This window comes from Amphiura filiformis, chromosome 12 (assembly GCF_039555335.1).
Source record: "Amphiura filiformis chromosome 12, Afil_fr2py, whole genome shotgun sequence".
In the NCBI taxonomy this organism is placed as follows: Eukaryota; Metazoa; Echinodermata; class Ophiuroidea; order Amphilepidida; family Amphiuridae; genus Amphiura; species Amphiura filiformis.
In genome coordinates this window covers 8,196,326-8,340,504 of record NC_092639.1, presented here as the reverse complement: position 1 = coordinate 8,340,504, position 144,179 = coordinate 8,196,326, and the positions used below count along the sequence as shown (strand labels likewise).

The 144,179-nt window shown below is 38.1% G+C and overlaps 2 protein-coding genes and 1 non-coding gene across 5 annotated transcripts; 2 read left to right on the top strand and 1 right to left on the bottom strand.

Moving 5' to 3' along the window:
* Nucleotides 1-16,994: 16,994 nt before the first annotated feature.
* Trnam-cau (transfer RNA methionine (anticodon CAU)) lies at nt 16,995-17,068 on the top strand. The gene has a single exon. It is a non-coding gene; the product is annotated as a tRNA-Met (tRNA).
* Nucleotides 17,069-55,660: 38,592 nt separating this feature from the next.
* On the bottom strand, nt 55,661-120,064 carry LOC140165739 (beta-parvin-like). Of its 3 annotated transcripts, none has more exons than XM_072189055.1 (14): nt 119,870-120,064; nt 110,317-110,400; nt 107,020-107,090; nt 102,793-102,895; nt 97,691-97,834; nt 96,622-96,737; nt 95,737-95,795; nt 93,597-93,616; nt 78,379-78,440; nt 73,356-73,424; nt 68,027-68,128; nt 66,415-66,487; nt 61,917-62,017; nt 55,661-57,524 (listed from the first exon to the last, which is right to left on the bottom strand). In XM_072189055.1, coding segments are annotated over exons 1-13 (999 nt in total). In that variant the 5' UTR covers nt 119,871-120,064; the 3' UTR covers nt 55,661-57,524; nt 61,917-61,922. The 3 variants fall into 3 exon arrangements, with proteins under 3 accessions (XP_072045156.1, XP_072045158.1, XP_072045157.1); XM_072189057.1 differs by lacking the exon at nt 119,870-120,064 and adding an exon at nt 112,115-112,161; XM_072189056.1 differs by lacking the exon at nt 61,917-62,017 and having other exon boundaries at nt 119,870-120,062.
* An 841-nt stretch (nt 120,065-120,905) lies between these two features.
* LOC140165595 (uncharacterized) lies at nt 120,906-121,571 on the top strand. The gene has a single exon (XM_072188878.1). It carries the CDS (start codon nt 120,906-120,908, stop codon nt 121,569-121,571), a length of 666 nt encoding a protein of 221 aa, XP_072044979.1.
* Nucleotides 121,572-144,179: the final 22,608 nt, after the last annotated feature.

The window sequence follows — 144,179 nt, the reverse complement described above, 5'->3', positions numbered from 1 at the left end:
TTCAAATGCATATGAATTTCAAACACAGGTGGGGCATCAGAAAATTCAGGAACATCAATTTTACTTGAAAAAAAGAAACCTCACTCAATCACCAATTTATGAAAATCCTCTAGATGGGAACCAAAATAATTATTTTATGTGGCCTAAAGGTTGCAAATTATGTATTGCGATAAAACAATTCTGTAACATTTTACCTACACATCTGATTTGAAGTGGTTCATCCTCCTGAGCATTTTTAACACCTTTTTTTTTTAATGGAAATCAGTTTAAAAATGAGAGAGTGCGGGCAAAAACAATCACAAAGTAGGGAGGATGTAACCCCACCTCTTTTTTCCACATTTACAATCATTCTGAGCAAGTATTGGTCTTTTAAATGAACTTCTGTATTTATTTACTTGGTTTAGATGTCTGGGAGTCCATTTAGACATTTTTTACTAGATTCAAATTTTAATGGGGGTTTTAAATCAAATTTACGATATGAATCCCTCCCCCTAATCCTCCTCCCCCTAATCCTCAGGCACCCTTGGCACATTTCATGCCAAACGTCATAAGAAAATAATTTAAAAATATTTTAAAACAAGATAAAAACATGAGTAATCTAGAATAAATAATTTAAGCCTCAATTTAAGACCTAATTGAATCTTCTAAGTGAAGAAATACTCAAGAGACAGTGTTTTGAAATCCAAACTGCACATCAAAATGTAACAAAACCACCTTTTTGAGTACCCCAGTATATGACACAGGATCATACACTTTTTACCTGTGGTTCTTGAGTTATGTTGTAAAGAGGGCTGAAACACTTCTGTAAAATGTACATAACTCATTAACAACAATAAGTCGAGCAAGTTTTCACAGTATATGATTTGTAGAATTAACTTTTGCAAAACATCAAAGTGTTATTTTTCAATAATGTATTGATTTAGATAATGAAAATTGATTTTTTTTTGTTGCTTCGACCAACTATACCTAGTCTACCTTTAACATCTCCATTTTAGTAACACACTATTGATTTGTTTAAATGTGAATTCCTATGACACTTACATAACCAGGGATCTTCCCTGCAATATAACATACTAAATACATGTAAATTACACTATAAATTACACTACATTTCATCATCTGCCCTTTTCTTTTTTCCATCTATAAATCTGTGGACTTGTGTTGACAAAACATATATCACTGAAATCATTTTTGCCCTGTACATTTCACCAGGTGATTTTGTATCTGTTTTCCAATTCCTAAATTACAATAATCTTAAATTCTTCTATCATCAGTTAGAAAATGCTTGCATGCAAGCTTGCTTTAGTACGTAAGGGTAACTCATCCCCAGCTACTCCGCTTGTTTGTCATACAGTATATTATGAACTTGAACCCACGGCGTACTTTGAAACACATGATTACCAAAATTAAATGCACGCGCTATTATCAATTTGAGGATTTCATCATATCCATACACATGATGCCAACATAGTCTGATCATAAGACTGGCATGAATCGGCAGGCAGGTGAATATTAATGCAATGTTCAGTAAGTTAAAGCTGCCTTCTGTTTTTCAGTATTTTCAGAAAAGCAATCACTATAGACCCATTCCATGTTAACTCCAGGGATGTGCACCGCAGCACCTCTTCAATTTTTTTTTTCTTTTTCTGTGTGGTGGTAGATATTGATGAGAAAGTAAAAGCCCAAAAATTTGAGCTTCATACTCCATTAAGTTTTCCCGTGGCATCAATTTGAAATTTAGGGGGGTCAGCGTAAAATATGTGTCGCAACGTGAAAGACGACGTTTGGAGGTCCATAAATGTATAAAGGGAACCCATTACAACTTTGAAAAGTATGTATCCTGGGGTACTTTTTCGTGTAGAATTCAAATCTGGCATCAGAAAACTTGTAACTCCTTTACATTTTGACCCACCATCAACTTCAGGTATGTTGAAAATATGTCCTTGGACAACATTTCTGAGAGATATTGACTTGGGGTCTTGATGGCTTCAACACATCAGTTAGGTTTGCCTTCTCCATAGAGTTGTACGTTAAGTCATTATATATACATGCGAAATCAAAAATGTGTACAACTCTATGGAGTAGGCAAACCTAACTGATGTGTTGAAGCCATCAAGACCCCAAGCCAATTTCTCTCAGAAATGTTGTCCAAGAACATATCTTCAACATACCTGAAGTTAATGGTGGGGCAAAATGTCTGACATTGGTTTTCTGGGGGTCAAAATGTACAAAAAATGTACATTTGGGGTTTTGCATGGGTAATATCTCAGCTAAAAGTATTCTAATAGGCTCAATATTGGATAAGAGTAATGTCCTACCAAAGGGCTCTGACTGGCAAAAAAATGGACAGTAAAATTATTTTTACTTTTGGAGTTCTGACCCCCCGAATGGACGAAGTTGCATTTTGAGGGCCCTATATCTTTTTAAGTAAAGGAGTGACAAGTTTTCTGATGCCAGATTTGAATTCTACACAAAAAAGTACCCCAGGATACATATTTTCCAAATTTGTAGGGGGTTCCCTTTATACATTTATGGACCTCCAAACGTTGTCTTTCGCGTTGCGACACATTTTCAAATTGATGCCACAGGAAAACGAAATGGAGTATGAAGCTAAAATTTTCAGGATTTTACTTTCTTATCAATATCTACCACCACACAGAAAAAGAAAAAAATTGAAGAGGTGCTGCGGTGCACATCCCTGGAGTTGACATGGAATGGCTCTATATTTTTATATTTTTCGTGTAATGTCCTACATGTAGAGGAGCTCAATATAATTATTTTGCAAGAAAGCTTGACAACTGACCCCAGTACAAAGAACCAATGTGATTGAGCTACTGGTCACTGCTATGTTGAAGCTTTTGACCGTTGACCCTGACCAGTGGCGTGTCCAGTGGGGGCTTTGGGTGCTGAAGCTCCCCCCCCCCCCACCGCACTTTGTTAAAAATCATGTAAAATCAGCAGTTTTTAGGCAATTTTAGCCAATTAGCCCTCAGCATAATTCTGAAAGCCCCTCTGAGCCCTCCGCAGGAAAAGATCCTGGACATGTTGGAGCTGATGTCAGTGTGCTGGTGATTGGGCAGCAGTAATGTTTCCATAAATAAAACAAGTAGGGCATTAATTTTCTAAGCATTTTGTGTTGGTGATAATTTACACATGATATGTGGTGCGTTATTACTAACAAAAATATCTACAAATTGACCAATATGACCATAATAATGATAAAAGATTGTTTGCTTTCTTCCGCCCCGGTGACACTATTCTGTGCGTTTTCTAAGAAATAAACACAGGTGGGATCATTTCCAATAGTTATTGGACCCAAAACTCTCACTGTTGCCCAATCTAATCAATTTGCGCCCTCTGTTGGTTGATGAATTTTGTTGGTTTTTATGTCCCAAATTTTGTGCGCAGTAATAGCAATTACTGAGAACCAACATGGCAGCGTCTGTGAATGATTGAGACACTACACCACATTTCGCCATAATTCATTCTAGAAACGCTTGCTGTTAGAATAAGAAAAATTTTAATGCTAAATTATTGCACATTCTAGGGAAGCGTGGTTACTGTTTTGAAATAACCGAGTGAGAGAGGGTTTTCAAGAAAATATTTTTCCTGTCAAAACTGAAGCATCCTCTGTATAAAAGAAAATATGAATATTAACTGCACATCATATATAACTATTCGTGATACCCAATTGTGGCATATTTGAGGTCGTTTATGAAGCAGAGAATTTTATTTAAATTTTATATACGCCAAAATATTTTTTTAATTGAGCAAGAATAAGGATAGAAAAAACGTTAAAAAACCTATGTATAAATAACATTAGACCCGCAAAAGATTACTGTTTCGCTTTTTAAGGTATTCTAATCTTTTATTTCCCGAAGAAACATTTGGGGTCTAAAATGGATTTTTTATGTAATTGATAAAAACATCGAACGTGTATACAAGAAAATGGTAGGTTTTTCTCTATAGTATTTTACTGACCATGGAAATGTACTGAGACACAAGCACGTGTCAAAATCGATATAATGTATTGTCCATATAGACGCCCAGTTATCATGCTTATCGTTGATTTTTTTTGTATAAAACACCGTTAAACACGCAGTTAACAACAATTGAGCGCTAATAATACACATAAATGTTTTTATTTGAAATATAATTCCAAAATATGGTACGTTTTCTGCCTTTGCTTGTCACGTGGTAGGCCTATGTTGAAGTTGCGATTATATTTTCGAATAAGTTCCAAATGAATCCTAACAAGACAAGTAGCCGAGTGGTCTAAGGCGCTGATGGGTTTATAGTGTGTCCAAAGCAGTCCGCCGCCGTGAGTTCGAACCCCGCCTCCGCCAAACTTTAATGAAGTAAAATTAAAATTGAAATTTTACTTTTAAAAAATTTCATATTGGGGAAATGTGACCTGCAGAATTTATGTATGGCGTGGAGTGGTGTGTTGAGACACTGTGAGGAAGGTAGGAAAAAAAACCCTTTTAAAGGGTTAAGCAGCGCCAAGGATTTATCATTTAAATATTTGTGCAATGCACTTAAAACCCACCCATAATCATATACCAAAATCGCTGAAAGGTACGGTACCCTAACACCGTGGCACATCCCCGTATACCTCCAACCAGGGAGACCCCCCACGTGTATTTTGTATCGTGTATGATCATGAGAACCCGCATGAGAATTAAATATTTCGGATAACCTTGCTTTTCCTTGTGTTTATAACACTTTTTAATCAAAGTTTTTACTCCCATCCTGTATCAAAGTATAATCATGACATGACATGAACTTGCGGCACGATAAAATAACATTTTCAACCTAGTTTTTGACCCCATCGTCTCCATCAAACTACAATCATGAGCCCCGCATCGTCATGAATAATTTGTTGCTCCTACCCCCCCTACCCCGCTTTTGACATTCTCGAGCGCCGTGGCTCAAATAATCATGGTACAAAATAAACATTGGAGTCGGCAAATCCCGGTACGCCTCTGTCTCATGCCAAGCAATTCCAAAAAGTTGACAGCCCTGTTGTTGACTCCGTGAATTCGTGTATTCCACTGAATACTGTGTGAACTACATCTAGGCCTATACTCACACGCAAAAATACGGGAGTTGTGAAAGATAAGACTAATTACATCAACTGACCATGCTGATCGAGTGACGACCAACATCAAAATGATGACGTAACAGCTGTTGATCAGTCGCTTGTATCCTTGACTCGCAATGCATTATGGGGGTTTCACTCTCATGTAATCTCTTTCTCAGTCAGTTACTGACATATGTAAAACAAACCCATGACAAATGACTGTTAAAAAGACCAATAATGTTTAATCTCTTTCTCAGTCATGTACTGCCATACAAAACAAACTCGTTGTAGCAAATACAGAATGTGCATGCGCTTAACCTACATTTTTGATCTTATTTGAGCTCGATTATCGTATGTATTTTGAATGGTGTATCAACAAAAGTTGAGGCATATCACCTATCGTATGCAAGCCATTTCGGTGAAATTAAATAGGGAAGCATCGCCTGCGGGCGCTGCTTCAAAAACAATGAAAATTTCAAATATGTTCTTTATTATGAATCTGGGGAAACTCAAACTTCAGGATATATACATTACAGTGTATGTTACGTAAATATTAAAACATTGTTTTTTTATCATTGGTTTCCTTTTAGGGGTACTACACCCCTCGATAATTTTTTGTCTATTTTTGCATTTTTCTCAAAAACTAATAACACAGTGGTAACAAAAGTTACGTATATTATAGGGGCAAGGAATCCAGTTACTACATTGGAATTTCAGTGACCCAAGACAAGTGGTTTGTTATTTATGATAAGAAAAGAGGTACCGCGAGAATGTACCTCATTTTCTATCATATAAACTGAACCGCTTGTCTTTAGTCACTGAAATTTCAGTGTAGTAATCGGATTCCTTGCCCCAATCATATACATAACTTTTGTTATCAGTGTGTTATTATTTTTTGAGAATAATGCAAAAATAGTCACGAATTTACCACAGGGGTGTAGTACCCCCTTAAACACACCCTGAACCTCACAAAACAGCAAACCCATGCAGGATAGTTTGCATACATTTCAATGTTTTTATTTGAAGACTTTTTATTTTGGGGTCCCAAAAATTTGGCATTTTGCAAGGAGGGGGCAAAGATTTGGCAGGATAAGAGGAGGCAGGCAGGCCCCCAGTTTAAACAATTGTACACCGGGGGCTCATAATTATTGCACAGCCCCTTCTAATAGTATACTTGAGTGACAGAGACTGATAGTGCTAGGTTTGAAGTTTTGACACTACAAATCAAGGTACACCAAAAGTGGGATGGGGCAGACTGAGTCTTTGGGCTAGAAAGAGCAAAGACTAATGCATCCCTATACCCTCCAAGCAGGATGAATTTCTCAAAGGCCAGGCTTTTATTGCCCCACACAACAACAAAGTTGGTTACATAACTCACTTCAAACAACCATATATGTTTTTAGTGCTTTACATTCCTCAAGTATGAATTGATATTTGAATGTCTACAAAATCATCTATCCAGTCATTCATAAATACCATTAAAATCTTAATTTGCCTTTTAAAAATTACAATCCCAATGCCGAAACAAATACATCATTTTATAGTGGTTAAAAAAACTTCACCTGCAATTAACATAACCTAGCTATTATTGTGTAGGTACACAGAAAGTAGCATGCGCAAAAGGGGTGCCAGGGGTCACGGCCATAGACATATCACCTAGACCTATGACTGCCCATCCCTGACCGTGGCAGTAGGTGAAGCCACGTATCCAAGGTGATTTTGGTCGGGTGGTCGGACGCGGAGAAATAAGCGTTCATGTCTGGAGAGAAAGACGTGCTCATTTGCGTGATTGTTACGCCATTATCGCTCGCGTCAAATGCAACATGTTCTGTAGACGCGAACATGTCTGCTTGTTTGCGTTCGGGTTGCGTCCTTGTCAAAAAACGTTGCTAAGCAGTGTCGGCTTCACTACGCGAACCAAAGTCATAGGTCTAGGTACTTGTTTGTCTGGGGTCACGGCCCCCTACTTTTGTCAGTCAGTCTGAGAAAATGCATCCAATCTGGGCAAAATGTAGTCAGGAGCAGGTGGCGGTGGAAGCGATATCGCCATTTTTGACGTCGCAATTGGATTAACACATAATCATGAAATCTTCACAAACAATTCTAAATTTGTTATGTGGTGTCAAAGCAAAATTATCTTACTCTAAAACCGTTGGGGTACGACAATGTACCACACTGTAAGTACATGTATGTTGTTTTTCAATTTATAACTGCTAACCGTATAATTTGAATGGGGCTGTCAGCCTTGTATTTTCGCCAGCCTCGAACGTCACGTGTTGCGTGTCCTATGCCGCCTGGTCAGGAGCAAAATTTACATGACCCCCTCACTGTCAGTCAGTCAGCCAGAATACACCCAGTCTTGGGAAATGCACCTACATAACACACGGTTGTTTGATGTATTTATCCTAAATCATATTTCAGGCGGTGATGGAAGCGATATCGCCAATTTTGAGGTCGCCATTGGATTAACACATAATCATGAAATCTTCACAAACAATTCTAAATTTATTATGTGGTGTCAAAGCAAAATTATCTTACTCTAAAACCGTCGGGGTTCGACAAAGTACCCCACTGCAAGTATGTTAATTTTCCATTTGTAATTGCTAACCATGTATTTTGAATGGGGCTGTCAGCCCTGTATCTTCGCCAGGCTCGTACGTCACGTGTTGCGCTTCCTATGCCGCCTGCATATTTCTTTATTTGCAAGGGGTAGCCTACCTCCGTCAGGCCCTATCGCGGCGGCGTCCTACTTTACCCACAATCCTGTTCGTTTTTACCCATAATCCTGTTCGGCACAGAGAAGCGGCCGTGCGTATAGGTTAGGAGACTGACGGATTTAGTCTATGCAAGGGGTAGGTGATTAACACTGCCATTGAAACAGCTGGAATATGTGAAACAAGCAACAAGGAAATTTTATAAACATATTTTATCAAACAATAAAAGGAGTTGTTTGTATTAAAACATTGAAAGAGTAATTTCCAGTAACTAAATAGTGCCACCAATTTTGTCATTAATAGATACATTTTATATCCGAAAAAACTATAAAAATGCTATAAAAGTGAATAATTTTGTAAAAGAGGGAAAATTAAAGTTGAGAATGACTCAAAAGCATCTGTATGCATTAGCATGGTGTCACATTTGGCTGTTCAGACTTAAAATTTGGTTGTAAAAACTAATAAATGATCCCATCAAACAACAGTGAACATAGGCCCTGATCCCACAAATTCCAACAGCACAAAGCATGTGATACGATGATCATGCAATCACCGTAAGTCATATACAAGGGGGTATCAAGCAGGGGTCTGGGGGTTCAAACCCTGTTGAATTGATTCATTTGTATCAAACATCTTTGTTCATCTTCTTTCTTTATTCCTTCTATCCTTCCTTTCCCTTAGCCACAAAGCACAGGGAATTTAGGAGGAATGACTTTATGAATGGGAATCAACATTGAAATAAAGTACCAGATTGTTGCAATGGTGTTATTTGTCAATTCCTAGGTGCTAGCAGATGTGGTCATCCACGTGGCAGCTATGTATTCTTAATCAACATTGAATGCACACATTGCAATATGAAAGCTACATTGGCCTCCGGTTACATTATGTATTGTATAGACCTTCACTATGGTATTTTTAACCAATATCTTTGATGATGACAACAATGATGATGAAGGCACTTCAATTGCACACTGTTGAAAAAAATGCTAAGATGAAGATCTCCATTCAGTGCTTTAAATTCATTGTGTGTGTGCTTTACGCAAGTGACATTATACTGTTTACTAAAATGTAAAGCTATATGCAATGATGAAATAGTCTGCAGCTTTGCCAGTTCATTTGTACGGTGATATTTACTAGGGCTGTGAGTTGTGAGCAGGACTATTAGCGGAAGGCTTCAGCACTTTCCACTATAACCTGGAGATAATCGACTTTGACTAAATCATGTCCTAAAAACAAAGGAAATATTTACCTTGCACATGCTCTATATTAAATTTGGTCTATATTATGTAATTTGTGTGCATAATTAGCAGTGTGTTGTTGAGGGCATTAGTACATTGCTTGATGAACCATCCATTCTTTGACCATTCCTTGATCAGTTTATTTGCACCTTGTGGACACTAAAAAGTTCACAGTGAACTTTTATTCAGATTGGCCTTCCAAAAAGTCTTCATGGGCATTATAGTTGCAACTACCAGTCAACTATATTACCGGTAGTACTAAAAAGCATTTCAGTGAAAAGCCTCAAAACTAATAGCAAACAACCAAAAACAATTAATAACAATTAATTAAATTGTTTATTTAACATAGGCCTACTTGTTTGTGATATTTTAAGCGTTTTAAAATTTCAAAATAATCCCATTCAATTACACGGTTGACAACGGAAATGCACTGAATTTAGAGAATTTGTGGTGGTCACCACCTGACAATTTTATGCCCCATGCACATAGCACATACTACTTTAAGGGTCCACTATTTGATTTCTAGGAGCATGGGAGTTTTTTTGAAGAAAAAATATCCCCCTACCCAACTCTGTATTTAGGTATACACCAATCCGACTTCGCCATTACTGCGGTGTCCCCGATGTAAAACTGCGGTGTCCCGAGGTCGGGGGTTCCACCTTCCACCCATTATTTATTGCGTGCTACACAGAATTGTATCCGGGAATTGTACACAACAGTGATATTCAATACACGATCATAAGTATTGAATTACGAATTAAATCTCCCGCTCTGGTACATCTGTGTTACCGTCAATAGAGGGCCAAATACAGTAAACGCTTCTCGGATTGGTGTATACCGTACATTAAAATTGAAATTAAACAAATTCTCCATCTTTGGTGTCGAAAAATAAAAATAAAAATGCCTTATTTGGTTTAAATAGTGATTTTTAAATCAAGTTTTGAAAATTAAATTTTGGGAGAATTGCAGTGGGTTTGAACCATGCAAAGCAATATGTGACGCCATCAAGCAAAATGAATCAGAACTCGGAAATATTGATTTTGAGATATAGCCAAACAAAGGAAATATTTCCTTTTGTTTCCTTGTTTTGGAAACTCTTTAATTGCTCATATCTTTGGGACTGGTTGTTCAATTCCAATGGGGTTGTCTGCAAAATGCAGCTTTGTAAATGCTTTTTACTATCCTATAAGAAATTGAAAATTTAGAATTTCCGAGTTCCGGCGGATAATGCTTGATCACATCACATATTGTGTCTAGTGGATAGGGCAAAGCACTTTTTTAAATGCCTTTGGTGATAATTGGTACCAAAAGTACATGGCTTTAATTATCATCTGTCTTTTACTAGCCAGGCAAAGCATGTTGTGTTGTAGTTATTAATAGCTGGAGAATTTAATTTTTGTTAGATTAATAATAACAAGAACTGTCTTTAAAAAAAAGAGAATGTAGTTAATTATTCGGAGGGTGGAAGCCATAAGGCCTATAGTAAGAGATAAAGATGACAGACTTATAAATGTACTCCTCATTGCAACATTATTACCACTGATGATATATATGAACCTGAGACAAGAATACTTGGTTTTCTTGTCTCAGATATGAACAACAGTGCCGCCGACAAGGGGGGGATAAGGGGGAGCGTTACCCCCGGGCCGGGGGGTCTAGGGGCCTGTAAAAAGTAAAGAAAACATACTTTACTATTGGCTCGTAATGGCAAAGAATACCTCAGGCAGCACGTATAAAAGTAGAGAAAAGATACCTTGTAATTAAGGCTGGATTATGTTGATTTCAGGCTTCACATCGTTCAGTTTTCAAGTCATGTACAAGTTGCTCCAATGAGTTCTATGAATAATAGCTAATAAAAAAAAAAGAAAAAGTGCAGTGATTTATAGTGCGCTACGACAGGCACAACGCCTAGACGTTGATCCACAAGCCTGAGCACACTTTACAGGTTGTCGCTGACCACTACGGCCCCACATCATTCCACAAACCATTAAACAACAAATCAGGGACTTTGCTGCTTCAAGAGCGCACACCCTAGACATTCCACAAATAACCATCGCAACCAGGATCAGCTCCCCGAGTTTCGTACAGGTTACAACAAGACAAATTAGCAGTGAGTTCCTTGTCCAGGGGAATTTCAAGCTAACTCAATTTTTCCGTGTGAGCGTACTAGGCACCGCCAGGGTTCGAACCCGCAACCTCTCGCACCACAGTCGAATGCCTTATCGATTGAGCTAACTTGACTGCGATAATAATGCTCTCCAGTTTTTGGGATAACTTCTCACATAAATTTTCTCATCCATGCACACTGCTTAGTGCTCAATCAGATGTGTTAAATGCTAACAATTTATGTACAAATGGTATGTTCATCTTTATAGTGTGCTGTTCAATTTTCTGATGCCCAAGAGTTCCATGTTGTGTTAGCCAAACAAGCACTTCTTGTATTTACAGGCACACAAGTTGTGTTTTTCATCGCCTAATGGTGGGGTTTTTAATCAGTACATTTTGAAATAAAAATCCTACTTTAAAATCAAACTTGAGGCCTAGAAACAAGAGTCCTAGCAAATCTGAAAACATCAGCTGAGAGTTGAAGTGACAGTGTGAAGGAAAGCTCTGGAAATAATATAAATTGACAGAAATAGATCTAAATGACAAAATTTAGCATCCTTTATACCCAATATGAAGCAACAAAACTGTGATAAAACCCAGTAGCTGTTATAGTGTGTGTTGCAATACTGACTGATATCACATGCTACCTGTTGTATGCACCTGCTTACTTAGTCACACTAAAGTGAAGTCATTGCTGTATTTTTGGGGGATCATTTAAAACACTACCAACAACATCATATTACTGACACACCTCAAGGGGGAGGCTTCGAAGTTTTTGAAAAAAAAAACCCCTAATTTTGTCTCAACTTCTAAGTTATAGTTTTATGAATGTTCGAAAGCGGTGCAATATGCAGTTGGCAATCAAAAATTCATAACCTCCTGATATAAATAGACACTATGTGTTTACTCCAATCACAGATAATAACTTTAAAATACATGGACGCAATTGCAGGTTATTGTAAAAGTACGACAGTCTCATGACGTAGATAAAAGTACGCTTTACAATTAACGCAGGTGCTGTCCACCGTATTTGGACATCGCATGATATAGTGTGGTGGGTTAAATTGGTCGCTAGTGGTATTTTCTTAATTGGCTTATTCGATCTTTTTACAGGAAAAACAAAAGATACAGTTTACACTTTAGGTAAAGAAGAAAATGTGACATCAATGGAATTTAAAAAGTGAAAATTGACAGTTACGAATGAGGTTAAATGACTTTGCATTAGTTATTTTTCAGGTATTGTGAAATATCTAAACATTACCCTTAAAACAACTGAAGTGCAGTCATTTCATGTCGCAGAAACACTGGCTCTCTCCAAAATATTAAACTTTAATGCCGCGAAAATGTCATGCGTTATAATCCTTTTGGAATTAAAATTCATTTTGATATTTCAAGTTTTTAATTTGTGAGATTGCAGCATCCAGTGTCATAGCGTGTCATCCTAGGGGGGCACTGACCATGATGGGGGGCACCGGGCCTGATTGAGGGAGCACAAGCGATTATATGCGATTGTCTAAATTTTCTAATCAATTAGGGGGCACATACCCCATGCCCCTATGATGCTATGCCACTAGCAGCATCTATTTCATTTTTTTGTACCTACATCTGGATGCTAAAAGAAATTTAGATATGTCAAACGTAAATGCTACAAAAAAAACCCATCAGTCTCTCCAACCATGGAAATAGATCTACTATTTCCATGCTCCAACAAAAGTTCTCATGAAAATACAAATAATGCCTCAGAGCAATTAAAATGAACCTAGTCTTGCAATACTATAGAGCTACATGTATTCATCTCATTACATTTAGAAATCCTTTCAACATACACATAAATGTTGATGTTACCCCTCAACAAAATCTCCCTCTCATGATTAATCATCACAAAAACACATGGTGTGTGCTGTTTGCTGCCCTCTGTTGACAAAATACATTTACACGGTGCAGATTTGGACTAGAAACGCTGCAAAATTTTCTCGGATAACTGAGTTTATACTATGGAGCAGAGTGCATCACATATAAGAAACACTTTGACCAAGTTTCAAGACAAAATTCTGCAAATTAAAAGTACCCTGAACATTAGCAAAATATAAGCACAAATAATTCATTAACTTTTTCCATCCCTTTAATTTTAGCTCATTAACTACATTGATTAATATTGATTAAAACAATCTATAACATCTTGAAATATTATGAAAACCGTATGTCTGATTTGCATTGATCATTTTCTAGTTTCCAGAAAAATTATGCCTTAAATTTTTTCATCTATGTATTAAGCTGTACATTTTGACAAACATTCAAAACACACATGTCATTAATTAATTAGACTAGCGGTCACCCGTCTTTCGCGGTTCGTAAATAAATGCAATTTTACAAATGCATCACCACCCTCCGAGTGTTTATTGCGAATAATTTTACCAATTCCCTAATTTATTACCGATTGATCAGTCGTTACATTTAATTTATTTTTTAATCAACTTCTTCTTTGTTGCCCCCCTCGTGTTGTCCTCTATCCTCCCGCGGCTCTTTCCACCATTCACCTTTAGCTCACATCCCTCTTATCCGCTCTGCCTCTTATGTCCCTAGTATCATGGTTTTAGTACTTCTTCCTAGATACATGTACCTGCTAAAAAATTGTGAATGCATCGAGGATTGTTAAATAATCTCCTGATTTTCCCGTGATTATTATTCCTACTTGCTGTAGAGGCAGTGTGTTGATTCGCAAAGACGCAAGATTTTGTTTGTTTGACGCGATGTAGTTGTTAGGCAGAAACTGATGCTCACTATTTTGAGGTCCCTGGATATTTTGAAAGGTATTTTTGCTCATTTTTAGACTTTAATCACCAAGATTGAAAAAAATGAGGTGAATATGCAGCGTAACTCGGTGAATGATTAGGTTTGCAAAAGTGAAATTTGCAGTTGCATCACCGCCGTTCGAGTTTTTATCACGAAAAGTTTTGCAACTCGGTAATTTATTATAGAAATTATCACAAAGTAGGTTTGGAATATGTTACTACTAAAATGGGGAAATTGTGTACAACATTCCCCATGTTTAGGACGACATAAATGTCGTAAATATGTATATCGCGGCTGTGTGGCTATTGCGAATATGAATTCAACCACATGATTCGCATACTGACATATTATGTGTCGTATGTCAATATTGAATGGAGAACCATTTTTCAAACAATTTGACATACTGACGTATAAGTTTGATGACTAATTACAATTAATTGGTGAATGACAACAATTTTTATACATTTTTATACCACTGGAAACCTCTGGCTACATAATGCTTAGATGTAAAAAAAAATTGCAAATACTCCTTTAACTGTAACTTAAATATATCTATTTTTTCATATCCATTCAAGAAAAGGGGACATTTTAATCAAGGTAATGTATGACAAACAGGTAAAAGTTGCAAAAACTTCAAATGCGATTATCTCAAAATGGCCATTTTCGTGATAAGCCACTATGTCATCCGAGCGACGATATTACACAGGGTAACGCATTCGGAATGAATGGCCTCCATTCTGAATGCCCTGCCTCCAAGGAATCCTTTCAACAATGAACATTGTGTCATATTATAACATTTACTTATGACATTGACTATGTTTCCCCCAGCCCCTACACAAAAGCTATTTATAACCTCACAAAACCAGTACCCAAGGGGTGGAACACCACCAAAGGTGCATTTAATATCATGTATCGAAATCGAGGTCTCATACTAGATTTGCTTTCTTTTCAATATCTTTTTATGTAAAGAAATGTTCCTAACATATGCCACTTGTGCAAATTCAAGTTTTTAAAGTCTTTTTTTTTACAACATAACTTCAATTTTTGTGGATCCCACCCACCAAGTTTGAGCCTGATCGGACAAAGTTTGAAATTTGACCCCTCCGTAATGACCTTTGACCTCGGCTGACCTGGATTTTATTTCGGGCATATATTTCCCTCGTATCTAGGATCCCACCCACCAAGTTTGAGCCTGATCAGATAAAGTTTGAAATTTGAACCCTCCGTGATGACCTTTGACCAGAATCTGTACATCTGTACGTCTGTTTGTCTGTCCGCCTCTTTTCTCGGAGACCGTGGGTCGCGCGTTCCTCAAACTTGGTGGGTGGGTGCAGTTTAGTATGAGGAAGAACGAGTTTATATTGGTTAGTGGGTCAAGGTCACCCAAGGTCACCCAAGGTCATCCAGGGGTCAAATTAGTAAAAACTGTTTTTCTCGGAGACTGGGGGTCGCACGTTCCTCAAACTTGACGGGTGGGTGCGTCTTGACCGGGACAGAACAAGTTTGAATTGGTTAGTGGGTCAAGGTCACCAGAGGTAGGGGTCAAATTAGTAAAAACTGTCATATGGGCATGAAACTTGGTGGGTAGGTACATCTTGACCTAGAACAGAACAAGTTTGTATTGATTAGTGGGTCAAGGTCATCCAGGGGTCATCTGAGGTCAAATTAGTAAAAACTATCGTATGGGCATGAAACTTGGTGGGTCCAGTCAACTTTTATAATTATAGTCAAATTTTTGGAAGGTCATTTTGGGGTCATCCAGGGGTCATCTGAGGTCAAATTAGTAAAAAATGTTGTTTGCGCATGAAACTTGGTGGGTACAGTCACCTTTTAGAGTCAAATTTTTGGGAGGTCATTTTGGGGTCATCCAAGGTCAAATTAGTAAAAACTGTCCTATGGGCATAAAACTTGGTGAGTACAGTCACCATCAGCCAGGTAATCGCGACAGCCGAGAACCGCCAAATACGGGTAACCGCCTAGTCTCTTACTATAATTCACCGGATCTCTGTCTGTCTGTCTGTCCGCATCTTTTCTCGGAGACTGGGGGTCGCACGTTCCTCAAACTTGGTGGGTGGGTGCAGATTGGTATGAGGAAGAACCAGTTTATATTTTTTAAGGTCAAAGGTCAAGTCCAATTGAAGTCTTATTTCAAATCTCTCCTATGGAGCTCAAACTTGGTGGGTGTGTTAGCCTTGGACTAACAAATAAAAGTTTCCACAATGACCTTTTCGTCAGACCTACGGTTAAGAGGTCATAGGTCAAAAAAGGTAGAAATTTCAAATTGCCCCTATGGAGCTCAAACTTGGTGGATGTGTGGATCTTGGACTAACAAATAACAATTTCCACGGTGACCTTTTTGTCAGACCTACGGTTAAGAGGTCATAGGTCAAAAAGGGTAGACATTTTAAATTGCCCCTATGGAGCTCAAACTTGGTGGGTGGGTGGACCTTGAACTAACAAACAAAAGTTTCCACAGTGACCTTTTTGTCAGACCTACGGTTAAGAGGTCATAGGTCAAAAAAGGTAGACATTTTAAATTGCCCCTATGGAGCTCAAACTTGGTGGGTGGGTGGACCTTGAACTAACAAACAAAAGTTTCCACGGTGACCTTTTTGTCAGACCTATTAAGAGGTCATAGCTCAAACTTTGTGGGTGGGTGTAACTTTGGCCAAGAAAGCTCAGATTTGCGTTTGTTAGGTCATCCGTGGTCAAAGGTCAGGTCAAATTTCAAATTGAGGGCGAAAGTCAGGTCAAATTGCAAAAGGCTACAATTGAGCTCAGCTGTGAGGAAAGTGATCCCAGCCAAAGGACACACCCTGATTTTGAGATCTGCAAAAGCCAATAACCATGATAGCCGAAAACTGCGAAATACGGGTAACCGCCTAGTTTATATAATTCCCGTCGATCATGCCACTGTTTTTCCATGTAATATTTCCTCACAGGGAGGATGGTAATTTATTTCTCGCATTTACGGCCCTAGCTACTATGGGCTATTTGCGGGGAGGAGATAAGTTTAAGTGACCGCTTATGGGTTCGAATTTCAACCAGCCTAATCATGAAGCTCCCGTGGCCCAGTGGTTAAGGTGCAGGTCTCATAAACCTGAGGTCCTGGGTTCGATTCCCAGGCGGGATCACTTTTTCTACTTGTCTCCTTTATTATTTGCGACGGCGAACCTGGTGAAAAATTATGTTTATTTATATAATTCCCGTCGATCATGCCACTGTTTTTCCATGTAATATATTCCCTCCTATCAAGGATTCCACCCACCAAGTTTGAGCCCGATCGGACAAAGTTTGAAATTTTGACCTTTGACCTTGACCTCCGATGACCTCAAAAACCACACGGTCAACATGCTTTTCCCGAAACCTATCAATATCCGAAATATCGGATCGATGCGTCGCAGCGCAGCTAAACGCATAGCCGGACAGACAGACAGACACACTTCGCTGGTTATTTTCCCGGTGGGTTCAGTTTGTATTTAAAGGTAGGACGTATGACTGTTCCAGGATTTGAAAATGACCCCTATTTCACGGGGAATCGAGGACATTTGCATCAATTTTACACCCTATTTTGCGCGAAATCAAGGAAAATTTGCCCACCAGGGTCTTAGCTAGGATTTGATAAGTGCCCATCATTTTCACCAAAATCGTCTGTCCAAAATTTGACCCTGAAAACAAAAACCAGACCTTGTCCCGCCCCTTCTGGGGGTTCAGTCAGTTCAAATAGCCATTGCTATTGTCTTTTGGTTCACAGAACTTATTCCAAGTATTATTTTTAGAATTTAACTCATGTCACAGGCATTAATGTTGCCTGTCCCAGGCGCAAACTGCCTGTCCAAAATGATGGGTAGCTAGCTAACACCTTGCCCAACACCAGGCAGATAACTTAATTTACCCCATGCCCCATATACCTATACCATGGATGAAGAATAGAGCACGAAGTGCGATGGACTTGCAACTCCGTTCGTCGATGTGAGGTCAGCGACGTCAACACTTGGAACATGTGGACGTAGGTGGCAGCAGCATTTTTTTGTAATTAGCATATTCGTGACGTCATGTTAACGTAAGTCTCCACAGCACTACGCATATTTTTTTAGTTAGCTTTTAGTACTGGTGGCAGCAGCATTTTTCTTCACTTTTCTAAAATGGCGACGCCCAGGGTTTAATTACAAATTCTTCAATTTATCAATATTTCATGAAAATTTACCAAACAAACGGATACAGTCATGACAGTTAATATTTTAAGTACATGTATAAATGGTCATAGTTATAAAAGAAAGAATATACGAAACATAAACAAATGAATTGTAGCAATATTCAATATTAATGGCAGCGGCCGTGACTTATCAATGGCGCTGGCGGGTAATACACGGGGGAAGCCGACGGTGTCGCCACCTTTTTGCATTGCGCTGGTATGAGTTGCAACGGCCTGCCTATACCTCGAGTTCTGTAGGGACATTAAAATGCATCTCTGTATGTATTGTGCCACCTACCACCTTACACTCAGAACGCTAGAGCAGTGCCTTTGTTATGATCATGCATTTAAATGAGGCTCATGAATAAGTAAGTAGCTGTTATGCAATGCTCGTGCGTTTTATATGCATAATTTGGCTATGGATAATACATCATAAATCATAAAATATTTTTAAATATTCATTGATGATCATTATTGTATGACAATAAATGAGCGACAAATAAAACAAGGCGGTTCTCGAACCACGAGTCTCGCCTGCTTTCGCGACTGCCTGCTTTCGTGATTAATTTTGGTAGATGTAGGGCCTAAAGGAACCTGCAACAACCCACGGTGACCCCGAAATGACCTACCAAAAATTTGGCTCTAAATGTTGACTGTACCTACAAACTTTCATGCCCATATGATAGCTTTTAGTAGTTTGACCTCATCTGACCCCTGGATGACCTCGGATGACCACAAAATGACATTCCAAACATTTGGCTCTAAATATTAACTGTACCCACCAAGTTTCATGCCCATACAACAGTTTTAGTAATTTGACCTCAGATGACCCCCTGTGACCATAGATGATTTGATGCCCCCCCATCCCCCCACCGAATCAGCCCCTGATCATGTTCATGTAGTCATTTGTCAACAATGACTACTACATTGTATGGCACTACAATGTAGGTAGAGTAAATTAACATTTAAGTATCAAGTTCATGTGCCCTTGCTGACAGACAAATCTAGACTGGCATGACCTTCATTCCCTCCAGCTATCAACAACCACACAATAATAACATGTACATGTACAACCCTTTCCTGACCTCACCATAATGTACTATTATTTATAACACCTTTTGTGTATTTGTGTAATACTGGACATAAATACTCCACATGGGGGCGCATGCATACTTTATCCTCAATAGCTGTGTTCAGACATAGGGTATTTAACTCGAGTAAAGGGGTATTTACCTCGAGTAAAGTGCCCAGTCGGGGTAAGCTCATGATAAAGGTCGAGTTTATGCCCGTCTGGACAGGAGTCGGGGCAGCTTATCACGACCTTAACCCAACTGATTTATCTCTGAAAAAAGTCAGAGGTAAATCCTTAACCCGACCGGTGCTGTCGAGGTAGATGCCCGTGTGGATCACACTAGAGGTAACAGTCGAGGTAAACATGACCTTTTTGCCAGATTTGACCTCACTACACTGTAAATCCCTAGCTGTAACACTTTTCCCACGTTAGGCGTTTAGCCAAATTGTTATTATTATCTACATGTACCTTTTCAAAAAAAGGTTTCATATGTTGAAACCTAGTATCCTACACATCACAAATCCAAAACAATATCAACACCCTCCCTTTGGTTTACAAGTTATTACACTTCTAATTTGTGTCCAAACGCATCCTAAACACTTAAACGCAATCCTAAACACCATGTTAGCTTGTGTTTATATATATGTATCAAACATCAACCTGTATATAATCTAAATAGCATGTGGTGTATTTAGGATGGATATAAGTGTTTAGGATGTGTTTAGATACAAATTCAAATTGTGATAATTTGTAAACCAAAGGGACGCTGTTGATTTTATTTTGGATTTGTGATGTATAAGAGAATAGGTTTTAAAATATGATTTTTTTTTCTGAAAAGGTACTGTACAATAATAACAATTTGGCTAAACACCTAACATGTTTAAAAAGTGTTGCAGCTTAAGGGATTTACAGTGTACAAATTAACCAGCGTTCAATCAGTTCTTCCTCAAAAACAACTAGATGAAGCTAGGCATAAAATGGTTTTTTTTCTTCGCTGATATGAGTGTAGGCTGTAGGCAAACACAAAAATATTCTTAAAACGTTTATACAAAACTTTTTAATAGCATTTAAATGTCGGGTTATATAAAGATCATGAATACGTTTTAAAAACGTTATATTTGGGCAAACATTTTGGCAAAATATTTTGTCAACTGTTAGATAAATATCTTTTAGAATGGTTTGCATCACGTTTTCAAAAGCGCTTCAATTTCACATCAATTTTCCGTTGCGAATTTTAATCGAATGAAATTGGTTTACAATCGGACTGCATTTTAAAACATTTTGAACCTGCGCGCAACTTCCGGAAATTATCCCTGGGTACAATATGGTCGTGGTAAATTCACATCAGCTGGTTGTGTTAAAAGGTCGGGGTAAGCTATGTATGGACAATCAGTCGAGTTAGCGAAAATATTTGTGGTATTTTATCACGGGTTGTAAAAAATTTAACTTGAGTAATAATTCAGGTCTGAACGTGCCTAATGAACGATATCACTCAGTCATCTACACCTTGGATTCAGGTGATGAATCTGGTACATGACAAATTTCTATCATGGTGGTGTGCAGTGTCCGAAATAAGGAAAATATGGAGGTTATCCCGAGGATAACTAAAGTATAAATTCTGCTTGTCCTCACTACATTTTGGTTGTCCCCAAAATGTGTAATACTTTTGGAGGAAAAATATAGTGGTTGTCCAGGGGATAAGTACATAGCTCAGTATGGTTGTCCCCAGTGATTTTTGGACAAGAGGACAAGAGGATAAGTGCTTATTTCGAACACTGGTGGTGTGTCTTGAGCTCGCCACCAAAAAAAGGTGGCGGCGCGGCGTTACATCTTGCCAAAGTCGACTCAAAACAAATGATGATATCTCTGTCAAGCAAGAAGTTATTGTCATGCCTGTGGTCTCATTTTATTGCTAAATAAAATGCACTTTCAACCCTGTAAAAAGAAATACTTGAACTGTTTTTAATACTGACACTGTGCTTCATAGAATTCAGAATGGGCAGGGTGGCGGTGGTGGGGGATGTGGTGGTGGGGGATGTGGTACACACAAACTCTATGGGATTTGTATTTTTAGTGCGTAATCTGCTTCTGTAAAGGCTGTAAATTGGATTTGGACTCTATTTAGCATCTAAACGACTCACAGCCTTACACCTAAACAATTGGACTAATTGTTTTTAATCATTTATGATTGGTTTAGTGTAGAAAATACAAATTTTTCCATACAAATCTACCCGTTGTCATATTAAACACTGTAGTAAGTAATGCAGATGTCTTCAAAATCTGAAAGTTACTGTAAAATTTTAATTACTTATCCTATCATAGTCAAAGTATAGATTTTCTGAAGGGAAATTTGACAAGGAATCTAAATATGGACATATTTTTTCTGTATGGGTTTATAGGGGGAAAATGTTTAGGTTCAAAATATGTTGAGTTGTAAAAAAAATCTAACATACTTTGGGACACCCTATATTCCGAGATTACCAAACAGCTGTGATTTGGGTTTCTTCCGAAGTCAGTTGGCTCTCCATTTCCTCTAACCAAATGAATGTTGTTTACTTCCAGTTTATTACTGTAAGTTGGTAATAAGCAATGCATTGAGTGACCCATTTTTTATCAAAATCTTTTTTATTCCACCCTGTATAACTTGCAGGTCACCCTGTATAATGAGTTGAAATGTATATATTGGAATTGCTGATGCCTAAAGAAAAAAAAAAATGTATACTTTTGCTAGTTTAGGGTTGATGATTGTCGAGATAATCTAATTAGAAACCCGGTTGGTGTAAAAATTCATAATATTTGTCATGTAACGCTAAGGGTGGCGAGTTCAGGACACACGGCCATATGTCAGGGGCATAGTCATGGGGCTGGCTCCCCCCCAAAAAAAAATAACCAAAGGCCAAAAAGGTCCACTTTAAATGCTTTTTTTCACAAAATTTAGTGAGCGTAGCAAGCGAGAAAATTAAATTTTTATGCTTCCTTGGTCAAAAATGTCCGATAATTTTGGAAAAAGGTTCATTTTTGGAAAAAAAAAGTCCACTTTTTCAAAATCAGCCCCTCCCCAATAAATCCTGGCTATGCCCCTGGGTCATGTCATCCATTTCTCTATCAATTTGACCTTCAGACCCCAAGGCAAAAGATGCATGATGCATGGTTAGCAGGATGGTTGTACCAAAATAGCCGTGTTCAGACGTAGGGTAGTTAACTCGAGAAAAGGGGTATTTACCTCGAGTAAAGTGCACAGTCGGGGCAAGCTCGTGATAAAGGTCGAGTTTGTGCACGTCTGAACAGGTGATTTACCTCAGTCAGAGGTAAATCCTTAACCTGACCTGAGCAGTCGAGGTAGATGCACGTGTGGATCGCACCAGAGGTAACAGTCGAGGTAAACAATGACCTTTTCGCCAGATTTGACCTCCCTTCTTGCTCCCGTCGCTTAAGCATCATGATTATTGCGATAAGCTTTTGCTGTGTATCATTTGCAACACCAATTTGCCAATGAAGCAACAGGAAAAACAATAGCAATTTTACATCCATTTTAATACTCGCACGACATTTGTTTACAATCGGATTCAGATTTATTTTTAGAATCCGCGCGAATTAGCCCAGCGGGTCAACATAAGTGGCAGTACAACCAGGGGCGTAACCAGACCTGACCTTCCGGGGGGGCAAGATTGTAAAATGTCCCAATTTCTGAAAAAAATCGTAGTATTTATGTGCGAGCGGCTTGTCGCAAGCATTAAACTGGTGGGGTCCAGGGGCCCGCCCTAGGGCCGCTGGTAGGGTATCCTGGTTTTGGCATATTAGAAGCTAAAAAATCAGTGTTTCAGAGAACAAATTTCACAATGAAAGTAGTAGGACCCTATAGATCTTCTTCCCTCTTTCTTTCCCTTTTCTCTTCCCCTTCCCCTTTTCTCTTCTCCCTTCCTTTTTTCTTCCCTCTTTTTCTTTCGTCTTTTTTTTCCCTCTTTTTTCTTTTTTTCCCTTTCTCTTCCCTCTTTTTATCTCCTTCTACCTTTTTCCTCTTTCCCAGTTTTTTGCTCTTCTTCCCAGTTTTTTGTGCCTGGGGGCAGCTTGCTCCGCCAGCCCCCACTGGTTACGCCACTGAGTACAACTTCCGGAAATTATGCCCATGGTCGGGGTAAATTTACGTCGCCGGGTCGAGCTAAAAGGTCGGGGTAAAGTAAGTGTGGACAATCAGTCGAGTTAACGAAAATATTTGTGGTATTTTATCACGGGTTGTAAAAGATTTAACTCGAGTAATTATTCAGGTCTGAACGTGCCTAATGATTGGTACCCATGGTGTTAGCTAGTTGCCTGTCCACCCATCATTTTGAACGGGCAGTTCACTCCTGGGACATGCAAGTGTGATTATGGACAAGATTACCACAAAAATGAAACAAGCTACCTTATTTATAGATGATGATATACATTCTTAAACACTTGAGAATGTTCTTGCAATCATATTGGTTCTTACCCATGTGATATGACACGATATCACACACCTTAGCGTGTGCGTGTCGACGCGATACTCGTACACGCTATTTGAACCAATCGGATTGTGCATAGCAACAACAGGACTGATCGATTCTGAGCCCTAGGTAATTCCTTGTAAAATGTAGGTTTTGATTTGATTAAAATTTGGTTATTCCTTCATGTAATTTTACACGAAATTAGGGTTAGGGTTAGGGTTAGTTTAGGGTTAGGATTAGGGTTAGGATTAGGGTTAGGGTTAGGATTAGGGTTAGGATTAGGATTAGGCTTAGGGTTAGTGTTAGGATTAGGGTTAGAGTTAGGATTAGATTACACGAAATAATTACATGAAGGATCGACCTAAAATTTGGTATACTTAATGACTAATTTTCATTGAAATGTTTAAGAATGAGAATAAAGATATTGTTTTTAGCCGCTGTCGTGCATCTATCGTCTCATATAACACGGGCGACATCATTATTTTAGGCGTAAAACAACTTGGCTTCGCCTCGTTGTTTTACTTAAAATAATGATGTCGCCCGTGTTATATGAGACGACAGATGCACTCCAGTGGCTAAAACCAATACCTTTATTCTCTAATTGTACATTCATAAAAGTGCCTGCCATTTTCCCAAAAACTGCCTGTCCAAAATTTGGCCCTGAAAATATACACCAGACCTCTGCCCGGGGGTTCCATGGTATAGCCTTGATTTATATCAACAGCATGGACCATGTTTTTTGCTATCAGAAGGCAGAGAAGGAACAAAAAAGGAGAGAAGATATTCACAAATATTTCACTAGGTACCCCCGGGAATTAACCCTGGGACCCCTCCGGTGCCACACACACAATCGCTGACCTCATGCCACGGGGGTTTCGCTGGCTGGCCAACGATTCCGTGGGTATACAACATGACTTTAGGGTGATTGAGTCAGGGTATCACCTGGAATGCATGAAACTTGGAGGTGGAATCCTTGATGCGAGGGGAATATATTGTGCGAAATGAAATTGAGGTCAACTGAGGTCAAAGGTCATTACGGAGGGGGTCAAATTTCAAACTTTGCTAATGGGGCTCAAACTTGGTGGGTGGAATCCTTGATACGAGGGGAATATATGCGCGAAACAAATTTGAGGTCAACGGAGATCAAAGGTCATTACGTAGGGGTCAAATTTCAAACTTTGCCCGAACAGGCTTAAACTTGGTGGGTGGAGTCCTTGATACGAGGGGAATATATGCGCGAAACGAAATTGAGGTCAACCGAGGTCAAAGGTTATCACGGAGGGTTCAAATTTCAAACTTTGTCCGATCGATCGGGCTCAAACTTGGTGTGTGGAATCCTTGACACAAGGGGAATATATGTGCCAAATGATCCTCAATATGACAGGAACATGTCAAAAAGTCAAAAGGGTTATCAGGGGTCAAACAGCATTGCTATCTGTTAAGGTCCGTTCATACTACCACCGCATTTGCGATGCGTTGCTTTTGCGATGCCGATATATCGATTACTTTTGCCGCAACTCAACGCAACTCGTCGCATTTCCAAGTTAAAATGTATTTAACTTCATTGCGATATCGCAATGCAGTAGTTTGTAGTACGATGCAGTGCGGCAACGCACCGCATCGCAAATGCGGTGGTAGTATGAACGGACCTTTACTCTCACACCCAAGCTCTCACAGCTACGGGTGAACTAGTATATCTCAAATTGTTCCTCTCATTACTACATGTAGGAATAAAAAAGTCAATTGTCATATTGTACTAGGATGCTAAGTTCAGGAGTTATAGAGTAAATAAGGTCAAATGTCAAATATCTCATGTACAGAAGCCAAATTTTCAAAATGCACCGATTATATCGAAACTTTTGTCTTAAATTACTCTCGGCAAACCAAATAGGAAAACAATTTATTTGAGAAATATATAACCTCAGAATCAAATGAAATCATGGGTCAAATTAAATGTTAATTGTTATGTTGGACTTTGGCTGCATGAACTCTAAAGGGGGACATGACAAACATGCACTTATATTGTGAATTAAGTATATGTTTGAGATTTCTAATGTTAGGGGAGTAATTTGAAACCAGTTTTGTTAAAATCGGACTATTTTGTAATTTTGACCGAGCTGCGTATGACATTTTTGACATTTGACCTATTCGACCTTATAACTCCTGAACTAAGCACTGTAGAAAAATATGACAATTGGCTTTTTTATTCTATGTGATTAGAAGAACAATTTCTGGTACATTACAACATGGTGGGGCTATTTTAAAATTTTTCCCCTAGTGACCTTCGACCCCTCGTGGGAACCACAGGGGGCATAGAAAAAATGGAACCAATCAAATTGTTATCTTTTCAGAAACTATTTATGGCTTGAAAAAGTGGGGAAGTTGGGAAGCTCCTTCCCAGGAAATGTTTGAAAGGAAATTCTGGGATTTATAGGGAAATTGTGTCTTTTTTGTATAAAAACGTGCTATATGTGGGATATTTAGCTTGCTTCCTGGGAAATTAACATTTTTACAAGCCCTGCCAAAAACATTGGTTCCACTAAGTCATAGGAATATAAAATCCCAAATCCCACCCCTGTACTATATCTGAGAAAATACTGAATAAACAAAATGACAATAAGCTCAAATTTTGCAAACTGAAAACCTTTCTGCACTTGTCAGTGCATCTCAAATTCATCTGGTCGGGTATCATCTTTCCTTCTCTGACTATTCACATTAAATGCCAGCCCTTTGTTGGTCTCTATCTCCTATCCCAAACACACACAATCCATGCCTTGAGCACAAAGTACGGCCACTTTACCTACAACAAGGAACAATTACAGATTCCTGGCATATACTCTATGTATAACAAAGGCCAATGTGGGCTGACGACAAACTCTGCCGACTCTTGAATATATTTAAACACAGCCACCCTTTTTTTTTTCATTCTTCTTCCACTTTTTGAGGTCAATTAGTGCTGAATGAGTGTCCGAAATATGACAGTGGATAGAGACATTTCAGCTGCTTGTGGTCAAGCTCTTTTGTGTTGATGGTGACGTACACGTAGTATGAAACCGGTCAAGTTGTGTTCAGACCGTCATAGAATTGAATCATATTTTATAAATTAAACCAAGGTCATAGGTTAACCTCAGCACTCAAGAATCACAAAATGTATTATTCACATGACAGTAGCACTCGAGCATCTCTTTTTTTAAACTTTTTTTCTTTTTTTATAGATTTTGCGTTTTTGGCGGAAAATTGCATATTTTTGTGGGTTTTTTTTAAATCAAGGTGCATTTTTTGGACTCCAAAATTGCGTATTGCTTGCTTTGTCAAATTGTAGATTAGACTGTACTGAGAGATTCATTCTTGGATGACACTAAATAGCCTCAAACTGAACAATTCAAAAACAGCACCACCGCATTTATAACCTAACATGTCTGTCAAGTACTACTTTGTGCATTGGAGCCACTGAAATTGTTCCATCTTCATCCACCAGAAACCTGGGCATATCCTTTGACACTTCATTGACCATGTCATCTCATAACTGCTCTTTGCAAGTCTCTGAATTTTGTTTTGTGGAAGATAAAGATTCGATACCTGCAGCAGTGCAATGAGCACCCTTATTTTGTCCAAATTGGACTACGCCAATCCACTGCTCACTGGATGCAAGGCTGGTGACATTTCACACCTTCAACATTTGCAAAGCAGCTCGCATAATTCTTAACAGCTCCCCTGGAATAATTGAGGAGAGCAATTTATGACCAATGTGAGAATGTCACATGTGATGTAGATTTTACATTCAGGGCAATGGCAGGAAAGCAAGAGTTTGTTTCATCATGTGACGTATCATCACGTAAATATGGCGGACTACTCAAATGCATTCAACAAAAGCATGATTGCAATCTACCGTGACAGTTCGTCTCACACACATAACCCTGCACTACGATCAAATAGGTTGATGACAACATTTGATTGAATGGACTGCACTCCGCCATAACTACGGTGAAGGACACCGGCTCAAATCCTTTGTTTGGAGCCAATCGATAATTTCATGCAGGGCCTCTATTGACCGACACATCTCCTGTACTGGCGATCTGATTGGATGGTAATGACACACCGCAAACTTGTCTACAGGAACTCGATTGAACCTCATTGGAAAACATAAAAGCTAGCTACGATCTGCTGATGATAACAAGACAACTTTTCCCTGTGTTCATTATATTTAAAATAATTTGATAAAGCTTACACATCCCCCAAAATGTCGAGAACTATTGTGCTTCATGACAAAATTGGTCCCTTCACATACACTTCAGCTGCATTTGCAGCCGCCTCACGTAGTCTCGGGACGCTCTTCAGTTTTTGCTCCTGTCTCTGGCATGCTTTGAAGCTTTGCACCAAACAGAATCAGCATACGTAGTTCCATCTTCTTCCAATGTTTCATATCCGAGATCCGAGAAACCCCACTTCAATAATGTGGACAACTTGACTGGCTTTGCTTGCATTTTAGCTTCCATGATCATTTCGGGGGGATATTTATAATCCCACTGCATCAAGGTCAACTTGCAACTTGTCTCGATCTCCATAAGCTAATATTTCATTCATTAATCGACTGGCACGAGATATTAGTGTTTACTTCTGGATCGACCATGGGGAACTGAAGAAAAGCCTGAATAAAGTACATTATATTTACCTTACATTAAATATTTATGATACTTTCATCAAAACAAATAGTCAAGTGATGATAGTGTGTACTGTGTAATATAACAAAATATAAAATTAATTTTTATTTTATTTATAACATTCGGCCAAAGCCAGGCTAAACCCAATAGTGCTCAGAGGCAACTAAATTCAAGGGATGCCATCCGGATATGACGGGACAGGGATATGGGAAGAGGTCTGATTTTAGATGCAGGAGGAAAACCGGAGCACCCGGAGAAAAACCTGCGAGGACGAGCATGGATCGGCAACCAAATTCACATGTGGCACCGCGGGGGATTGAACCCTGGCCACAGTGGTGAGAAGCGAGTGAAAAGACCATTACACTAACCCGCCCTCCCCAAATGTCACTATTTTCAGAGAAAATGGTGTTTATTACAAAATGATAGTTTCTTTGCTGGATAGCGGTTGATTTGTCTTGGTCCCAGCCGGTTTGTGTTCCTCCGTCACTAAAATGGGTTGTTTAGTGACAAAGGGGCACAAATCAGCTAGGACCAAGACTAGAGGTTGATTTACTAATTGTATTAAGCATGCTTGGTGATAAATTGACAAGAAATTCTTTCGTTTGGGGCATGCGATAAAATTCCTTTTAAAAGGAAAGCGCGGAGGGAAAGCTTTAAAAGCAATAATAATATACGTAACTTACATGTCAATTTGAAAATATCAGTTATTGATCAAATTCCTTTATAAAGGACCATGTTTGTCAATTTTATTTTGGATCCTTGGAGTTAAGTGCCACGATAAGGGGCTCAGAAGGTGAAGGGGTGTCGGGGTAGGTCATGGGGTGTCATGCAGGGTTCGATTTACTTTGAAAAATGTGCGTAGCAATTTTTTAGCGAAAACCTTATTTAGGTGATGTTCTTATAATATGCTTGTATGTTTACATTGTAAAAAATTGCTATACAAGCTGAAATTTGTGTAGCAGGTTGTCCAAAATGTTAAGGGGGTACTACACCCCTGGTTAATTTTGTGCCTACTTTTGCATTTTTTCTCACAAATTATAGCACATTGGTGACAAGTAAGATATGTGTATTATAGGGCAAGGACTACGATACAACTACTATATACTGAAAATTCAGCAACTCAAAGCAAGTAGTTATTGATTTATTGATCAAATATTGGTTTTCCCTCATTTTTGACTACAACTCCACAACTGTTGTCTGTGCTGAATAAAATTTCCAGTGCAGCAGTTGTAGTCCTTACCCCTATAATATTATATCTTACTTGTCCCCAAAGCACTATAATTTTTGAGAAAAATGCAAAAATAGGCACAAAATTGGGCAGGGGTGTAGTACCCCCTTAAATAGAACCCTGGTGTCATGGTTGGTCAAGAGGTGTCATTGAAAGTAAGTGGGTGTCATGGTGGGTCAAGAGGGTCATGGTGGGTCAAGGGGTGTCATGGTTGATTAGGGGTGTTATAGTGGGTCAATCTATACTTCTTTTTTACTTCCGTGGTAAAAGCCTAATATGGTTGGTCAAGGGTGACATGATAGGTCAGAGGGTTTTATCAATGTGTCTGGTATGACCACAGAATTCTAATATACACAAGAACCGGTTATCCCTATACCGATGCATGGCCGCAAACGTAATCAGAACAGTATTTTTCGCATCACGTACGTCAAGTTCACTTTTCAATGTGCAAACTGAAACTGTAGTTAGGATAATGAAAACGACTGGTAAGCAAGTCTACTAAATGACCTCAAAATCTGAAGATTTTTTCAAAAATGTCAAAAAACGCAATTGGAGCCAAAATACGCAAATTGCGGCACAAATAACGCAATTGCGTATTCTTAGCAGCCCTAGGTTAGGGTTAGGGTTTAGGGTTTAGGGTTAGGGTTAGGGTTAGGGTTAGGGATTAGGGTTAGGGTTAGGATTATATTCGTATTTATCAGTACCGTACTAATATACCAGTATCATAAACAAACACCTTTCTGGCACAACGAATCATAGCACAGTCGTGTAGGCATTAGACTATGGATACATAGATTGTGGGTTCGAACCCCAGGTAAACCGTTGTAGAATTTTAATTCTATCGATTTCTTTTTATTTTATTAAGTAAGAGGAAATAATAATGGTAATAAACTCGTGTTATAATATCTAGCTTCATAGGCCTACATTGTATAATTACATATGTACTATGTGTTATCGCATTGCGGCCCATTATGGTTGCAGAAAGAAATAACGCATCCTGGACACGCAGGGGGTGTCTGAAGGGGGATGTGCCCCCCTCAGAAGTGAGAAACTTGGGCAAAATGAAGACCCAATTGAAACCATTTGATGGACTATTTTGGTACTATTATTGTGTACAATTTTAGTTTGAAAATCTGAAAATGGGTTAAGGGGGTACTACACCCTTGTCCAATTTTGTGCCTATTTTTGCATTTTTCTCAAAAATTATAGCGCATTGGTGTCAAGTAAGATATGTATATTATAGGGGCAAGGATTACAACTACTGCACTGGAAATTCAGCAACTCAGGGCAAGTAGTTATTGATTTATTGATCAAATATTGGTTTTCCCTCATTTTTGACTGTAACTCCACAACTGTTGTCTATGCTGAAATAAAATTTCCAGTGCAGTAGTTGTAGTCCTTGCCCCTATAATATACATATCTTACTTGTCACCAATGGTCTATAATTTTGAGAAAATGCAAAATGGGCACAAAATTGAACAGGGTGTAGTACCCCTTAAATGAAGGCCCAAATTATTGAAGCCATTCGTGGGTAAGTTTTCACTATTAGGCCTATTGTATAAATTATTGCTTTTAGTGTTGGGTGTCCAAAGCAGAAGCGAAAAGGGGAATTTGTTTATCCATATGCCTACACACTGTGTATTAACACAGGGAGTTGGAAAATTTTGCAAAATGAAGGACCAATTGATGCCATTTCGTGCATCATTTTTGCACTTTAAGCATGTTAAGGGTCTAGAATAGAGATTTGATTACCGGTACTAATGTTCACCCAGACATGTTACACACAGGGGGGGCAAGCTCCCCGTCAAAAAGTGGAGGGTCCGGTAGTGCGCGCTAGTGAATTGCGATCGGCAGAGAAGTGACAAGGTCGCTTACTACGGTTACGCGTCGCGCCCGACGACCAATGGGTCAACCGGCTTGTTGCCAATCAGCGTGATTGTGTAAATTTCTTCTGTGTGTACGCTCATCTACGCTTGGCGCACAGCTCGGACCACGGAAGTAGAATTAACTTTATCATGAATCGAATCCATGGGCATGATGGGTTCCCTAGCTATAGAGTGTATGCAATAAACCAACCGGAACGATATAACAATTGAGATGGCAGCCATGTTGGGGACAGTTCTAAAATAGCTTAAGATGACAGAGGGACAGGTCTCTAGAGCGATTCCACATCCATTCATACCTATCACCTGTTTTAATGTATTATCATGCAATTTGCCCCGTGGCACCTTATGGAGGACAGAATTTTATTTAAATGAGGATGACTCTGTCATGAGTGACGTCGTATTGCATACCCTCTATAGGCTATGACACACATTCGATACATGGATCGAATCCATGGGTCTGAGGGCCGATCCGAGGGCTGATGACACACATTCGATGGGTCTAATCAGGCGACCCTTCACGAATATTATCAATATAGCAATATTATTAGTTCGCAAGGCAAACTTAAAAAAACCAGGCAAAACAGTTGTGTCATTTAATAAGCCCAATCGCCATTGTGACTTCCGGTTTTTGATAGCACTTTTAGGACACTTTGACCTCTGACATTTCGGAAACATTACTCTAATTATTATTTATTTTTTTATTATTCTAATAATGTTACAATTAAAAATATTTAGATAATTGATTTATATAATAAATATATTTTTTGGATTTGTTTTTATTCAAGTAAAACTTTTTTGATTATATTTTGTATGCACAAAAAACAATTTTCGTGAAAGGTCAAAGGACAAAGTGTCCTAAAAATGCAAAACTGTCCCACAATGCATTGCAAACTTCTAATGCCGATTTGGCTTATTTATCGGTATGAGATTTTCGTTATTGATGCTGCCCTATTTTAAGAGCCAAGTACGGTATGGGTTCCTCGTACTAGCAATATTATACATTAGGTAACCTAGGCAAACCTTAGTTAACACATTTACTAGTCAGCGAATTCTGGGCCGAGACCGGGCCTTAACACAATGCATATTTACATAGAAATTTGAATTTTTTCGAGAATAGGTGGGTGAAGGAAACCTACATAAATATGTTTTCTATACTTCACTTGACCCAAATATATGATTTTTATGGTGATAATCAAGTCGCACATGGAATTTTAGAGGATTTTGATAGCAGTTCCATTAAAAAAGCTGCCATCGCCATGAGACTAAGATCTAGAAACACCCCCGAAATGCCGTTTTGGGGAATTTTGCTAGCTGAATCTTTTTGATGAAAGTCAATCTTTGACAAGATGTAACTTTGCTACGGAAAGTGCTATGAAAAAAAGGTTTTCAGTTTTGGCTTAGTTTACTCAAGGGCTTTAATTTGATATATAAAACGATGCAATTTGATGGCAAATTTGAATTCACCTAGGATACCTATATACATGTTATAAACAACACAATATTATGAATATATAATTACATCACATTATTGCCATGACCATGACCCGGGACCATGATGATAGCTTGTTTCATAAAACAATGAATTCAGTGATAATCCCCAGTCTGTAAAACGGTACCCGGACACATTTGACATGATTTGATCAACAACCAACGCATACATTCATGCATTTAAATAGCACAATTTCTGCTTACCCCTGGCCCTGATTCTGTCGGCTCACTCGGCTAGCAGTCTAAGAATAGGAAGTCAAAACCCTTGTGTTCACTCACCAGCTCACTCAGTTGATTTTTACGCTGATGAACTTCAGTGTTGTGTCATTGTGGTATTATGATAATGGCACTACCGTACGGTCATGAACACGATCGCCATCACTGTTGACATTTTGCATGCAGGGATTCGCATGCAGAATTTGGACTCGCAACAAATCGCACAAAACTCCCTTAAAAGGGAGGACCGCGTATCAAAGAGGACACACAATCAAAGGCTGACGTCACACAGAGGACAGAGCTCCCCTCATAAAAGGGAGGACCGCGTATCAAAGAGGACACTCACCACGTCCACAACAGTAAATTAATATAATTAACATTTAGCAATCCAGGGGTCAAGCAAAAGCAATGACCCAGCTCCGCATAAGGAGCAAACCAAACACACACACACACTCAAAGAGGACACACAATCAAAGAGTTCGGGGGGCAAGGGCGTAAATCGCCCACCCCACCCCTAAAAAAAAAAAGGAAAAGAGAAGAGAAAGGGAGAAAAAGAGAAAGGATAAAAAAAGAAGAGAAAGGTTAAACTGCAAGTAATTGTATGCCCATCACTGCCCATGCCAAAAACCGATTTCAAGTAAAATTTTGACAAAATTTTAACAAAAACAGATCTCAACATCAATCCATGCATGCTTTAGTAATTGTGAATCTCAAATCTCAAGTAAAATTTTGACAAAATTTTAACAAAAACTGATTTCAACATCAATCCATGCATGCTGTAGTAATTGTGAATCTCAAAATTCAAGTAAAATTTTGACAAAAATGACAATTGGACCTTCATTTTGTAAAATTTTACAACGTTTGAAGGAACATCCCCTCAGACACCCCCCCCCCTTGTGTGTATAGGCTTATAAACAAGTGGTCGCTAAAGGGGGAGTCCCGAAAAACTTGATGAAATTTTTTTGCATCAGGCCCCCCCTTACAAGTGTTTGTGAACGGTCCCTTATGGAGCAATAGCAATAAGCCTACATTACAAAAAGTTGAGTCGCATCTTCCATAGACCGGTTCCCGGTTACTCATGCATACACGGTCTCGCACTTTTCCACTTGTATCTTCGCTGTGGAATCTTATTTGCACTCTCGCTCACTAATACTAGGCCTATTAGGCCTATACATTTAGGTCACGTTTTAATAATTTTTGTGGTCAAAATGAAACAAAAACCTGTTGCCCTGTTTTCGGTCGAGACATGAAATCGAGCTACTCGCCACAGCATCATTTTTTAAATGGGAATTCACACATAAAATCGTCACAAGGCTAACTCTTCATCTCAAAACTTGCCAATGTTTACATCCATTATCTTCGGAGCTGTGGCGTAACTAGGGTCTCCTACACAGCCAGTTTGTGTCCCGGGGTTTGTGTCAGTCGGTCTGACACTCGTCGATCCTGTATGTTCGTGATAGCCACCGGGATAGCCACATACAGTCTGGCCCGAGACTACCTCCACGAGGGTCTACGCTGCGCTATTTAAAATCTTGAATTTTGGTCACTTTTTCGGCTCAAGACGCAAGCTTCTTCTTCTTTACGTATACTGTCCAACACCCCTTCTATTGCAAAGGAGTCAACCGGACAGGATGTGGTGGTGCGCTTTCTGCTTTGTTGTTACTTTCTTGCTGCTGATGTCTTGAGATGTTCTTTAACTGCCTCTTTGAAGCTTTCTTTGTCCGGGATTATTGTAAGATTACTTGGTAAATTGTTCCAATCAACTCAGTAAGGTTCTTGGTATGAAGCTGAATTTGAAACAGTCTTTGTTTGTGGTTATGGGGATGAAGTTATTTGCTGAAGGTGATGTGTGCCTTAGACTCCGTTTGACCGGACGCAGGGCCTTTTGCACTGGGATTGCGAGGTGACCCGCGATTGCCTGATGAAAAATGGTTAGTCTTGTTGTTTTTCTCCTGTCGCTGAGATTCTCCCATTCGAGTTCTGTTTTCATCGCTGTTACACTTGACCTCCTTTTGTAATTACCAGTTACAAATCGTGCAGCACGATTTTGGATTGCTTCGACTTGTTTGATTTGGGTTTGAGTATGGGGTCCCATACAGGCGAACAGTATTCTACCATCGGGCGCACAAGCACTTTATAACTCATGTCCTTGATGTGCCTTGGGCACGAGTAAAGGTTCCTTCTTAAAAACCCGAGAGATCTGTTTGCTTTTGCTGAAATTCTGTCTACGTGTGAGTTCCAAGTTAAATTGTTGCTGATGTCTAAAGTACGTATGTGATGATGTTTCATGAAGTATTGTATTGTTTAGTGTGTATGAGAATATATGAGGTGATCTGGCGTGTGTGAAACGCATAACAAAACATTTTTGAGCATTAAAATCCATTTGCCATGTATTCTGCCAGTTTGTCAATGTATCCAAGTCCCTTTGAATGACCTTTACGGAAACCATGTTGTTGTTTGCAAAGTATACTGTGTGTGTCCAAATGATTCATTATATTTGTATGGAGTATGTGTTCAAAAACTTTGCTACACACTGATGTCAGATTGACTGACCGATAATTTGAGGGTTTAGATTTGTCACCCTTCTTAAATATCGGTGTTATGTTTGCACAGAGCCAATCTTGGGGGACTACCCCTGTATCCAAAGACAACTGAAACATCTTGGTGAGAAATGGACTGATCTCATGAGCTGTTGTTTTTAAAACCCACGGTGTCATCTCATCCGGTCCAGCTGCTTTGAAGGGACTCAGACCAGCCAGGAGTTTGGTCACTCCTTCTTCCCTGATTATTATATCAGGCATGTCAGGGATGTTACTTTCTGACTCTACTGGGATATCATTTAGTCTCTCCTGTGTGAATTGCTTTTGATACTGTCTATTCAATATTTCTGCTTTGATTTTGCTGTCTACAACCAGATCACCTGTGTCTGAGTCTAATAGTGCTGGGATACCTGTAGACTCTTTTTTCAGAGTCTTTATGAAGCTCCATAGCTGTTTAGTTGAGTCAAAACACTTGTTGTTTATGTAGTTTTTGTATGCTTTTCTTGATGCTTTTTTAATTTGTTTTCTCAGTTGCCGGAATTTTTCCCAGTCTTCTTGGGTACCTGTCTTTTTTGCTCTATTGTATGCTCTCTGCTTGCGTTTATGTAAACGCTTTAAGTTATGACTTATCCATGGGGTGCTCTGTCTCTTTCGCACCACTTTGGCAGGTACGTGTTTGTCAACCGCCGAGCTCAGATTAACTTTGAACTCGTTCCACAGACCATTTACATCAACCTCCTGACCATCACAATCAATACGGTCTATGAGATTATTACTGATTACTTGAGCTTCGTTTTTAAGCTCTGTGGTATTGGCTTTGTTATACAAGTACACTTTTCTTGGTTTCTGATTAGTTGTGGAGGGTTTAGAGTTTATGAGGAGCAACGGGATCCCGTCATGATCACTTATGCCGGGTAATATGGTGGATTTAATCACCAGAGACGGGTTTTTGATAAAAAAACAGATCTAACGTGTTGTCTCCCCTCGTGGGACCCACCACGACTTGCTCGAGACCAAAGTCGTTCATGTCTATGAGATCTTTACACAGCGTAACCTTGTTTGAACCTGCACGTACCGTCTGGTTCTCCCACAGCACATCCCCCAAATTGAAGTCTCCAGCAAGCCATATGTTGCTAAACTGACTCATGTTAATTTTGGCTAACGACTCTCTGAGACTACTTAGATAATCTCTGTTTGAACTAGGTGGTCTGTAATATGATCCCACTAGTACAGGCTTTGATCCTGTTACACTTATTTCAATCCACACAATTTCACAGTTTGTATCAAGGTCAAGACGCTGCGAGCAGATGAAATTACTTTTAACAGCAATCATAACGCCCCCGCGCATGTACCCTTTTTTTTGTTGTAATTCTGTCCTTTCTAAACACAGTGTAAGAGCTCGGAAAAATCTCACTACTGCTGACAGAACAGAGCTACTCTCTCAAAGCGCAAACTAACGACTATCATATCTGTTCAAAATATATATTCAAGTGCAAGGAACCACATCTGGTTTCTTTATACGAAATCATTTACGGGAGATATTCATCATTTTCCACCCCGGTATCCAAAGATTTATCGTCTGAATATCAATCGTGCATAGCACATTTACGTGTAGCGATCCCGTGTATTCATTTCAGTGTCTCTGGTTGTATAATGTAATTATTAACCGGGCGATGTCGGTGTGCGGGGCAAGAAACAAAATTGGCGCCCCTTTGACTTTCATCGCTTGGAGGGGCGCAGAATTGATGCTGAATTGGTCAATTTGGCCCCCCTGCCCCCCCCCCCCCCTCCATTCCACCACCAAAGTATTTATGAACACTCCGTCATCATCATCAGTCGACTGCAGAGCAGGCGACTACAAGCTTTCTCCAACTATTGCGATCTTGGGCAAGCGAAACAATTTTGTTTGACTGCAGCATCCCTTCAGTATCTCCAGGAGGTGCTGGATATACTGTAAGTACATTGTGCGCGGTCGTCCTGGTTTCCTCTTCCCGTGTGGTGGAATATATTGTCTGAGCTAACCATAGGGCCAATTTTAACAAACAAGGTGTCATATGAAAGGTTATTAAATTTAGAAACTTTCCTCACCAGCTTTTTTTTTTTTAATAAAGTGTTTCTATTTTAAGTTATGGGTGTTTCTAGATTTCCCTAATTTAAAAATAGAAAAAATGATTTTTCTCAAAAAAAAAAAAAAAAAAAAATCTGGCGAGAGAATTTAGATATTAGGCTTATTATTAAACCACCCCACAAACTATGGAAACCATATCACATTCCCTCTAGGCTAGCAATAATTATTTGTAGAAAAAATTAGGGAATTTTCAAAAAATAAAGAAAAACATAAGAAATGTTTAAATTTTCATGAAACATTAAAAATAAATGGAGTAAAGACTTATCTTAAATTGGTTATATATTTGATATAGATACACAATTCTTATTTAATATAGTGGCTATTTTCCTATCCGATGCTCCTACAAATGAAGAAAAGTCTACTATCTGTTCAATTAGCTTAGATTCTTGAATTTTTAAGATATTTGAAAAATAGAAAATTGTGGTCAAAGTCATCAAAGAAAAGTGTTAGCACAGCCTTAGACCTAACGTGATTTATACTTTTCAAATTCCAAAGTTCAATTTAAAACCCCATTTCTTTTCAATTTTGCCTCATTTTAGGCAGTTACTTGGGTCCACCAAAAGGGTTCGCGACCTTTTTACAAATCAACTTAGGGCATAGACCCTATCCAATTTAGCAAAACAATCTGTCCACCAATCTGCCCTGCCATTTCAATTGTTATACCGTTCCGGTTATTGGATAGGTTCTATAGGTGATGATGGTCCACCGGTTTTTATTACACGAATGCATAACATAATTCTGAGCATTATTTTTCCTAAACAATGACAATAAAATTAAGGATTTCGTTCTTATTTCAACTGGTTTACAATGTAAATTGAGTTTTATTAAATACCATCATTCCTTCCCAAGAATATCAGCATTCGCTTCAATCGCTTGACATTTTCAGATACAAGAACTTTACAAGAACTTAAAAATAATTTTCAGATTCAAGAACTTTACAAGAACTTCAAAATAATTTTAAATAATATTTTCTTGTACAAAAGTTCTTTTGTTTCCAAATGTCCTTCGCATAGTTTGTATTCAACAAACAAAACGAAATAACAAATTGAAAATAAATGTGTAGTTTTATAATAATAATAGGCCTATAGGCCTACACCTTCTCAGACCCATTCGCACAAATAAATGAATAAATAAATAAATACGCAATGAATGTATTTATATAAGCTGGGCCTATTTTAGAAAACCTTAGTTCATAAATAATAACGCAATATTTCAACAGTAGGGTTTCAACACAAATTAGGCATACTGGCAACTATAGCTATTTTGCTGGACAATACTTCCTGATGCGGATAGTCCTTCAAGGAGGACCACGCTCCATTTAGTACGATAGTCCACGCCGTCAGGCGTGGGTCCTTCGACATTCGACATATCCTTCCCGGAAAGTCGGGGAAATCTCAAACTGATTAACCTGACGCCTACTGACAGCTACTAATGGTATTCAGCCAATCCGATTGACTGAATATCATCAATAGCTGTCAGTAGGTGTGGCTTGCCTACCTGCTACCAGAACACTAGCTTCTAGATTGGGATTGACAACAGTATTGCGTAACAAAATTGATTATCAGTTGCATATGAGTGTTAATGCTATTATAATACCCGGTTTTCTTCTTACCCTCAGTTCACTGACCTGTAGGTTGCACACAATCAGTTCCTTTTATCATCACTACATTTAATTTTGTCCTGGTTAACCTCGATTCGTTACTATGTTTGTATAGAGATTGTGCGTGAAATTATTGATTGGTTCCAAACAAAGAATTTGAACCGGTGTCCTTCACCGTAATCATGGTGCAGTACAGTCCATTCAATCAAATGTTGTCATCAACCTATTTGATCGAAGTGCATTTGTTATGTGTGTGAGGCGAACTGTCGCGGTAGATTGCAATCATGCTTTTGTTGAATGGGTTTGAGTAGTCCGCCATATTTGCAGTATGATAAATCCAGGAAAGTTGAAAAAGAAGGAGGAAGAACGGAATTATATCCTTGAGATAATCCCGTAGGTTATCCTGTCGCACCTATTCATAGTCCTTTATTCTCAAGTAGTTACACATCTACTTGAAAGTAGCCTTTGATGTGATGTGCCTTGCCGACTACGGTTGATTAATTTTCACTCCAGAATTGAAACCATATCCAATGTTTCTATAGATAATTCCTTGAAAGTATGACACGTGTGTGTTAAGTACCTGATGTTGCTCTGCAGGGATACCGCACGTGGATACTATAAGAAAGAAATGTAGTTTTGTAAAGATTCCAAAAAAATCCGCCCATTTTGGAATATATATTATTTATTTAGGAGAGTGTTTTAGGATTTTGTTAGAAACGGGATGATTTTTGATCATCTATATTTTATTGTTTTAATGTATTTTCCTGTCATTTCCTGCAAACCTAATAAAGATATTTTGATAATTGAAAATAGTCTGTATCATAAATCGTAGAGGTTGAAAGCGTAACCAAGCGTGCAAAATTATTATTTGCCATGGAACTTCGGTCATATTTTATTTGAAATAAACTGGATGTTAGGATCTGCATGCATGGTATGCATGGTATTGATGGTATACAGACACTGACCTTTCCCTAAAACCAGTAAGCAGCAACTTGTGTATCACACCCGTCATGGGTTCGAACCCTTTTGTTGTATTTTATTGTTAAACCTAAATAGCGTGATTGCTTTTGAATGAGCGGCAACACACATATTTTGTTTGAGGATAGCTGGATCTATCTCCTTCTTTTACATCTTCTCTGGATAAATCATATCAGAGAAGATGATAAAAGAGGAGGTCGCTCGCTGCCCACATCAAATAAATAATGTGTGCATCCGCCTATTGATGAAAATAATGATCTAATCCGATTGATCAACTAATACGATAAGTGGCTTTGCGAGTCACGACTGTCTAGCTCTAAACGGCGCATGCCCGGATATCAATTTGTTACGTCAGTTGACCGCGAAATATAATTTCTGTATTGTTTGGCATGACCGGCTGCTAAGGTTGACCGAGATCCCTGTGAAATAGACCCTCATTTTGGATCCAAATAGCATTTTTGGACACGTTTGGACATAAAACGGGAGTATATGGAGAAACTGACACGAGTTTGAATTACTGATTACACTAGTTTTAAGTTTCCGTAAACTGCCGCAAATATTCAAATACTTATCATTTAAATTTCTTTTCCTTTGACCTTATATTAATTTTACTGGAAAATTAATTATGCTTGAATTTCCATAACTTAACAAAACTTTCGATTTTTTTAATGGGAGTTGCGATATATATCATGCTTTTTCACTCGTTTAAAAATCATGGTCACCCTGGTTAGTATTATTTTTCTTTAAAGAAAAAAAACATGATTTGACTGCGAAATTGGGAATTTAATGATGTACTTCCGTGTGTGGAATATTTTCTCCACTAAGAGAACTACCGAATCAGTCGAGCGTGTGTCGGATGAACAGATTACCACAAAGGAAGTTTCAAGTGGTATTTTAAGTACCCAAAACAAAGAAAAGTGAATGGAGGTTAACTGTGGGTAATCGGATTATATGTTCGAGCGATCTCCTCTTTTCTCATCTTCTCTGATCATATGCACAAGCTCTATTTATTATGAAGTAGGCCGGCCTATTCGTGTAACATGTTTAAGAAAAATATAGAATTGGAGGACACACGCTTCATAAAAACTTGGGGTTTATTTTTTGAACATATTTTAATATTAAAAGGGTTTTTTTTTTCTTTTTTCTTTCTTTCTTTCTTTCTTTCTTTCTTTCTTTTCTTTCTTTCTTTCTTTCTTTCTTTCTTTCTTTCTTTCTTTCTTTCTTTCTTTCTTTCTTTCTTTCTTTCTTTCTTTCTTTCTTTTTCTTTCTTTCTTTCTTTCTTTCTTTCTTTCTTTCCTTCTTTCAATTTTTAATACAGGCCTATAATTATATTCATTTTATTCATCATTATTTATTATTAATGTGTATTCATTCATTTATTCGTTTATATATTTATTTTTATTTATCAGTATTTGTTTAAATATTCATTTATTTATTTTCTATTCGTTAATTGATTTATATATTGCCATTTGTCAGGTTTATGTTTTTTATTCAGTTTATTCAAAATTTTTGTTTATTTATCCATAAATATTAATTTATTATTTATTTACATTAAATATGTATTATTTCATTAAATCATCAATGAGAATTCGATTGATGAATTGATGTATAATCCTCAATCGATGGGTATTTGATCTTACAATCAATCAGCAGTGGCGGATTATAAACGAATGCAATTTGCAATTGAATTAATGAATGAATGATTGATAGATAGATTGGTTAATTAAGAGACTGATTAATTTGAGATTTATGAATTATGAGCGATAAGTGACTATTTGGCTGACTGATTGAGATTGCCCGATCTAAGACCATGAAGACCTACCAATTGAGAGACTGATTATAAGTTCAGTGGTTGCTTGACTCGATTACTTGATTGATTGATATTTTAACACCAAGATACGGTACATTAATTGCGAGACTACAATGTAATTTGTTAATAATTGATCGATTGATCAAACGAATTGATTGATGATTGATGAGTAGTTTATTGATTGACTGACTATTAATTCATCGATATATCAATCTAATCAAATTGTGATTATAAAAAGTGTGATTGATTGAGTGGGTGACCATATCAATTAATTGATTAATCAATCAATTCATTAAATGGTTCTGATTGTTTTCTTGATTGTTTGTTGAATGCTTATTGGGCGGATGTTGGTTGAATGAACCAACGATTGAGTGATTAATCAAAGAATCCCTTGAACTTTAATTTTTCACCCCTAGCATGCAAATTGACCTTGGACTTGTCGAGCGTCATAACTTGGTAACTATGTCCTACGTGCAAATATGTTACATTTTTTTGTGATCCTTAGACCCAGACAAATAATTTTACATGTTTTAGTGAATTTGGAGCATGTTTAATTTTTGCCCCCTATATGACTATGACATGAGCAATGCGCATGTAGGGTGTTTGAGGGTCTTTATTGAGGGTCTTTATTGAGGGTCACGGAGTTCCAATATAGCTTGGTAGACAAAAGTTTTGAATTCAGCATACCCGAATTAAACAAAACAATTTGGTTGCCAGCTTTTACGCGAACTTGCCACTTCATGACTTGATGCTTAAAGCCATATTATAACATTTGCGGAGGAGAACGCCCTCAAAAAAAATTTAAATTCAGGTTTTTGCACGATTGTAATGTACTTTAGTAAACAAAGATTTTCTGCAAAAATCAAGACTTCAGGTGCTATAGTTTTGTCAAAATCCGAGATTTTGAATAAACCGCCTGAATCAGCGTTTTATTATTACGATGGAAATATTAGTCGGACGCGTATTCGATGTCAACACACCCCTACGTACACGGCGTGCGTGACACACACACACATGCCAGAGGATCGTACCATATTACAACCGCCGGAGTAACATGCATTGGCGCTAGTAGTAAATTCCAATTTTCTTTGCTTTACCTCACTTGTTCGGCTCAAAATTAAAAGGGAACATATCTGACAGTAAAAGCTACCATTTTATGGAAAATAAATAGGCCTACTAATCTATTTTTAAAGAAATGTTATAATATGGCTTTAAATAAGACATTTCCAAAATAGAGCCAGACTAATATACCCGTGAATTATGTGAACACTGCTTTTACAAAATAATTCAACATGATATCACGATTTAGGCCTCTATCGAAACTCAGCGACTTCAAAAGTGTGAAGTGTTTTGATCCATACAATCTCAAAATCAATCGATTGAGATGATTAGCGTACTCATCCCAGTTACATAACAGATGCGGTTAAATGATGGGGCGGGGTTACCAACCATATTTGGAGTCATTACGTTGTCATCAACTGGGTTGGTTCAGTTCACTGCTTATGGTAATTCGAGTGCGCTGCTGGGGGTAGAGCTCGAATGTGTAAGGACCAACGCCTGACGGCGTTGATTATTGTGCTAAATATTGCGTTGGTCCGGTATGGACTAGATGCGGATGGTTGAATAAATACTATCTCAGCGCATTATGACATTCGTCCCCATTGCTCTAAATGGATTGATTCAAAAAAGTTTATGGTACCCGACGTTCTACGGCTTTTTATAAAAATATCGCGGGAAAAGACCAAAATTGAAAAGAAATGAGGTTTTAAATTGAACATTAGAATTTGAAAAGTATAAATCACGTTAGGTCTAAGGCTGTGCTAACACTTTTCTTTGATGACTTTTTTTATTTTTTCAAATATCTTTAAAATTCAAGAATCTTAAGCTAATTGAACAGACAGTAATAAAAAATTACATCTAATATTTAGGCATTATTTATTGACCTCACCCATCTATCTGTGCATGACACCGTAGCCGATGTTTCTACCTTAAACTGGTTTACTGATTTTGCCATCTTTATATATTTATCAGTAATATTCCATTTCCTAGGACCGGCAGCTCTTATTGTTTTGTGAGCAAAATCTGTTTTTGTATGACATATATTATAGTCATCGACATTTCTTGTGTGTTACTTATGTCGATTTATCTGCTGCATGAAATAGTTGTTGAATGCTACAGGTAGCTGTATCAAAGCATTGATTGCATCTACTGTAGGTCTGTATATTGATGAAATGGTGCATTGGTTACATCTACTGTAGATCTGTGTATTGATAAAATGGTGCATTGGTTACATCTACTGTAGATCTGTATATTGATGAAATGGTGCATTGGTTACATCTACTGTAGATCTGTGTATTGAGGAACAGTGCATTGATTACATCTACTGTAGATCTGTGTATTGATGAAATGGTGCATTGGTTACATCTACAGTAGATCTGTGTATTGATGAAATGGTGCATTGACCACATCTACTGTTAATCTGTATATTGATAAAATGGTGCATTGGTTACATCTACTGTAGATCTGTGTATTGATGAAATGGTGCATTGATCACATCTACTGTAGATCTGTATATTGATGAAATGGTGCATTGGTTACATCTACTGTAGATCTATGTATTGATGAAATGGTACATTGATTACATCTACTGTTAATCTGTGTATTGATGAAATGGTGCATTGGTTACATCTACTGTAGATCTGTGTATTGATGAAATGGTGCATTGATCATATTGATAAAATGGTGCATTGGTTACATCTACTGTAGATCTGTGTATTGAGGAACAGTGCATTGATTACATCTACTGTAGATCTGTGTATTGATGAAATGGTGCATTGATCACATCTACTGTTAATCTGTGTATTGATGAAATGGTGCATTGGTTACATCTACTGTAGATCTGTGTATTGATGAAATGGTGCATTGATCATATTGATGAAATGGTGCATTGGTTACATCTACTGTAGATCTATGTATTGATGAAATGGTGCATTGATCACATCTACTGTAGATCTGTATATTGATGAAATGGTGCATTGGTTACATCTACTGTAGATCTATGTATTGATGAAATGGTGCATTGGTTACATCTACTGTAGATCTATGTATTGATGAAATGGTGCATTGATCACATCTACTGTAGATCTGTATATTGATGAAATGGTGCATTGGTTACATCTACTGTAGATCTATGTATTGATGAAATGGTGCATTGGTTACATCTACTGTAGATCTATGTATTGATGAAATGGTGCATTGGTTACATCTACTGTAGATCTATGTATTGATGAAATGGTGCATTGGTTACATCTACTGTAGATCTATGTATTGATGAAATGGTGCATTGGTTACATCTACTGACAGTAGATACATGTATTGAGGAAATGGTGCACTGATTGTATCTACTGTAGATCGGTGTATTGATGAAGTTGTGCATTGATTACATCTACTGTCAGTGGCCTAGCCAGGGGGCAGATTGCACCCACATAAAATTTTCAGGAACAAAATGGGGACAGCAAAGAGCAAAATGTCCTTAAAATGACTAAATATGGGACAAAAATTGACAAATGGGGACAAAAATCTGGCTTTGCCACCCCCCCCCCTAAATGGGGTCAAAATCTGGCCTTGCCCCCTAAATGGAGACAAAAATTTGACTCTGCCCTCTCACCAAAATCCTGGCTACACCATTGTCTTCTGTAGATCTACATGTATGTATTGATGAAATGGAGCCATGATCCAAGTTTGATATAAAATTGGATTGATTGAGCCCATATTGGTCAATATGACCCAAAAAAAATCCATGCATGGCCCACCTATCCTGAAATTCTGAAGTCAATCCGCATATCCATTCACGAGATACAGCATCTGGAGGTACTGAAATGGATGATAATGTCAAATAAAATTGTCTTCACACAACATTACATGTGCTAACTATTTGCTTGCCCATCAGAGAAACTGTGAAATCCAATACAGTACTTTGAGTCCCGGACTTTGCTAAGCTAGGTAACGGGGGTATGACATCAGTCAATTGATTATAGGTGGCAATTTAGATTTTCAGATTGATACATGCTGAAATTAAAGGTCGTTTTCAACTTGTACAACTTGTACATGATGGTACAAAGACGATGGGATCGTCCTATATCCAGGGCTAGAATACTTTGATTATATAGTTTCTGCATGTGATTGTCATTGATTGTAAAATCAGTACACTACTTCCAAGTAATTGAATACCTGAGTGGAAGAAGGGCCCAACTCCATCAAAACTGTTTTTGAGATATTAAAGGGCAGGTCTATTGCAAAAACGAAGAGAATAATTATTACATTACAAGTTGACACTTGTTGCAATTTTTTTATGTGTATTTCTCCTGAAAAAGGAGAAATTGTGTGGGTAAAGTTCAGCCTCATACGTGTTCTTCCCCCGTTTTAATCGTACATGTTCTCCCCCCGTTTCGCTGATGACGTAGGTAAATGAAGCGGACACTATATCATGCTCTCATCATACAATCACAATCACTTTGACAAGTTTGACATTAGCAACAATGAGTTGTACTATCATTTACCATAACAATGCTGCATAACAATATGCAGACTATTGTTCTCATTTCGGCAACAAAGCCCACACAGTATTGTTACTATGCATTTGCTTTGTAATATTTCATCTAACTGAAACTATAATAACTACATGAGTTTGTGGACTTAACACGGTTTATATGCTAGTCTCAGATGAAATTCTAAGATCAAATTATGTATTTATTTTTTAGGCCTAATATTTCTCATGATATTGATATACATATGAATTGTAATATCACAATTTACTAATATATAAAAAAAGAAGCAGCTGATTTTATCCATATGTTTAAAAACCATTAAATTTGTAATACTTAATTTGGATTTTTTTTCTGTGAACAGTATCGACAGGGTTCGAGGTTTGAGTACGGTTTCACTGCCAAACGTGTGAAAAAAATATTTAGGTGTGAAGAATACTTCTAAAAATGAGCATATATAATATTTCTAAGGTAAAAATGTCTGAATTTTCAATTTTTCTAACTTAGAATACTGTATCTTAAGTCGTTTTTGGGTTAAACATGGATTTATGGCCATTTTTTACTGAAAATGACCAGTTTTAGGTGAAAAAAAATTTCACCATTAATTTTTAATCCCTCATATTTTCTACTATATAGATAAATGTTGTCTTTCTCTGTTATTTTGTATTACCTGATGGTTTATTTGTTCAAATAAAACTGTTTTTAATTGATTTCATTGCTTACTTTGTATACCATACCCGGATAAAGTTGAACTTGAAAGTGAAAAAACTAAGCCCAAAAAAGGTAATTTTCGAGAGATTTGTATCTTAGTTTCGCCATAAAATTTGATCTAAAGGGGCTAGAGACCTCATTAACCCCTCATTTTAATGATATTTCAATTTGCCACACACTGATAATAATTTTAACTTCCTTCAAAAAAGAAAAATTGCAAAAATGTTACCCCTACCCCTAAGCGTGAAAAAAATATGGCAAATTGTAAAAAAAATTATTTCGGAAAAACTTATAGAGGTACAGCTCTGAAAAGTTGATCGATTGTGCACTCTACCAATCCCCACAATCGATTAGATTTGTGGAATGATGCCATGTATACTTTTTTCAAAATAATTTTTTTTACGACTCAGATTTTGCCCCATTTTGAGGTTCACGCCATTTTTCTGATGTATCAACCCCTTAAACCCAAAGGTCACACCCATAAAAGTTATTCCAGGAAGAACAGTCAATGCCTTTCATGTTGTGCCCTCAAATATGTAATTATAAAGGGATGATCTGATGATAATATGACCACCGATGATGAAGAATCTTTCACACCGGGAGATGTAGTATGGGCAAAGCATGGTTGCTTCTGGTATCCAGCTAAAGTCATTTCCCCAACTGATGTACCTGAACATCTGAGAAGTTCTATCCTGAGAAAACTGAAACAAGTATTAGTCAAGTGGTATGGTGAAGAGAACTTTAGTTCTGTACCAGCTCATCACATCAACCACTTATCAGAAAATAAAGTTGATGCAGCCCGTGCCGCTAGATCACACAATATTCAGTTGCACTATCAACAAGCCATTTCTGATGTCAGGGGTGAATAAAGTGCTATGCTTCAGTATAAACATTTTAAGATTGTGTAAAGGTAATCAGTTATACATTAACACTTTAAGAACATAATTTCTTTATGAGTTTAGACATCAATAGATTTATTGTCTTGACACCAAACCTGACCGCTACATGTTTACTAAATATATAAGAATACAGAGGCCTCAGTACCAACATCATTTCATTTTCATACATGAGAACAGTGTTTAAGCAGTCTTTATAGTTTGTTTAACATATTTATAGATTCAAAACAACTTTAACTGAAGTAATAATGCTCTGTAACTTTTTAAAAATACAGTTGTGTTCCAAGTAGACTCCCAGGATTGGTTAACATTTTCATATCATTCTTCGTAAAAACAACATGCGCTTAGAATTTGTTACATATCTTTAAAATGGTGATAGCCTGTGTATTAAAAACTTCAGAAATGGACTCAGCACAAAATTCTAGTTCAGAAAACATGTATAATGTTATGATAACATGAACTTCATTTTTCCCCCATTTTGGCAGTAAAACCTCGAACCCTGTCATACGTTCTGTCCATTGAGAGCGTTTATAGTCCCTTTTCTCAAAGCGGGCACATCTCATTTCATGACGTCACTGTTTTTCTAGGCCAAATCTGTCTCGTTCGAAGGAACTCACCGCTTACGTTGGTTTTTGCAGAATATCAATTTTAATTTTAATTTTCCTCATAATATTAGCTTAAAACTTAATATTTGGAAAAGTTTTATAGACAGAATATTTTCATCTTCAGGGGACCTTTAATACATGAACATACAGTATTACATACATTTGAAATCATATGTATTTCCATGGCAATGGTACAGGTCTTATAAATACAAGCTGGAGTTGGGCCCTTCTTCCACTAATATACTGCAAGTGCCAGTTCCGTAAGCAGATATGTTATAAATAGCTGCAGAAATTTGGAAATTATCCATTAATTGCACAAGTAGAAGCATGTAATATGTTAGCAAGAAAGTTTATTGTAGTGAAAAGCAGTTTTCATGAATGAACAAAATTCCTCTTTAACCCAATTTTGTGGAAGAAGGGACCTAACCTAACTAATTAAATGTATGCGGAAGACTATTTAGAGAGTGGATTTTGGCTCATCTTTCACAAACAAGGAAGAGCAGTCTGCTGGCAATAAAATGCTGGGTCAAATGGGAGTTGGGCCCTTCTTCCACTTTAGTATTCAATTTAAAAATACTACATCAGCCTATGCTTAACTAAAATGCCCCAGAGCCTAAAGCAGGAATCTGCAACAGTGTCACATTGCACAGCAGCTAGTATTCAGGAAAAAAGACATTTTTATACCTTGATTAATCAATAAATCATGTCCAAGAGAGCCATCCTAAGCCATTTAAAAAGGGCTAAAATCCAGTTTCTTCCGGGGCATTGTCCCCTGGACCCCCACTGGGGAGTTGCTCATGGACTCCACAAGAGAACCCCTGGTATAGAAAAAACACAGGTAACACATGAGATTTTGCATTACAAGGCATGTTGCATAATTATTTTGCCACTGATGACTTCCATTGCATTAATCTGTCCTTAAATAAGCTAATGGCTGCAACTGAAACAACACTTTTAACAGTTGGAAGCAACTAAGGCAATCCAAAGTTGCAAATTTATTTAGAAGATAACATTAACACATTCTGTGAAAGCTATAACATGTGACAATTATAGGTGTAAATAACTATTCCATCCAAAAGGAGAGGCTAGCAGTTAACATTTTACGATATACCTAGCACATAAATGCAGTGACACATGCACATAGGACCATTTTTGACATTAACATATTTACACTAGCAGATTCCTATTGCTGCTGCCCAGCTATTTCATTGGTACATACACATCGTAATGTACAGTCACACACGCTGGTATATTGGATTGATACTGTACTGGTACAAAGTAGCAGGGCAGCAATGTACCTCTGGGTAAGCATCAATAGCAATCTGCTAGTGTACCGCCTGTCTAAAAAAAATTGTGTAAGTGGAAAGCGCCATCTTTGGCAATTAGAAAACACTGTTGAGACATGATGCTTACATCCACGTCAAGGGTCTTAGCTTTCAAAATACCATTTGTTTCATTCATTTTGGTTTTGTCAATCCAGAGATCTGCTTTACTAAACACAAATGTATGAAAACCCTTTTGTGCCACTTTTTAGAAAATTGAATAGAATGATATATCCAATTACCAGTACAGTTAATAAAAGGACATTCATTTGTAGGATTAAAAATGATTATATATATATATGCTCAGTAAAATTTCTAATGTATACGATATGAAATATTTTCTTGACATGATTTTTATTTTACAACAGAGTGTGCAATATTTGTCTTGAGTGACAAAGAGAACAGTATTTACCATGAAATCATTGACATGAACATGTATATAATTTTACAGCAGAATGTGAAATATTTATCTTTTAATCTGTTTCAAGTGGGAAAAAAAGAATCATACCTGTATCAAAACACAGATCAAAAATCTGAAATTTGGAAACGCTCCTACGCGTTTGTACAGAGGACGTGGAGAAAAGAGATAAAAATCAAGATAAAAAATCTGAATTCAGATTTTAATCTGAACTCTCACACCCCTGAAAACAGTAAAAAGCAATTTTGTATTGATGTGTAATCGATGCATTCTTTTGATTTCACTAAGGAACTCTTGATAAACTTGATGCTATCATTGATTTACATCATGCACAGCCCTCTTCCTAGTAAGTGGCACAATTGTGATTTTACCGTTTCGTTGTTAGCTGAACAGATCTCGAGATTAAAACAAGCAAATTGAACAGAACAAACAGCATTTGAGAGCTAAGACTGCGCCCTTGACGTTTATATAACTTCAAGCATCATGTCACAACAGTATTTTTTAACTGCCAAAGAGGGCGCTTTTCACTTGCACAATTTTTTTTGAGACAGGCTGTATACATAGTATTCCAAAAAGCAAAAGGTCCTTGCTTTGTAATATTTTTGTTTTCTATATATTACTGTATACAACGCATGCTTAAAATTGTTTTGTACTTATACAGACATGCAACACACAATACTAATATCAAATTTTAACACCAAATTGGGTAGTGTATAATAAGAATAGGTGTAAACAAGCTATTTATAAATAAATATAGTTGAGCAGACAGGCACTATTTTGCTTCTGTAATCTATTGTACACTGTACATATTCTGTGAAGAATACATATTCTTTACTATCATATAGTATGTGTCCATATCCTTCAGTTCACTGATGACCTTGCTATTATAACCACTAAAAAATAGATAGTTTGTCTGAATATATATGGGTAGTGAACACTACACATACAGTGTGTCCACATAGAAGTACAAACCAAATCTGTGGCATCGGGGGTCGATGCTTTGCGTCACCCGCGAACGCGCCGCGACACGTTAAGAGCGTGTCGCGCTCGACAAGTACAAATCGCGCAGCAGTTGGCGCGCCTAAGAAGCATTGCACTGAAATTATTATTCTCATACCTCCTGTTTCCGAGGTCTATTTACTTTGTACTTCTATGTGGACAGACTATAGTAAATATTCATGTGAAACATTTTTTTTGTTGCATTTTTGTGAAACATTTTCAGCCAATTTTACAAGTTGCCCTCAAATGACCTTTGACCTCAGTATGCGACCTTGAACACCACCATTACACCAAAGCCCCCACAATGTAGCTTTGATATAAAATTGGATCGATTGAGCCTATATTTATTGGTAGAGATACGAGTTAAAAAATATTGGACGGAACGAGATGTAGTCGAGTCCAATATTTTAAAACTCATAGCGAGACCAATAAATGAAGAGCTTGTTTCCAAACCATGTTATAAGTTCACAACCACATGTTTCTCATTTACTTGTGTGATACAATCACAATTACTTTGACCTTAGCAACAATGAGTTGTACCATCAACAAGCCATTATTTACCACAATATGCAGACACTATTTTCACACACTCATCAAAACATAATAATGGTTGCAATAGGATTTGAACTGTTCATACAAGACCAAAAAGCCTTACTTAATTGTTGACGGACACACACCACACTGACTGACACACGACTCATGATGCCATAAGGTCTTTTCCTTCTCATAACATTGTTTATTGATGCAGAAGTGTGAGCACGCATTTGGGCTCAGCACTTGAGCTAGTGCCGCATTGCATAATGTGTGACTGCCATGCGCTCATTTGAATTTACACAAGGGTAAGTTGGGACTTCATTGCCATGCCCAGTAACAAAACCAAATAGTTTTCGCCAATTATATGACCAACAAACTATATAGTCAATAAAGCATGGTTTGATTCAAATTGAGAACGTCATAATCATATCAAAGCACCTTGTATTTGGTATCGGCATGATCACTTCAAATTGGCTGAAAGAGTTGCACACAAATTATACAAATCTTACTTTATGATCTGACCCTTTTTGTAACATTTTGTAACCTAGTTTTTTAAAGAAAAATGCACAATGCATGCACAAGCACTGATCTTAAAAATTGTGTTCATTTATTTTGCATATTTATAATGTTCCCACTTACAATTGAATCAGTAAAATTGGTAAAATTTGTAGGAGCAATTTTGCATTATCATAACTATGATATCAAATTTCCTGTAGAGCTCCATGGTTAAACAAATACTATTTTATATCATTTTTTGAAAGAATAAGCAATTAAAATTGAGATTTTGTGTATTATGGCTAATTGCATCTTCATAAGTCACCCTCAGTAACCAGTGTTTTCAATGCTATTTCCAAGGAGAAGCTGTCCCCACCAGTTTTCTAAAATACAATATTTTCAGCCAATCAGATGCAAGGGGCAGAGCATGAACACATTTGAATCATCAGAGCCCCCAAAGCCTTACAATTGATTTACCACATGTAATCCCCTATTAAATCAATTCCAAGATCAATTTTACAGGCCCCACATTCTCTCGGTCAGGCTGACGTCACACATTGGAAAAAGCCTTTTAAAACCAATGTGCGAATGTGCAGTTACCCTTCCTTGAGCTGGTTGCTATGCACACGCTTGTGCAAAGGGGACAATATTCCCGGATGTCCGACCAAGAGAATACTTGATGCACTCTGACATGAAAAAGTTGATCTTTACTAACTGCTTTGGATCTATGCATTTATGTGCACTTTGTATTAAAAGCATGTCAGAGTTGACCTGTGGTGAGTCAATACACTAACCAGCACAATTCCAATGAGTACATCACATGCAACACTACGAGGGGGTATCCAAAAGTTTTTGACATCACTAAGAAGTGAAAGAGCTATATCGATGAAATTTTGTCAGTGTAATCACTGATCCTTATGTACAATATGGTCCAAAAATGGTCTCATAAGTATGTTTACTTTTTTTACAGGTGGCGCTAGATGGGCAGTAGGCGCATAACCTGCAAGATGGTGAAAATTGAGGCATGCAGCGTGATTAAGTTCCTGCATTTGAAGGGTTAGGCCTACAATGCTCACAAAATCTATGATGAAATGAAAGCAATCTACGGTGATGATTGCCCATCATATGGCACTATTGTTTTTTGAAAAAGTAATTTCCAAACTGGCCACATGTCCCTCACAGATGAGCCAAGAAGTGGACGTCCATCACTTATGGATGATGCGGCCACAGTGAAAAAAACTCAAGAAAGTGGAGGATCTTATCATGAAAAGGTTATGCGCCTACTTCCCATCTAGCGCCACATGTGAAGAAAGTAAACATACTTATGAGACCATTTTTGGACCAGAATGTACATAAGGACCAGTGATTACACTCGGTATAGCTCTTTCACTTCTTAGTGATGTCAAAAACTTTTGGATACCCCCTCGTATTCTTTCCAGTACTCAGTGCAATGTTGCATTCAATCTGCTAGTTCCAATGCTAAGGTTTACACATTGGATTCACACTGAATTTGCACAAACTGATTCACACAGCATATTATGCAATGCAATGAAATGAGCTGCATAATACACAGTTTTAAAGCAGATACTTTGATGCAGTTTGAATACTTCTCCAAATTTAAATATCTGAAATATTACAGCTAAAAATTACACACAAAATTAAGATTTCATGCTGTTAAATAATAAAAAAAAACATCCGTCCCTCAAAATACGATTTTCTGGTTTGCCATGGAACTAGATAAGAAATCCAAGTTATGTAAGGGTTTTATCTTTCTTGGGCACCAATAACATGGAATTCTTTAATTGGTAAAATTCTCAGAATTCAATCCCATAATTAGTATGTTTAAAATGATCTGAGAATTGCCAGTTATCTTTGATAGGGCATGATCAAATGGCCACATATTACAGTGACTCAGACCTTTTTTTTTAATCAAGAAGGAATACCTTCACAACAGTGATGTCCATTGGCTGCAGTAAATCATGGGAATAAAAAAACCCAAATAAACATCCTTTCCTAAATCTCAATCCTTTAATTAGTTCTAACTGGCAATAAAAGTTGATTTTAATATTTTTTGCAATTTGAGGAAAAATGTGCCAAAAACATGCATTTTTGCATGTTTTTACAATTGTAGTTACAAAAGTCCAATACTAAGTCTTAAGCATTTAAAATCTTGAGTATAGGATAAGAGTTAGCTCATTATATTTTATGTTATTTTTGACAAGTTGTTATGAAAAAGATTAGAAAATGTGTTGAAATTAGTCTCTGTACAAGTCTTTGGGCTTGATTGTCATAACATATGAAAAATGCCCTAAAACACATGTTTTGCCCCTTATTTCCAAAAATTGACAATTATTAAAATTTGACTTTCTTTGCCAGTTAGAACTAACTAAAGGATTAGGATTTAGCTATGTTTCATTTAGCAAAACAAGATATTATTTTAATCCAAAAAAGTGCTCTATTTTTCTGGAATAGGGAGTAGTGTGCTACACACAGGCACAACTCCTCCATGTTGATCCACAAGCCTCAGCACACTTTACAAGTTGCCGCTGACCACTACGGCCCCATATCATTCCATAAACCATTAAACAACAACTCAGGGACTTTGCAGCATATAGGAGCACACACCCTAGACATTCTACAACTGACCTTCACAGCCAGGTTCAACTCCCCGAGTTTCACAATGGTTACAGTGAGACAATTACAGTAAGTTTCTTGTCCAAGGGAATTTCAAGCTAAATCAATTTTTCCACAAAAGCAAACCACCTCCAGGGTTCAACCCCGCTACATCGCACACCATAGTCAAACACCTTATAGATTGGGCTATTCCATTGAAAATCCACACTCCCCTGTGGAAGATTTGGAAATATCTCCCACAGGGGAGTATGAATTCAAATGGAATGAACACATAGTAGCTCCATTTGAATTCAACCTGAATCTTCCACTGAGGGAGGGGAATTACAAATGGAGCTACTAATGTTCATTCCATTTGAAATCCATACTCCCTCTGTGGCAGATGTTTACAAAATCTTCCACAGGGGGAGTGTGGATTTTAATGGAATAGCCCATTGAGCTAACTTGCCTGCTACAGGAATACACAAACTAATGCTCACATCAACACTCTACTTTATGCACAAGAGTGGAAAAGGAGTTGTTTGTGTTAGGCCAATGGAACTCGATTATTAGTTTCTGATTGGATGTTTGAAAAAAAGGACGAGGTCGCTATTTCATTATTCATTATTTGGTCTCTTTTCATTATGTCAACAAAATCAATGATTTTATGAACAGCTTTCTCTAAATTTAGGTACCCCACCAGTACCAAAGTATATATTGTTGATGAAAGACCATTTCAAAACAGGTATTAATGCTTTGATCATCATTACAGACATTTTGCAACAAATTGAGAAAAGATTTGAATTTGTTTTTATTAAAATGAAAAGAAATTTGCAATTTTTGTAATCACTAGAAACATGAGGTTATCCGTAAATTTCCATTATTTACCACATTCTCTACCCCTACAACTTAGAAAACTGCTGATTATGATCAGCAGGGGATGTCAGACATTTTGAGAGTTTCAATTTTGATTATTTCTATCTCAATTTTCAGATAATTGACTTTTTTATAAAAATAATGAAAGTTTTGGTCAAATCGAAAAGGTGATGCGGGCGGTCAATAGTAAACTAACAATGGAGTTCCATTAGCCTTATGGACATCAATTACTATTTACAAAATGTCTGGATATGGTGTGACAGATAAAGTTTGTCAGTGCCCCGATTACATCTATTTGCAGTGCAGGAAATAATACATCCTCTTAGAGTAAAACAATTGTTTATGAAATCTGAAAGACATTAAATTGTCACCTGAGAATTAAATGGCTCCAACTGACAATTTGGTGTTAGCAAAATGTTGTTATTCAAATTCATACAAAAACACCAAGGAGTAACTAGTGAATTATTTGAAATAATTCATTCTCAAAGCTTCTAACCTGTGGATCATAAGACATAATTCTCATAAACACAAAGATGGCAGTTGGAGCTTTCTAAATCTTAGGTTACAAACTATAAACCTACAAAGAGAAAGTCTATGTTGTGATTTTTTATTCCATATTGTATCAACATTGAAGTGTGGAAGATAAAGTCATCATTTTACTGGTTGCATGTGCATGATTTTTGCTTGCCTTGGTTCCTTAGTATAGATCAACAATAAAAAGCCCAGTGATATATAGTGCTCTATGCACAAACATGAACACACAAGCAGCACAAGGCTTCCCTAAGATACACCAGATAAATCGTTTAGCAAAAGATCATGAAATACAGGCAGCCCCACCCCAATTTGTTTCAACGCATGAATCCATTTACAGGATCATGAGCACCATTTCACTACTAATGCAGCTAGGAGATTTTCCATGTTTTTGATATATTTACAGTACTGTTACTTGCACATAAAAAAGTTAAGATTTGTTACAAAACATGGTCAAGAGTCAGACATACTATACACTCTTAACACCATTATTTTTAGTTTAGAAAATATATAAATGTTTCTGACAGGATGAGTTGCTAAGAACATGCATGTTTATATTATACATAACCTATTTTCTGTCTGTACACTGTACATTATTATTAGGCATTTCAAAATGGTACATAGAAAGGTGAGTGAGTCAGTTGGACATGGAGAAGACAGGGCAAGCAGGTGGTTGGTTGGGTGTTTTCCTCTTTCAACCTTATCTATGTTATGTGCTTGTACTTGGTGAAGATGTTGTATAAAACTCTGAGAGTCGATTTCAGGTCAAGGTTCACCACATCTGTAGGAATAATAAAAAAAGAAGAAGAAAAAAGAAAAGTAAATGAATAATACAATAGATGTCTGCGAAAATAGTGCAAATATTTCACCTTGGTCTGGGCGGCCATTTTAAGAATGAAATATGAATACAGGCTGGTAACATCATATGATTTCAATTCCCAATCTAAAATCTACATCACAATGCCAAATTTTGGCCAACAAAAATTGTGCAAGTTGTTTTTATAAAACTGGTGTTTACATGATTGTAATCCTGTGGGGAGTAAACCCATTGAAGGTGCTACTTTATATATACATAAATTTCTATTGTTCATGGCATGCAATATGAACTTGTAGGAATATAATCAAATAGTTGTGCATTATTTTCATAAGAAATAAAAAGTCTTATACCTCCATAATAATAAAATATTTATAAGTGAGTTACCAGGGTGATCAAAATCAGATGAAATCAACAAGAGGATCAAGTCTTATTGGGATCACTCAGTACATTGATCAAAACACCACCAATCAAACAGGTGCATAGTTGAGGAAATCCATACAAATAAAATACTTTTCAAGTTGTTTGAGTAATGTTTGTCAAGCCTGGTAAAATTCTAGCAACAAAGTTGTACTCAGATCTGTTATTCTTCCAAAGCTAAAATAGACAAATATGTGATGCTCAAATCATTAGAAAACAGCATGGTGGGTCCTTAACACACAGATGTAGCACTGCTTTCAATCACCCTGATTATTAAATCCAGGCATGTGATGCATTGTTTTGTGCAAAGTTATAATAACTGATATTGCAAAATGCAGCACTGGATGGATAATTCTTTGATTATCACTACAATGTATATTAGAATTGGTAAGAATTCTGAACTGCAAAGCGCATGTTATAGGGTATTGACAACTTAAACACTCAGTCTGGGGTACAAATGTTATAAAAATATACAATGTTAGTATCCTGTTATGTCTTTTCATTTTGTTTGTTTATTTAATCAACAAACCTGATTAACTTATTCAACCTGATGAACTTATTCAACGGTGTTAGCATCAGTTTAAGGGGCATGGTCCAAATGGTAACCTTGTCCTCACTGTTTTTACTATCAAAATGGAGATGTTGGGAAATATTTGAGCTGGAAAATATTTCATCTGAATTTTACAGAAGCAAAATATCCCTTTTCTATTCACAGTGTTAAAAGGACTGAAAACAGCATGGAACTCTGCAGTTAGATTGAAGCAGCATATTGATAATTGATCAAATTTGACCACCCTCCTTTTAATGAATTATAAATTAAACGAAGACCTGTGACTATGATATAGCAATATAGGGATATAATGCAGTATCATAAAAAATAGTTTATGTTGTCATTTGTAGATAAATTAGATGTTAAAATGTGTACTGTGTAGCAAATCAACTAAGTGCATTGTCTACTATTATCATTCTTCACACTGTTTTAGAATTGCTAGTTGCAAAATCAGCTTGAATGCATTGAAATGTTTACCTGTTACACACATCTAACAAGCTAAAACATATATATATATACATGGAGATTTGAAATTCTTTCAATAATCTTGATCGTAATAATAAGATTAATGAGGGAAATCAACTTTGTTGCTATAAAACATTGAACATGAATCAAATATAAAGATGAAGTCCTCTCAAGGCTTTCATATAAGCGTGTGACTCTTCAACTTCCACTAAAATCAAATCCATAAAAAAAAAATAGATAGGTGACCTTTGACCTCAGTATATGATCTTGAACACCACCAATAGGCGAGGGTTCCCATAGTGCAGCTATGACCCATGTTTGATATAAAATTGGATCGATTGAGCCCATATTTATTGCTCGAGCATGAGTTTTAAAACATTGGACGAGATGTAGTCGAGACACAATAATGTTGTTCGTATATTTCTATCCACATTCAAAGAAGCAGAGTCGTTTAAGTGTGGCGATCTACAAGTCTATGCCGACAATGAAAACCATCGGTGGTGGTACAATACCGCCCCAAATAATTGCCACAGACCAAAAACCTGACATTGTTTTATTTTGGCCAACAGAAAAGTGAGCATTCTGTCGGTGCCGTTTGAGCTGAACATAAAAAAAGCCAATTCTATCAAGCATGATCGGTACGCTTCCCTGGTGTCCGACATAACCGATGCCAGGTATGATTGCTTGTTAATTGCCATCAAAGTCGGCTCTAGAGGCTTGATCGACACCGACAACAAAAATGAGCTGACTCGTTTGTCAAAACAACTTAACACCCCCAAAAAATTCAAGGTATTGAAAGACCAAATTACCAAGTCTGTTCTCATGTCATCGTATTCAATCTTCAACTCGAGACATGAGCCAAAGTCGAATGTCCAAGAAGTCATATAACTTTTACTTCCCGCCATGATGTATTTCCTCATTGTTTATATATATATATGCATTACTGAGAAATACTTTATTATAACTAAACCACAAATGTCAACCTTGAACCACAGAAACGAACTAGCAAGTGGCTGCAGGCATAGAAAAAAACATTTACTGTGTAACTATAAATAAGTCGCTCTTTTAGCATGTTTAGCAATAAGTAGGCCCAGACATGGATACGCACTTAAGACGCGACATTGTGTTGCGCAACTTTAAGATACTGGCAGTTGCGTTAATTCCTCTTGCACGCAGCATCAAAACTCAAGACATATTCTTTGTCATTTTACACATTGCAACTGGCGAGTGTGGATGGGTGAAACCATCCATCTGAAACAAATTTGTATTACGATGTGGTAATTTCACTAATAATAATATATATATATATATATGTATTTGCTCTTTGTAATTGTGTTTACCCTTGCCTGAGATCGGTATGGATCTCAGTTGATCTTGGGGTTATATGTGTTTCTTCTTTTGGTTAATAAAGATGATTAAATAAAAATAATTATGTTTTGGATCCAATATTTTCACACACTTGGATTCATCAAAACATAATAATGGTTGCAATAGATTTGAACTGTTCATATGAGACCAAATTGTTGATGGACACATTGTCACACCGACTGACTGACGGACGGAAACACGACTCGTGTTGCCATAAGGTGTTTTCCTCCGGATGACCTAAAAACTAATAACAGTCAGACATATTAAGAATTGCAGATAAAGAAAGGCACATCATCACAAGTAATTCAAATCACATTGTTCTAAAGCAGACAGTTTTCATAATGGACAACAAGACAATACTATGTTATAAAACAGTTTATTTTCGACTGAATAAATTTCCTTTGTACAAAACCAGAATTTTACTCACGATTGACGGTTTTGTCTATCATGGTCGATAGACATCTTCAGAAATTGTAAATTTCCTCTTCTCCTGATTCTCTGATGTGTCTAGAGTTTGTATCAAAACCGCACGAGGTGAAGATCAAACATTATCATTGTGAAGATGTCCATGAATTGATAGACGAAAACCGTCAATCGTGAGTAAAATTCTGGTTTTGTGCGAAAGAAATTTATTCAGACATCTACAAACCTGATGAATCTATTCAGTTGTTTATTTTTGTTAAAACCACAAAATGGAAATGAGGCCATTTGACACTTTCATACAAATAAATCCAATCTGCTTTCAAAATGAACTATTACAAGTAAAAATAAAAAGCAACTCTAGGCAACAACAGATGCAGCACACATTAAAAGTGTTGAAGTTAGGTTAATGCACATGCAAAGAATAAATGAAAAATTAAATGTGTGATAGGCTGGTAATATGAATATTGTCATGCAAATGAATGCACATCACAAACAAACAAAAATTTCTTTATGTAGCAAATTATAAAGGAAAGCAGCGCAAGGCAAAGTTCCATCTTTACTTCATGGTTTTATCCACCCATATTTTGTATTGCACTTGAAGTGATTTCTTATCTTTGAAAAGGTTACAAAAACAAAAAAAGCTACATTTATTTTGTTTCACTTCATTATTTAGTCTGACAATGACAGTTCATTCCATGAGAAAAAAAGTTTCATGTTTTGTGATACTAGAGATCAATACTATCACATCAAATATGTTGCTACAAAAATATTGTCCTGCATTGACTGAAAAGATTTTGTTTTGGAACAGCAGTACCCTTAGTTGTAGGCTGATTATTCTGCTAGACATTGTAATCTGTTTCTGATTCCATTGTATCAATTAAAACAAAACTCATTTTCTCTTTTTGAAATGAGCATGCCAATATGAAGTAGTTATCAAAATAAATAAGTAAAACATTGGCTATGAATTCACAATGCAATGCCCTCAATAATAAACGTATGTATTGCGTATAATAGGATAAAACATTCACCAAATCACTACTTGCTTTTGAAATTAAAGTAAAGATGGTTGTTTTAAGACATAAGCATTCAGAAATTCAGTTAGCAAATAAAAAATAGATATGCAAAAGAGAAACCTGAAGCTAGCACTCAGATTTTGTTGTCTGCCTGTTTGTGTTTAAGAAAGATGTTGTATAGCAACAGCATAGCGTGGATTTCAAATGTTGCTGAGCAATGTCTGAAATAAAAAGGTAAGAATGGAAAGTATACAAACAGGGAAACCCCACACACAAACACATATGTAACGACCAGCAATATTATACACCTGTCAATGTGTGTTTTATTGGCTTTACTGCAGACTGTTAACACTTCCTGCTCACAACTCATAAATGCCAATATTCCCTTCCCTGCTCATCCAAGATGGCTGCCAAGCAGTGACTATCTTGGATGTGCAGTCAAGGTGAAATTAAAATCTGTTTAGGAATGAAAAATAATCATCTGAAAATGTTTATGAAGTAAATTGTATGTTTCTGTACTGGGATGAGCAGAAGTTTTAAGAGTTTGAACTGTTGAGCTGATCTATAGACCTTTTCAAACCAACTTTTAATGATTCATTCCAATTACACCTGGAGTATGAAATAATTTCCCCAAACTCGCAGGCAGAAAAGAGTACCTCTTCAGCATCATGTACAGTGCAAAGTTTGAATGTGGTAACAGGCATCATATTCATAACCACCTTTCTCAAGATGTGAATATATCTTCAATAAATATTGTTCACACATTTCTGCCCTTTGAATTAAAGTGGTTTGTTTACATATTTTGAGGTGACTGTGACATTGAAAATGCTCATACGTGATTGGTTGCTCAAAGTCCATGTGATCTCATTTCCGAGCAATTTTTACGATGAATTCCGAATGGGGTTTGAAAAGGACTATTGACACACTTCAGGAAGTACACACACACTTTATACGTGTGTCACTGTTACACACTGATTTCTTATGTGTTTGCATATTTCCTCAACTCATTCAGCTATAATTTGCCGTAGAAGTGATGATGTAACAGGATTAACTACCATAGCAATAGGTTTAAACACTTTTTGAATATATCGCACTGCACTAGTTCGTTCATGTGGTACCTCTGCATTGAACCAAAGATGTCAAAGAACAAGGATAAACACATGTATCGTACTTCTATAGAATATTTATATCATGCTGATCACTTGCACCTGTAAGATTAGTATCTTTGGAAAGAGCAGTATTGTATTCAATCTAAACTGAGCTCAAAAAGAAACTTATAATTTTTCACAAGGTCATATCTTGAAATCCTGTCCATCAAATTGAACCAAAATTACACACATATTTACTTCAATACTCTACTCTTAACACATGTCAGTAACCAAGTTATCCAACTGACACAACAGCAAAATGCACTGACATGGGACAGCTTCCTTATACCACATTCACAGCCCAGTCCTGTTTCATGAAAAAAGTGTATGAAAAGCAGAAAGCAACACCATTTTATCATCTGTGCAAGGATCTTGTATGCATTCTCACAGATTTTTTGTCCTGGGTGCCAAATGTTGGGCTGTGAAAGTGAAGGAAGTCCAGGAAGCTGTCACATGACAGTGCATTTTGCTGTTGTGTCAGTTGGACAACTGCTTGGTTACTGACATGTGTTTTGAGTAGAGTAATCCTGTGTGTAATTTTGGTTCATTTTGATCGACAGTATTTTAAGATATGACCTTGTGATTCACAAGTTGTAAAAAATTATAAGTTTCTTTTTGAGCTCAGTTTATTATTGCAGACATAGACAGGTGATGAGTGCAACCTACTACTAGGGCGATATATTCAAAAATTGTTTAAACCTATTGCTATGGTAGTTAATCCTGTTGCATCATCACTTCTACAGCGAAAACACACACATCCATTTACAATGATCAAACAATAAAATGAATGAATGGCCCATTCTTGAACCTCACTTTTAGTTTGATCAAAGGTTTTGTTCATCATTTGAAAGTACCTGCACATTACTCCAACTAAAGGTTTCTTCCCTCCCACAACTTTATAATTATGTCACAATTTTTTTCCTTTTGGCTTTGATTACCTTTGATCAAACTACTTTTTTTCTACACACAATGACAAAAAATGGAGATGAAAAAACAGTTACATAGAAAAAACACAGGAATGGCAATGATATTGTTAAAAATGAATATCAATATATAGACAGAATGATATGTTGATAATGTTGTTAACTGCCATGTGTGTCTCAATTCTTTCACATTATTGGTTAACTGAAGCAGGACATGTCCACCTCCCTGGCTCTACCAGTCAACTTTTTCTGAATCCTTACGTAGAGGGGAATACTTTTGGTTTTTAGTGTGACCTTTAATCATCTCTTCCGCACTAAGAGCCACTTCTTGTTTTGAGAACATTAAGAACATGTTATGGGACTATCTAAAGAACTGGATTTGGTTCACATTGCCCATTTGTTTGGAGTAAGGCCAAAAAAAAAAAGTTCGTCTCAAAGCTTGCGCGCGCGTTTGTAAAATCCCAAAAAAAAAAAAAAAACAAATGCGGAAATTTTCCAGAAAAAATCGGCGAAAATCAGACTTTTTTCTCAAAATACCATGAAAAAAAGTCGGGAATAAAAAAAAAAAAAAAAAAAATCGCATTTCGCATTTGTTTTTAAATTTTTAAGTGAGCTTTGAGACAAACCTTTTTTTTTTTTTTTTGCAACCTTGTACAGGTGTTATTATCAATTGATGGGCTCACTGACTCCGCACTATGAAGTTAAGAAGAGATCAGTAAAGCTTAATTCTGTTACCTATTTCAGACAAGGGTCAAGGTTCAATGCTCTTTAACCTTTTTCCAATGCTCCATACATTCAAGTCCTGAGGATCTTAGTTTCCAAGAGCAAATGCTAGTTGATCAAGTGGCGAAACAATTCAAACATGAGCAGATATACGCTGGTGAAGTTACGTAATAATCGGATTAACTACCATAGTAATAGGTGAAAACATAGTAATAGGCGCTACACTGATACGTTCACGCGGTACCTCTGCATTGAACCATATCATGCTGATCACTTGCACCTGTAAGATTAGTATCTTTAAAAAGACCACTATTGTATTCAATCAATGATTGCAGACATACACATGTGATGTGTAACCTGATTGTCGTGCAGCGCGATATGTTCAAAATTGTTTTCACCTATTGCTATGGTAATTAATCCGATTAATTACGTAACTTCTCCATCGTATAGTCTACCTTCTCTTAATCTATTTCAACAACAACCTGCTGTGGTCACACTCACAGACCATACACACAGCCATGCTGTGAAGTCCTATGCGACCATTGACCCATGAAAAAATTAAACAAAGCAGTTTGCATGCCACTAGATGCCCTGCCCATTACGGTAGTTAAAGAGGAAAATGAACTGAACATTAATATCACATGGAGGATTGTGATGGAAATAAAAAGTGGTCTCTGGCCATAGCATTGACAAAGTTTATAGCAATTTAACCCTATTTGACCCTTGACCCACCTCCGAACTCAAATCACCTACTTGAGATACATTTATGCTGCGAAGACTCCCACAGATCGAGAGATATCGTGTTTACAAGGTAGGATGCACACCCCACACGCCAAGCATTTCTTTAGCCTCCTTAGCCAATTCTTGGTGTGGGGTTAAATTTATAGACATTGAATAAGGCTAAAAAAAATAACGCTTTGTCTCAAAGCCCATGGCAGTTTCAAAAACGAAAGCGGAATGAGGTTTTTTTTAAAGATTTTTTTTATTGAACTAAGATGTCATTTTCGAGTGTTCAAAAGTACACAGTATTAAATTGTGGTTGATTTACACAATTGAAGTACAAACATCAATTGTTTTATACCCTATAAACAATGAGCGTATCGAATTAAGTCACTTTTCTTCCAAATTTGTCTCAAAATTTCATGATTCGGCAAAAAACTATAAAAAAAACTTTTTGAAAAAATAAAAAATGAATTTGCAGTTTCAGCTGACATGGTCGCACTAAGAAAAACGAACGCGCGTGTGGGCTTTTTTTTTTTTCAGCCTAATAGACTGTCTATTTAGAAGAATGTGCAAGTGGCATTATTGTGCATCTTATTTTATTCAAGAAGCATGAAAAATCCCATGATTTTTTTTTTGTGATAAAGGTCCAGAATCAGCTTATTGAGCTTTGGTGGCAAAAATGCACCTTGCTCAGAAAAGAGTTTTAACTCTTTTCTTAAAAGGTCATACAGAGTCAAACTTAAAAATTGCTCAGATCTTGTCTGAATGCAGTGTATAACAGAGTGCCCTATGGTTAGTTTTTCACTTTCATCACGCTGACTGATCAGGTGTTATTGACCTGTAACACACCTGATCAGTCAGCCTGATGATGCGTCTTGGATGAGACGTGATACTGTCGCTATCAAAAGTCCAGATGAACAGATTTATGATTCATTTTATTATGTTTATCCACCTGGATGACTGAGTATATTCCCAAATTAAACATTTCTTTATCTCTTACTTTTAATATATCCAATGTGCTTAATTTCCCGGTGTTACACATGGGGCTGTACCTAGTCTAATATCTTTGGGTGTTTGTCAATGTTTGTTTTGAACACTTACCTTCTGCCCTAGCCTTAGCCTTTGGCAGACCAGCATCATCCATTAATTCCAAAGCAAAATTGCAATTATGTACCTGCATTGAATGAGTTAAACAATATAACACAATTAGTTATCTTAAGGAAATCAACACCAAGATGGGGCACCAATCACTTAACAAGAAAGGGGGACTGAGACATAACTTATCTCGCACATGGAACCGAGCCATCTAGACGATCCCTAGTCGTCTTCAAGTGTCACATGACCAGCCCAGCGGGTCAGTTGCCTGATGAAGTCTGATGGTATCAGATACAACATAGCAAGTTGTAAAAGTAAGTTCCAGTAAAAGATATATTCCAGATATTTGGGGACAATTTAGTCAGTGGATGAATATATCTTCCATACATTTGGGGACATCAGTGGATGAATATATATTCCAGACATTTGGGGACATCAGTGGATGAATATATATTCCAGACATTTGGGGACAATTTAGTCAGTGGATGAATATATATTCCAGACATTTGGGGACATCAGTGGATGAATATATATATTCCAGATATTTGGGGACAATTTAGTCAGTGGATGAATATATATTCCAGACATTTGGGGACATCAGTGGATGAATATATATATTCCAGATATTTGGGGACATTTAGTTAGTGGATGAATATATAATCTAGATATTTGGGCACATTTAGTTAATGGATGAATAAAATATATTCCAGATATTTGTGGACATGTAGTCAGTAGATGAATATATTTTCCAGATGTTTCTGGACATGTAAAGACAGCACTTGTTCACATTTTGAGAGCGTGCATAGCGTAAACATGGAAGTGAGCTTCTGATTGGCTGATTCAATCATCTGACAATCATAACAACAAACTAATAATCTGATTGGCAGATACGCATCAAAGCATTGGTCAGCGCTCTTGAGGGAACACAAAGCTCTATGTATATTGATCAGTAGGCAGAAAAAAAAAAAGATGTTTGTTTGTCCTCCATCGGCTCCTCCGTTTAAGGCCTGACCTTTATTTAATTTTTTTTTTAAATATATAAAAAATTCAATTTCTTTTCAGATTTGGAGTATCTCTGGACCTAGCTAGAGCTAAATGCTAGGATCTTTCAAGGTTGAAAATAAAAAGCCCTCTAAAAACATTTTGTGTCTTCAATATGCAAAGTTATAATTTGTGTTCATGTCATAATCTATTATTATTAATGACTTCAAAATACATTGGATTTATATCCATTTTGAAATCATTAAAAGACTACATATGACATGAACACAAACTATAACTTTGCATATTAAAAAACAAAATGTTGGTTATTTTAAGTCACCATGAATGATTGTAGCTTTTAGCTCTAGCTAGGTCCAGGAATACGCAAAAATCCGGAAAAAAAATCCGTCCACCTGCACCTCCTCTTTCAAAGCTGTGGAGGACAAACAAACAAATTTTTTTTTTGGCCTTAACAGGGCGCTCGCATCAATCAGAGTAAAACACTGCCATATTTCTCTGGAAGCTATTGAAGTCAGTAGATGAATATATTTTGCAGATATTGGGGGACATGTTAGGTTAATATCTATTTTCTGGCCAGGTTGCAGCAAAGGGACACAATTCTTGAATACATACATACCTTTTCTTCAAAGGTTTCTGGTGTTACATGGTAACAGTACAATGGTACATAGTATCCTTCCAACAATCCCATTAACAGAATGAAGTAGACACCATCATGAAACTGTCAAAGTGGATCAAAACATATTAAAAATGTTAGAGTAAGAAAATTGATATAAAACTACCACTAATTAAAAATTTAAGGACACCATCCTTCCATTTTCTTTCCCAAACAGACACTGCATATGTGACCATTACAACACGAATGAGCGTAAATGTCCTCAATTGTATTCGAGTTACAGTGTAAAATGGGCATGAAGGTCATATTCATAGGTATTTCAATTTGGTGCTACGTGTATCTCATTAAATGAGGTACACGTAGCACCAAAATGAAATACCTATGAATATGACCTTCATGCCCATTTTACACTGTAACTCGGAATACAATTGAGGACATTTACGGCTCGTTCGTGCTGTACGGTCACATATTGCTGATAAAATGGTTGAAATTTGTCGATATGGAGAACAAGAAAGCCTTAACTCACAATGACCTACTCTTACAAAATGACATGCCCAATTTCTAGTTTGCGAATCACCCAAAATTGAATCCAATAAGTTTCAGCACTTTTAATATATTCGATTTATTGTAATAAATTACCTCTTGATCCCTGGATACTGTTTCATATTTTTTTTAATAGAATGAATGATCTTTCAGACCCTGGGTTCAAAACTATAGCGAGTTATTCGACCACTACATATAATGTAGAGAGTGATTCGACCACTCACCTAGCTTTATGCTAGCGAGTGATTGACCACTCGCCTTTAAAATCTAGACGGCAAAGACTGAAATGAGCATTAAGTTGACAAAATAACTTTCTGAGATTTCCAGGTTTGAAATCTTCATTTTATACCCTTTAAAATCATGTTAGGATGACTCCTTGCTTTGGTCTTCAAAAATCAACATTTTCTCCATAATTTCTTTTGTTTTCTATTGAATTTTGTCATATGGACTACATGTATATCTTCTATAGTGCCCTGGTGAATTTATGCTTATTTTGTAGGAGCAGGTCATTTTGAGTTACAGCTTGCTGGCTCTCAACCCTCAAAATAATACTCTTTTGTTTTATTTCCAGGATATTTTGATCTAAAACACCCCATTACAAAGTATACCATTAACAATTTTGCCTATATACTTTCACTTTCAAATACCCGCATTATCATTAATGGTATATTGCTATCCTAAGTTTTTCTTCTCCATCAAAACACATCATAGTGACAAGGCTAGCTCTAAAACTACAAGAGCCCCATAGCACATATGTGGCATACTTTTGGGCTCAGTAGATGTGACCATTGCCCATTTGGCTCTTGAAGTGAAAGGTTAAGGTCCCCATATGTAAATATGCAAAGCAATGCAGCTTCTCCGCAAAATCAGGGCCTCTGATAGCCCTTAACAATTGATTTGCTTTTAACCAACTTCAGTGTTCGAATTTAGGAAAAATAAATGGTTGTCCCACAACCAGATTACAATTTCTGGTTGTCCGTCTAAGTTTTTGGTTGTCCGTAGGCCTACAAATGTGACTTTTGGCTAGATTTATGGTTGTCCGGCGGACAACCGAATCAGTATTTTTGGTTGTCCGGCGACTTTTTTAGTTGTCCCGGGCAACCGGACAACCAAAATTTCGAACGCTGACCAACTTGCTTACTCTTTCTGTTCCTCATTAACAAGACTGATGTGAATATAGATTATTTAAGGGATCTGGAATGAGCGTTTTGACAGTATTTTTGTGGGACATGAGAGCACATCAGACATATCAATTGCGTTCTGAATACGAAGAATGTCTTTCTGATATCAAATAATTTTCATTTTTTGAAATTCACGATATAATACAAATTTTAAGACAAATTATTAAAATTTGATATTTTTCACATTTCTGATATATAACAGTCCTTGAAGTAAATTTCATAAATCTAATGATATATTCTTAAAGAGTATGTAGCTGGGAGGAAAAGCCGACGATCAATTGAAAATTTTGACCTTTCATATTGAAGATATGGATTTTTTTCCCAAAAGACCTCATTTTTTTGGTGTTTTGGGAAAAAAAAATCCATATCTTCAATACAAAAGGTCAAAATTTTCAATTGATCGTCGGCTTTTCATCCCACCTACACACACTTTAAGTATAAATCATCAGATTTATAAAGTTTACTTCGAGTACTGTTAAATATCAAAAATATCAATTTTAATCATTTAAAATGTGTATTACATTGCTAATTTCAAAAATCAAAATTATTGATATCAGAAGGATATTCTTCGTATTCAGAATGCAATTCGATATGTCTGATGTGCTCTAATGTACCACAATAAATACTATCCAAACGAGATACAAACATGTGTTTACGATAAGTTTTGTATGTTATGACCACCAGGACTCAGGCCGATTACAGGTGTGGGAGTTGCTTCTAATACAATTATAGTGTAATCTATTTTGTTGTCCTGCTGATTTATATAATTATTAAGTGAAAGAAAAGGAATTTACCCCTGAGAGTACTAAATTATGGGAGGCGCTACTCGATCGCAAAACCGACAAAAAGGCGACTATGAATACATTCTTTTATTAATGAGCTGAACCCTGATGCGCTGACATAAAGCGATTCTCGTATAAATAAAGCAGACAATGCCGTAATAAAAACATCTTTTCTCACCTTTTTTGAAGTTGTAAGTAATTATCTCTTTCATAGATTATTTAATTATCTTTAAAAGCAAAATGTGTTTTTAAAAGCAAAATGTGTGATAGTTACCTATTTAAATTTGTTTTTATATTTTTATTACTGATTTAACCCAGCAATTCTGACTCGTTGTGCATGATGATTGAGAGCTGCATATTGATGGTACAAAAAGGTGAATTCCAGGCCTGATTACCTGATTTCCAGGCCTGAATTATTTTGTTCATACACAGTTCACTGACCTGTACTGTTTGTCACATAAACAGACATAACCTGCCCGCTGTAGAGCAGGGGATCCGAATTAGTATACCGTATTGTTTGTAATAAATGCCCCCCCCCTCAAATTTTCCCACGAAAAATTGACAAAAATGCAAACACTTCCATGTCATATTGTGTGAGTAAGCTTGAAACTTGCATCAGTCATGTCAGTGACGTTCGCTAAATTGCATGGACAAAACCTATTGTAACTCAAACTTCCATCCATTTCATTGCCCAATTATGGTAGAATTTCACCAGATTCTTGCTTGATGATGCACTTAAAGGTGTAATTTTGTTGTATTTACCACGAAATTGTCATTTTCCACTTGATTTCCATGGGAGCGCCATGGTACTCCTTTTAACAGGAACACCATCGGGAAATTGAACTCAAATTTTAAGTTTTTGTCATTGACAATTCACTTCCAATGAACGGAGTTCTGTGGGCCTGTTTACACTACATGGCACAGCTGTGTTTGAGCAAACATGAGTATCTATGCCTGTGACCACCATCCCACCCTTACTACGGGACAAATGGGCGCGAAGTCCGCAAAAATTTACCATTTTAATTCTGGATAAAATTGTAGCTTAAAACTGGGATAAAGGATGATGCATATTAACTTATTCAACTTCCTCTTCCTTTTTTAAATTTTGTTACATTATTTTTATTCTCGTAAAATTTTGCCCACCTCCTAGATTGTGGCCACTGGTAAATCCGCCAGGCATAAACCAAGTTCAGTGTATTGAAGGTGAATAGCATGAATTTGCCATGGGAATTGTATCAATTTTCTTTTATACGTAAAGATGTACCTTTGAAACCTATATTTATACTACAGTGAGTTTTAAAGAATTAAATTTTCCAAATATTATCAGGTCACCTTCCTTTTTAAAAACAAATATTGAATGTTTTTATTTGTTCAATGGGAAGAATATTTTCATTCAGTGAAATCATGGAAGAAGAATAGAGCACGAAGTGCGATGGAATTGCAACTCCGTTTGTCGATGTGAGGTCAGCGATCGTCACGCTTGCAACATGTGGACGTAGATGGCAGCAGCATTTTTCTTTAATACATGTAAGTCTCCACCGTCCACAGCACTACGCATATTTTTTTTTACGTAGCTTTTAGTACTATCGTGGTGGCAGCAGCATTTTTCTTTACTTTTCCAATATGGCGCCGCCCATGAATCAATTTGGTGCCTGTTGGCGACGCCATCGGACGCCATTTAAGCGCAGAGTAACACACAGGGAAGGCCGACGCTATCGCCACCTTGTTGTATTGCGCTAGTATATGAGTTGCAACGGCCTGGTGAAATATGAACTGTTTCATTCAATGAGTATTTAACAGTCCATATGTCATGAAAATATTCTTACCACTGTACTCGTAAACATTTAATATTTGTATAATAGTCCATACCTAATATTGAAAGTGCATAACATAACTAAGTAACAAAACCTTGTATCTCACTTTTCAGTGAAATTGAGATTTTGTAGCTAGTAAGCCATAGGCCAGGCTCTATACTGGCAAAACCTGTTATGTCTATGTGCAATAACAAACTCATAGTTACCTTATTTTCCCGATTGTAGTTACAAGGTTTTATCCCTACACATTTCGGCCAGTAGCGAAAGGAATGTTATTATAAGTATTGTGCAAAAATTATCTCCAAAAATCAAAACCATGTAACTCCATTTTTGTGTTATTACAGTAATGACTATAGCAAAGGGCATACAAAACACTGTTTCTGGACAAAGGAAGGCAGTCATTGGTGCTGACAGTAATGACTATAGCAAAGGGCATACAAAACACTGTTTCTGGACAAAGGAAGGCAGTCATTGGTGCTGAAATTCCAACATAGCAATGTTTTTGTGAACTCCTGAACATTTCCCTTTTTGGAGATACAAGGTTTTGTCACTTAAAGGAAGTCTCCGGCAAACACAACATAATGCCTTATATGTAAGAAAAATAATTATCAAGCACGATTCACATGGTTCTATCTAAAACAAATTCAGTGACCATAAAAACGATTAAAAACACCCGTCTCTCAACACGCGATATTCAAAATTCCCGGGCGCTGAAATTGTCCAGTGCAATGACGTCCCAATATACAATGAAGGCTGACGACAATTGAGCACAAATAACTATTACATCATTGCACTTGCGCGGGAATTTTGAATATCGCGTGTTGAGAGCCGACTGTTTTTATTAGTTTTTATGGTCAGTATGAGTTTGTTTTAAATAAAACCATGTGATTCGTGCTTGATAATTATTTGTCTAACATATAAGGCATAATGTTATGCTTGCCGGAGACTCCCTTTAGCGACGATAAGTAACTCCAAAAATGTTGAATTGATTATAAAGTTGTGTATACATTACCTGTCTATCAAGGTCTGTTACTTCAAGGTTGAGTTTGTTGAGATGCTTATTAGCAAAGCCAATTAAGGACTGTATGGAGGGTAAAAAGAACATAAGTCAAGATCAGTTGGTTCTTATACGTCATGTATCAGACTGCAGTGTCCATGTTGTTGTGGAACACGCTTGTCAAGGTGCACACTAGCTTTGCATAGTGTTGTAAGTGTAGTGCATAATACGCCATGCAGTATGTGCAACTGAATTTGTAGTTTCGTTCATTTTAGATTAAGGGGAGTTTTCATGATGGTAACTTATTTTTTCTTAAATAAAACTGGTTTGAGTTATCCAAAAAAATATTTTAACTGGCTTACAAAACCGCCTCTTTAATTTACATTTACAAGAAACTGCTTAAACAACATTTGTTCAATATTGCTTTCAATTAGTAACTGTATTCAATTTGCTTGATTTGGACTTAATCTGATGTTATGATGTTTTATACCGTAAACGCTCGCCTAATGGCGCTATGGGCTCCCTTGACATAACTGGAATTTTAGACACAAACTAAAAGTGCCCTCCCATAAAAATCCCACCAGCAAATAACTCTTGTTGGGATTTTTAGAAGAGGGAGCTCTCTATTTGTACATGAAATTTACTCCAAGGCAAAGGAGCCCAGGTGCACCATTAGGCGAACATTTACGGTATTATTCTTGTTTTCATCTTCATGCACCTTAGTGCAAATTGTTTTGGTTTTCGGCGCGGTATTAAATGTCAATAGTAGTTGTAGTAGTAGATGACAGGCAGGTCTAACATTTTAACTCAAAATATTGGACGGTAGAGGATAGTAAAAACAAAACTTCCTATCGTTTATTCATTAAGTAGAGGATAGTAAAAAAAAAAACACTATGGTTTATTGACCTTATTCTCTAATTGGTATTTGGTGATTGCTGTTGAAAGCTTAAATCAGCAGTTTGTGTAGTGCTCCTTAAAGGCCTTTTCAATGATTTGTTCATCAAGAGGATTGTTAAAATCATCAAAATTCAGATTTTGGCACCTTTGTTAGTGTAATAGATGTGCTAACATAGCCTGCTAGTGTTTAAGCCAAAACTGTGTATTAAAGACAAAATAAGACATTTCAAATGAATCTGCAATGTCTCTACTTAAGTAGAGAAATAAGCTAAATGTGTTTGAATGGGACTTCAATTTTGTCAATACTGATGTTTTCCTAGTTTTTGCCATATTTTTCATTTAAAAAATGATTTAACCTTTCACTTATACACAATTTATATTTTTTCACACTCTTGTTGTATCACTGAATAATAATTTTAGCAATAAAAATGTTGCACTTCCAGATTCAAGGTTTCTAATAAAAAAAGAATCCTGATCAACATAATCACAGCACAGCTGCAGTTAATATCCCATAAATATATTGCTACCTTCCACATGGTAGTAACATGTTTTCAGTTACAAGTGTAAATTATATTGTGAAATTATCAATCATAATTATGGTTGGTTGCTTGAATTTAATGGGGCTTGTTGGTATCATAGAGTCAGAGGATAGAGTCAGGAACAGTAACGTAAGAAGCAAAAAAGGAGTCAAAGACATCATGGAAAGGATTGGTGAAGCAAAGTGGGCAGGACACATGGCAAGAAAAAAATGAACAAAAAAAGTTACCAAGAACAGGAAAGTGAAGAAGAGGAAGCCAGAGACGATTGTTGCGTGACGACTAAACAGCACAAAGAGACGCTGGTCACGCTACTTGGGCAAGGTATGCACAAGACACACAGAAGTGGAATATTCTTGAAGAGGAGTTAAGGGGGTACTACACCCCTGCCCAATTTTGTACCTATTTTTGCATTTTTCTTAAAAATTATAGCATATTGGGGACAAGTAAGATATGTATATTATAGGGGCAAGGACTACAACTACTGCACTGGAAATTTTATTTCAGCACAGACAACAGTTGTGGAGTTACAGTCAAAAATGAGGGAAAACCAATATTTGATCAATAAATCAATAACTACTAGGTTTGAGTTGCTGAATTTTCTATAATTTTTGAGAAAAATGCAAAAATAAGCACAAAATAGGCCAGGGGTGTAGTACCCCCTTAATACATCTGAGGAATGAAACAACCTAGGTGAGGCAGGGTTGGTACCACTTTTGCCTCGGTGGCAACATGCATGTTGAGCTTTGCCTAGAGAGAACCACACGCCTATGTTTCAGATGAACATTTTATTTTTGAAAAGACCATAAATACCAGTGACATACAATACAGAAAAAAATAATGTGTATAGCCCCCTCTCAAAAACTAGTTCATTGCATATGTACGAGGGCAGATCAGTATGTGAAAGTTGACTTGTGACCCCACATATGGATTATTTTCATGGCATTTATGCATAAACACTGTACCATTGCCTTTCAAATGACACATGTAACTGGAATTGTGTGATTTGTAATTATGGTTTGTAAATACAAATAATATGCAATATGCAAATAAGCTCATTAATATTCATAAATATGCAAATAAGATGGCACAAAACTATACAGTACACCAGGCCACCATATACTATCACAATACCAAGTTTGAAGTTGATCGGTTATTGCATTTAAGCTGCAGAGAGGGCAACTTAAAAGAGTGTTCCAACCATCGCACCATCAGCTTGATATGTCATGCAAGTAAGGTTCTGCTAAAGATCATCATCAGAAGGCTGAAGCTAAAACTAGACCAGGTGATTTCTGAGGAGCATGCTGGCTTTCGAGAAGGAAGAGGGACTAGAGACCAGATCGTAAACATCAGGAATATAATTGAGAAGTGTAAAGATCACAGACTACCACTTTATATGTGCTTCATTGACTACAGCAAGGCCTTTGACTGTGTCAGCCATCCCCAATTGTGGAAAACAATGAGAAGGATGGGATTCCCTGGTCACATTATTGATCTTATTAGTCAACTATATGAGGACCAGGAATCTGCAGTCAGGACAAGTAATGGAGATACTGAATGGTTCAAGATTGGAAGAGGGCTGAGACAGGGCTGCATATTGTCACCAAACCTGTTTAACATTTATTCAGAGGACATCATGAGAGAAGCTTTGGACGGGTTTACTGGTGGAGTCAAATTTGGCAGTAGCAGTATCACAAATCGACGCTATGCTGATGATACCACCCTAATATGCAGCAGTAGAGAGGAACTGCTGGCCCTTTTGAAATGCATCAAGGAAGCCAGTGAGGAGAAAGGCCTTCTGCTAAATACCAAGAAGACTAAAGTAATGGTTATTGATAGAAATGGAACTGGAGAGGACTTTGTGATAGATGGTCAAAAGATCAAGGAGGTTAAACAATTTGAATACCTGGGTTCAATGATAGACAACAAAGGTGATAGCACATCTGAGATCAAAAGAAGATTAGCTATGGCAAGGACAACAAGTCAGAGTATGTCAAAGATCTGGAAGAGTCGTGGTTTATCAATCAACCTCAAGGTACGGTTACTCCGTGCAACAGTCTTCTCAATTGCTACATACGGGTGCGAATCCTGGGCAATGACAAAGAATGGCAGGAAGAAGATAGATGCATTTGAGATGTGGTGCTATAGGAGGCTGTTGGGAGTATCTTGGAAAGACAAGAAGACAAATATCTGGGTCCTGAATAAGATTGGCACAGACTTAGACATCAGAAAGTCCATCATTGAGAGGAAATAGCGCTACTTTGGCCACATTGTAAGAAAGGATGGTGGAGTTGAGAAGCAGATTCTTCAGGGAGCTGTGGAAGGCCATCGTGGAAGGGGACGTCCATCAACATCTTGGACAAATGATGTGAAGAACGTTTCATCACACGGAATGTATGGTGCAACACGTTTGGCTTTTGATAGAAGTAGATGGCATACTCTTGTGAAGACCACAGCAGCTCAATCCTGCGCCATCTGACCCAGAGAGAGAGAGAAACAATGCAAATAAGGTGACCCCATACAAAGGTTTGTAAATGCAGATACTATGCAATATGCAAATAAGCTCATTGATATTCATAAATATGCAAATAACATGACCCAAATTATACACTATTTTGCCATACTAAGGACAGGGATTTTTTTCCATGAAATTGGTCTCAATAAAGGAGATATTTAATGGTATTGCTAGTATTTTTTTTAATTTTCTTGACTTATTTTAGAAATACTAAATTACCTAAATTCTAGAATTTTTTGGAGCTAACTATAACTTAGGTCCGATTTTTACAAACAAGGTGTCATAGAAAGGTAATCAAATTTAGACAATTCTCTCGTTAGCTTTTTTTAATTAAGTATTTAATAATAAAGTTATAGGTGTGTCTAAATATCGTTAAAATAAAAAATAAAAATACTTTATCTAAAAAAGCTGGCAAGAGAATTTTGATATTTTAATATCTAAAAAGCTTAAAAGATTATGTGCTTAAAAGCTTATGTGCTTTGGAAACCATAGCACACTCCATGTAGGCCAAAAAAATTAAAATGTGAAAAAAATATTTGCCAATTTTCAAAAAATAAAGATATACATAAGAAATGTTAGAATTTTTATGAAACTCTAAAACTAGATGGAGGAAAGACTCATCTTTCATTTGTTCTAAGTTTGAAATTAATACACAATTCTGATTGGCTATTGTGCTGCAAGCCTGATTAGCCGTACGAACCACATTAAAGATGCTAAATGTCGTTTGATTTGAGGCTTTTGCCTACAAATGCAGGGGTACATTATTTTGCTCTCCATGAGGGGATATGGTGGATTTACAATGGCGTTCTGAGCTCGACTAATCTCTTTGCTCTTCTATCATTTCAGCTCTAAATCATTGCAGCTGTTACAGATTATGACAAAAAAGTGCTATGAATAAATTGCCACCTACTTTATTAATACCATGTTTATAGCAGATACCCAGATAAATTGTGAATGCAATTGTCAACATGTATATATATTTGGAAGCAGTAGATTAGAGGCAGGTGATCTCTAGTATACTGAATGATTTAAAGATTATCTGCAGTGTATTTCTTGGATTTATTAAGTAGTCAGCCTTTTCTGGACTTACCTTTTTAACAACATTGAGTTTATCAGGTGCATGGTCAAAAAGTGTATCAAATGCATCCCTCTCTGCAAAGTTAAGGGCAAAAATATTTAACAGTTTAAGTTAATTTTGTTTTCTAAAACTAACATACTTGTTGCTACATGTATGTACAGTTTTTGTACACCAATATACAACCTAGCTTGCATCTTGTTCACATCGGTTATGTTATTTTATTATTGTGTTTGACTTTCATCCAATGCCCAGTGTAGTTAAAACACAGCAACAAAAATTATTTGCATCCAGTCCTTTAATAGATTTTAGTATTAAACATATCACTGAGCATTTATGAGCATATCATTAAAATGTTACAAAGTACTGACTGGTAATTACAAGGTAATATAATACTATTGTTATCAGCAATGCCAGTAAGAACTAGACTTAGCTGTGGTCTAAGACCACGAACACAGCCGTGTTGTGACCCCTTAATGACCTTGACCCCAAAATATATGAAAACCCCATGTGTGCACGTGGCATCACTTTGCCATGTTATTTGTGGCAGAAGGGGCAGTTTGAAGATTTTTTGTCTCAGACCGGAAGTGACCCCTTAATGACCTTTTACCCCAAATAAAAAAATACCATATATATATTGGGTAAACACAATTCATGTGTGAATATACCATCACTCTCCTATGTTTTTCTGAGCTAATAAAATTTTTGAAGATATTTCGATTTATACGAAGTGACCCCTTAATGACCTTTGTTCCCAAATCTGTGTACACCACATTGACACTGGGTAATATCAATGCATGTGTGCAAGTGGTGTCACTGTCCTATGTAATTTGTGGGAGAAGATGCATTTTAAAGGTATTTCGTTTTATAACGGAAGTGACCCCTTAATGACCTTTGATCCCAAATAAAAAAATACCACATATACATTGGGTAACTGCAACTCATATGTGAACATACCGTTACAGTCCTATGTTTTCCTTAGCTAATAAAAAAAATTGAAGGTATTCCGTTTTATACCGGAAGTGACCCCTTAATGACCTTTGACCCCAAATCTGTGTACACCCTATAGACACTGGGTAATTACAATGCATGTGTGCAAGTGGCGTCACTGTCCTACATAATTTGTAGGAGAAGATGCATTTTGAGTTGAAATCACGTTTTTGACCCCTATGACCCCTGCGTGACCTTTGACCCCACGAGTTTCATATGACATGTAGGGGCATGGTCAATGATCATTGTGACCAAGTTAGGTCAAAATCGATGTAAGCATGTGAGTGCTAGAGCAAATGTAATGGTTGACAGAAAGAAGAAGAACTAGACTTAGCTGTGGTCTAAGACCACGAACACACCCGTGTTGTGACCCCTTAATCACCTTTGACCCCAAAATATATGAAAACGGCCATAGACCTTGGCTAATGTCAATGCATGCGTGTCCACGTGGCATCACGTTGCTATGCTTTTTGTGACAGAAGGGGTATTTTGAAGGTATATCGTTTTATACCGGAAGTGACCCCTTACTGACCTTTGACCAGAAATGTGTGTACACCATATAGACACTGTGTTATAACAATGCATGCGTGCAAGTGGCGTCACTGCCCTACGTAATTTGTGGAAGAAGAAGCATTTTATAGGTATTTCGTTTTATTCCGGAAGTGACCCCTTAATGACCTTTGACCCCAAAATAAAATAATACCACATATAAACTGGGTAACCACAATTCATGTGTGAACATACCGTTACTGTCGTATGTTTTTCTTAGCAAATACAAATTTTTGAAGGTTTTTCGTTTTATACGGAAGTGACCCTTAATGACTTTTGACCCCAAATCTGTGTACACCCCATAGACACTGGGTAATAACAATGCATGTGTGCAAGTGGCGTCTCTGTCCCACATAATCTGTGGAAGAAGATGCATTTTAAAGGTATTTCGTTTTATACCGGAAGTGACCCCTTAATGAGATTTGACCCCAAATACAAAAATACCACATATACATTGAATGACTGCAGATCATGTGTGAGCATACCGTTACTGTCCCATGTTTTACTTAGCTAATAAAAAAATTTGAAGGTATTTCGTTTTATAGCGGAAGTGACCCCTTAATGACCCTTGACCCCAAATCTGTGTACACCCCATAGACACTGGGTAATAACAATGCATGTGTGTAAGTGGCGTCTCTGTCCCACATAATTTGTGGAAGAAGATGCATTTTAAAGGTATTTCTTTTTATACCGGAAGTGACCCCTTAATGACCTATGACCCCAAATAAAAAAATACCACATATACATTGGGTGACTGCTGATCATATGTGAACTAACCGTTACTGTGCTATGTTTTACTTAGCTAATACAAATTTTTGAAGGTTTTTCGTTTTATACCGGAAGTGACCCCTTAATGACCTTTGACCCCAAATCTGTGTACACCACATAGACATTGGGGAATAACAATGCATGTGTGCAAGTGGGGTCGCTGTCCTACGTAAGTTGTGGGAGAAGATGCATTTTTTGACCCATGTGACCCCTGCGTGACCTTTGACCCCGCGAGTTTCATGTGACATGTAGGGGCATGGTCAATGATCATTGTGACTAAGTTAGGTCAAAATCGATGTAAGCATGTGAGTGCTAGAGCAAATGTAATGGTTGACAGAAAGAAGAAGAAGAAAGAACCTGTAAGAAAAAAGACACAGCCGTGACTAACGTCACGGCTGTGTAAGAAGAAAGAAAGAAACTAGTGGCAAATGGTGGTCATAGACCACAAACCTAGCTGGGGCATGTTGGTGTTGTGGAGGCATCTGACCCCTGCAAAATGTTCCAAAAATGTTCCCCTGGTCATGAGGGTTGTTGTCACCGAGTTTGAGTCCCGTATTCCTTACAGATGTCCAGAAAATGCAATTTTGAGATTTGACCCCAGATGACCTTTGACCTGACCCCTGCAAAATGTTCCCTGATCATGAGATTTGTTGTCACAGAGTTTGGGCCCAATACCCCTTACAGATATCCAGAAAATGAAATTATAAGATTTGACCCCAGATAACCTTTGACCTGACCCCTGCAAAGTGTTCCAAAATGTCCCCTGTTCATTAAGTTTGTTTTCACCAAGTCTGAGCCCTGTACCCCTTACAGATGTCCAGGAAATTCATTTCTAAAGTTTGACCTCTGCTTGACCTTTGACCTGACTCGTGCAAATTGTTCCCTGGTCATGAGATTTGTTGTCACTGCGTTTGAGCCCCATACCCCTTACAGATGTCCAGATAATGCAATTGTAAGATTTTGCCCTTTAATGACCTTTGACCCCAATTCTGTATGCAAGTTCTAGGCGTGGGGTATAGCCGATGCATATATGCAAATGACATCATTGTACTATATAATATGTGGCAGAAGAAACATTTTGAAGGTATTTGGTTAAATACAGGAAATGCCCCTTAATGACCATTTACCCCAATTCTGTTTAGACCCTATGGGCACTGGATATATCCGATACATATGTGCAAGTTACGTAATTGTAGGGTGTAACATGTAGGAGGAGAATCATTTTGAAATTTATTGCCAGAAAGAAGAAAGTTTGACCTCTGCATGACCTTTGACCTGACCCCATAAAATGTTCCCCTGGTCATGAGATTTATTGTAACCGAGTTTGAGCCCCATACCCCTTACAGATGTCCAGATAATGCAATTGTAAGATTTTACCCCCTTAATGACCTTTGACCCCAATTCTGTGTACAAGTTATAGGCGTGTGGTATAGCCGATGCATATATGCAAATTACGTCATTGTGCTATTTAATATGTGGCAGAAGAAGCATTTTGAGTTAAATATTTGGTTAAATACCAGAAATGCCCCTTTAATGATCTTTGACCCCAATTCTGTTTAGACCCAATGGGCACTGGACATAGTCGATACATATGTGCAAGTTACGTAATTGTAGGGTGTAACATGTAGGAGGAGAAGCATTTTGAAATTTATTGCCAGAAAGAAGAAGAAGAAAGATCGGATAGCAAAACAGTACCTAGCTCGGGGGGTTGAAAACCCCCCAGCTAGGTAAGAACCTGTAAGAAAAAAGACACAGCCGTGAGTGACTAATGTCACGGCTGTGTAATTATTAACCTATCAAACAAAATGTTTAGCATGATTGGTAAAGATCATGGCCAAGATATCAAAAAAGCATACTAGATAGCATGTGTACATACACATACATGCTTAATACAGATCTTAACAAAATGTAGTGTTTGAATTAACATAAAAATAGTCCCAAACAAAAATGTTTGGTAGACTCATAACCGGTGCGATCTTACCTTTCCGATGTTGATTAAGATACTTCTTGCATCGATCCCGAGATGCGGAAAAACCAATAGTCATTTTGTCCCACATAAATGAATAAATAACAAAAACCCCGATCCCCGGTGGACTCACCCAAAAGGTGACGTCACACCATATGATAAATCCCTTATCCGACTTGGGATCCCCTACTCGGACCAAACTTGTAGGGGTGGCGGGGTCTCGGGATAATCAACATCGGAAAGGTAAGATCGCACGGTTATGAGTCTACCAAACATTTTTGTTTGGGACTAGACTCAGTACACCGGTCGATCTTACCGTTCGATGTTGATTAAGATACTTCTTGCATCAACATCTGAAAGATCGATCTAGCAAGTAACCGACGGATGGAGGTACAAGATTGGTCAGCATCTGATCAGGGATCGGGAGCGGTAACGATGGTTTTCGCGAGGTCAGAAAATATTTTCCCCAACGGTCGGGAAAACAAAAAGACCACGCGATCACAGACATAAACCTCCTTACTTAATAAGTTTGGTGGTTAAGAATAGCGACACTGGTTCTTACCATGCTGAGTATTCTGTATAGTCTGAAAACCTGGTACCCGTACACCACCGTATTATGATCGTCGAACAATGTCCCGGTAAACCTCCGCCCGTCTCTGATTACTAACGTAAGCGGAAGTATCGTAGAGAAGGCGAAGGTGGCTTCCGGGACACCGCCTGCTAGATCTCCTCAAGGGACAACCGAACGGTATACCCAAGATGATGAGATAGCTTCGTGTCGAGTGGGTCGTGGGACGCGAAACCTTCGCGATCCCCGGACCCCACCAACACCTGGACCAGCCATTGCGACAGCGGCTGGACGAAAGGCTCTGTAAGGGTGATGAATGCGGTCGTGAGTCCCTCGCAAGGCTTGTGTTCGGAAGAAATAGTGCTGCAGCGCCTCATCGGACACCCAGCCTATCTTTGGCTTCAGCCGAACCTTGCCCAACCCTGGGGATTGGAGAGGGACGAATGTCGGTATGCACCGCGCCCGTTCGTAGTCACGAGAACAGAGCGCCGAAACAGTGTCGCTCCAGTGTTTGTGAACACGGAAGCTAACCTCGAGACCGTGTGCAACTCAGCACCGCCGTCCCGAAGCCAACGCCAAACCGGAAAGCCATCTTGAGAGTTACGTATTTAAGCCGCTTTTGGACGGAAGGTCAAAAGGGTGACCCTTAAAGTAATCTAAGACTGTGTTGGGATCCCTTAGGAGGATCACTTTCCTTTTTGGTAGACACTCGTTGAACATACCGTCGAGGCGTAGACTAATAAGGTAACCATCGGCTATGATAGTCGACCCGTCTCGAAACCTCGGTGAATGGAGAGGACAGCTGACTTATAGCTGGCCCCAGTGGCCCGCTGAAGTCTTGCTTGGAACTTTTCTGTCAGAAACTCCGGAACTAGCAGCACAGAGGCTCTAGCGGGAGAGCTATTTGCCTCATTGCACCAAGCGTAGTATGGAGCCAGACTCTGGCTATACGTACGGAGCGTAGCCTCCCGTCTGGCCCCGGCGATGAGAAAAACAGCTTCTGATGAAAAGTATCCCTCCGCTGCGCGTTCCCTGGTAAGGGCCATGCAGCTAACTGCAGGTGCTCTAGTGATAGACTGGGTACCTCCGCTCCGGGCATCCGGAGTAGATCTGGTACCTCGGGGAGTGCCAGCGGCCTTGCCGCTAGCAGAATGACAATGCAGTCTTCCCACCCGATCTTGGCCACCACCCTCATGAGTAGTGAGATCGGAGGGACTGCATAAGCTGTCATCCTCCCCAGTCTATGGACAGAGCGCCCACGGTGAATGCTTGGGGTCCGCGACCCTTGAGCAGTACACCGGCAGTGGATGATTGCGATGAGATGCGAACAGATCTTTCGTGGGGTGGTACATCCCCTTGAAGATCGTCTGAGCGACCTGCGGAGCAAGGGACCATTCTGCTGGTCCCGACACCCTTCCTCGTGACAGATTGTGCGCGAGGATGCTGGTGACGCCCGCGATGTGTATCACTCTCATCGTAATCTGCCTGAACTTGCACCACCCTATCAGGTGTCGTGCATGCAGGCTCAATCGTGGTGGCCCGGAGTCCCCTTGTCTGTGGGGGTAGGCTACCACGGTTGTGTTATCCGTCAGGACAACGGTATGTGATTCCACGATCACCTCCTCGTAAGCGAGGGAGGTTGATGTGAAACTCTGTCTCTATGGCCCCCATAGGCCCGAGACGGAGTCTCCGTGGATGTGGACCCCCAGCCCGCTTTTGACGCTATGGTCGCTACACTACGTGACATACCGGGGTGCAGGAAACCTGACACCCTGGGTCAAATTGGGCTGATGGGTCCACCACCAGAGTTCCTCTCGCGATCTCCGACCACAGAACCGCGAGGGATATTGGGTGACGACTGGGCCTGCAAGCAGGCTAGAAGGTGTAGTTGGGTAAGCCTAACGTAGAAACGGCAGTACAGCACGAGGTCTACCATACTGGCCATTAGGCCTACCACCTTCATCCATGCCACAGCGGGTTTTGCCCGAGACTCGGCCAAGAGTCAGGCACACCGCACCATGTTCGTCGCCCGCTCGGGTGAGAGCACCGTGAACCCCTCCGTGAGGGTGATCTGGGCCCCTACAAATAGTGGGTTCGTCGGGACCACGCTGGACTTTTTGAGCTGATCAAAAATCCAGGGTCCCGCACCCACGGACTATCAACCCCATGAGGCCCGTAGTCTTCAGTGGAGTGCGTCCGTATATGAGCCAAACGTCCAGGTAGCAACTGATGTTGACACCCCTGTGCTTCAGGTGCGCTGCCACCGCTCTGACCAAGAGTGTTAAACACCCTGGGAGAGATGGACAGGCGGATGGCCGGTATCAAAACTGGTAATTTTGATCCTGTACCTAGAAGCGCAGATGCCTCCGATCTTGAGAGGCGATTGGCATATGCAGATAGGCGTCCGAGAGATCTAGCGATGCTGTTCCCATGCCCCTGATGGGGCAGGCTAGCACCGAGGCGAGAGTCCCCATTCTGAACCTCTTGGGCCTGAAGAACGTGTTCAACAGCCTGCGGTTCGGATGGGGCTCCCGTCGCCTGGTCTTCCTTGGAGCCAATGGCTCCAAGATCACCCGTAGAACGGGGGTAGACCGGGACAATCGCCCGCTTCGTGAGAAGCTGTGTGATCCCTGTCAGTAGTGCCCGACGCTGGGGGCCGTCTGACGGCACTACTGTGGACCTCTGAAATGTGCAGACGAATGTGGGGAGACTGGGTTGCCAGTCCGTAACCCCCACTCACCACTGACCATACCCAGGCGCTCAAAGAGATGGTTTCCCACCTCTGGGTGAAAGCCATAGCGGTCGATCCACTGGGAGATCCCCTGTGGAAAAACCGCTGAGCCCCCAGGAATGCTCTGCCTAGCTTCCCTTGGAAGAGCGCTTGCTCTTCTTCGGGGCTTGCCAGCTGTTCCTGTGCTACCCTTGCGCCTCCCAGAAATGGGTGCTGCAGAGGTAGTGGGCTCGGGTACTGTTGGTGGTGCACGGCCTGCTGAAGTCGGAGCTCCCACCCATGGTAAGGGCAGTTTCCGACTTCTTCAGAGTGCTCCGTTGGTAGCTTCTTTGCACGGTCCTCCACCGTAGCGCAGAAGCATCCAAAGAGAAAAAGGACCATGCCTTTCCATCGCGTTGAGCGATTGGAGTGGCAGGCCCCACCCCCCGGCGCTGAGTGGACACCCTATGGGCTAGGCCCATGGAGCTCTCGTTGAGGCTAGCTGTTAGGCACCTCGCGGAAGAGCTCAGATGTTGTCTGAGCGTCGCTTGGCGACATCTGGGTCCCTCTCGGATCCCCTCAGGTAGGTCCCGTGGTCCGCCCGCGTTACACGCAGAGGAAGCGTGCAAGCACGCGGCGGCATAGCTCTACTGAGCTCGACAGCCCTACGATATCTACCCGTGAGGTTTGCCGGGAATGAGAGTGCAGGCGCCCCTGTGAGGAAGCAGCAGCTGAGCATCCTACTGAAAGGATCCTGGTCCTCCTCCATGGACTCCCCCTTAGGGGGTGTCCGGAGGAAGATCAGTGCTGTTGCTCCCTCAGGGGCAGCGGGGAAGGAGATTGTAGTGATGTCACTACCGGACTCAGCTTCCGACTCCTTTCCCTGCGCCCACAGTATCCGTGATCATGCTCCGATGATGACGGTAACTGAGGACGGGCATCTGAAAGCGGGTAAGAAGGCATAACCACTGTGTGGCTCGCCGACTACCTGCCAGCAGAAGAGGGAGGACTCCCGCAAGACCCTGAGGTATCCGCCATGGCACCACTGGGTCCAAGATGCTCTCGCAGCCGTCGTCCTAGCGCTAGCAGCACGGGCCTACCCTGATCAAGATCTGGGTTAGCCCCATGCCGGCTGGCCTGGTCAACAGCTGATGTTGGTACTGCGTGGCCATCGCTAGGCGACACTTGCCACGGTGCTAGGCCGTGGAAGAAACACCCTGCGGCGGGTACCACGGGGCATACCCAGCCGGTAGCTGACCCTGAAAGGATCCGCCACCAGGGTAACCCCATGGTACTGCAGTACCAGCACCGCCTCCCCCCCCCTTGTTGCCACAGAGACTGTGGCGACTAAGGCGGGTGCTGCGGTACCGGTGCGGTATCAGCGTAGGTACCCGTGAGGGTTCCCGGCTGTGTACCGCTGTATGCGTGGTTCCAGCGTAGGTGCCCGTGAGGGCTCCCGGTTGTGTACCACTGTACCCATGCCCCGCAAGGGGATCAAGCCGTGTGTATGGGTACCCCGCTATACCGGCTGTCCCTTGGCTAGAGGGAGCTTGCCTAGTACCACGGGTAGCTGAGCGTGCATACCCCCGATCAATCACCTCGCCACCTGAATAGGCAGCGTCAATCAATGGAGCTATGCCCTGTTGATTTGACAGTGATCGATCAAGAGAGGGTAATTGACCCATTGACGATAATGGATCACCCACGCTCCGCTGGCTCTCGAGGACATAAGTGGGTTGTTGATCAGCTAGGCTGTTCAAGCTACTACTGTACCTCTAGAGCTTCGCCCAAGGTCGCTGTGTGTGGCGGACCACTCACGGCAGCTATGGGCGGGTGCATAGCGGCTACCACTGAAGTCAAGCCGTAGCTCGCCTTTGTAGCTGCCACCGAATGCACCTGGGTCGCTGTCCGTGAGAGACTGCGAGCCCAACCCCTGAATAATCGCCAGCCAGTCCCTGTGGACAGCCAGCAGCTATTCTAGGGCCCAGGGTATCACTCGGCGGTCCCGCCATGGAACGCTGCCGTGTGACAACCCCAGTTGGTTCTGCTAAGACTACACCCACAGCGTTAGACGCGGTATCGTCTCTGCTGAACCCATGCATGCTAGGGTTCAACCCAGGCAAGCCTGGGGTACCCTTGCATGCTGCCCGTCGCTGGCTACTACTGTGGCTGTTTGAGCCCGTAGATATGCCTGCAACAGACGGGTGTCCTCCTGCTAAAAACCCGTGAGGATTTTCGCTAGAGGACTGGTATCCTCCTGCTACAAAACCCGCTAGGGTTTTCGCTGGTGGTTACCGCTCTGCTGCCTGCTACTTTGCTCCGGACGTATAGTCAGTGCTTTCGCTGGCTGCTGAGCCTTTGGACGCGCTTAGCAGTCCCGAAGGAACCGCCTGCTTGTCCGGGGACCGGAGCCCCTTAAGCAGACCTGCCATGACCCATAGGGGCTGTCACAGCAGAATCTACCGTGATCGACTGGTATCCTCCTGCTGCAAAACCCGCTAGGGTTTTCGCTGGTGGTTACCGCTCTGCTGCCTGCTACTTTGCTCCGACGTATAGTCAGTGCTTTCGCTGGCTGCTGAGCCTTTTGACGCGCTTAGCAGTCCCGAAGGAACCGCCTGCTTGTCCGGGGACCGGAGCCCCTTAAGCAGACCTGCCATGACCCATAGGGGCTGTCACAGCAGAATCCACCGTGTCGACCTTACCAGTGCCCTTGGTAGATTTCTTCTTCGCCTTATGGCGATGACGGAGCCTATCCCAATCGTCAAGCTGGAACTCGGAGAGTCCTAAGCAAAAGAAAGACATCTAGAAGATCGTGAGCACTCCCTGTGGGTGAAACAGAGCGGGTGTGGGTCCCGCTCCGTCACCAGGGAAGGGCAAGCCCGACAGGGCCGAGGCGAAGCGAGGAGAAAAGGGAGGGGGGCACTTCCCCCCCCCCCAACGCGCGACTCAAGCCCAGTAAGCAAACCTGAGCACGGAGGCTGGTCGCTAACGTTAGTGGTAAAGTAAGGACTGGCTAACTTTATTACTAAATGTCAGACGGGTCCCTACCAATCCCCACCGTATGAATATCTGATTAACTCGTCTTATCGGACGGTAATGAAGACATAACGATAGAGTAATCACCCTAACATAGCAACAATAACCTACCGTACATGAAATACAATGTGTATGTACAAACATCTATTGTAACTTACAGGCTGCAATGGTTGTTTTACGTGGGAAACAAAATGAATGGCGCCAACAGCGGCCATTTTGAATTGCTCGTGTCCCGTGATACAAACGGAGGCACGATATGTAGCTAAGTTTTGGATCGCGTTTTTTTGTCACTTTTTCGCCAGAAAATGCCGTCAAAACTATCCTCAGCCGAACAATACCGGTTTGGTTTTACCTAAGGTGTGAAACTACAATCGTATATCTCGCTTTTAATCGAGAAATTGACACACAGTGCTATGAACAATCGATAGGCACGCGTCTGTGTCAGTCGGAGACCAAGGAGGATAAGGACGATCATATGGTGTGACGTCACCTTTTGGGTGAGTCCACCGGGGATCGGGGTTTTGTTATTTATTCATTTATGTGGGACAAAATGACTATTGGTTTTTCCGCATCTCGGATCGATGCAAGAAGTATCTTAATCAACATCGGAAACGGTAAGATCGACCGGTGTACTGAGTCCATAATAGTGTTAATAGTGAGGTATGTCTACACATGAATGCTACCATAACATATTCATTCAATGAGCTGCTACACATTTAACTCTATATCTTCATACAAAATAAGCAGACAAAATATGGCAGCTTATTGTGACTAAAATAATCACATTATGAACTGTAACATATGACAACTACAGATATGCACATAGACAGACACACAGACAGACATGTTAATATTACTGGAAATCACTGGGTTTCACTTGATATCTTGTCTTTGTTGAGATAAACAGTATACAAAAACAAATTGACTACAGGCTTCTGGTGATGAAATTTGGATGTAGGCGTCTGGTGATGAGACATGGTTATTAGTACTGGTTAGTAATTAACTGCTACATACTGCAGTTGGTTACTCAATGGAGTCTGTAGGTTTTGTAGGTAGCACTCATCATGGGACCATGCATACCACTTGTCTTTACACACTTATATTGACGTCAATCACTTGGATATGACATTATTACTAAATTGGGATGAACGGTATACATGGAACTATGTAATATTACTAGCTAATTTGTTTACAACTTATCAAGGGTACAATGGTTTGAATTGATGGTATAAATTAAATGTCACAAATACAAATTTGTGACACATAGTCAGTGGCTAGATTTTTAGAAATGAATCTCTGATTAGGATGACTGGTGAACAAACCATGGACTGACTGAAATGAAGGGCTTAATATCTAACTAGGTTTTCATAAGGTAAAATAACAGGAAATGTATGGAAACCTGTGCAATGATACATTGGCAGTGCGATACATTGACGAAGGACATTAGACAAGACAAAACATGTGAGACTTACTCTTCTTAATACATGCCACACATTCTCCTTTTAATTAAAACAGCATGAAATGAGAGCACATTAATAGACAAATATTTAATACACAGATGCATTCCGAGGAGTCATTCGATTGGGGGTACCAGCCGTTTCTGCAATTTTTGATGGAGTTTTCAAAATGTTCACTTCACTTGGGGGAACATGACCCCCATGATGCAATGCCACTGATCTAATTCTCAGGCATGAAAACTGGTCTGAAAAACCCCCACTGAAAACCATGTTTTTTTTTACCATTTACTGAGAATTTTATTCAAAAATAGGCTGACAAACACTGAAAATAATAAAAAAAAATGCTGAAATCAGCTAAAACACTGGAAATTTTCATGCCTGAATTCTAATTGGCAATGTCCTAAATTCTTTTTCCAATGCATAACAGCGACAGGAACATGTACTCCATATGTGACCTGCTCCATGAAATGAGTGTAAAGTCACAAGTTGGTAGTTTTGAGATCCCTGGCTGCTGAATTGATGTTCTTTGTTTGACACACACCTGTACATGCCAGGGATATGTCTTTGTGATTGGGACATTCTGTATGCCAGTATAGACGTATGTCCTTTCTGAATTTTAGAGTGTTCTGGTAAGCAACTCCCTGATTGTCATTCTATTTGCACTGCACAAGTCAATTTGCATTTAGAAGATAGTAGTGTGGTATAGGTGTTGCCGAAGTCCTGGTCTAGTTAGGTGTGGAAGGTGGGGTGTAATCATATACCACCTGGATGGATGGGTGGGTCCGTATTGAAAACATTTTTTTTCCTTTCATTTAAACCAAAGGAATTTATTTCAGTTGGTGGCATAAAGTAAAAAAAAAATGTTTGCTTGTCTTTAAACACTTTGTGCAAACAGGGTCTTAGCTAGGATTTGACAAGTGCCATCATTTTCACCAAATAGTCCAGGGCCTTACGTAGTAAAATCGCCTCCGTAGGACTTTCATGTTTATTTTGATTTTGAACTGAAATCCAATCTACCTGGACCAATGAATCAAATGAACCATGCTGTCAATTTTTCTGATGGGATTAAGGGGGTCAAATCCAAGATGGCAGGCCTAGCTAAATAAGAAAAAATAAAAATGGCCCGATCAAGTTGTGCAGTATCTCAAATTCTTCCTCTAATCATAAGGAACAAAAAAGTAAAAGTTGCATATCTTTAGGATTGTTGGTTTTTGAGTTAGAGTGTGAATATGCACTGGTCGAATTTTCAAAATTCTCTGATTGAAGCGAAAATGGTCTCCAAATATTAAGATTGACAGAAAGAACAAAAATGTGTAGTCTTGCATCGATATAAGAATCCTAAATTTAATGCTTCATGGTAGGCTATAATATGGTCAAGGTAACTATGGTGACATAGGATCATATGGTGGTTTTATTGGTTGACCTTTGAGCTGCAATTTTATAACCATATATACATTTTAGATATGCAAAGCTATAACTTTTTTTTTTTTTGCTTCTTGTGTCAAGCTGAATAATTGGAGACCATTTTCGCTTCAATCAGAGAATATTGAAAGCTTGAAAGATCGTTGCCTTTTTGTATATTTTACCATGTAACTCATTAACCAAACATCCTAGAGATGTTCGACCATTGACTTTTTTGTTCCTTATGATTAAAGGAAGAATTTGAGGTACTGTACAATGTGATTGGACCGGGTTTACGATCAGACTTTTGCCAACTACCGATACCATTATCGATCGTGTGTGCATCTTGGTAAGCTTACTACTCAAGATAGCATGGAAATATCAGCATTTTTGAAACATCTTGGTTGAAAAAAATGGTGGGGCATTTAATTGAAAGGGGCGACTATTCGAGGATATACAGTAGTTAAATAGCTATTACTATATAGCCTTTTATTTATTAGTCTGTTCTTGTTTTGAGTTTAGCACAAGTCACAGGCATTAACTTTGTCTGTCGCAGGAGCACACTGCCTGCCCAAAATGATGGGTGGATGGGTGGCTAGCTAACACCATGTTTGTGGAACACAGGGTCAGTCTGACTTTTTGTTAAGATCATAGGCAAGACACGTATAAGCCTAAATTAGCTTTAAAATAAAACAAATCCTAAGGTGTGAATTGGTATTGTATCACTTCATCCATGCTTTTAAAACAGCTTAAAAGTATTAAGAAACTGTTAAAAAACCTTTTTTATACAGGAAAAAAAAAAGCAGTGATTTATAGTGCGTTACAATGCCTAGACGTTGATCCACAAGCCTCAGTACACTTTACAGGTTGTCGCTGACCACTACGGCCTCATATCATAAACCATTTAACAACGCCCCTATTAATTCCATAAACCATTTAACAGTACAACTTTTTTCTCTCCAAATTTTCATGATTAGGGTCAGTCAGGCAAGAACAAGCATCACATAATGATTTATAGTTGTGCCTCTATGCTCCCTATCAAAGTTGTCTTTTTGAAGTGAAAGGGAATTATGCTTTCCAAAAATGGTGGAAGTTTGGGACAATATGGAACCAAGTAAGTTAGTATCTAGGGATCAAAATCACTCAATATTATTGACAAATCAACTTGTTTAATATACTTAATGGCCAACATGGTCATGTTAGTCAAGTAATTATGTATGCCCTTAGAATCTTCATCATAATTGTTTCCATTTACATTGTAAAAAGAAATGTCAAACATTTGCGTGCACCTTTATGTCAACAACATTTAAAGCCAAATAATTATGTTCCTCCCAAACAAATTCAATTGGGAGGAGGGTATTGACCTTCAATTGTCAATTGGGAGGGTCAAAAATATGAAAACAAAGAAATACAAATTTTATATTTCCTTGTTTATTCAGCCCCCCCCCATAAAGACCACACTGCTACCATGAATCCTCTCCTCTCAAAGAGAACTTGGTGCAATTGACACTTTATACAAACACATGATTACAGCTTACCTAATTAGAAAAGCATTAAGAGAAAACTAACATTGTAAACATTGTAAACATATCATTTTAAAAAAATGTGTAAAGTTACAGCAGATTTACATGTAGTGTTTAAATGGGAACTTGGTAAGTACAGGAACACTGTGTTAAAACACATCAAGAGATATATCTTACTATTTTTTATTTTTTACTGTAAAATTCATTAATTTAAATAAATATAAAATACAGAAAAACACACTAAACAAGGATAAATAATACTTACCAAATCTCCCTCCAATCGCCCTGATGTTGGCAAATAAACAAAACATCAAAAATGACTGTTACAACTGGGCACACATCACAACATATGATTATAATAACTCGAAGTATACTACTGACTTCATCTATGAAAGGGAAAAAACTATCACCAAATATATACTCTGCAGACTCATTTTCTCCATCTGCATGCTGAATGTTACCCTCCACTATTTCAATCTCTTGGTTGTTATAGAAACACACTTGGGTGTGGTGAACACCAGGCATGGCATTGCATACAATACACTAGACTTGTTTTAGCAATACACTACCACTTCTATTCAATCTAATAAAATTAATTTCTGAGCAGAATAGTTGTCCACTGCATATTTAAACACCCAGCTGGATTGTCACGTGTGCTGTAATCGTTTCTATCCATAACAATCCAGAGTTTCTAGCATTAACCAAGTCATAATATCACCATTAAATTACATATTTTGAATTTTGCTAATTACATAGTACTATAGAAATTCAGCAAAACAAAAAGTGTTGCACTTGAGATGAGATACCTTCACTAATTTAATGTGCTTGGAAAACAGTAATTGTTACAACTGTTAAATATGTTATTGAGGAAAATCTGGTATGTACCGTTGAAATATTTGTAATTGAGTAATTCTAGCATTCTGTCCTAAAAGTGAGAAAAAAAACCAGGCTTTTCTTGCAAAGCAAGAAGTGCTATGTAGTTTTGAGTGCTATATGTACAACAATTAGCCACTCGTTATGAGTCATGAAAAACAATAAATAAAATAACCACATTAGTTTGGTGATATAATAGTCCAAGAATATAAATTTATACACAGGGTGGTTAAAAAAAAGCAAACACAACTTTAGACAGCAAGTTTTACCTTGAAAATTGATGAGGGTCTGTATATTTCATACCAAAGGGCCCGAATAGCTTTTGACGATTTGAAACTTATTTCAAGCACTGAAATTAGGGCCAAGTCGCCTTTTTACGACTGGATGTTATAAAAATTTTTAAATGGGGAAGGCGGTCCCAGATAGGTCGTCCGAAGATATGGGTAGTGAACAGCATGCATAGTAAATATTCATGTGAAATGGGTTTTTTCTGTTTGTTTTTGTGAAACACTTTTTTTTTTCATTTTCAGCCAATTTTACAAGATGACCTCAAATGACCTATGACATCAGTTTATGACTTTGAACACCACCATTACATGAAAGTTCCCATAATGCAGTTTTGGCTCAATTTAGTTTGATATAAAATTGGATCGATTGAGCCCATATTTATTGGTCGAGCTATGAGTTTTAAAATATTGGGCCGAGACAAAGTCAAGTCCAATATTTTAAAACTTGTGAGACCAATAAATATTAGGCGTAAAGCATCAATTTTATCATTATTATGTGTTGGATCCAATATTTTCACACACTTGGATTCATCAAAACATAATAATGGTTGCAATAGGATTTGAACCGTTCATATGAGACCCTACACGACTCCTGATGCCATAAGGTCTTATCCTTTGAACGACCTTAAAAGGTGGCTGATTTGGCTTCTGTTTTGGACATCCCTACAAACAAGGGACACCTCAACACTTTTTTAAAGCAATAATAGTGTTAACATGATGCACCAGATTGCTTCAATTGGACGTTCATTTTGAGAATTTTTTCAAATTCAGTAGGGGAACATCCCCTCAGACACCCCTTGCTCCTAACAAGTGGCTGTTTTTGCTATGTTGTGCTGCAATGAGCTTGGACTCCTTAAATGCAATTGATCTTAGTATAACATGCATAATTGTCCTGCACTAAGGTACGTTAAGTATGTTGCATCAAGTATATTTTTGTAACTTTTATGGAAATGAGCATAATTAATTTATTCTTGGATCTTTACTTCAAGAGTCTTCACTTTCCAGAAATTATGCAAAAACTAAATTTCAAATAATATTGCAATGTCCTTTTTTAACAACCCGTACTACAAGATAATATCCCAAGCTTGTCATTTTTAAATATGAGCAAAAAAAAACTTAACTGAACCAAAATGCGTTTTTTCCACAGAGGGCAAGATATGTAAATTAAAAGCAGCCAAACCACCGCTTTTTGGTACAAAATACATGTTGAACTGGAAAAATAATTGAAATAAAAATACAACTCACTCATTTGTTGCAGTTATGTTTTCTTTTGTTCTCTTTGCTTGAAGTATGTTATCTTTCTTCTGTTAAAAAAACCAGTAAATATTACACCACATTATTGTACAATTGGCAGTATTGTCATATTAGTCAAGGCAAATTGCCGTATAAGCGTCAAGTTGGGTACTAACCTGCAATTTGTCTTTTTAAGTAATAAACAGGGGTGTATATATGTAGAATCAGTTGGGAGCCAAAATGGCACCCTTGAGCAAATTGAGTTGAGGTCAAAGGCCTCAAATAAGCATTCAAAGTGTTAACCGATAGATAGATAGATCAACACATATTGTGAACAAAAGCTGAAATACACTACAACCTATGAAATTAGAGTTATAATCTGATCTTCTGGACTTACGTTTTCGTGAGTGGCAAAAACGTCAGTCCAGTAGATCACATTATAACTCTAATTTCATAGTTATTTATATCTAGATGAATGATAATCTTCATAATCACACTACAACCTAATTTACCAAATGAAGTAGTCAATAGAAGGGGAATTCTGTTCTGCGTATTTTGATACCTCATTCGGCACAATGCGACTTTATTTTCCCAAGTTATACCAACTTGAATAAAAAATAGCGCATTTCAAAAGTGACAAAACATACATGAACTTTTTTCTCAAAACACGCCAATTATGAGTTAGCTCTGGAAATGGCTAAAGACCAACCTGATCAGAAAAACCTGATCCAAGAAAAATATCAGAGCTGACAACATCGGCTGACGATGAGGAAGTTCCTCAAAGCGCTCCCAGTAAGCGAAATAATCAAGTAGTGTTGAAGTTTAATTTATTTACCACTTCCTATGAATCTGCAATTCTATAGTGAACATCAAGTTGTTAGGTCTTACACCACCTACCTGGATAGTGACTACATTTACTGCTACAAACTCAGGGATTCTGATGGGTGCTTTGAAATGAAATGCTAGGGCTACCAGGAGATGAAGTATTGATATCAAATTCCTGGAATGAATACCTGCAACATAAAAACAAATTATATCTTGTATAGAATTATTTCTTGAATACACAAACAATGGTATTTTGCACATATTGGCATGTAAGCCACACCCACCCACAGGCATTCACTGACTCACACAACCATCCAGCTACCATCCCCTTACTGAGGGCACAAAACTTGTGACGGGGGTCATATCTTATTAATTTAAGAAAGATCCAAAATAGGAATATTGACCCAGGTCTTATGAGGAATGTCACCACTGAGTACGGATTTTATTTATTATATTCTTTTCTTTTCTCCTCTTTCATTTCACACCACCCCTGAGGTCTTACATCGGCATCATACAATGTATGACTTTTTAAGACCCAAATATTAGTGCACAAGTATGTTAGACTAATTATAGGTTAATACATGCGTATCACTTGTTGGGAGTGATATTGTACAAAATAATGCACGCGTACCGAGATGTTGATGCGTCTAATCGGGGCTTGTGCATTAGACGCATCAACATCTCAGTAGAAGTGCATTATTTTGTACAATTTCTCAAGCAACAAGTGATACGCATTTATTAACCTATTTCATACACGAGAAAAAAATCCCGTGATTTTTGCATATATTTATAACAACATTGTCACTAAAAATTTGGAAAATGCAGGCAAATATAAATGCAACCCGCAAGTAAAATGAACGCATCCCAAAGTACTGCACGTAATACGCAGAGTGGGCGCCTGTGCAATTGTACAACATTTATGCACAGCTAGTAATTTACTAACGGAGGCTCTGATTGGTTCTCACTATCTAGGAGTGTATGAATAAATGCCAAGACTATTAATGGTTCAGCAAAAAATGCACCTTGGAAATTATTTTATAAAAATTTGCACATTGTGTAATCATTTAATTACCAACTAATCTGTGCCTATTCAAAACAAAATACCTGCGTTCAATGACAAAGATGTGTGTAACAAACTTACTATCTGCTGTCCATTTTGCTTGATTCCATCTAGGTAAGTTGAGTTGTTTGTTCACTGTGTCAATAACCATTTGAAGTTTTTGTTTTTGGAAGATTTCTGACTGCATCACTTCTCGTACTTCTAGCTTGATCCCAGACAGTTTTTCTGTGTAAAGATCAACAAGTAGGTAAAGTTAGAAAATTGGATATTCATATTAGAGCAAAACCGATATGGCATTTGTCTACCGATCTGATATCCGATAATGATGTTATAATATCGGCAGATATCCCATCCGATCCATTATTATGCTTTGAGAATCTTCCATCCTATACTTTATACACATTTAAAAAAAACTAATTATTCTGGATATCTGGCACCTGCTGGAGTCTTAAACGCTCTTAAACTAAAATTGGCGACCAATTTCACCCATTATTATGCTTTGAGAATCTGCCATCCTATACGGCCGTGTGTCCTGAACTCGCCACCCTTAGCGTTACATGACAAATATTATGAATTTTTACACCAACCGGGTTTCTAATTAGATTATCTCGACAATCATCAACCCTAAACTAGCAAAAGTATATATTTTTGGAAAGCTGAAGGTATAAGCAATTCAAATATATAAATTTCAACTCATTATACAGGGTGACCTGCAAGTTATACAGGGTGGAATAAAAAAGATTTTGATAAAAAATGGGTCACTCAATGCATTGCTTATTACCAACTTAAAGTAATAAACTGGAAGTAAACAACATTCATTTGGTTAGAGGATATGGCGAGCCAACTGACTTTGGAAGAAACCGAAATCACAGCTGTTTGGTAATCTCGGAATATAGGGTGTCCCAAAGTATGTTAGATATTTTTACAATTCAACATATTTTGAACCTAAACATTTTCCCCCTAACACATACAGACAAAATATGTCCATATTTAGATTCCTCGTCAAATTTCCCTTCAGAAAATCTATACTTTGACTATGATAGGATAAGTAATTAAAATTTTACAGTAACTTTTAGATTTTGAAGACATCTGCATTACTTACTACAGTGTTTAATATGACAACGGGTAGTTTTGTATGGAAAAGTTTGTATTTTCTAGACTAAACCAATCATAAATGATTAAAAACAATTAGTAGAATTGTTTAGCTGTAAGGCCATGAGTCTTTTAGATGCTAAATAGAGTCAAAATCCAATTTACAGCCTTTACAGATACGCACTAAAAATACCAATCCCATAGAGTTTGTGTGTACCACATCCCCCACCACCACATCCCCCACCACCGCCACCCTGCCCATTCTGAATTCTATGAAGCACAGTGTTAGTATTAAAAAAGTTCAAGTATTTCTTTTTACAGGGTTGAAAGTGCATTTTATTTAGCAATAAAATGATACCACAAGCATGAGAATAACTTCTTGCTTGACAGAGATATCATCATTTGTATTGAGTCGACTTTGGCAAAATGTAACGTCGCCACCTTTTTTTGGTGGCGAGCTCAAGACACGCGACCATACTTTATACACATTTTAAAAAAACAATTATTCTGGATATTGGCGACCAATTTCACCTGAACACGGAGGTCTCTGCATCAGCTTGCAGTCCACGATCACCATACATGTAGTGTATAGATATCGTAACACCGTTTAACGACCCCACTTTTAGGCGGTTTACAGAATATAATCGAGAAAATTAAAATTTTGACCAAAAATCACATTTTTGACCAAAAATCACATTTTTGACCAAAAATCACATTTTTGACCAAAAATCACTTTTTGACCAAAAATCACATTTTTGACCAAGAATCACATTTTTGACCAAGAATCACATTTTTGACCAAGAATCACATTTTTGACCAAAAATCACATTTTGACCAAAAATCACATTTTGACCAAAAATCACATTTTGACCAAAAATCATATTTTTGACCAAAATCACATTTTTGACCAAAATCACATTTTGACCAAAAATCATTTTTTGACCAAAAAACAGATTCTCAAAGCATAATAATGATAAAATTGAATGGATCCTTTCGCACAATACACAAAGATATTGGTCTCGCTGTGAGGTTAAAAGATATCGTGCTCGGCTATCGCCTCGCACGATATCTTTTAAAACTCACAGCTCGACCAATATCTTTGGGTATCATGCTCAATCCATCCAATTTTATATCAATATCAGAGGTCTCTGCATCAGCTTACAGACCACGATCACAGTACATGTGTGTAGATATCGTTACACCGTTTAGCGACCCCACTTTAAATGGTTACAAACTGTAATCGAGAAAATCACATTTTTGTCCAAAAATCACATTTTAAACAAAAATCACATTTTGACCAAAAATCAGATTCTCAAAGCATAATAATGATCAAATTGAATGGATCCTCATTGATTGAACTCATAACTTGACCAATATCATTGTGTATCCTGCTCAATCCATCCAATTTTATATCAATATCGGTAAAAAAAAAATTGTTTAAATAATTTTTTTAATTTAAAAAAAAAATGTTTGGTGACTTTGGGGAACCACTGGACCTATTTGGGTTACTCCATATGAAATCAAGGAGTCGCCCCACCTGACCCCTTCAGATTTGCTTTATATTTTAGTCATATATTGTACCTGTAAAAATATTAAAATCCTGCAAATTTGAGGTTTGTAGCTCTTACGGATTTTCGGTGGCAGCCATTTAAAGTTGGAGTAGGGGGGTCTAAATTTGGACCCAAAAGTTGGCCTTTAAATAAATTTCATCTTTGGGAGTCTGTGCCTTCTTTATAAAAAGAAAGAGAGGTCTGAAACTGTGTATACACACTAACTGCATGCCCAATTTGTCAAAAAATAAAAAAAAAAAATTCTGTAATTGCGTGTTGTGTCACGGGGTCATTAAATATGCAAGAAAAAATGTAATGTTTTGTAAACTGGCAAGTTTAGCCCCCCTAAATTCAAATTTTTTGTCAGATTAATAATTTTTTGTTATCACTGATGCTATATATAGGATAAATACAATGCATATCCAAAAAATTGAGGTCACAACTCATTTACATTTCGAACAGCGCCCTCACGAAGATGACATTTATTGTAAATTCAACATTTTCAGGGGCCCAAAGTCGATGTGGTCCACCTTCAAAATTTATAAAACATCACTTTTATATAACTACTAGTCTTAAATTACACCTTTGCTCAGTCCCAGTAATTGTATAGGTTGACTTCATATAAAACAACAAGCCCAAAGTTGACCATTTTCTTAAGATGGCATGTAGTGCAAATGTCCCGAATTCGGAAGGCTTGAAAGTCAAATTGGCTACAATATTGAAAATAAAATGGAAATAAAAGTAAATAGGGGAAATAAAAGTAAATAGGGCCAATAACTACGCATCTAGTCATTTATTTTCAATATTGTGGCCATTTTGACTTTTAAACCTTCCGAATTCGGCATATTTGCAGTACATGCAATCATAAGTAAATGGTCAACTTTGGGCTTGTCGTTTTATATGAAGTCAATCTATAAAATTACTGGGATTGAGGAAAGTTGTAATTTAAGACTAGTAGTCATATAAAAGTGATGTTTTATAAATTTTGTAGGTTGACCACATCGACTTTGGGCCCCTTGAAAATGGTGATTTGCATTAATTTTCATCTACACCAACTTTAAATGGCTACCGTAGAAAATCTGTATATATTGAAAATGAAATGGAAATAAAAGTAAATAGGACCAATAACTACTCATCTAATCATTTATTTCTAATATTGTGGCCAATTTGACTTTCAAGCCTTCCGAATTCGGTACATTTGCACTACATGCAATCATAAGAAAATGGTCAACTTTGGGCTTGTCATTTTATATGAAGTCAACCTATACAATTACTGGGACTTACCAAAGTTGTAATTTAAGACTAGTAGTTATATAAAAGTGATGTTTTATAAATTTTGAAGGTGGACCACATCGACTTTGGGCCCCTGAAAATGTTGAATTTGCAATAAATTTCATCTTCGTGAGGCGCTGTTGAAATGTAAATGAGTTGTGACCTCAATGTTTTGGATATGCATTGTATTTATCCTATACATAGCATCAGTGATAACAAAAAATAATTAATCTGACAAAAAGTGTGAATTTAGGGGGGCTAAACTTGCCAGTTTACAAAATATTACATTTTTTCTTGCATATTTAATGACCCCGTGACACAACGCGCAATTACAGAATTTTTTTATTTTTTATTTTTTGACAAATTGGGCATGCAGTTAGTGTGTATACAAAGTTTCAGACCTCTCTTTCTTTTTATAAAGAAGGCACAGACTCCCAAAGATGACATTTATTTAAAGGGCAACTTTTGGGTCCAAATTTAGACCCCCCTACTCCAACTTTAAATGGCTGCCACAGAAAATCCGCAAGAGCTACAGACCTCAAATTTGCAGGTTTTAATATTTTAACAGGTACAACATATGACTACAATATAAAGCAAATCTGAAGGGGTCAGGTGGGACGCCTCCTTGATTTCATATGGAATGACCCATTTTTAAGTGCTAGGATCATTCACAGTTGATTTGAAAAAAAAAATGGAAACAAATTACGAAAAAATTACAGTTTGCCTTGTTTAATGTTTACCTTTTCATGTATCACATATTATAGATGCACTGGTTTCAATGCATTTATAATATGTGCATGAAGAGGAAACATACCGTATTTCGTCAAATAAACGCCCCCGGGGGCATTACATATTCCCAAGGGGGGGGTGTTTATTAGAGGTAATTTTTAGCACGACAATTCCCGTTAAAATCATTAGGTAAGCTTAAAAGTCACGCTAAAATGACGAACTATGAACTTTTGACACTGACTTTTGGTTCACTTCCGGGTTGCCGATGCAGATTTTCGCCATTTATTGCTGCTATTATCAACCATGTGAGCAACTTGGTAAGCTTACTACACAAGATAGCATGGAAATATTGGAATTTTTGAAACATCTTGGTTGAAAAAAGTGGTGGGGTCGTTTATTTGAGGGGGGGCGACTATTTGACGAAATACGGTAAGTCATAACATCCAGCTGAGGATGCAGTCGGTACTGTGAAAGTGCTGATGTATGGCTGTTCTATTAGTGAGGTCATTTGTGAACAAATCCAAGGCAAATTGTACCAACCTAGAAGATTCCCAAGAATTTGTCCATCATGCAGATCTTCCTCCAAGTCCCTCACAATTATTCTTTGATCTTTCAGTTCTTCATTCATCCAGTCAATTAAAACCTGAAAATATAAAGTAAATAAATAATATAGAAATACATAATATGAAGTATCTGAAACACACGCACACAACTGTAATTGGAGGTAGCACAAGTCTCTCTTCAGTTTGGGTTCATCTACCTTTTACACCTCGCAGCACAATAAACAAAATAAATAAACAAGGTTATGAATGTGATTAATAGGGAGACTTCCCTACATATTACTGAAGAATATACAGGTGTAGAAAATGCAAAAACATTCATATTCTCAGGGTGAAAACAAAATGGTATGCCTTGTACCCAGGGGGCCACTCAGAATTATACTTGTAAGCATCCGCATGAAAGAAAACGTGGATTTAGGGTGGTTTTGAAAAGCAAAACAAGGATCCGCGATTAGGGTCTCAAAACACTCATTTTACTAGAAGGGGTGTTTTTTTCAAGAACGATCCTCGCTTAGTGTAGTTTTTTAAAATGATCCATTAACAGTCATTAGTGGTGACATATGTATCAAGTTTTTCGGCACAAAAATTTATTAATAAGGCCTGGGCCAACAATGGCTCAAACATTTTCTCTCACAACTTGATCACACACATACCCCCCCAAAAAAGATTAGATACGGTACTGTACATGCTCTTTCCCCTTCTTAACCCTTTGAACAGCCCTCAAATTAAGGATCTCAAGGGGCACTGCAACTTTTTAGGGCAAGTTGATAATTGCCATGGATTTCCATTGAAAAGGCGAGGCATCACAGCAATTTGTAACATTTCAAGAGGGCATCACAGCAACTGTTTTAAATTTGAGAAGGGCACAAAGCAGTGTTCGATTTACCACCTGCATACCTGCACCAGTGCATGTAACATTCCCTCTGTGCATGCAGCTTTTCACTACCTGCCTGCACGCGTGCATGTATGATTTTAGCGCTAGCGATATGACAAGGCAATATACAAAAGTAAACAAGCAGTCAGTCTGATTTGGAAAAACCCAATCTATTTTTAGCGCAACATCCTGACTTCATTAAAAGGGCTGGCGCAAATCGCGCAATTGACAATTCCCGATACCCCTATCACGTGAGAACTGAGAACTGTCACTTTTTTTCATTGACTTCCCTAGTCTTCTACACAGCCAGTTTGCGTCGGTCTGATACTTGTCGATCCTCACGAACATTCGAGATAGCCACATACAGTCTGGTCCGAGACTATGACTTCCCTTAGAGGGCTAGCGTAATGTGATGTCATCCACCAATTCCCCGATACCCTCGCACATGTAGAAGCTGTCATTTTCATTTTATTGAAAAAAAAGAACCGGAATTTAAACCGTGGGAAATATTTGTTTACGTACAGAAAATAATCATAATATAATAATGTCCAGCAAAAAAGGAAATAGCTCAAAAAACACTTGCATCATTCTGGAAATCGTGCACCTCGTCGGCGACTAGTTCTAGAACAGATGAAGCCACAGCATCCAGTGTTTTGGCTAAGAAATCAGCGAGTGATCGGCATAAAAATGACAATGACAGTGGAGCCGGAATATTATTACAAGCTTAATTAACTGACAATGATCGTGATTCAATGTGATTTTATGTTTGCTTTAATTTTGGTGCATGCACACTTTTTGCTGTGCATGTAGAAATTTTGGGCTACATGCACCAGTGCAGGTAGGAAAAAATTTGTAAATCGGACACTGGCACCAAGGCAATTTATCAAAAGTGAAGAAAACTCAAACAATATGATTTGAGTGGTTATCGAACATTGGTCTTCAAATATTCGCAAGTATGCAAAAAGAATTGGGGAATTCCCTTTTATTTCAGGATGTTAAGGAAATGCTACGAAAGCAACTTTCCATAGCTATATTGATTAGGATTAGGGTTAGGGTTATACTTGTGCACAGGGTATGTATACCAGAATTATTCCGTCCTTTCTTACACCAAAGGTTAAGGTATATTCCTTAAAAAATTGCAAAATATAGATGCAAATTAGCTCATTATAATATGTAAATACTACATCCCCTAGACATTCACATCATCAGCTAGCACCACAAGCATTAAGAGCCAGTCTTCCTTAGGGGGCTGGCATTTTCTTCGGAAGGGGGGGTCCCAAATATGTCAGGTGACCAGAGTCAATTTTTTTATGACCCCCCCTATCGTGGGCAAAAATTTTTACGACCCCCCTATCGCGGGTCGAAAAATTTTATGAACCCCCCTTTCAACTACACAGACTCAAGAAAAATTATTCATTGCCGGAACTAAGGCGCTGAGCGCGTCAAAACTTAAAAGTGAAGAAAGTGTGTGGGAGCGTTAAATTTTTTATTGTAAGTGTAAAGAAAAGTGGCGAGCGTGTAAAAATTTTGCATAGATTGTATGCACATTTCGATTGCGAAGTTAAAGACAATTTTGAGTCACCAGCCCTTAATAATTCTATACGCCCCCCTATTTGGGTGTTACAAAACTTATAACCCTCCCTATTTTGGGTCTGAAAATTCTATGACCCCCCCTGTATTTTTGGGACCCCCCTTCCGAAGAAAATGCCAGCCCCTTATTATGTACCCAATTGCGATACAAAAAAAAATATTTTCTCTAAAAAATTATATTGGTACATATTTTCACCAATATGAGTATGCACAGCGCCCTCGTTCAGCTGAAAAAAATTCTTGAAATTTTGGCCTCTCTGAGCGTAGTTTACAAATGACAAACTTAACATCTTGCGCCATCATCATCCCAACCTGCATTTTGCATTTTTTTGAAGTACCAAATGGTTACATCACAAAAACCAAGAAAAAAAGTTGGGATCTTGATGGCGCATAAAAACAGCAAATCCAATGTTTTGATGAAAAGCGCCTTCATGCAAACTTCAAACAATCATAACGGGCTGCGCCATCGAGATACCATGTCCGAACAAGTTTGAAATTAAAGACCTCCATTGGTAAGTTTCATTTTCCAGCAAAAACTTTTTGGAATTTTGATGGTTAATAGAGGTCAAAGGTCAAAATTCCTATTTTCTGGCATTTTTTTGTATCACAACCCCTTATTTGGGAACATAATAAGGAAGACTGGCTCTTCAAGAATAAAGTCATTTTAGTCTACTGATGAGCTTTAATAAAATCATGTTCTCAAATATTTTAATATACAAAACAGGTTTCCTTATTTGGTAAAATATGCATATTAGCTCATTGAAATATTTAGTGACTATATGACTGAATGCACTGAAAATGTGTTTTTAATTCAATGATATAACACAATAGATTTTATGTTGTTTTACCCCACCAGACAATGATTATGGCAAAAAAAACCCCAATTTAATACCATAGAATTTATAACCATGTCTACATGTAAGTGAGGGTATAACTCCAACAGTTTATAAAGATTGATTGTCCGGCAAGGTCAGCAGAGCAGAGCTGGGCTGGCATAGTATTTGTTTGCGGGCAACTCAACCCAAACCTCCATGTGGTGCTGGATGGGTAACGCTAACTTGAGCAATGGGGGAACAGGCTTGGATGCGAGGAAGTAAGCTAGCGGAGGATCATGTATGCGTTTTGCTGCTTTATCTGAAAAAAAATAGCAAAACTGGGCCAAAAAAGTCAACTATTTTGATAAATATACCTCAAATCAACTTTCTGTGTTAAAAAAATAGAATCTAAAAATCAATTACAGGGGGGATAACAGTCTACTTTTTGCCAGAATGAAGATTTCTCTTGGAAAATCTGCACCCCACAAAAAAATTCTGGCTACGGGCCTGTACATGATTGTTCTGAGATTGCACTTCAAAATGTGCTGTATCAGATGAAATTGCACAACTTTTCAAAATGGGGTGTAATTTTGCTCCCCAAGGCAAAAAAAAATTCATCACTGGTTCACCGTCATGATAACAAAATACTCCCCTAAGTAAGTATATGCCAACACAGTGAAAAAACATTGGTAAGCTTTGGATAAAATGGCGGCCTGAAAGCAATGTACAAGTGTTATGGTGGGGCTTGAAATCAAATAACACTCAAAAGGCACTTTTTTAATGTTTTACTTTTAGACAAAAAAGAAACTAAGGGCTCCTGATTTTGTTTTAGCAACATTTCAGGAATGGTGGTGCTGTTTATGAAGGCATGTTTATATAAAACTTGACACTTTAACCTGCTACAGTATACATTGATAGTGTGTAGTACCTGAGTAAGTTCTTTAAGTTTAGGGTCATCTCTTGAGTCTGGTTCTATCATCATTCTCTCTTCACCTTCCTCTGCAATCAAACAGATTACAACATAGCCCATAATTATTGCAACACAATACCCTTTAAATTAACTATAAAAAATATCACAATTTCATTCCAGTGGCTGGATTGTGAATGTGTGTGTCAGTCAGCTGATTGCTGGTCGATCATGAAAAAAATAATTCACCTTCATTATAGTACAGCTGCTAAGCTACCATACAGGGAGGGAGCCATTGTGCACTTTTTAGTAGAAGCATGAGAATTTCCACACATGAAGTACAAGGTCCAATGCTGATTTTAAGATGTGGAGCTATTTGGATTTCACCCCTGGTGACCACTAGATATCCCGAAAGAAAGGTCACACAGGGTAAACACACTTGAAAATGCTCCGATCTTGTTAAGAGACATATCAAATTACTCGTCTGATCACAAGGATTAAAACAATGTATAGTTTGTGCTATCTATGACCTATCATTATTAAGTTATCGTACAAAAACCACATTTTTAGGTAAAATGTCACTTTTTTGTTTTTACATGTACAGGCAGGGTTTTTTGATTTAAATCGATTTTTTAAATTTTTTTTTTACCAAGAACTGCTATACTCCATGATAAAAGTCAAAAGAGTACCAGTGGAATGCTAGTCATATATGCACAATCAATCCTACCAGGTATTTACAACAAAAAACCAAAACATGTTTTTACATGTTTTATTTCAAAGAAAAAATCTTGGGAAAAAACCTGTTGAATTCTGCACCTTGAAAATGAATTTTTAGCAATAGATAAAGTGACATCATAGAGGTATTTTAATTGTATCCAAAAGTTGTAGAAACATTAGGAATGAAGTAAAGCAGTCAATTTAAAGGGGTACTACACCCTGTGGTAAATTTTGTGACTATTTTTGCATTTTTCTCAAAAAATAATAACACACTGTTAACAAAATTATGTATATTATTGGGGCAAGGGATCCAATTACTACACTGAAATTTCAGTAACTCAAGACAAGCGGTTCAGCATATATGATAGGAAATGAGGTACATCCTAGCGGTACCTTATTTCTTATCATAAATAACGAACCGCTTGTCTTGGGTCACTGAAATTCCAGTGTAGTAATTGGATTCCTTGCCCCTATAATACACATACCGTTTGTTACCAGTGTGTTATTAGTTTTTGCGAAAAATGCAAAAATAGACACAAATTTATCGAGGGGTGTAGTACCCCCTTAAGAAAGAAATTAACGTATATTTATCAAAAATGGTAAAAATGAAAAAAGTTGATTTAAATCAGTGATTTAAAAAAAAAAATCAAGTGATTTAAATCAATGATTTAAATTGCTGTGATTTAAATCAAACAACCCTGTCAGTACAGGGTTAAAAATTTCAACTTGCTCCAATTTTGAAAACAATGGTGGCAAATTGTTCATGAAGCTGACAGGAATCAGAATAAAAATTCCCTTTAAAAAGAATCTTGTGTGCCTGTAAAAATGATAAAAATACATTTAGAATTATTTAAGGATGTCATCATAATGTATAGTTTCTTATTGAAATCATTCGTAATTGCATCTTTCTGGATTCCTGACGCTAATATTGATAGGGCCCTACACTGCAAAAACTGTGTTTAGCCATTGAACACATTCTTCTTGCCTTCACTTTGCAAACATGTTTAGACACTTTACATTACGTATCAAATTCTTAAACATCAATGTTCAATGGCTAGGCTAAACATTATCCATCAATACTCTATAAACATGTTTAGTATTTTTAACACGTTTACAAAGTGACGGCAAGAATGTATTTAGAAAAGTGTTTTAATGCTAAACATTGTTTTTGCAGTAACGTATACAATTCTATTTCATCTTTAACTTATTGGAAATTTTTTTGGACTATCCTGTGGTTTACTGGGGTATTGTTTATGTACTCACATTTTATCTACCCATTTTGCACCCCAAACAAAGTTATTGGTGTTTACTTCCTCTAATCTTAATTAGTTTTCACCTAATGTGACCGCATCTCATTCTATTAAGTGCAATGTAAACGCTCACTTCAATCATTATATGTGTACATCCATGTCAAAACGATGCACTTGTCGGCTGCTACATGTGTCTCATTTCACCTAATAGCTAGGAAGAAATACCAGACTCATCTCAAGCGTAGGTCACTTCAAATCATCCCAAATCACATGGTTTAGGAATACAGAGAACATTCCTTAAACCTATGACTTGGGGATGATTGGAAGTGACCTCCACTTGAGATGAGTCTGGTATTTATTCCTAGCTATAGTAGGCCTACGTGAAATGAGACACATGTAGCAGCCGACAAGTGCATCGTTTTGATATGGATGAACACATAAAGACATGATTAACATTGAACTAAGATGTTTCTTAATGTGAACGGACACATATTTAAGATCAATGTACCGTAAGAAACACACTGTCGTTTGTTAGTTACCCCCCCAGTCAAATGGTGTGTCCCCCCCCCCAAGTCAAATGGTGTGTCCCTAAGCACATATACATATACCACAGCTCTCGAATTTTATGCATACATTTATCTGATAACACTTAGTTTAACTAGTGTTTACAGCTCTATACAGTACCCCAATTTAGCTGTGTATGGCTCAATGAAGTGACCTTATATTACAAGCATGTAACACAGCAGGTTATGTATGCTCGTGCATTATAAGCTATTATAGGTAGCTAGCTTGTTTGTAGCCCCATATTTTCTTCCTTTCGATTCAAATTTTCTTTCAAACATGTAACTTTTCTAATATAATGTTGTTTTACTTCATTGACACATGTAACTGGGCTAACCTTTTCTCAGAAATTGAATAGTAATATTTTTAAATACATTTACCGCGACAAATATGACAAAGTTGAGCCAGGTCATCCACTACAATGCTAATCATTAATGCAAACAAAGTGTGTTTCCGACTTAAATAGCTGGGCAAAGCCGGCGAAAAGAATAGTTTTGCCTAGATGTGATGTGTTCACCTACTGAGATAGAGGGCAAACAAGGTCAAAGGCCATTGGGTGTCCATAGGCCACTGTTGATCTTTAACTTCCATTGCACATAACAAGTAAAGTAAACAGTTTAGAAGGCAAGTTTTATACCATTTCTTGATTCTTATATCAAGATGAGCAATTTGACACTATTTTTGCTAAAATTGGAGTATCAGTAAGTTGGAACTTTTAATCCCTATACAACCAAAAAAGTGTAATTTTACCTAAAAATGAGCTTTTTTGTACACTGGCACCTTTACTTACCCATTGCAAAATTTTCTGGTGCAAATTCGAGTGACTTTGTTGGTGAGTTAAGTGCATTATTGCCATCTTCATCTAAGTCGTTCACTACAGAAGAAACAAGTCAAACAAAAACATTTTTGTAGTGCTGGACGCAATGTTCAACAAATTTCATCAACCTGTTACGTCCAGTCGGACGCAAGTTGATACAGCCCAAAAATGAGTGATATAAGCTTACCAAATTGGTGTTTGCAATGATCCTATTTCATAACTTCATCATCATAAAAATCATGAAAATTTCTAAACCTCCATTGTGCATATTAAATTAAATCAATATTTTTAGCAGCATATTGACCAATGGACCAATCAGCACACAAGTTATTGACCTTTAACATTTAACCACTCCCATTTTGCAACACTTCCGGGTCACCGGTCAACCAGTCAATGAATGAAAATTCTTACGGCAGCGAGACGTGATAAGCTTTTGATCAAACACGAGAGCAAAAATACAACTTTCTAAACTATCGTACATTGTCAGCAAGTTTGCATTCACGTAATTTGTTATTGACAATAATATTTACATAAATCTTTCAAATCTCATCAGGAATCTGAAAGGAAACAGTCAAATATTTGCATCAAATATTCAAACTGCGATGTAATGCGATGCAATACCCATGATACCGGCTATCGGGGTTTTTGTAAAATTGTATTCCCAGCTGCCCAGCACAAAAACATGTACGGACGCATAAAAATTTTATGGGACGCGCATTTCCGCGACCAGGTTTTACAGTTGTGCGTCCGATCGGACGCAGAATGTTTGAAGGCTAGCGGGAGCCTTGGACTGCATAATTATAAATTAATGGCACTTCAATACTGAACAATTCTGATTTTAGAATCTACCAGTACCAGTTTACTAATCGTCAAAGCCCAAGTTCTCAAATTGTTCGTCATGTAAAAACAAGTCAATGAAGGAATAATTGCACTGTCTAAAATGCTTCATTGGGGTACTACACCCCTGCCCAATTTTGTGCCTATTTTTGCATTTTTCTCAAAATTTATAGCGCATTGGTAACAAGTAAGATATGAATATTATTGGGGCAAGGGTTACAACTACTGCACTGAAAATTCAGCAACTCAAGGCAAGTAGTTATTGATTTATTGATCAAATACTGGTTTTCCCTCATTTTTGACTGTAACTCCACAACTGTTGTCTGTGCTGAAAAAAATTTTCCAGTGCAGTAGTAGTTGTAGTCCTTGCCCCTATAATATACACATCTTTCTTGTCACCAATACGCTATAATTTTTGAGAAAAATGCAAAAATAGGCACAAAATTGGCCAAAAGGTCAATAACATGACGTATGTCAATATATATGCGAGTGCCTTGTCCGAGGTGCTCTGACGATAACACTCCGATCGCCATGCAATCTACGTTTTACGGTGTAGTAGGCCATTCATGCATTGGGACAACGGAACCGCTACGTGAACGAGCTACATTTGTACCGTAGTAGTGAGTGCCCCCCCCCCCACCCACGGGACTAGGACAATGATTTACACAATTGTTTTTGAGGCCGAATGAAGTAGTAAATGCATTTATTCCATTATTAATATAGTGCCTTCTGACTGCTTCAATCATAAAAGTACAAGAATCACAAAGATGGTTGATGAGATTTGTGTGTGGAATGTACGGAATGCGCAGCTAGGCATGCATTGCTTGAAGGTCATTCCGTTCGTCCGTGAATCGTCCGTCAAGTTATCAACGGAATAATACACAGTTCACTCTTATATTACCCGCGGAACAACTGATATTATGTGAAAACTTACCTTCTCTTGAAATTTTCTTTTTTTGCCAAGAGTTGTGACTTTTTCGAGGAAAGATTCCTCTTTCTTTTCCTTTTTCAGGGTGGGCGTTTTGGTCGGAGAGGACGCCATTTTAATTTTTGACAGATTTGTTTGTTGTACCTTTTTGGTTACTCTTATGCCCCTGTCAGACTTTCCTGCCGCTTGCCGCTGCGGCAAGTAGCATGACGTATCAGCCAATGACAGGCCTTAATTCGGTCAGGGTGTCTGCAATGCGCGTGCGTCTCGCCGCTCAGCGGCAAGCGGCATGACAGTATAAAACCAGCATTACTCCAGTAAACAGTAGAGCAAATAAAAACTCCCTTAAAAGGGAGAGTCCAATAGTCCGATAAAAACCTCAACATATCAAACAGACTAGCAGCGTTGCGGGGTGGAGGGGGGGGGGGGCGGTATTATGTAGCCAGAGGTTTCCAGTGATATAAAAATCTTAACTTTTTTATAGAAAAGTGGGGGATGATGCTGTGGATCACGAAGTCCCCTTTTAAAGTAGGCCTATAACAGTTATAACATAACATCATACTGCAGTTACTGTCCGTTTTCCTATACACAATACACAGTGCTCTTTCCCATTGACGCGTGACCTTTACAAATAGCCCTACGTTAACAGTATGGGGATATGACTAGTTAACGTCGCTGTGTGAAAAATAACCGGCCAATATTAAAAGTACTCTTCTAAAGTTCTAGAAAATATTGGTTTTTAACATGTCCTAAATTTTTAGCTAATTTAGATGTTTGGAAATATTCGTACTTTGGTGTTTTAGTTAATGTTATAGGTAATAGTACATTGCCTAGTTAACGTCGCTGTGTGAAAAATAACCGGCCAATATTAAAAGTACTCTTCTAAAATTCTAGACAATATAGTTTTGTAACATGTCCTAAATTTTTAGCTAATTTAGGTGTTTGGAGAGGGTCGTACTTTTGTGTTTTAGGAAGGACATGTAAACGACAGATAACACCAAAAATATGAAGAAATTATTTCCAAACCGTGTTAAGTCAAAAATCATTATGTTGCTCATTTTCAAGAATGCTGGTTTACAAAAAGCACGCCATTGTCTGATTTCGTGAACAAAGCCACACATACCATTGTTTCCTTTCGTTTCCTTTATAATCGGTTACCCAACTGAAGCTATGAATACCAGCTTTATTGCGATATCGCACATGAAAACAGTCACTTGTGCACAACCAGAAAAGATCCGATTTAATCAGTTGAGCTGTTTCAATGAGTGTTATCTTGGTTTAATAGCTTTTAATGGGGTTAAGTCCTGCAAAGGTCGAGATGAATTCTACTGTAGACATGACTGCATCATGTGTCGTCCCTTTCAAAGCTTTCAAACATTGCAAAAAGAACACGTAAATGTTCCTTGCAAATGTTTATGGAATTACATTTATACAGCATGATACTGGTAGTGTACAGTGTTTTATTAATAATTACTTAGTAATCATTATGTTTAACTTTTCTTATTTCTCACAAACTTGAAATTGCTTACCGAGAGGAAGCTTTCATAGCTTTTCATCCAGTATTCTCTTGATCATCATGATCATGTAATAGATTGATATCAAATGAGAGATCCGATTTTTCTCATTAACATGTGAAGAGCTTATTTCCAAACCGTGTTAAGTCCACAAGATTCACTTTGAAGAAAATCAGGAATTTTCTTTATGGCAATGAAAAAAAGTTCGATTTCTATAAAATTACAGTGAAGTGAAGGTGACATAATATAGGACCATAAAAACATGTTAAGTTAAAATCTAGAGATTTTTTTTAATGAATTAATTTGTTTTAAAAATAGCATGGACTTAACACGTTTTGACACAAAACGCAATTTCTGGCATGGACTTAACACATTTTGACACAAAACATAGTATCTGTAACACAGAACTAACCATATTTTTCTCAAACTAGTCTTAAAAGATAACAAATTTATTAGAAACATACAAAATGTGATTCTCTCTACTATAAAACACAATTTTGCCACAAAACACCTTGCATCTCGAACCCCCTCCTGCTGCCCATTTTTTACCAAAATTCGACGTTTAAAATAGTTCAAAATTCAAAACTTAGTTGAATTGCATTTCTCAGTATTAAATAAACATCATTTCACTGACAATAAGTGATGACCTGAAATATCCACTTGTTTTAACACATTATAACAAATATTTCCCCCTCCCCCATGCTGCCACCCTAATCTCATATTGACAGTCGTGAGTTTTTAAGTCCTAAGTTTTTTATACCTTTAACTTTAAAATTATACCTTGAATTTAGTAGCACATTTTGATAATCATACAAAATAATAATATCAAAAACTAACTCTACCACCATCCTCTAACATTAATTCTACCATCACAGCCTCTCCCTCTCCCCCTTCCCACCCTATTCATGTCTTTCTGGAGGTATCTATCAAATATTTCAGAAATCCCATACAAACTAAGCCTACTAATATAAAACAAAAACAACAACAACAACTTTTTTATGCAGACCAAATTCATGTATACTAGTCTCAGAACCAAACAAGAACGTTGGCGATTAACTATTGGAAGCCCTATGCCGTGCTACTTGTTTACAAGCTGCCCACAAGGGCAGTGTTCGTGGACTTAACACAGTTTGCTACAAAACTGGATTGGACTTAACACGTTTTGGAAAAAAATCGATACTTTGTGTGTCAATATTTCGGAACTTGACTAATTTTGGGAAAAAACAAACACATTGCTGGATAGCCCTAGTTACTCACTACCCATTTTCATCAAAATCTCAATTTTGAAGGTGGGTGGACTTAACACGGTTTGGATGACATAAAATTTGACAAATATTGTAAGGAACACTTGAGGTTTTGACTTTTAAAACCTACATTTAAAAAATGTGCTTGGATAAGTAGTTTTCAACAAATTTACCACATTCGCCTTTTTGTTTTTTAGGGGGAAGTGTTAGATTTCGTTTATAAAAAAAAATTATGATTGGATGAAGGGAACACTTGAGGTTTCGACAGCTCATCTCATACGATGCTATGCACTCAGCCGTGTAGTGTATTCAAAAACTGTGTGGAGACAATTCACTGCTTGTTCTCTCTAGCTTTCTCTGCTTGGAAGCTCTTGGACGAAAATGTGTGCTCATCGAGGTGGAAACTGTGCGTAGATGGTTTATAAATGAATCGTTTTTGTATAGACGAATCCAAATACACGCATTCCTACACCTGACTAGCAGCCTTTAGTTGGGTAGCCGTCGGCTACAATGCACTCAAAATGTGAAATGATTCGGCCTTGGCGGAAATTTTAAACTGCATTCCATCACCCGTTTTACACCTTCCGCGAAAACACAGGCAGACAAAAGAATAACACAATACAGTTCCCTTCGACAAAACACACAGCATGGTCTATTCGCTGTTGAAGTGACATAATAATCGGATTAACTACACGCGGTATCTATGCATTGATGTACTTGCGAACAAAAGGACTATATATGTATGAATAGATGCGAAGAGATTACCTGCGGAATTATCTCCATTATATATATTATTAGCTATTATTCTATTAACCATCCTCGTCCTTGCATCTTCTCTAGGTGTTAGCATGGAAGAAAGAGATGAGAAGGAACCACAACGACTTCGATCGGCCAAGTTTTAATCCGCTTATCTATTGACGCATGAAAAGAAAAGCTATCAATGGTACTTACTTTCATGTATGATCCATTTACCGCGATCGATGCTTGGCAAAATCATTACTGGAAAATTTTTTATAACAAACCCATCCACGAACAAACAAACGCTACCCAGAAGCAGAGCCCTGACACTGAAAAATTTGCATGGCAAAATGACCCGTCTCCTCCGCAGCCAATTTGGTTTCGCTCCATCGAAATCAAGCTGGTCACGGAGGAGACTACCCTCCTTTGTGTTTGTTCATTTGTGTATGGAGAGCCCTTTTGGAGTCTATAATGACTTAGGCTACGCTCTCAGCTAGAGTCCGACGCTGCATTGTACTAGAAATCGGGAACACGTATTCGTTTTGAAAATATAGCATTAAAATTAGTATCACCCTTGTGGCCCCCGTGCAGTGGAAAACCTTAATTCTTTCATTAAAAGGAAATGAAAAAAAAAAAAAAAACACGGATCTACCTGTGCACCAATAAAATTGGCACAGCAATTTGTCTCAAATATGAATGAATTTTAAGAAACATACGGGGTATGATGAACATTGACCTGACGCCATGATAGTAGGATCTATTAGTCATTTTATATATACAATGTATATACCGTATTGTCATAATACCAATATTTGTCATTATATATAATGAGTAATATTTAGCACTGTAAATGTGCAGTTCATATGCACAAACGAATACTGATCTTTATGATATTCAGGTTTTTGTACATCACATATAACATATGTCACATAGGAGGTCATACGTGTTGACCTTCATCTATTGTATTTGTTCATCTGTGTATGGAGAGGATTAGCGCCATTAAACGCCATTAAAACTCCATCAGTATTAGGGCGTAGTTCAGTGAACTCACCGGATTGCTATTCCAAGTACTTTGATAATACAGATAATATGTATTAATGGGTCGAGGCGATTGCATTGAAAAACCTAATAAATTATTCATAACAGTTACGTAATCAATCGATAGTGCGGACACTTTTCATTTGCAAACCACCAAAATTCGTGATCTTTTAGCGTTGGAAAAGAAACCACGTGAATAGAGTGCCCTCTCAAGAATATCAACTCTCTGCCAGAAGTAAGATTATGGAATTTCACTGATGCTCTGAACATGTATAGTAGCTTTGTTTTGGGATCTACAGTCAAACTGTTTTCTTGATCGTGTTGTGTAGAAAATGTCCTATATAAAACATCGAAAAGGTAATCAAAATCGGCCGTTTTTTGCCGAGTTTCATCTTTAGCAAATAAGGTAAGATTTTGGTGACTTTTCGATGAAAAATAGATGTAAAATGTTCTTAAATAATGCACAATGTTCCGGTTGAGTCCGGTACATAAAACCTGTTTAATTTAATAGTTTATATGTGTATAATCGTAACTAGCTAACTCGTTTCAGTGCCAAAGACTGCCAACTCTGAGAAAAAAGTCATCCAAGTTCGGAAAAATTGGGCAAAATGGAAGAAAAAGATGTAGGCCATCAATGACCGATGATCACGTCACCAAAGAAAATCCTATAGGGTGCTTGCACGGAAGGTCATTAGTTCAAATCATCCTTCACACACGCTCCAGAAGACGTGCAAATACATGGAATACAATACCAATCACCTATTTAACGCGGGGTATTGATCAAAGTAAATCCTCATGAATAACAATGTCAACTAAATGTCGGTAAAGGGAGTGGACAAAGTGAATGCGTTCGTTGTGGTTCCTTCTTATCTCTTTCTTCCATGGTGTTAGGCGGTTTTTATTTGCACAATTGGACGCTCAAAGCACCAGGTTGGTGCTAGCGGCTATACCCAAAGATGTCCGACCAAATCCTGACCATGACTTGGCTACTTGGATTCGTCTAAATACACTCATCTACTCTAGGTTCCAGAGTAAAAAGTAAGTACAGCTTGTCTGTACGCAGTGCGACAATACTCATACATATGAGGGAGGCACTTATAAGGAAGAAGAAGAAACCAGGCCCGTACGCAGGAATTTTTTTTTGGGGGGGTGCTGATTTTGAAAAAGTGGACTTTTTTTCCAAAGGGGGGGCGATTTTGTGGAAAGTGGACTTTTCCCCAAAACTTTGGACCTTTTTTGATCAAAAAACCTTTAAAAACCTGATTTTTTTTCTCGCTACGCTCGCAAATTCTTACATTTTGGGACTTTTTGTATATACTTTTGCAAATTTGGGGAGGTGCGGTCGCACCCCCCTGCGTACGGGCCTGATAGAAACCTTTCCATATGTTTGTTTTTATATGCCAAATATAGATTCTTGTCATTTGATTGGCTAAAATTTGGTATCAATTCGCGGGTTGATGAAATGATGCCTAAACTTATATGGTATCTGCCCAGCCTAGGCCTACATAAGCTTAGCCTAGTAGTCCCGGCTAGTAGTCCGGTGGCAGACCAAGGTAGGTTGGTTTTGCCAGTTAAAGTGTTTTTGTTTCTGGATTATTGTTCTGTGGGTAGTACAAAATGAGAATTCGAGGGATGTAAAATTGTCACCCCTGGGCAATTCGAGATATCCAAGGTCATAGTTTATACAGGGGTCAAAATTATAAACTTGTCCAATTTTGTCTAAACATATGTCAAATTATTCCTTTTGTCATAAGGATTCAGAAAATGTATAGTTTAACATATCTACGACTTATCGTTGTGGAGTTATGAGTAAAAAGGTCAAAGGTTAAATAGAGAACTCCCACAGGGGTTGAAATTGAAAAATGCTCCAATTTTGATGAAAATGGTCTCAAATTGGTCGTTCTGTACCACAACTCGAATAATGAATAGTTTGAACTACCTAGAATGACTTGTTGCCTTGGTAACACATCAAAATTGGTCATTGTCAATTGAGTCCTACTGATGTTGACCTACTGGTACTTCCCTGAATGCTTACCTTGGTAATGAGTCATTACAGTTGGTTATAACTATTCTTTATTCGATTGAGATAACACTGCCAACAATTTAAGACCATTTTCATCAAAATTGGAGCATTGTAGCTCTTTCAGCACCTGTGCTGCTTCCAAGTTAACCTTTGACCTTTTGGCTTATAACTCCGAAACGATAAGTCGGAGGTGGGTCGAACTATACTTTTTCTGAATCCTTAGGATCAGAGGAACATTTTGGTATGGGATTTTAAAAAAATTTAGCAATTTTGAATTTTGACCCCTGTATAAACTTTGACCTTGGAAATCTTGAATTGCCCAGGGTGACAATTCTACATCCCCATAATCTCATTTTGTACCACCTATAGATTAATAATCAGCAAAGAAAAACACTTTAACTGGCAAAACCATCTAACCAAATAAAACAATAGTTTGCAGCCGGACTATAGGTAATGGTTCAAATTATAGGCCCATAGCAATAAGGCCGCACTCGCCAGAAGCATCAAAGAGATTAGGATGCAACAACAATAATTGGAAACAGGCTTTTCAATTGTGAGAAATCAACCTTTGAAATTGGGTCAAAGTTGTATTTGGACCACACTGTACCAAACCATTTCTTAAACTTCTTTTTTCAGCCTTTTTTCCACCGTTAACATTCAAGAATCAAGATGTACGTTATATACCATAAACAATCCCGGCACTCTGGTGATGGTTCAAGATGGTAAATGGAAAAGACATTGGCCTAATAATAATTAGGCCAAATGTTTAAATCATGGCCTAAGCTAACTGCTTTAGAGCAAGGCGTCATTCGGGTGATGTTATAGGTCAGTCTAATGTGGACGAGTTCAGGGAAAAACAAAAAATCTTTTTTGAGGTAAGTGGGATAATCTGTGGACTTGTATAATTAAAAAGAGAAGCCTGTTATTATAGCATAAACGGGTTTCAGTGTAGAGAACGGGCATGGTACGGGGTATGATATGCGCTGTTTTTAAAAACGCTGATATCTCAAAATTTAATCGGAAGACTAGTAGTACACGTACATTGAAACATATTATATTATATTATTCATAGAGCTTCATCGAATGGTGGTTATATTTAATTTGTTGCCGAAAGGTCTAAAATTGCGGTGAAGGCGCGTTTTCATGTATGTTTCAACATGTTTATAGCAATGATGCGAGGTTAGGCATGACGCTTATCACTTACTTTTGATGTTGAAACAATAGTCGTCAATATTTATTCCTATACTTTCCAACTATTTTGTTCACCGATTCAACTTTGTGGATCTCAAATCAGCAGCAAATAATAACTGGCATGGAAATTGCGAGAATTTTGCCCAAATGTAGTCGTAAATGTAGTCATGAAAGACAACAACGACGATACTTCCTGGTAGTATACATGTATTCTATATTCTAGGCCTATAATAATTACTTCATTTCAGGAAGCTCTACGTCACGAGTATACAACAGAACGGAAGTCAAGTATCACTATCAGATGGAGAGAACATCCGGGGATCTAAAATATTGTATGGGGATATGGATGTGCCGCCCATTACGTTTTATCATACTGTAACGTCCCTACATTTCGGTATAGGCCTACACAGATCGTGACTTGAGTAACTGAGTGACCATGCTACATTCCTTGCCTCTTGACCCACATGTGAGAACCATGAGCTTGCACTTGATCAACATGTGACTAGCATGCGCTTATTCGTGCAAAGTCAGCATAATGATCTCTTAATCGTGCTAAGTCAGCATAATGGTCACCTCCCAAATAGTATAAATACTGGCAATTGCTCATGTTCAGGGCATATATGAACTCCTGGATGGGGCAGCTTTAATTAGCACGAGGCCGCATTGATATGTAAATAGCGTATTGTATTTAAATTTGAGCCCAGACGTATTGAGGGCGACAGTCATGTAATCCAGACGGAGAATGGCTGCATATGCCGGGCATGTCAATTTGCTGAGTGAAGGCTGATAATCACATTTCTGTATAGGTAATAAGCTAGTATATTTCGTGTACCAGTTGGTTATAACAAAAATTAGTATCATATTAAATATATTAAATGTATAAACTTTGAAAGTTACATGAATTTGAAGAGCAGAGCTTCGAAATCTAGCTAAGTCAGGTGATGTGAAATTCTGCTGCGTGACCCCCTCTGCGTGGTAGAATTATATTCATAAAACATTGAATTGAACAGATATCATGGGCAGCCAACCACGATTTATCTCCCCACAATATGCACAGACTTGCTGACACAAAGATTCAGATTGGCGAGGCTGAAATCACTCCTACATCCACAATCAAGAATTTGGGTGTTCATTTTGATTCTGCAATGACCATGTCTGATCATGTAACATCTGTGTGCAAGTCAATCAATTTCATCTTATGGAACTTGTCGAAAATACGTCGTTACATCACTAAGGAGGCATGCTCCAATGCCATGCGGGCGCTCGTCCTCTCCAAGCTAGATTACGCAAATGCGCTTCTAAGTTGTTGTAGAGGAAAGGATACCACCAGGCTTCAACGCCTTCAGAACAGAGCTGCCCGTATCATTTTCCAGGTTCCCCGTCGACACTCATCGTCACCGTTGCTTAACTCTTTACACTGGCTTCCAGTTGACAAACGTATCCAATTCAAAGTTCTTCTTCATATCTACAAGACATTGAATGGTCTATCACCGATCTACCTTGAAGAATGCGTTCAAACCCACAAACCGTCACGGGACGGTCTACGCTCATCAAAAGATCAGTGCCGCCTTACCATTCCAAGATCTCAGAAATGTATCGGTGATGGCTCCTTCAGTGTCTTCGGCTCACGCCTCTGGAATAACATACCACTCTCAATAAGATCTTCTCCATCTGTTGACATTTTCAAACGCTCGCTCAAGACACATTTGTATTAATCTGTTGTTTTTTGTGTGTAGTTTTTAATATTGCTTGTTGCATAAGACCATGTAGTGTTTAAGTTCTTATTTTGTAAAGCGCAATGAACATGTTTGGTATTGCGCTATAGTAAGCGCCGTATAGTATTATTATTATTATTATTATCAGCATTTAAAATACCGTAAACGTTCGCCTAATGGCGCTATGGAGCACATGGAAATGAGAGAGCGCCATCCCTGTAAAAGCCGACTATTATCACTGATCATTAAGGGTACGTGTAGTTAAAGGGTGAAACCTATCGACACATACAATTGAATACCTGAGTGGAAGAAGGGCCCAACTCCATTTTTTTACAAAAATGAGTTTGACCCAGCATTTTATTGCCCCAACAGACTGTTCTTCATTGTGTGTGAAAGATGAGTCAAAATCCACTCTCAATACTCTTCCATGTACATTTAATCATGGTTTTTATGGAAGAAAGGCCCAACTCCCATGGAGTTGGGCCCTTCTTCCACAAATATTGGAATATAAGACAAATTTTGTTCACCCATGAAATCTGCTTTTCACTACAATAAACTTTCTTGCTAACATATTACATGCTTCTACTTGTGCAATTAATGGATAATTATCAAATTTCTGTGGCTATTTATAACACATCTGCTCACGGAACTGGCACTTGCAGTATATTAGTGGAAGAAAGGCCCAACTCCAGCTCGTATTAAGACCTGTACCGTTGCCATGGAAACATCATATGTAATTTCGAATGTATGTAGTATTGTACGTTCATGTATTAAAGGTCCCCTGAAGATGAAAACATTCTGTCTATAAAACTTGTCCAAATATTAAGTTTTTTCTTAATATCTCAAAAACAGTTTTGATGGAGTTGGGCCCTTCTTCCACTCAGGTATTCAATTATGAACAAGATCGAACAAACTTGTTCATGATAATGCGGTAATCATTCACCTGATACGTTGTGGCCCAGTGATGAGCAGAGCATTAGACTATAGTGCAAGGATAGAGAACTTGTGGAGAAGATTGAGGGTTCGAATCTCATGCAGTAATTTCTGACAGATTATGATGTCTGTCAATGTTTTTTTTTCTGATTTGAGGAAATTTTATTCTCTATTTTCTTGATTTTATCTTTAACACATATAATTTTATTATTTTATCTTGTATGTGTCTTTTTTCATGATTCTTTGTTTTTATCGTTTCATTTTAGAGTAACTCAATCCATTCAATCAAATGTCGTAATGAACCTATTTGATTGTATAGGCATTTGTTATGTGTGTGAGACGAACTGTCGCGTCGCGTGCGACAAGTCTTTCAATTCTCGCGAGTTGCATCAGTGGTCATAAGAGGTATATCATTTTATTCGAAAGGGGGGGGGTCCCAAATATACGGGGTTCATAAAGTCTTGGAAAGAATAATAGGAGGGGTCATAAAATGTTTTATGACCAAAATGTAGGGAGTCACACGATGACCACAGAAAGTGTGTTATTTTATTCAAAAAGACTGATTTCAATACAAGTTTGGGGTTTGGGATCATAAAATTTTTGTTGCCGAAATAGGGGGTGCGCAATTTTATTGACGCAGACTTTTTGTAAATTTGGGACCCCCTTCTGAAAAAAATGATAGCCCTCTAAGAGGATTCAAAAGATAACCTCTGCCCCAATAATCCCTAGCTATATTTGTTTGAAACTGTTCCACGGAGGATGTATCATAATAGGCTCAGTCTTCAAATGATATAAATAACATTTGAATGAGTGAACGAACAAAATCATACAACGACCACGTGAATAGAGGCTGTGCATATGACGTATCATCCCGTAAATATGGCGGACTACTCAAATGCATTCAACAAACGCATGATTGCACCTACCGCGACAATTCGTCTTACACACATAACAAAATGCACTACGATCAAATAGGTTGATGACAACATTTGATTGAATGGACTGCACTGCGCCATGATTACGGGGAAGAAACCGGTTCAAATCCTTTGTTTGGAGCCAATCGATAAACGCAAGGCCTCAGCTATCATTGAATACTGGTTAGGATTCCACAACACAATGAGAACATGTTTTAAGGCGCTTTGTACGGCACACAATACCCCAATGGCTTTCCATATTATGTGCACTCAACAACTATTCAGTATCGAAGCCCGGTATCGAAGTTACGTAATGTTACTATGTCAACGGGATCATGCGCTTAAGTAATGAACCACGATCGAAACAATCAGTACACAAAAAAGGCATACTGTGACGGGATTCGAAATATTAAATATTATAAAGTAGTGTCCTTTAATTTTGCTATCCAAATCACGTAGCGCGCCTTTTAAAGGCGAATTTTCGTTTTGCATTACGTCATTATCAATCAATCAATTAACTGGTAATAAGCCTCGCTGATTGGCTGCTTACCATGCGGTCTCGCCGGAGTGGAAATGTCCCCACTCCGGTGATGATCGTTCTAGGTAATTATATTTCTCTTGTTCTTTCGGTATTCTTTTATTATTTTTATTATTATAAATGATACTAGGAATTAGATCATTCCAACTCAACTTAGATTATTATGTATAGAAAACGTAGAGGTGATTTGGGAGTCGTGAAATTAATTTTAGGATGTGTTTTGGAGCGATTTTGTGTGAGCAATTCGAGTGATGCTTCGTTGTTTTATTTTCCGTGTGCGTGTATACGGAAAGCATAGCATCTCTGCACATTTCTTATCGGTTTTGGCCACAAATTCACCCCCAAAATCATGCTTTATCGTGTTCGTATTTCGAAATCATATGTTTTAAACAATATAGTATTCTTTGCTGCTCATGTTGGTATATAACAGTATTTTCTAGGTGAAGCGGAAAGAGAGAAATGACTGATTTAGTTCGTCTATCTTAGATTTTTTTGTAATTAGATTTATTTGGGTTCCATTATTTGAGAGATGGCTGACGTGCAAGATTGTGCATATCAATGAGGTCAAAGGTATACGTACCCCACAGCGCGTTACTGAGTAGCGCATATACATGTACATGCACTAATTGCGTTAATTACTCGGGTTTTCCCCGAATATTATTTTGGATCTTGGATTTAATTAATTATTTGAGATGGCGAGTTGCGTATAATATTAATAGGGATTATTATATTTTCGCGTCGTATTATTTTCGTTTGGAAAATAATACTCTCACTCTCTTTCTCATTGTCCACAATTTATTAGGTGTTTATTTATATTGTCTGACTTTTGACATTATTCATGATTATTATTGATATGCAAACATTGTAGCCTCAGCTAAAAGCAATTGTTTTACATTTTGTCAAATCATGGAGGCTTTAACATTTGGATCAGATTATTTATGTGGAACTCACGCAAGTCACACCCAGATACTATTTTAAATTAATTAGGTCTTTATTACAAAACATGTCGTGTGCAGGGCCTATGATCTCATATAAAGTGTGTGAAGTGTATTTAAATATTCATGTATTTTTATTTTTATAATATGTGAATATTAAGTGCTCACGGAAAGTTATTGGTAAGATGATATGGTATATTTTTATTATTATTATATGTGATTTCAACAGACATGATTGTGTTATATTATGGTTCCGTGCACGTGTATGTTTACTTTTCAGTGCTTCAGACAGGCCTGTGTGAGAGTGCGGATCTACGGAGTAGTGCACTGGGTGAGGAAATAACACCCTGTAGGAAATAACGCCGAGGCTGCGGAGGCGCCCGGGGTTATTTCTGAGCGGTAGTGCATCAACTAAGGGTGAGGACACCCCGTAGGAAATAACGCCGAGGCTGCGGAGGCGCCCGGGGTTATTTCTGAGTGGTATATCAACGGAGTCAGCTGAGGAACCTGAAAGGAAAGAGAGAGGCAATGGATCAAAAGGTACTAGCACGGATCCATAAGGGAGGAGAAGGTCCAAGGGGCCCATGCAGTAGCGTGGCGCAGCCCAGGGACACATCATCGGGGAATGTGGAGAGAGAGGAGGTCTGGGGGCCTAATTGCTGCGGAGAGTAATATTTGGCGAGTTAAGGGTAGTAGAGAGGAGGAACACGTCGGGTAGGACTGGTGTCCTGGTTCTACGTGGACTGGTGTCCTGGTTCTACGTGGACTGGTGTCCTGGTTCTACGTGGACTGGTGTCCTGGTTCTACGTGGACTGGTGTCCTGGTTCTACGTGGACTGGTGTCCTGGTGCGACGTGGACTGGTGTCCTGGTGCGACGTGGACTGGTGCCCTGGTACTGCGGGTATTTGGAGGAGAGTTGGGCCAGTCCGAGTTGGGTGGTGGAGGAGTTTGACTGGTCCGAGTTTGGGTGATGGAGGAGTTAGTCGGTCCGAGTTTTGAGTGATGGAGGGCTTGAGCTTTGAGTGATGGAAGTAGTTGACCAATCCAAATCCTGAGTGGTGGAGGTAGTGACAAGGCCTAATGGTATAGTAGGGCCTAATGGTTTGTATGGTGCTATTGTTTATAACACATAGTCTGTTGAAATCTGTATTGTTGTTTACCATGTCGTAATTTTAAGAGTAATGATGCATAGGGATACATACGTCATGTATCGTAAAGATACATACATATGTCATCTTTTATGTATTGTTAAAAATCTGGTCGGCACCTAGAGAGGGGCCTTTATGTGCAAATTTTTAATTGCGTTCAAAAACTTAGCTGTATTTTTCAAAATATTAATATGTGCCAATGCATATTATATGTCATTTGCATGTATTATACCTATTGGCGTGGGGCCATGCTGCCCAATTTTTCGTATGCCAATAGGTAGTTGTGTTTTATATCATATTTGTCAAACTTTGTGATGATACTTTGCCACTACATGCTTGCATGTCGTACGCAAGTGTCGTCGATATTAGCATGGCGCTTCGCGGGACCACTATGCCCAAATTTTCATTTTGTACTACTAGATAACTTAGATTTTTGTAGGCCTAACATGTTATATAATTATATTAACACATTTTTCTTATTTGACTCCGGTGATGATCGTTCTAGATTCTGGCGTGGTGTATCTTAGCACGTAATTTGGCCCGGGTTTACCAATCAGATTGTTGCCGTTGTGTAGCGTGCTATTGGTGGTACGGCAACTTGTGTTTACTGTTACCTGCTGCCCGGTTGTTGTGACGCGTGAGACAGCCTGCTGGCCAGATTGAAAGCTAGTGTTGATCAATATGTGAGATGGTATTACTTTGTGGAGATAAAGTGTATTTTGGAAGCCGTAGTATGTTATACAGATAAGACAAGTGCCACGAATAAATCAGTATACATTGTGGAAGTAAAACGAGGTGTCACTGCAGTTTTCTTTGAGGTCCATCACAGTCTCCCCCAGTGCATAGCCGGATTCTAGCTCCGGCAAGCCCACCTATAAAACCACTTGCTAAGTACCTAGCCGCTCGGTCCCGTCACAATACCAAAATAGCGTGATCGTAATGATCGCCATACAAACAGTGCTTGGTTCCGATACCATCACGGAGTTACGTAACTACTTCGTGGTCTGATAGTTATATGATCAATGGTCTGATCTACTTGGGTTCGATCCTTTTAAGAAAAGAAAAATAGCTGATCATTTATAATGCATAAATGAATAAAGTAATGTAGTTACACAATTTGAAACATTGAGGCCGTTCTATTTTTCAAAGGTCATTTAACTGCTAAATGTAGTGGAATATATCACGCATTGATAGGTAGCAGGTGGAGCAAATTTTGTCAGCGGTTTTTGTTGCCGTTTGTTCGCAGTGCCTATTTATCTAAAAAAAAATAAGAAAACTAAAATTAAATTTAAAAAAATTCACAATATTCGTTCGTAAAATGGGGACAAAATCCAAAAACATTTCTTGACCCTTCTTCACATAAAAGTGGGGGTAGAAATCAAGATTTGAACAAGCACCATTCACCATTCAAGGCGCACCCTCTACCGACTGAGCTAACGGGTCAGACAATAGAAGGGTGTAATTTTGAACTGAAGAATATTTAAAAAATATGAAGAAATTACAATGTTATAAAAAGATTTACCAAAATGAGTTGAATCGATTTACAAATTAAGTCCAATGGCACTTTGAGAAAGAATACCTGAAGAAACCCCAAAACATTTGCTGCTCTAGCAACTAACCTAGTGACCTAAAGTATTGGGTCATGTCACGATATTTTTTCTGAGGCATTATGTCCAGGTTGCTCAATTTAACATACACGTATCCTTAATGCTGTTGAGATTTTACAAGGATGGCGCTCTCACATTTCTAAGAATCCAAAAGCGCCATTAGGCGAACGTTTACGGTATATGTTAATTAACAAAAATTAAATAAAGAGTACAAATGGCAATTAACTAGTAAACAAGCCTGAAATCTTAAAATGTTGCCACGTGATTTCCCGAACACATGATATGTCAACATGTGACCACTATTCAGATTTACCGTAAATATTTGAGTATGCTTGCACATCATGCACATACACTGTGCATTTCTTTACCTCCGTATAAAATCAATAATTCATGCTGGGAGCCAAGTAACATTGTCTGCTCAGTGCAGATTGGTATTTTATTTTACTTGAGAGCATAATAGAAATACATAAGACGAATCATGGCGCCATGATGGAAGGTCAGGTCGGGTATCAAAGGTTATTATAACTTAAATACTACTTGTATTTCCCACCTTGCCTCTGTCACATATTTCCTTCATATTATTGACAGCAAGTCCTAATTTTGACTTTGCTATTGCAAAATGTCATTTCATATCAAATTAGTAGACTTTCTTTGAAAAAACATATCACTGGTGCCTGATGGGAATACCCGTCCGCCATTTCATTAAACTGGATCGTTTTCGCCTGGTTTGTGCCCAGATGTATTGGGGCGCGCTATACTCTCATTGAACAGGCAAAGTTCGCAAAACTAACAACGTTGTTATTTGCCAAACTTAATTAACATGATCCAAGGGGTCGAACATGAATTATTCATAACGAGCTATAACCATGATAACGGATCGATAACTGGCCTCACTTTCTAGCTAGTAAACCAGCTGAATTTTTCATAGATTTTGCGTTGCTAATAGAACAACCGTGAATTTAGTGTCACCCCCTTGTTCAGGGTTCAGTTTGGGCCTGGCGGCCCATAGTACAGACATGGAATAATTGGTAGGAAACGGCACTATCTCATTAGCATGAACTGCACTGTTATTTAAATAGCGTATTGTTATTTAAATTTGGTCTCAGCTCGTACAGATGGCGCTAGTCATGGCATGCAGACGGAGCCTGTTCGAACCAGTGGAAGTGTACAGGCATGTTTAATTGATGCATAAATCACCGTTCTGTATAGGTATAAGCTGGTATATTTTGTACACGATTTCTTTATACAACAATGGGGGTGATATTAAATGTATTAAGTTTATAAAATGTGACATTTACGTGCCTTTTTATTGTCTGTAGTGCCGGGCTGTAGTGCAGAGCTCCGCCCCGGGAGCTCCGCCGACTGAAGCAGCTTGAAGCTATAGATGGTGCCAGCGTGGCCGTCCCTGGCTGCATGTAGAATTCAATTCCAATATTATTGAATTATATCAGATTCATTTCAAGCAAACACCATTGGTCTGCTTTTGTAAAGAAATGTTAATTCCCAAAGATATATAATCGAGTATCACAATGTCATTATATTATGTCAAAACAGCCGTAGATCTTAAAATGTTCAAGGACATTGGTTACGTAATTTCCACAACGGCGTTTGGTGATATAGACCTATGAATAAGGGATGAAGTGGTCTTCATTTCTGATCGGTCAGATGTGGTGTAAAAGATTTTGACTTGAAATACTACTTGTATTTCATACCTTCTCGAATTTCCATCGCATTATTGACGGCAAGTCCTAATTTCGACATTGCTATTGTAAAAAGTCATTCCTTTCTCAAATTAGCAGACTTGCAATAAAAAACATATCTCTGCCCAGTGGGCACAATCGGGAAAAACTACGTTGTATGGACGTTGTAATAAGATCGGACGTCGGGCAACCAAATTCCAACGTTAACGCAAGTAATAATCTAGGACGCCTATTAGTGACGACGTCGCACAAACGTTGTAGTAATGTCGGCCCTAAGACGATCGTCGTACGACTTCAATACAACGTTGAGGCAACACTTCATTGCCGACATCAGTACAACTGACAATAAAGATGTTGCATTAACGTCACCTGTTGACTACCCTGCGACAATTGTCGTACGACTTCAATATAACGTTGAGGCAACACTTCATTGCCGACATCAGTACAACTGACAATAAAGATGTTGCATTAACGTCACCTGTTGACTACCCTGCGACAGTTGTCGTACGACTTCAATATAACGTTGAGATAACACTTCATTGACGACATCGGTACACCAATGATTGAAGACGTCGCAACAACGTCTGCCGTACGATGGTTGTCGTATGACCTCAATACTAACGTTGAAGCAACACTTTATTGACGACATCGGTACAACTGCGATAAAGACGTTGTATTAAGGTCACATAATGACTGCCGTGCAATGGTTGTTGTACGATCTCAATATAACGTTGAGGTAATACTTCATTGACGACATCGTCTGCCACTGATACGCTGGTTGTCGTATGACCTAAATACTAACGTTGAAGTAACACTTCATTGACGACATCGGTACGACCGACGATAAATATGTTGCATTTGGCTTATATTGTCTTAAAATGACAGTTTCTTACGCCGAGATTGGGGAAACGTCGTCGCACAAACCTTAGGGAGAACAGTTTTTATGGTCTACTGAGCTCAGCATTGCTTTGCTGTCTTCGATAGCGCATTTTATCGGAGAGGTACCTGGCTTTTATCAAAGCCCAAACCCATTAAAGCCTGTAGCAAACTCTTTTAGGCTCCGCTCAATTGACAACTCTGCTCCGATACAAAGCATTGACCAAAATATCGATCGAATCAATTTTACGACCATGCTTGAATTAACAACCCCTTGAAACCTAATTACACCACTTTATGTAAACATAAACTTACACACATTATTTACTTTCTATTGACCCGCAGACACGACCAGAGACATGCTTATTTAAAGACCACTTGAGTATTTGATGAGTGGGTCGTTATGTACTTACTGAACACAAAGGAAATTGATTTTGGTTTTACCATCGACCGTGTTTATAATCCTGCTGCTCTGCTGAACGCTCCGATAGATATCAGCAAACTCGTATACTGTTCGCTTGTTCCTATCGAACGCTCTAGCGTACATGAACCATTATCGAAGACAGCAACGCATTGCTGAGCTAAGTAGACCATAAAAACTGTCCTCCCTTAATATTACGGTCAGAATGCCGTCCGCGATATCGGACCAACGTTGGTAAACAGCATGACAGTTGACAGGCCTACTGTTTCCAAGTCATCGGAATGGTCAAGTTGGTCCAAAATTTTCTATTTACTAGGCGTAAAAAGTGTAACATTAAATAAAGACTATAAAAGCCCACTAGATAAACTAATTATAATAATAATAATGATGATGATGATGATGATGATGATGATGATGATGATGATGGTGATGAATATAATGCTTAGTGATAATGTAATATATAAACCTAATAAATATATAATTATATTTATACTAACAATAAAACTTTGGAATTCAATCGTCAGTAAGATTTTTTATTTAAAAAAAGAAGAAAAAAAATCAACAAATTTAGTAAATGTTATCAATATTTACAGTAAATTTGATCAATATCCTTTAAATAATGCACTTTAGCAGGTTTAGCCATCAAAATATTGCTTATATAAACTTAAAACACTTCATCGAATATGTAAACCCCGTTAGCTCAGTCAGTAGGGCATCCGTCTCATAATCCAAAGGTCATGGGTTCGAATCCCGGAAGGTACATCAAGGTAAGTGTTATGTATAAGGCTAATGAAAGTTAATTCCGAGTTTATCGTCCCTTTTTTTTCCCAGGTTGGTGAGGTGACTTTTTCATTTTTCATTTTTCATTATTTCATCAGATTTCATTATTGACCTAAAATGCGTGTTGATTTAAAGCCACACTCATACATGTTATTTATAAACATGTTTTTATATGGGTAGGGACTAGAAAAGTTAGAAAAGAGCCTGGTTTTGCTTCCAAGTTATGAATTTATATGTTTTACAAACAAAAATATATGTTTCCAATTGCTAAAACTGGTGAAAACACTGATATTTTGAAAATAATGAATTATTTTGGCATTTTTTTGACGCGGGTTTTTTGGTTTCCAAAAAGTGACGCGGGCGGGGGACGATAAACTCGGAATCGACTTTCACTAGCCTAAAATTAAGCTAGGAAATTTGCTTCCGTTGTAATATAGACAGTATTAAGTGTAAGACTCTGTGTAAGCAGAGTATATGCTGCTAAATAATATTCTTCTCTCTTTTTTTCATGATTTTTCGTCTATTTGGGGTTACTTGCCAATGGTTGGATCAACGTTGGTTTAACGTTGGTCAATGGATGGATTAATAACATTGGCCCAACATCAAAGATATTATGTTAGCCCAACGTCACAAATTACATCTTCATTAGGGTTGGGTCAATGTTGGATCGACGTTGGCTAACGTCTGCACAACGCTGAATGTGGACGTCGCACCAACGTTCTATTTTGGCGTCAAAAAACTTTCATATCCATCCTCCAGGCAACCGTCGTCCAACGTTAGATATTGACGTTGACACAACATAGTAGCAACCAATTGTGCCCACTGGGTGGTGCCTAATGGAAATACCAGTCCGCCATTACGGGTGCAGAGGTCAGCGGTCTCAGCTCTCATAGCGGGCGCACTTTCAAGCTTGGTACTCGCATTGAACAGACAAAGTTCGCATACTGAATGGCGGCTTTATTTGTCAACCGTAATTAACATGATCAGGGGTCGAACATGAATATTCATAACCGATCAATAACTGGACTCATTTTCTACCAAGCAAACCAGCGGGATTTGTCATTGCTTTGCGTGTTTAATAGAACAACCGTGAGTTTAGTGTCACCCCCTTGGTACAGACAGGGAACCTCTATTATTATCGGGAATTGCCTGTTACACATGATCGCACACAAGGTCGTAGGCAATTGGTCGGACCTCATCTGCCCAGAACATATTGACCCAGGTCAGCATACCGCCATATCCATCCCGACATGCTTAGTAGCCAAGTCCGTAGAAGAGTGGATCCACACACTATGTACACAAATATTCATTTGGCCACATTTTATTATACGATTAATACGAATTTATTAAACATGGTAACAAATATTCTCTAGCAAATCGGTTATAGATGGAACTGGTATGCATATTATAAATTCGGGATATTAAATATCTTTCTGACCAGCCAGATCTGCGCATGGTCAAAGACGAGTATCAGACCGACGCACACCGACATCGCCTGGCTAATAATTATTTGGTGCAGCAGAGACATTAAAATGAATACACGGGATCCATGGGGATCCATACACGTGAATTGCTATGCACGATTTTGATATCAGACGAAAATCTTCGGATACTGGGTTACAAAATGATGAATATCTCCGTAAATGAATTTTTCTCAAGAAACCAGATGTGGTCTCATACACTTGAAAATACGTGTTGAACAGATATTATAGTCGTTAGCGTGCGCTTTGAAAATTGGCCGTGCGCTTTGAAGTCAAAATTTGACCAAAACTCTCAATTTTATATTGCGTTGGTCCTATATGGACTACAGCGCGCAGCAGGCTATAGTGGCACTCACTCAAGTGGAGAGAGTATAACCATTGACCGCAATGTCGTATACAAGCTTGCTCACAGAGCGAGAAATCAATTACCCCGTCTATACAGTAACCTTAGTCAAGTCACTTCGCTAATAATATGCATCTCATAAGGTCCGAATAAAATGGTCATAGGTGGCTGTGGATTCAACCTACCATGGCGATTTCTACTATGAAGATATCGGGGCGATGTCACTGTGCGACGCAAACTGGCTTAGTCTCCACATCAGCCAGTTTGGTTCCGCCCCTCCACAGGGAGCGTAACCTGTGTAGGAGACTCGGTCGGACCTGGTCGGACCTCATCTCTCCCCGTCGATTGTGTCCTATAATCCCCGACATTGCCCTTATGAAGTCACATCGCCCTGGTACAGATGTACTGGCAGAATATACTTCAACTACACTAGTCGCCTACTACTGGCTTGATTGGTAGGAGAAGTATAGTTACTACACTAGTCGCCGTACTGGCTTGATTGGTAGTAACACACTCTGAACTGACCCCTGCTATTAGTCCAGCAGTATTCCGTGGCTCTCACATGCAGTCCGACATACAGGTTCTAGGGACCCTCCCTGATATGATGTGGAAGAAATAATAACAGTACAGCTACCAGACCAGAAAAGCCTAGTTGTCAAGACAGTCTCACTTCTTGTGTGATTCAATCCTTCTACCAAAGCCCCTCTCGCCCCGGCAGAAACGTTACAATACTTTCGCCAAAATGAAACCAATCTTTTGTTCTTATCGGACGACGCATCCATTCATATAATAGAGAGCTTGCGAAATGACGTTACTTTAACTTTAACTTTAACGTCTAGAGGATTATAGAGGATTATGTATTCAAAACCAATCTTGTATCATGCTCTTATTATGAGTTTGATGGCCAATTTCTGGCCAAGTTTAAGAAATGGTGACATCACAGCATTGTTTTAACAGAGAAGATGTAAGAAAAGGAGGGAGAACAGAATTACATCCTTGAGATAATCCTGTAGGTAATCCTGTCGCACCTATTCATAGTCCTTTATTCTCAAGTAGTTACATCTAGGCCTACTTGAAAGTAGCCTTTGATCATGTTGATGTGATGTGTGTTGCCGACCACGGTTGATGAATTTTCACTCCAGAATTGGAAATATTTCCAATGTTTCTATAGAGAATTCCTTGAAAATATGACCCGTGTGTGTTAAGTACCTGTTGCTCTGATGGGATACCACACGTGGATACTACAAGAAAGAAATGTAGTTTTGTAAAAAAATCCAACAAAATCCGCCCATTTTGGAACATATGTTAATTATATAGGGAGAATGTTTTAGGATTTTGTTAGAAAAGGGTTGATTGTTGATCATTTTTATTCTACTGTTTTATGTATATTCCTGTCATTTCCTGCAAACCTAATAAAGATATTTTGATAATTGAAAATAGTCTGTATCATAAATCGTAGAGGTTGAAAGAGTCAACAAGCGTCAGAAATTATAATTTGCCATGGAACTTCGGTCATATTTTATTTGAAATATAACTGGATATTAGGGTCTACATGCATGGTATGCATTGTATGATGATATACAGACACTGACCTTTCCCTAAAACTAGTAAGCAGCAACTTGTGTATCACACCCATCATGGGTTCGAACCCCTTTGTTGTATTTTATTGTTAAACCTGAATAGCGTGATTACTTTTGAATGAGCGGCAGCACACATATTTTGTTTGAGGATAGCTGGAGCTATCTCCTTTTCTTACATCTTCTCTGGTTTTAAGTATTATTTTTTTGCCCCGGGGGACGCACTCAGATATATATGAGCTACGCGCATCCGCTGTGACGTGGAAAAGGGATCGTATTTTCGCCATCGGACGTCGTTTTGGGAATAAGGGGTAAATTTTGCACTGTTTTGACATTAATGGTGACAACGCTCATCGCCATTTAGGCCTAGGGTAATGTTTATTGACCTTCATTTAACATTGCCCAAATTTTTATGGATTTCACCCAGAGCGTTCTGCAATATCCGCCTCATTATGATTTTTATATCCCACACCACAAGACCTTGTATATATCGTCGCTGTGCGGCGTGATTTGCTATTGTTGAGATTAATTTGTAGTCTTTAGTACTATGTTATGATTAGCGCCATGGAGCTATTAAAGATGGAGAAGCAATATATTATGTAACGCATTGTTCACTTGTGCCGATTTGAAATCCGACAAGCTATTCATCGAAAGGTACCTTTTGTTCGGGACAAAGGGCTTCCGCCATTAAATCGGTAAGCTGACCTGGCAGTGTATTAACGCTTTACCTAGCAGGCTACTGTCAATAAGTGATCAAACGAAAGTCGCGTGTAAGCGCCTACTGGAACGAAAAGTACCATTTGTTACCATACAACCCAAGGGTGTGATTGAGTAGCCGTAAGCACAAAAGGCACACATTAGCCGCCGAAGTACAGTTCGTTGTCACCCACTGACCATGCTGACTTTAGGTGCTTCATTTAAATAAATTGAATGCGCTTGCTGGTCGATTACACATCAGAATGTATAAAAGGCTGCCATGTCCGCATGTCTATACGCCGTAGAAGTGACGTAGTTAATCGGATTAACTACCATAGCAATAGAAGAATACAATTTTGACTATACCGCCCTGCACTACAACGTTCACGCGGTACCGATGCATTGAACCATAGATGTCAAAGAAAGGCGGACCACTCGCACCTGTAAGATAAGTATCTTTGAAAGAGCGGTATTGTATTCAATCTGTGTTTGCTGACATACACAGGTGATTAGTGCAATCTGCTTGTAGTGCAGGGCGGTCTATTCAAAAATTGTATTCATCTATTGCTATGGTAGTTAATCCGATTATGTCGTCACTTCTACGGCGTATAGTACTGTATATTGTATAATGGTAAACATAGAGTGGCAATAAATTACGTAACGCATTGTTCCTTTGTGCCGATTTGATTTACCGAAACGCTATTCATCGAGAGGTACCTTTTGTTCGGGACAAAGCGCTTCCGTCATTATATCGGTAACTGACCTGACAGCGTATATTAACGCTATAATAGGCAGGCTACTGTCAATAAGTGATCAAACGAAAGTAACGTGAAAGCGCCTACACGAGCGAGAGGTACCTTTTGTTCCTACATATCCCAAGGGTGTAAATGAATGAGAGGGGACAAAAAGTAAGAGGGGATGGAGAAGGGAAGGGAGAAAAGGAGAGGGAGTAATACTTTAGCAAGGAAAGAATAAGTACAGAGAAAGGAAATAAAACTAAACACAGCCCCCTCCCCACATAGGCATAACACTATCAGCACTATAGGCAGCCATCCGATGATGTCAATGCCTTTATGCGTTACGTAATTAAAACGCCCAGTCAGATGTACTTCACACCTACCATGGAAGAAAGAGATAAGATTCCATGCACCTACCAAGCACAAGTCACCCAATTTCGAAAATTGGACGTTGAATGTACACTCTCATGAATATTGATTGGCAACATTTTCCAATATGTCAGCGCTTAAATCGGACACAATAGAACAATAGACCTTGCAGTGCGTTGGCAGGAAACATGTACGTGTCAATAGATTGTGGCCAATTGACTTGCTCATAGATCAATACTCATATTGAGAGTCTCTATCAAAATGTTTAAGGTCCTCCATTGTCACATGTGTTTACAAACATCTCTTTACACAGCCGTGACGTTAGTCACGGCTGTGTCTTTTTTCTTACAGGTTCTTTCTTTCTTAGCCGTGACGTTAGTCACGGCTGTGTCTTTTTTCTTACAGGTTCTTTCTGTCAACCATTACATTTGCTCTAGCACCACATGCTTACATCGATTTTGACCTAATTTGGTCACAATGATCATTAACCCCGCTCCTACATGTCACATGAAACTCGCGGGGTCAAAGGTCACGCAGGGGTCAAAAAAGTGATTTCAACTAAAAATGCATCTTCTCCCACAACTTACGTAGGACAGCAACCCCACTTGCACACATGCATTATTATTACCCAGTGTCTATGTGATGTACACAGATTTGGGGTCAAAGGTCATTAAGGGGTCACTTCCGGTATAAAACGAAATACCTTCAAAAAATTTTATTAGCTAAACAAAACATAGGACAGTAACGGTATGTTCACACATTATTTGTGGTTACCCAGTGTATATGTGGTATTTTTTTTAATTTTGGGTCAAAGGTCATTAAGGGGTCACTTCCGGTATAAAACGAAATACCTTTAAAATGCATCTTCTCCTACAAATTACGTAGGACAGTGACGCCACTTGCACACATGCATTGTCATTACCCAGTGTCTACGGGGTGTACACAGATTTGGGGTCAAAGGTCATTAAGGGGTCACTTCCGGTATAAATCGAAATATCTTCAAACAAATTTATTAGCTAAGAAAAACGTAGGAGAATGATTGTATGTTCACACAAGAATTGTGTTTACCCAATGTATATATGATATTTTTTTATTTGGGGTCAAAGGTCATTAAGGGGTCATTTCCGGTATGAAACGAAATACCTTTAAAATGCATCTTCTCCCACAAATTACGTAGGACAGTGATGCCACTTGCACACATGCATTGTTATTACCCAGTGTCTATGGGGTGTACACAGATTTTGGGTCAAAGGTCATTAAGGGGTCACTTTCGGTATAAAACGAAATAACTTAATCAGCCAAGAAAAATATAGCACAGAGACGGTACATTCACACATGAATTGATTTTACTCAGTGTATACGTGGTATTTTTTATTTGGGGTAAAAGGTCATTAAGGGGTCACTTCCGGTCTGAGACAGAAACCTTCAAAATGCACCTGCCACAAATAACATGGCAAAGTGATGCCACGTGTACACATACATTGGCATTAGCCAATGTCTATGGGTTTTTTATATATTTTGGGGTCAAATGTCATTAAGGGGTCACAACACGGTTGTGTTCGTGGTCTTAGACCACAGCTAATTCTTTCTTCTTTCTGTCAACCATTATATTTGCTCTAGCACTCACATGCTTACATCGATTTTGACCTAACTTGGTCACAATGATCATTGACCGTGCCCCTACATGTCACATGAAACTTGTGGGGTCAAAGATCACGCAGAGGTCATAGGGGTCAAAAACGTGATTTCAACTAAAATTGCATCTTCTCCCACAACTTACGTATGACAGCGACGCCACTTGCACACATGAATTGTTATTACCCAATGTCTATGTGGTGTACACAGATTTGGGGTCAAAAGTCATTAAGGGGTCACTTCCGGTATAAAATGAAAAACCTTCAAAAATTTGTATTAGCTAAGTAAAACATAGCACAGTAACGGTATGTTTACATTTGAATTGCAGTTACCCAATGTACATGTGGTATTTTTTTATTTGGGGTCAAAAGGTCATTAAGTGGTCACTTCCGGTTTAAAACAAAATACCTTTAAAATGCATCTTCTCCCACAAATTACGTAGGACAATGACACCACTTGCACACATGCATTGTTATTAATCAGTGTCAATGTGGTGTACACGGATTTTGGGTCAAAGGTCATTAAGGGGTCACTTCCGGTATAAATCGAAATATCTTCAAAAAATTGTATAAACTAAGAAAAACATAGGAGAGTGATGATATGTTCACACATGAATTGTGTTTACCCAATGTATATATGATATTTTTTTATTTGGGGTCAAAGGTCATTAAGGGGTCATTTCCGGTATAAAACGAAATACCTTTAAAATGCATCTTCTCCCACAAATTACGTAGGACAGTGATGCCACTTACACACATGCATTGTTATTACCCAGTGTCTATGGGGTGTACACAGATTTGAGGTCAAAGGTCATTAAAGTGTCATTTCCGGTATAAAACGAAATAACTTCAAAAAACTTTATCAGCCAAGAAAAATATAGCACAGAGACGGTACATTCACTCATGAATTGATGTTACTCAGTGTATCCGTGGTATTTTTTATTTGGGGTAAAAGGTCATTAAAGGGTCACTTCCGGTCTGAGACAAAAAAGCCTTCAAAATGCCCCTTCTGCCATAAATAACATGGCAAAGTGATGCCACTTGCACACATACGTTGACATTAGCCAATGTTTATGGGATTTTCATATATATTGGGGTCAAATGTCATTAAGGGGTCACAAAACGGCTGTGTTCGTGGTCTTAGACCACAGCTAAGTCTAGTTAGTGTTTAGTCCAAGTTTACAGTATTATTATTTATTAGAAATGCACCTCGGCTCGGCAAAAAATTGCGCCCAACGTCGATCCAGGCAGTGTTGCCGTCGTCATATTGTCTGTTTTGCTTAAGATGTTGGCCCGGGCCGCTTAATTTCTTTCTGCAACCATAAATGGGCCGCAATATATCACTAACCGCAAAGTCCGAGGCAAGATTCATTATTGACAGGGTTAGGGTCTTATGGTTAGGGTTAGGGTAAGGGTTAGGGGTTAGGGTTAGGGTTTATGGTTAGGGTTTAGGGTTAGTGTTAGGGTAAGGGTTAGGGTAAGGGTTAGGGATTAGGGTTAGGGTTTGGATTATATTCGTATTTATTAGTACTAATATACTAGTAATAGTATATTGTGTGTATGCACTTTATTCCGTAATCAATAAGTATCATAAACAAACACCTTTCTGGCACAACGAATCATAGCACAGTCGTGTAGGCATTAGACTATGGGTACATAGATTGTGGGTTCGAACCCCAGGTAAACCGTTGTAGAATTTTAATTCTATCGATTTCTTTTTATTTTATTAAGTAAGAGGAAATAATAATGGTAATAAACTCGTGTTATATCTAGCCTCATAGGCCTATAATTACATGTATGTACTATGTGTTATCGCATTGCGGCCCATTGTGGTTGCAGAAAGAAATTACGCGCCCGGGCCCTGGCCCAATGGTAAATCCGGCCCTGCATACAGAGCTCCACAGAAGGTAAAAAAAACCCAGAAATATAAACGTTATAACCGCTACAGACTCCGAGTTTTCGACGTAGAATATTCGGTGTAACATGTCTCGCTATTTACTCTATTCCCACTCTATTTCCAGTAATGAATCGTCGCTGTTTTGGCATAGTGTCGTATAACGATTTTTGGGCAATATTAGTTATATAAACTTTCAAAATCTATGAATGAAACTCTATATATTCACAAAGTTTTGAGACCTAAATGTAATTAGTTAATGAGATATGGCACTAATTAGTATGATACGACATGGTTTTTATGTAACACCCCCAAAATCTTCATTCTGTGTTTTGGCATACAGTCGTATCATAGTCGTATCATGATACGTCGCCATAGGCCACCGTGTAACTGCAGTTTCCTATTGTTTTGGCATACCGTACTGTAGTATCACATGGCGTATCATATATTTTACATAGGTTGTCAAGCCGTATGAGTTTGCAGATTAATTACTTCTAATTAGTGAATGAATAAAAAGTTTGTATTAAGTTGAGAACAAAGACAAATATATTATTGATTATATTCTTTGATAATAATAAACATATTTTACTTTGGTACTCTCTAGGGGGTCTTCAAAAATTGGAAAAACTTTAAATGCGATTTTCTCAAAACGGCATTTTTCGTCGTACGGTAGGCCAAAACAGCGACGGAATTTGATGACGTAAAATCGATAATAAGTTATGAAGAAATATAGAATGTGAATAGATTAAAAATGAAACATGTTACTTCTAATATTCTACATCCCCTAAAAATCTGTACCGGTCCTTATACGTATAGCGGCTAATCGATCGATCTATTTTGGTTTCAACATCGATCTCGGATGGCCCTGTCCTCACAAGGACATCAACCGTCTGGATGCGTCAAACTCTATACAGAAAACAATAAATCTTAGCTGAATTGGACTAATTTCTTTTATCTTAATACCTTTGCATTTGCATAGCTGACCCTTGGGTTTACAGTCTATAATTATCTACTGCTATTTACATATTTGCCAGATGATAGTGCCACTTATATGAATCTTATTGCCTTCTAAATAATACTAATAGTGATATGTCTACAACCTTCCTCGCGCACGTTCTCTTAAGACAACACATATTTGACAGGTGAAACATTAATTATTGATCACGTTCTCTTTGTCAATGATTCAAGAAGTATGATTGTTAGAAACAGACGTATTGACATTATTTGTGCCAGTATTATCCACATTGAACTGTGTACACGATTGTGATAATCTTCAAACGGAGGAGGGGTGACCCTATTCATGCTATTGGTTTAGGATATGAATTTGCTTGAATTTTGTCTTAAAATGCGGAAGCAAAGGGATCAGTAGTTTTCTTTTTTTAAAGATGTTAACGAAACATATTTAATTTTGCATGTAATCCCTATGGGAAAGTCATTAACGTTACCGGTTTTTTACAAAAGTCTTTTGAAATTGGTATGTGCAAACATCTCAGGGAAGAAAATAAGAAATCCAGAAAAGATGTCGTTCGACAAGTCAGCTATCCCTCATGAATACTCAATATCTCGTTTATTGAAATGTTTTAATTTCCCTTTGCGATGTATGACAGCCAGTGGCGTAACTAAGGTTAGTTGCGCCCGGGGCAAGAAACAAAATTGGCGCCCCTCCCCCACCCGAGAATATCTTAGAGCGTGTTTCTACAGGCGCACCGCTAAGTTACCGCTAAATGGATAACGCTATCTTACCGCTATCTTACCGTTTAACCTGCTGTTTCCACAGACAGGTTTTTGGGGCGCCCTCTACGGAGGCGTCCCACAATATTGGCATGTACTTGTGAGTAGCTTCTAATTTCAGTCTTACTAGATTTACTCCGCAATTGTTGTGCTATTTTGCTAAAATTATGCCCTTGCTCAGAAATAAATCCACAATATGCTTGGATTTTATTTTATTATTGTTTTCTGTTATGCACAGGATAAAATGGTGTGCGTATATTCTTTGTTTAAAAGACAAAATTAATGGATTTGTAAAACACCAAATAAATCGAGACCTTTGACCTTTGTAACCACTTTGACCTTTGTAACCAGTTTACCGCCTCTTAGAACCCGATAGACGGTGACCAACACTTTGGATTACAATAGCCTAATCTGAATGGCATAGTCCAATAAGCTCAAATAAACAATCATAGTGCAAAATTTGACCTAACTTGCAGAGTATGAGTTTTTGTACCCAAAGTTTCAAAGTCAGGCATCTTATCAAGATCAAGATAGTGATAGTGACATAACAATTAACACGCTTATCTTACCAAGGTCTTATCTATCTGCATGGGGTAATTGGAAATTATGGTGTAGCCTATTTGTTTTAAGGATGAAACAACTGGCTCCTTTTGCATGGAAATTAGAACAAATTACTATACAAGCTGTATCAAAAGTTTGGTACCCAGCAGTTTTGATAGTAATTGAAAAGCCTGGTTCTTCCAAATGCAATATCAGGTCCCCTTAAAATGATAAAATGATCAGACCATAAATCTTTTGTGACTGTTTATGACATTAATCAACAAATTATGCGGATCCTAGATGTGTCGAGGATGTTATGTTTATGAACAAAACGTTACGTTTGTATTTTCAACATTGTTAATCATTGCTACGTGTATGTTAACAAATGAAAGTTCTGTAATTATTTTAATTCTTCAATGCTAAGTTAGTAAGTATTCTTTTGGATATCATCAAATTGTAAATCTCTAGTCAGATTTTCAGTGTGTTAACAACTATGTATCAAAGATGTTACGTTCATGTACAAAACATTAACGTTCTTATCTTGTAAACATTGTATACCCATATAGCTACTTTTGAAGAATGAATGTTCTGTAATTGTCTTTTATCCTTCATCTCTATTAGATTTTCAGTGTATTAGTATAGATGATGTATATGTATCACAGACGTTATGATGTATATGTATCACAGACGTTATACATTCATAAAAACTTTTCTTTTGGTCAACATAGGGGTAGATCCTCTTCTATACTATCCATCATATACCCCCTGCATAACGAAATTCAACAATATTCAATATCCAAAGCACTATCATCACTGGAATATGCCCCAAAATTGCACTCCCCCACCCCACATAAAAGCAAATTGACACGACAGCTTCATTCCGATTCAATTTATTTCATCCAAAACGGTCCTGTGATACACCTTCCCCAATCAAACACATTTGTCTTGCATTTGATCATCTTCTACTCTTCCCTAGAAAAAATCATTATGATACCAAATCCCCGGGACCAAATCTAAACACCATGCCATGGAATTCACCATATCACGTCCAAGCTCACATAATTTGGGCGCCCCATTCCTTTTTAAAGGAATTTTTATTGCCGTTGGCGTGTTCATACCGTTTAATCTGAATGACAAACATGTTTTAAAAGTGTATTTTGTCTTATCTTTTACGGTAGTATGACCAGAATCTTGCATCGTAGGCCTAGAATTAATGCTAGAATGGATTGTTTAATGGTTGATTATTGCTAAATAATCCCTTTTTTTGTTATATTTTGCAAATCAACAGAAAAGTTTTACATTTTACACAGTTTTGCACTATTTTGTAGCATTTACAAATTTCCGTGAGCAAACCCCGAATTCCATGAGTTTTTCTGTTTTTCCGTATCACCATGATCACGGATAAATTGTGGCTTTACATAATAGTTTGGACTTGTTATGTTGCACAGGCTGTTATTAACGTTTTTGTCATGTTGTCTGTCCAATTAACATGTTGATTAACAGCCATTTTGTTTGATTTTGCTCAATAATCGGCAAGTTACCGCTTCGGTCTGTTTCCACAGAAAATCTACCCGCTTCGTCAACGGCAAAAACCTACTCCAACGAGGTTTCCGTTGGCGATGAAAAGGCGTTGCAAAAAGGCGTTGGAGGCTGTTTCCACAGGAGTGATTAGCGGTTCCATACCGTTTCCAAAACGGTATTTGGCTCTGTAGAAACACGCTCTTAGACGCGTGCAGTGGCGTAGCTAGGGTTTG

What these genes read in the sequence shown, in the direction of transcription:
- LOC140165739 (XM_072189055.1), bottom strand. An exon ending in AATTCTTGGGAATCTTCTAG is followed by an intron (nt 97,835 to 102,792) that starts GTTGGTACAATT and finishes ATCTTTACACAG; the next exon opens with AAAAACTGTCTGGGATCAAG. An exon ending in TAAATGTAGTCACTATCCAG is followed by an intron (nt 95,796 to 96,621) that starts GTAGGTGGTGTA and finishes TTTTTTTAACAG; the next exon opens with AAGAAAGATAACATACTTCA.
- LOC140165595 (XM_072188878.1), top strand. Translation starts at nt 120,906, where the DNA reads ATGCACAGACTTGCTGACACAAAGATTCAGATTGGCGAGGCTGAAATC.